Raw genomic sequence first — 113,965 nt, 5'->3', positions numbered from 1 at the left:
GCAGCCAGAGTGAATTTATATATATGTTAGGCTTATATCGAAGTCACACCCCCCCCCCCCCAGGGTAGAATTACTGACTTTTCCCCAGGATTCAACCCCAAAACAAGCTGATTAACTCCTGGGTACCTACTTACTGCTGGGTGAAGAGGTGCATTAGGTGATAGCAAATACGCCTAACCATTTCTGTCCCGTCAGGGATTCGAACCCGAAATCCTTGATTGTGAGTCGAGAACAAACCCTACTGTACTACTGGGACCCTCTTAAATAAATACGAGTCAACATAATATTGGGGACAATATTATACTGTATCTTGAAACTTGCGTCAATTACATTTTAAATATACTGTATCCTCAGTAGGAGTCGGGCACGAGGCCCTGAGAGTGCTAGGCTAGTACAGTGACCACTTTCATAACCAGTGTTGGTGTTAGAATCGTTCAGTGGTAGTCAGAAGATGCCTGCCAGTACTAGGTAAGTGCTGTAACGTACGTTTATGTTACGTTGTTGGGTTGATTAGATACACAGTGTTTAGTGTTTCATATTTATTTAGTAGTCCTGGATACAGCAGTGTCGTAGACGTTGAGACGAAGCCTGGAGCAGAGCAGAGAGCTGAGTGTGGCCGGAGTCGCAGAGCTCTATGTGGGAGAGTGTTGTAGCTGGATGAGGTCGTAGTCTGCTGCCTGCTCTGTGTCGAAGCTGTAGCGTCTTGGGTCGATTAGAACTGCCTACACCGAGTACTACATTCTCTACTGGAGATTGTACTGTTCGATATTGAGTTTCCGATTGGACTCTTCATTGACCTAAGAAAAGCCTTTGATACTGTTAATCACAACTACCTCTTACTTAAACTCCAGCATTATGGAATCCGAGGCCTTGCCCTTGACTACATCCGATCCTATCTTAGTGACAGACACCAATATGTAACCATCAATGATACAACTTCTTCCACTCTACCAATTACCGTTGGAGTGCCACAGGGCAGCATCTTAGGACCTCTTCTATTTCTTATATATATAAACGATCTGCCTAATGCCTCTAATATTCTCAAACCTATACTGTTTGCTGACGATACTACTCTTATCTATTCAAACCTCAACCCACATACACTAAATAATGTTGTGAATAATGAATTAAAAAAAGTCCACTTATGGATGTCAACGAACAAACTAACATTAAACATCGAAAAGACTTACTACATCTTATTTGGAAGCAAATCATCAAATGCAATTCAGCTACAGATAGACAACATCAACATCAGTAATAAAAATGATGGCAAATTTCTTGGCCTATTCCTAGACAAGAGACTCAACTTCAGCACCCACATTCAACACATAACTAAGAAAGTCTCTAAGACAGTTGGTATACTCTCCAAAATCAGATATTATGTTCCTAACTCTGCTCTCCTCTCACTATATTATGCACTAATCTACCCCTATCTTAATTATGGTATCTGTGCATGGGGGTCTACCACTGCAAACCACCTTAAGCCCATCATCACACAGCAAAAATCTGCTATCAGAATAATAACTAACTCTGCTTTCAGACAACACTCAGCTCCATTGTTTAAATCCTTAAACTTGCTAAATATTAACTCCCTCCACACATTCTCTTGTGTCAACTACATTTACAAAACCCTGTTCTCAAATGCAAACCATGCTCTGAAACTCTCCCTGGACAGATGTAATAGGACCCATTATCACCACACCAGAAATAAATATCTCTTTGATATCCCCAGGGTCAAACTTAATCTGTGTAAACACTCTATGCAAATTAAGGGACCTAGTCTATGGAACTCACTCCCTAGTGAATTGAAAAACTGTAAAACTTTTGCCTTATTTAAAAGCAAAACCAAAAAGTACCTAACTTCATCTTCTTAGTTTCCTACACTGAGCTTTAAATTTGCTCTGTACCTAGTGTTACCCAATCTCCTAATTTTTATGTAATATCAAACAACCTTATCATTGTGTTCATTGCTGTCTTCTTCTATGTGCTAGCCATATGCTGTATTGTGACTACCAATTTTTGTCAACTACCATTCAAGCTGTCATTGCAACCAATCTTATATTGTTTCTGCTGTATTGTGCCTACCAATTTTTTGTCAACTACCATTCAAGCTGTCATTGCAATCAATCTCAGCTACCTATGTGCTTTAATATACTGTACCTACAATTTTCTCTCATCTTTTTTTTCATTTCATGTAATCTGTTATCATTTTTTTGTCTATAATTTTTGCAAGTATTTACCTCCTTAAAATTTTCTTAGATTAAGGACCTGCCCGAAACGCTGCGCGTGCTAGTGGCTTTACAAGACTGTAATTACCATATTTGTATCCTCACATTCCTTATGTACATTCTTGTATATGCATAAATAAATAAATAAATAAATAAATAAATATTCATCTAATCGCTTGCATATATGGTGATTACACCTCAGCTCCCTCCAACAAGGTGAGAAGAGTATTACCTGTAATTGGGGAAAGGATTGTAGCTTCTGTAATTAGTGCTAATTAGTTATGCTATTAAGATAATCCATCAAAAATAATGATGGATAATCCATCCATCAACCATCAAAACCTTCTTCTTAAATTACATCATTATGGAGTCAGAGGACACTCCCTGCAATACCTCAAATCTTATCTTACTGACAGGCTCCAGTATGTTTCTGTGAATAATACAATTTCTCCCACCCTACCCATCAACATTGGTGTTCCTCAGGGCAGCATACTTGGCCCTCTCCTCTTTCTCATCTACATTAATGACCTTCCAAATGCCTCCCAACACCTCAAACCAATTCTATTTGCTGACGACACAACCTTCATTTACTCCAGTCCTGACCCCCTTGCTCTAAATGCCACAGTAAATACTGAGCTAGAGAAAGTCCATCTTTGGCTAACTGCCAACAAACTCACCCTTAACATTGACAAAACGTTTTATATTCTGTTTGGCAATAAATCCTCTAATCAGATAAATCTCAAAATAAACAATACCCAAATTTGTAACAAATTAGATGGCAAATTCCTTGGCGTTCTCATCGACCACAAGCTGAATTTCCAGGGTCACATTCTAAATATATCAAAAAAAGTTTCAAGAACTGTTGGCATTCTTTCTAAGATCAGATATTATGTACCCTGCCCTGCCCTGGTTACTCTCTACTACTCCCTCATCTATCCATACCTCAACTATGGTATTTGTGCTTGGGGTTCTACTACCCAAAATCATTTACGTCCTCTTATTACCCAACACAAAGCTGCTATTAGGACAATATCCAACTCTGACCCGAGACATCACTCGGTACCCTTACTCAAATCTCTGAATATGTTAGATATTAAGTCACTGCACATTCTCTCTTGTGTATTATACATATATAAAACGCTGAACTGTAATGCCAATCCTGATCTCAAAAGCTTCATAGAAGGTTGTAACAGAACCCATGAGCACCACACCAGAAATAAATACAGTTTTGATATTCCTAGAGTACGACTTAATCAAACTAGAAATGCTCTACAAATCAAGGGACCCAGAATGTGGAATGACCTTCCCAACCATGTTAAAGATTGTACCTCTCTCAACCAGTTTAAGATAAAAACTAAACACTACCTAATAAATTCCCTGTAACCTACCTCACTCCTCTATTGTCAACCCATGTCTGTTATTTTTTTTTTTTTTTTTTTTTTTTTTAATCAACACTGTTTGTCAACCTATTGTATTTGTGCTGCTTTTTCAGTCATGTTCCCCCTTTTTTTATCTTTATTTGTATTTGTTCTCAACACTTTTTATTCTTTATGCTCAATTAGTATTAAGTTCTAGATATTAATGTTTTTCTTGCCCGAAACGCATTGCGTAATAGTGGCTTTAGGCATTGTATGTACTAGCTCTATCTATATATCAATCCATTAATGTAACATCACTTGTATGTATGTACCTTTCCTGAATAAACATATTTATTTATTTATTTATAATGAGATAATGGAGTGAGTATAAGGATTACTCGCTACAGTGCTGTCAGAACAACTTCAGAGTTAATTAAGAATATATATTAGTTCTTCTATATTATAAGTCAAGTGATGTAAATTTTACTTTAGTGGCTCTGTCTTTTCCGGAATTGAAGACAGATGAATCGTCCGTCCGTGTCGGACCTTGGTGGCGCCGAGGTCCGGCGTCCTGGACGTGTGACGGACCTCGGCGCCATCTATGTTCCAGGTGCCGAGTTAAGCAGTTGATCCTCCCATAAATATCAGTTTCCCATCTTCTAGTGTTGTTCTGGGAGGTGACCAAGTGCTAATGAATGGTGACTGACGCCAGTGACACAGAGTAAAGAATTACTTTGGTCGACCTTGCGACGTGCTAACCTGAGGGTTAGTAGAGCGCTGGAAGACTTCACTGTCCTAAGTACGCCCTAAGAAGATGCTTCCGTGCGATTCAGGTAGGTATTCTTTCGAAGATATTTGGGTTTTGGGTCTGGTTCACCTGCATGCCGACAGAGGTCACTGTGTTTCATTTGGCCAATCAGAGAGCAGGCAACATTCCTCATCTTGAAGATTTACCCAATCACAATGCTGGCTTATAGGAGCTCTACTGCCTCCTATTTACGTCGAATTATCCTATAAAATTAGTATATTTCGAAGTAAAACTGTGTTTTATCACCTTCTACAGCCAGCACCGACATTGTAGTAAACAAATGTTACAATTGTTGTTTACCTCCGTAATTCTAAGAGATACTGTGTGTAGCTGTCCTTGTTGCTCGGAAGATGCGCTGACACTTATTGTATATATTTACCTGAATTTACTCAAGGGCCACTAACTATCTAGTGGCCTCGACGAGGACAGAAAGCCGGCGGCTTGTTAAAGGGCCCGCCAATTGTCTTAATGATATTTTTAGCGGGATTTTGGCATTTACGATTTCAGCGCGTAGGGGGTTCCATGGGTTTATAACCCTCGTGGTGAAAAAAACATCTGTTTTCAGTCCTACTTGAGAGAACATACTCTCCAACACTATATCTGTGATTGCCCTGTTATCAGTGACTTCATACCAAATGGTATGATGTACTTTGAGCTCTGTTAATACTTCATACACTCAGGAATATTGGAAGATATTCTTGTGCTGCAGCCAGATTTTGCCAGTGGAGGCTAATAGATCAGCCTTAAGTATTTTGTTCTCTTCTGATTCCATGTATGACTGACCATCCTGTGAGGTGAGGATGTTGGATGAGCTTGTAGCTGGTTTTGATCTATACTTAAGCATGTTAAAAAAATACATTGTTTGAGAAGAGTCTTGTAAAAACTGGTAAGAGTAGTTATAATATAATGTTTCCATGATTCAGTGCATTCCTCATGTGAAAATCGTGAACTGAAATAGAATTGAAATTGAAATAAGTTTATTGAGGTAAAATACACACAAAGGGATGAGGTAGCTCAAGCTATTCTCACCCCGTTCAGTACATCGTGTTAATACATACATAGACACACATCACAAACAATAAACATATTACCGAACAGTCTGAGAGATAAACATATACATTCCTCATTTACACATGTAAAAATCGTGAAGTTGTTGTTTAGTCAGAGTTGATTTGTTTTTTGTATTAAGGCTGGTATTTTCTCCTTTGTTTCCATGTATGCCTAACCATCCTGTGAGATGGGAGTAATAGATAAACTTATAGCTAGTTTTTTATCTACACTGTGTAATCTTCCATATAGAATAGGGTAGCAGCACATTGCTGTGTATACCTAAGCTTCTTAATGAAAAAAAATCAGTAATAAAGATTTTAAATTTGTATTATTACAAGTATTATCCTTATTAAATTATGTTAACCATGGATCATTAATATCTCATGTTGATATGTAATAGTCATATTTCTTTTGAATCATTCATTAAATTGTTCATTATGTCTCAATTTTTCACTTCTTTGGATATACTGTACAGTACAAAAAGATAGGATAAAAATAAACAGTAATATTTCTTTCGTTATATTTTTTATTTAAATAACTGCATCAATATTGTTTACAGCTGACAGGATTTGTTTTACGTACAGGTGCACTATTTGTTATAAAAAAAATTGCTTTATTTTTACACGCAATGGTGCTATATAGTTTTCCCAGCTTGGTGCCTTCTTTTGATAATTACTTATTGATTGTTACACACAGCCACATTGTGTAACAGGAAGAGGTCTTACACACAAATTTGTTCCATGCTAAATGTAGAGGAATCAGCTGAGCATTCCTCAAATAAAATAAGCTGCCTCAGCTTATAAGGTAAATAAAATAAGCTGCCTCAGCTTATAAGGTAAATAAAATAAGCTGCCTCAGCTTATAAGGTAAATAAAATAAAATGAGCTGCCTCAGCTTATAAGGTAAATAAAATAAGCTGCCTCAGCTTATAAAGTAAGTAAAATAAGCTGCCTCAGTTTATAAGGTAAATAAAATAAAATAAGCTGCCTCAGCTTATAAGGTAAATAAAATAAGCTGCCTCAGCTTATAAAGTAAAATAAGCTGCCTCAGCTTATAAGGTAAATAAAATAAAATAAGCTGCCTCAGCTTATAAGGTAAATAAAATAAGCTGCCTCAGTTTATAAGGTAAATAAAACAAAATAAGCATTCATCAAATAGGTAGCTGCCTCACCTCACTGCCTTACTGCTATATAGCCTTACCAGCTTGTTGCCTTCTTTTGATAATTACTTGTTACACACACCCAAATTGTGCAACAGGACGAGGTCTTGGACCCTACTTCCCCCCTCTCTTTTTTAATAGTCCATATAGTCATAATTATAGGTTTAAGTATTCAAAAGGTTTTCAAGTTTTTACCCTAACCTAACATCATTCATGCAGAATATTTTTATTTTATGTCTCACCCAGATTTAATTTCAAAATAAAACCGAACTGTTACGGACCCGAGTCCATCGTCGGAGCACGGAGCAGTGACAACAACGCCATCTGTGAGTTCGCTCCCGAAACCCCCTCCAAACGGACGACGCCATCTATTGATGACGAGAGACGCCGGCAATACGTGCTGGATTCCCGTCTTAATTGGCTCGTGGAATAGCCGCTGATGACCTCTGGTGAGGTGGCGCTTAGACAGCAACGCCATCTATGGAGTGAAGAGATGGACGTTTGTGTCTAAGCCTGTAAGTGAGGTTCCCTAGAGCGTACCAGTATTAATGATGTGTCTGATTACAGAGTCGACCTGGGACTGCTGTGTTGGACGATGGATCAGTTTACCCAAGGCAGCCAAGGTCTCTTCACGAGTCTGCTTTGAAGAAGCTGTGAGCCACCCCCGGACAAACTCTGTTGAGAGTAACAGCCTGCCTAAGGCATGGCAGTGTCGGGAATCGCCGTATCCGGGGCTGGCTGGTGGAAGAGACTAGCCACTGTGGTGCTTAGTGAGGAGAGTGATCAGCGGGTCACACGAGGCTCCTGCCTAGGGCTCGCAACCCTAGTATCGGTCGTGGAGTGGCCTACACAGCGGAGCTGATCAGTACCTGCCAGCTACAGGCTGGATTGTGGTTGAAGGCCTCCACGACGAAGCACCCAGTGGGACTGTGATTTGGCTGGCCTGTGGCCAGGGTAGATTCGTCATAGTCATAGTGGATTCATCGTGGGCCACGGAAGAAGGAACCAGGGCTACCCAGAGTGAGCACCGTTGAGCATCCAGTGTCTTCGGAGGAAAACGAACCTGTACATAATTGTGTAGTTATAATCCCCGTGTGCGACTGTTATTTATTTATACATGATGGTGGAAATATATATCAGAAAAACTGGAACATTTGTATCCCTCCCCCTTTAATTTAACTTGCGTTATGGAACACACCCCTTGAAAGCCTCTACTAACTTGAGGCCGGATTCCCAAACTCTACTACCATCAGAGAAGAACCCGGTTGCGTCCCAGTATGGCCATAACACAAACAAAATAAAATAAAATAAAATAAGGTATGTATAGCTAAGGTACACCCCTATCTATACTAATTGCTAGGTGAACAGGAGCATTTGGTGGTAGTAAATGCTCCCATCAGCCCAGGTTCATCACCTTCTCTCATATTTCATGTTCCCCAGTATTTATTTACTTAATAACTACTGGTATAATATCTTGCTATAATAAAACTAATTCTAATATCATAAAAGACATATTTACTACAAGTTTCAAGCAGAGAATGCATATATAGTTAACACGAAGGACTCCTCCTCAATGAAACTCTTCAGGTAGTGTTTGTTTATAATAAAATCGATCCTCTGTGTTGTGCACTAGAGAAAATTTGAGTTATATCCAGTTTACGTAAAGCTACGAGTGATCGACAGCAACCTTAGCACGAAGGAGCATACTTACGAAGATTTTCCTTCTTAGTATGCCTACTTGAATACTGACGTAGCCGCTACGAAAGCGCTAAGAAGAAAAACATTCGTTTTTTGCAGAGAAAAACGCACTTCTCTGCCTACTTTGCAAGGCCCGATTTGCCTAATAGGCTGAGTGATTTTCTTTTTTTCAATAAATTGTTTCCAATTAGTTTATTCGAATTATTATTATTATATTATATTATGAACATAAATTATTGACTTATTTATATTAGTTTAGGCGAGTTTAAGATAGGTTAGGTTAGGTTATCTTCTTGAGATGATTTCGGGGCATTTTTAGTGTCCCCGGGGCCTGGTCCTTGACCAGGCCTCCACCCCCAGGAAGCAGCCCGTGACAGCTGACTAACACCCAGGTACCTATTTTACTGCTAGGTAACAGGGGCATAGGGTGAAAGAAACTCTGCCCATTGTTTCTCGCCGGCGCCTGGGATCGAACCCAGGATCACAAGTCCAGCGTGCTGTCCGCTCGGCCGACCTGCTCCCCAGGTTAGGTTAGGTTCGGTCATATATCTACGTCAGTTTTAACTCAAAACAAATTAAATGAACTCATATACAATGAAATAGATTGGTCTATCATTTCATAAAAAAAATAGAAAAATATGTAAAGTCAGGAAAACTTTGCTTATTAGGCAAATTGGGCCTTGCATAGTAGGCCGAGTACGACGTTCTGCTACTAGGTACAACATTATATATATATATATATATATATATATATATATATATATATATATATATATATATATATATATATATATATATATATATATATATATATATATATATATGTCGTACCTAGTAGCCAGAACGCACTTGTCAGCCTACTATGCAAGGCCCGATTTGCCTAATAAGCCAAGTTTTCCTGAATTAATATATTTTCTCTAATTTTTTTCTTATGAAATGAAAAAGCTACCCATTTGATTATGTATGAGGTCAATTTTTTTTATTGAAGTTAAAATTAACGTAGATATATGACCGAACCTAACCAACCCTACCTAACCTAACCTAGGTTAGGTTAGGTAGCCGAAAAAGTTAGGTTAGGTTAGGTTAGGTAGGTTAGGTAGTCGAAAAACAATTAATTCATGAAAACTTGGCTTATTAGGCAAATCGGGCCTTGCATAGTAGGCTGAGAAGTGCGTTCTGGCTACTAGGTTCGACATATGTCTATATATATATATATATATATATATATATATATATATATATATATATATATATATATATATATATATATATGCAATTGACGATCACAAAACACTGATCATTTTATGCGGAAAATCATATTGTAAAAAAAACGCAAAAAATCATTTCATATTTCTCTGTGGATTTTCCGCATATATATATATATATATATATATATATATATATATATATATATATATATATATATATATATATATATATATATATATATATATATATATATATATATATATATATATATATGTCGTACCTAGTAGCCAGAACGCACTTTTCAGTCTACTATGCAAGGCCCGATTTGCCTAATTAGTCGTGTTTTCATGAATTGTTTTTCGACTACCTAACCTACCTAACCTAACCTAACCTAACTTTTTCGGCTACCTAATCTACCTAACCTATAAAGATAGGTTAGGTTAGGTTAGGTAGGGTTGGTTAGGTTCGATCATATATCTACGTTAATTTTAACTCCAATAAATAAAAATTGACCTCATACATAATGAAATGGGTAGCTTTATCATTTCGTAAGAAAAAAAATTGAGAAAATATATTAATTCATGAAAACTTGGCTTATTAGGCAAATCATGCCATTCAAAGTATGCTGAGAAGTGCGTTCTGGCTATTAGGTACGACATATATATATATATATATATATATATATATATATGTCGTACCTAGTAGCCAGAACTCACTTCTCAGCCTACTATTCAAGGCCCGATTTGCCTAATAAGCCAAGTTTTCCTGAATTAATATATTTACTATAATTTTTTTCTTATGAAATGATAAAGCAACCCTTTTCTCTATGTATGAGGTCAATTTTTTTTTATTGGAGTTAAAATTAACGTATATATATGACCGAACCTAACCAACCCTACCTAACCTAACCTAACCTATATTTATAGGTAAGGTTAGGTTAGGTAGCCAAAAAAAGCTAGGTTAGGTTAGGTTAGGTAGGTTAGGTAAACGAAAAAACATTAATTCATGAAAACTTGGCTTATTAGGCAAATCGGGCCTTGAATAGTAGGCTGAGAAGTGCGTTCTGGCTATTAGGTACGACATATATATATATATATATATATATATATATATATATATATATATATATATATATATATATATATATATATATATATATAATATGTCGTACCTAGTAGCCAGAACGCACTTCTCAGCCTACTATTCAAGGCCCGATTTGCCTAATAAGCCAAGTTTTCATGAATTAACTGTTTTTCGACTACCTAACCTACCTAACCTAACCTAACTTTTTCTGCTACCTAACCTAACCTAACCTATAAAGATAGGTTAGGTTAGGTTAGGTAGGGTTGATAAGGTTCGGTCATATATCTACGTTAATTTTAACACCAATAAAAATAATTGACCTCATATATAATGAAATGGGTAGCTTTATCATTTCATGAGAAAAAAATTAGAGAAAATATATTAATTCATGAAAACTTGGCTTATTAGGCAAATCGGGCCTTGCATAGTAGGCTGAGAAGTGCGTTCTGGCTACTAGGTACGACATATATATATATATATATATATATATATATATATATATATATATATATATATGTCGTACCTAGTAGCCAGAACACACTTCTCAGCCTACTATGCAAGGCCCGATTTGCCTAATAAGCCAAGTTTTCATGAATTAATGTTTTTTCGTCTACCTAACCTACCTAACCTAACCTAACCTAGCTTTTTTTGGCTACCTAACCTAACCTTACCTATAAATATAGGTTAGGTTAGGTTAGGTAGGGTTGGTTAGGTTCGGTCATATATCTACGTTAATTTTAACTCCAATAAAAAAAAATTAACCTCATACATAGAGAAAAGGGTTACTTTATCATTTCATAAGAAAAAAATTATAGTAAATATATTAATTCAGGAAAACTTGGCTTATTAGGCAAATCGGGCCTTGAATAGTAGGCTGAGAAGTGAGTTCTGGCTACTAGGTACGACATATATATATATATATATATATATATATATATATATATATATATGTCGTACCTAGTAGCCAGAACTCACTTTTTGGCCTACTATTCAAGGCCCGATTTGCCTAATAAGCCAAGTTTTCCTGAATTAATATATTTTTTCTAATTTTTTTCTTATGAAATGATAAAGCTACCCATTTCATTATGTATGAGGTCAATTTTTTTTTATTGAAGTTAAAATTAACGTAGATATATGACCGAACCTAACCATCCCTACCTAACCTAACCTAACCTATCTTTATAGGTTAGGTTTGGTTAGGTAGCCGAAAAAGTTAGGTTAGGTTAGGTTAGGTAGGTTAGGTAGTCGAAAAACAATTAATTCATGAAAACTTGGCTTATTAGGCAAATCGGGCCTTGCATAGTAGGCTGAGAAGTGCGTTCTGGCTACTAGGTACGACATATATATATATATATATATATATATATGTATATATATATATATATATATATATATATATATATATATGTCGTACCTAATAGCCAGAACGCACTTCTCAGCCTACTATTCAAGGCCCGATTTGCCTAATAAGCCAAGTTTTCATGAATTAATGTTTTTTCGTCTACCTAACCTACCTAACCTAACCTAACCTAGCTTTTTTTGGCTACCTAACCTAACCTTACCTATAAATATAGGTTAGGTTAGGTTAGGTAGGGTTGGTTAGGTTCGGTCATATATCTACGTTAATTTTAACTCCAATAAAAAAAAATTGACCTCATACATAGAGAAATGGGTAGCTTTATCATTTCATAAGAAAAAAATTAGAAAAAATATATTAATTCAGGAAAACTTGGCTTATTAGGCAAATCGGGCATTGAATAGTAGGCTGAGAAGTGAGTTCTGGCTACTAGGTACGACATATATATATATATATATATATATATATATATATATATATATATATATATGTCGTACCTAATAGCCAGAACGCACTTATCAGCCTACTAATCAAGGCCCAATTTGCCTAATAAGCCAAGTTTTCATAAATTAATGTTTTTTCGTCTACCTAACCTACCTAACCTAACCTAACCTAGCTTTTTTTGGCTACCTAACCTAACCTTACCTATAAATATAGGTTAGGTTAGGTTAGGTAGGGTTGGTTAGGTTCGGTCATATATCTACGTTAATTTCAACTCCAATAAAAAAAAATTGACCTCATACATAGAGAAAAGGGTTGCTTTATCATTTCATAAGAAAAAAATTATAGTAAATATATTAATTCAGGAAAACTTGGCTTATTAGGCAAATCGGGCCTTGAATAGTAGGCTGAGAAGTGAGTTCTGGCTACTAGGTACGACATATATATATATATATATATATATATATATATATATATATATATATATATATATATATATATATATATATATATATATATATGTCGTACCTAGTAGCCAGAACGCACTTCTCAGCCTACTATGCAAGGCCCGATTTGCCTAATAAGCCAAGTTTTCCTGAATTAATATATTTTCTTTAATTTTTTTCTTATGAAATGATAAAGCTACCCATTTCATTATGTATGAGGTAAACTTTTTTTTATTGGAGTTAAAATTAACGTAGATTTATGACTGAACCTAACCAACCCTACCTAACCTAACCTAACCTATCTTTATAGGTTAGGTTAGGTTAGGTATCTGAAAAAGTTAGGTTAGGTTAGGTTAGGTAGGTTAGGTAGTCGAAAAACAATTAATTCATGAAAACTTGGCTTATTAGGCAAATCTGGCCTTGCATAGTAGGCTGAGAAGTGCGTTCTGGCTACTAGGTACGACATATATATATATATATATATATATATATATATATATATATATATATATATATATATATATATATATATATATATATATATATATATATATATATATATATATATATATATATATATATATTATTAAATATGACCGAAAAAGTAAGATTAATAATTCTAACACGAATTTTCTCAATCTCAATTTCTCAATTGTTTGCAAACTTCTACATGGGTACCATCGAGCAAAAAGTCTTAGTGGACATGAACATGAAACCGGCCATATACTGCAGATATGTTGACGACATTTTTACACAGGTACCTGATGTCAGACATCTGCAGGAGTTGAAGGAGGCATTTGAGCGGAGTTCCGTGCTGCGTTTCACTTACGAGATGGAAAAGGATGGGAAGCTGCCCTTTCTAGATGTAACAGTCATGGAAAAGAGCGGAGGTTTCCACACTGCAGTCTACACTAAGGAAACGAACATAGGAATGTGCCTAAATGCCAAAAGCGACTGCCCAGATAGGTACAAGAGGAGTGTTGTTAACGCATATGTCGACCATGCTCTCAGCCACAGCTCAGAATGGAAGCAAGTCGACGAAGAACTCTGTAGGGTAAGGCAGGTCCTAGTCAACAACGGCTTCTCCAATGGTTTCGTCGAAGACATCATAAGAAGGAAAGTGAAACGCCATGCAACCTCTGAAGAGACAACCAACACAACACCTATACCCCCTATTAGACTATTTTACAGGAACTTCTTTTCCACAGCTCATAAAACGGAGGAAAGGGTCCTGAAAGATATTGTTAATAGAAACGTTATCCCTACAGACAAAAATCAGAGGATACAACTGACGATTTACTATAAAACCAGAAAAACGGCCAGCCTACTCTAGAGAAACTCTCCAGACACAAAACAGAACGCTTTAAAAGAGACTAACGTCGTCTATGCCTTCAAATGCCCTCTTGGGGACTGTAAGCTCCAAAAAACCCAGCATATAGGCGAGACAACAACATCTCTTTCTAGGCGTTTAACGATGCATAAGCAACAGGGCTCCATTAAGGAACATAATCTCTTCCCACAGCCAAACCATCACCAGAGAAATCCTAGTAAACAACACAGAAATCATCGATAGATACAGCGATAGCAGGCGGCTTGACGTCTGCGAGGCACTACACATCAAGAAGTCAACACCAGCAATCAACAGCCAATTAATGCACAACTATATTCTACCCACCTCAAGACTCCGCTCCAATATAGAAGCATCAAGAAATATGGACCAATAGGCTTTCTACAATCACTTCCATTCAATACCCATTGTTTCGTGTTCTGTCTTGTGTTTAGGAATTTAATACCCTATTAATACCACCTCACCCCATCCACCTCACTCAAATGTAGATATAAACAAATCGAAGATGTGTAAGTTCTATTCAGTTGTGTATGTGTAAACTAAAGTCTTTGAAAATGTAATAAGTTTTACGAAACGTGCTCAAGTGTCGCGTCAGACTAGAAATAAAAATGAATTTTGGAGAATTGATTTTTGAATTACCACCAACAGTGAAAAGAAACGTACGAAAGATCGAGAAAATTCGTGTTAGAATTATTAATCTTACTTTTTCGGTCATATTTAATATATATATATATATATATATATATATATATATATATATATATATATATATATATATATATATATATATATATATATATATTAGTATATTTTGGTAGCAGTCTTTCCTGTAGACATATATTATTAAATATGACCGAAGAAGTAAGATTAATAATTCTAACACGAATTTTCTCAATCTTTCGTACATTACGCTTCACTGTTGGAGGTAAATCAAAAATCAATTCTCCAAAATTCATTTTTATTTCTAGTCTGACGCGACACGGGCGCGTTTCGTAAAACTTATTACATTTTCAAAGACTTTAGTTCACAAATACACAACTGTATAGAACTTACGTATCTCCGATTTTATATCTACATTTGAGTGAGGTGGAAGGGGTGATGTGGCATTAACACAAGACAGAACAAAATGTGGTATTAATAGGGTATTAATTTCATCAACACAAGAGAGAACAAGGGTATTAATAGGGTATTAATTTCATCAACACAAGACAGAACACGAAACAATGGATATTGAATAGAAGTGTTTGTAGAAAGCCTATTGGTCCATATTTCTTGATGCTTCTATATTGGAGCGGAGTCTTGAGGTGGGTAGAATATAGTTGTGCAATAATTGGCTGTTGATTGCTGGTGTTGACTTCTTGATGTGTAGTGCCTCGCAAACGTCAAGCCGCCTGCTATCACTGTATCTATCGATGATTTCTGTGTTGTTTACTAGGATTTCTCTGGCGATGGTTTGGTTGTGGGAAGAGATTATATGTTCCTTAATGGAGCCCTGTTGCTTATGCATCGTTAAACGCCTAGAAAGAGATGTTGTTGTCTTGCCTATATACTGGGTTTTTTGGAGCTTACAGTCCCCAAGTGGGCATTTGAAGGCATAGACGACGTTAGTCTCTTTTAAAGCGTTCTGTTTTGTGTCTGGAGAGTTTCTCATGAGTAGGCTGGCCGTTTTTCTGGTTTTATAGTAAATCGTCAGTTGTATCCTCTGATTTTGTCTGTAGGGATAACGTTTCTATTAACAATATCTTTCAGGACCCTTTCCTCCGTTTTATGAGCTGTGGAAAAGAAGTTCCTGTAAAATAGTCTAATAAGGGGTATAGGTGTTGTGTTATTTGTCTCTTCAGAGGTTGCATGGCTTTTCACTGTCCTTCTTATGATGTCTTCGACGAAACCATTGGAGAAGCCGTTATTGACTAGGACCTGCCTTACCCTACAGAGTTCTTCGTCGACTTGCTTCCATTCTGAGCTGTGGCTGAGAGCACGGTCGACATATGCATTAACAACACTCCTCTTGTACCTGTCTGGGCAGTCGCTGTTGGCATTTAGGCACATTCCTATGTTTGTTTCCTTAGTGTAGACTGCAGTGTGGAAACCTCCGCCCTTTTCCATGACTGTTACATCTAGAAAGGGCAGCTTCCCATCCTTTTCCATCTCGTAAGTGAAACGCAGCACGGAACTCTGCTCAAAATCCGGACTCCACCTGCCAAAGATCATTGGGGAATATAAACCTGGATATGCGTATGGAAATGTCAAGACGCACAAGCCTGGAAACCCACTTCGGCCAATCATTAGCCAGATACCCACACCCACGTACAGACTGGCGAAGCGACTCAACGGCCTGCTGACTCCTTATGTTCCTTGCGCCTTCAGCCTGAAGTCTCCAAAGGAATTTGTTGACTTACTGCGGGGCACACGGGCCACAGGGATAAGAGCCTCGTTGGACGTAGAATCGCTGTTTTCCAACGTACCTGTGGACGAGACAATCGGAATGATAGCCGACAGAGTGTATCGTGATCCAGCCTGTACTCCTCTTGACATACCAGAAAATATTCTGAGGAAACTACTCCAAGCTTGTACTAAAGAGGCACCCTTCTTGAGCCCGGATGGGCACATGTATAAGCAAGTAGATGGGGTCGCCATGGGTTCTCCCCTAGGTGTCCTGTTTGCAAACTTCTACATGGGTACCATCGAGCAAAAAGTCTTAGTCGACATGAACTTGAAACCGGCCATATACTGCAGGTATGTTGACGACATTTTTACACAGGTACCTGATGTCAGACATCTGCAGGAGCTGAAGGAGGCATTTGAGCAGAGTTCCGTGCTGCGTTTCACTTACGAGATGGAAAAGGATGGGAAGCTGCCCTTTCTAGATGTAACAGTCATGGAAAAGGGCGGAGGTTTCCACACTGCAGTCTACACCAAGGAAACAAACATAGGAATGTGCCTAAATGCCAACAGCGACTGCCCAGACAGGTACAAGAGGAGTGTTGTTAACGCATATGTCGACCGTGTTCTCAGCCACAGCTCAGAATGGAAGCAAGTCGACGAAGAACTCTGTAGGGTAAGGCAGGTCCTAGTCAATAACGGCTTCTCCAATGGTTTCGTCGAAGACATCATAAGAAGGAAAGTGAAAAGCCATGCAACCTCTGAAGAGGCAACTAACACAACACCTATACCCCCTATTAGACTATTTTACAGGAACTTCTTTTCCACAGCTCATAAAACGGAGGAAAGGGTCCTGAAAGATATTGTTAATAGAAACGTTATCCCTACAGACAAAAATCAGAGGATACAACTGACGATTTACTATAAAACCAGAAAAACGGCCAGCCTACTCATGAGAAACTCTCCAGACACAAAACAGAACGCTTTAAAAGAGACTAACGTCGTCTATGCCTTCAAATGCCCACTTGGGGACTGTAAGCTCCAAAAAACCCAGTATATAGGCAAGACAACAACATCTCTTTCTAGGCGTTTAACGATGCATAAGCAACAGGGCTCCATTAAGGAACATATAATCTCTTCCCACAACCAAACCATCGCCAGAGAAATCCTAGTAAACAACACAGAAATCATCGATAGATACAGCGATAGCAGGCGGCTTGACGTTTGCGAGGCACTACACATCAAGAAGTCAACACCAGCAATCAACAGCCAATTATTGCACAACTATATTCTACCCACCTCAAGACTCCGCTCCAATATAGAAGCATCAAGAAATATGGACCAATAGGCTTTCTACAAACACTTCTATTCAATATCCATTGTTTCGTGTTCTGTCTTGTGTTGATGAAATTAATACCCTATTAATACCCTTGTTCTGTCTTGTGTTGATGAAATTAATACCCTATTAATACCACATTTTGTTCTGTCTTGTGTTAATGCCACATCACCCCTTCCACCTCACTCAAATGTAGATATAAAATCGGAGATACGTAAGTTCTATTCAGTTGTGTATTTGTGAACTAAAGTCTTTGAAAATGTAATAAGTTTTACGAAACGCGCCCGTGTCGCGTCAGACTAGAAATAAAAATGAATTTTGGAGAATTGATTTTTGATTTACCTCCAACAGTGAAGCGTAATGTACGAAAGATTGAGAAAATTCGTGTTAGAATTATTAATCTTACTTTTTCGGTCATATTTAATAATATATATATATATATATATATATATATATATATATATATATATATATATATATATATATATATATATATATATATATATATATATATATATATATATATATATATATTAGTATATTTTGGTAGCAGTCTTTCCTGTAGACATATATTATTAAATATGACCGAAAAAGTAAGATTAATAATTCTAACACGAATTTTCTCAATCTTTCGTACATTACGCTTCACTGTTGGAGGTAAATCAAAAATCACTTCTCCAAAATAAAAATGAATTTTGGAGAAGTGATTTTTGATTTACCTCCAACAGTGAAGCGTAATGTACGAAAGATTGAGAAAATTCGTGTTAGAATTATTAATCTTACTTTTTCGGTCATATTTAATAATAATATATATATATATATATATATATATATATATATATATATATATATATATATATATATATATATATGCGAACAAGCCTGAATGGTCCCCAGGACAATATGCAACTGTAAATCAAAGACAAAGATTATATATATATATATATATATATATATATATATATGCCAACAATCCTGAATGGTTCCCAGGACTATATGCAACTGAAAACTCACACCCCAGAGGGGACTCAAACCCATACTGCCAGGAGCACACTGCTGTAGTACAGGATCCCTTAACCGCTTGACGAACACAGCCGGACAAAAGAGGAAGGTAGCTGAGGCTATTTCCATCCCCCCGCTGGCACTCGGTTGGTAATCTTGGGCATGGTATTTTATAAAATCACCTCATTCTTTGGGGAACATGTGAGGAACACAAATGCAATCAAGCCTGAATGGTCCCCAGGACTATAATCAACTGAAAACTCACACCCCAGAAGTGATTCGAACCCATACTGCCAGGAGCACAAAGCTGGCGTATAGGATCCCTTAACCACTTGACCAACACGACCGGACAAAAGAGGGAGTTTTCAGTTGCATACAGTCCTGGGGACCATTCGGTCTTGTTCGCATTTGTGTTCCTCACGTGTGCCCCAAAGAACAATACACAATTACACCTTCACCAACATATTATCTATAGAAGTATAATTACAAAATATGTACACTGTGTCGCTTTCACACAGGACACTCAATAGATCTGCAGTGTTCTTCAAATCCCAGCGAGTCCAGTATCTTCAAATACACGTCGTCCACGCTCAATGGTAATCACCGGCGAGTTCACCTTCCTCAACATGGGCCAGACCACACACCATATTGTCACGATGTCCCAATACCCCACATCCACTCTCCAGAAACACACTGACAGAGGGCTTCAACAAAACCAACAGGGTTCTCAAATAATCATATACAGGGATAGCTAGCACCCTGGCAGAGATCTCTAGCAACACACTAGCAGCACTTCTCTGCAGACGAACACTACGGTCGACTTGTAACTCTTCTTAGCCAAATCCTGGGTACGTCAGTCCATTTAACTCTACATAAATCCAGCAACTAACACACTGCTACTACCGACGGTGGCCATTTTGTCCTCTCACAGGACTACATCATGAGTTCTAGACTGCCTAAGGTGAACTGATTTTCACAGCATAATCACCTCAGATGCTAAGGCGATTATGCTGCCTCAGTCAGATGCTGACCTCTGGTGCCACCCACTAGAGGTCAGCATCATCGACCTCGCCTCCTAACTGAAGCATGACACAGGAGCCCTTTAACGACGCCACACCTCCGCCAACAGATGGCATTGCCTGCATCTCACCTATTGCCTTGGAGTTGGAGTGCAGGTCCATAGATGGCGCTGAAATCGCCAGTCCACACTCCAACCACGGTGTTGATACCGTAACAATGCCCCCATGTGTTTAACGACTTCTTAAACTCTGTTGAATCTTAGTTGAAATCTTATTGGTTTTGAAAATATGCATTGTGTTAGATCAGGTTCCAGTAGTCTGTCAGGGATTTCTCCACAGTGCTGACATTTCCTCTCGTCTTCTGGAACCTGTAAGCCTATTTCCCATGCATATGGGTTTCCAAGCCTGATGTGATGTAAGTGCACTTCTGTTGTTCAACTGCTCCCTTTAATTAAAATAATTGGTTCGTAGTTGGTTGAATTCTTGTACCAACCTGCAGATCTTGATGATGAAACTGCTGTGTTGTGTCACTGTACCTCTTCTGTATTGCTCTATTTCAAATTACTTTCTAAATCTTTGATAGACTCTGTGGTATGTAAGTGTCTACATTTCTTCTCTTAGTTGCAAGTTTGGCAGCTTCGTCTGCAAAGTCATTTCCTATTATTCCCACATGACTTGGCACCCAGTTGAGAAGTACTCGACGGCCTTGATGTTTGAGGGTTTGCATTAATGATATGACATCTGTGATCAGATGGATGTTGTGACATGTGTTCTTGTTGAAAAGTTTCAATGGCAGTTCTCGAATGTGTATGTATGATAACATGTTGTCGGCGTTCAGCAAGCACAGAAAGATGGACAGACATACAGACAGACACTGACGGACAGACAGACGGGGAGACAGACAAACAGACCAACAGACCGACCAACAAACAGACAGACGAACAGACAGACGGAGAGACAGACAGACACAGACGGACAGACAGACGGAGACAGACAAACAGACAGAGAGAGACAGACTTTATCTTCTATATATTCTAGTGAGGGTACATGTCTGTGCCCTGGTCTCTCCATATTCTCCTATCCCTCGCCTCACCCTTGTCCTTTGCTCCCCATCTCCTCCCTCCCTCTATCTTTTTACTCCCCCATCCCTCTACATCCTTTCCCTCTCACCTTACTACCTTTCTCCCCATTCTCTCCTTCCCACTCATAAAGCATTATCCCCTCCTTCTTTTCTCTTCTCAAACATACCGTCATATCCATCTCCATCTCTCCAAGCATCCCCTCTCTCACCCAACTCCTCCCTCTCCCCCATTCCTTACCCATCTCGTCCCCCCCCCCCTCCACCTCGTACCCCACAACCCTCAATCTCTTACCCAACACCCCCCTCCCCTCCATTTCTCTACACGCTGCGTGTCCGTGAGTAAGATATATGTGGCAGTTGTTGTGTGTAGAGGGCCATGGTCAGCCCTACAGTCTCCAGTCAGACCTGAGAGTCAGCGCGGGCGTGTCGGCTGTGTTCCTCCAGGTGATCTTACACCATTAATTACAACCATAAATTTGCTAGCTTCTAAAATTTTCTTCAATAGTCTGAATATTCCATCAGCCTGTGTTTCGCTTATCAACCACGTTGATTTGGTTGTTTTATAATGGATATTTTTGGTTAAATGGACGTAATTGCTTACATTTATTTGGAGAAATGAGGTTTTATCCGAATTCCACGTTTTTTTTCTTTCATAGCAAGATGCCTGGTTACTCGCAGAGTAGAACCACCTGAAACGATTCTTAACTTACTTGTAAACAACACCACAGACCGACTGAGAGAGCAAATATCTCTCATAGGTGAGAGTAATACTTAGTCGTAAGATAACTTGAACATATCTTTCTACAATTCGTGAGCATAGAAAGTATCAACGTAAATTGGAAAATATCAATATGGATAGGCTTACCCATCTAGTGGGATACCCATCTAGTGGGTGCAGGAACGCTGAGCGGCTAGCTGGTGACGTCATTGACCATTAGCAATGCCTGTGCATGGGTCACCGGGGTAACGAAAAACACACGACTCAACTCGCTGCAGTCGGAAAAAGCAAAACTGCAGCGAGTTGTGCCTTATCGGGCCGTTATCAGGATCAAGAAGGGAAGTGGAGGGACGCGGAGAAGGAAGGTGGAGGGAGGTACTTCGAAGTGGGAAAGGAAGGTGGAGGGAGGCACTTCGAAGTGGGAAAGGAAGGTGGAGGGAGGCACTTCGAAGTGGGACAGGCACAACTCGCTGCAGTTTTGCTTTTTCCGACTGCAGCGAGTTGAGTCGTGTGTTTTTCGTTACCCTGGTGACCCATGCACAGGCATCGCTAATGGTCAATGACGTCACCAGCTAGCCGCTCAGCGTTCCTGCACAGGCACGATCAAGGGTATTAAAAAGCCGGTCTATGAGTCGTGTGTTTTTCGTTTCAACAAAAGTGACCCTGAAACCTAATGTAAAATACCATCATCCCTAGACTATTTTAAATTTCATATTTACTTCCAGTACACCATCGGCCATTGCTTGTATCAAAAGGGGGAGCAACTCAGAGCGAGAACTATCATGTATCTCAGCATTCTCCCCTTGTTACCTAACCAGTATTTACCAGGACTTTTTCGTAAATCTTAAACTTATGCAATTTATACCCATTGTTTCATGTTCTGTCTCATGTTGATACGTTTAATAGCCTTATCCTAACCCATAACCAGAGGGTTTAGACCCCCCTTTACCTCGAAATTAGAGTATAGGGTTAAATTAGGGAATGTTAGGTTTATATGTAAAAATATATTCCTACTTTAAATAAATAGTATAATTTCGAGGTAAAGGAACCCTCTGGTTATGGGTTAGGATAAGGAAAATAAGGTAAATGGTAATTAAATAATTTTGGTGAGTTATATCCCTTTCTAACTAAGGTTAGGTTAAGGATGGTTAAGTTGAACTGATGTAAAGAAAATTCCCATTATTATCATATTTTCCATTAACCTCCCTCCCCCAGGTAATAGAGGTTAGGTTGAGGATGGTTGAATTATGTGAAAAAAAATATGCTACAAGTATGATGCAATATTGAACCAAGATTCGTGTATCAGAGGTTAGGTTCCAGGGAGGTTAGTTAGGAGCAAGGGAGGAATCCCGATCATATGTGGCATTCTTCCAAGAAAGGGAGTGGGAAATGAATGGATATCGAGGGCGCTTGGTGTCAATTGCCGGCTGGAAAGATATTGCAAATCAAATGCAATATCTTTCATAGACAACTGGGAACACTTCTATGGAAGAAATGAAATGTATGCTCGTGATGGGGTGCATCTATCGAGAGCTGGGGTTGTTGCTGTTGCGAACTCGCTAGAAGAAGTGGTTAGAGGTGTTTGTTTGGGTTTAAACTGTTAGTAGATAGAGGTATGGGAATTGATTTGGAGGAAGGAGGTAATAAAAGTATGTGTTTGTGGGAGAAAGGAATTGGCAAAACGATCAGGGAAAGAGAAGGTCCGCAAAATAACAATTCACTTAGTGTATATTACACTAACAGTAGAAGTCTAAGAAATAAAATTAACGAATTAAATGCTCTTGTCTGCACAGAAAAAATAGATATTATTGCACTTACCGAAACGTGGATGAATGTAGAAAATAGAGAACTATTAGCTGAATATCAAATATATGGATTTAAACTATTTCACACAGATAGATATATTAGACGAGGAGGTGGAGTAGCCATATATGTTAGGGACAATTTGAAATGTAGTCTCAAAGAGGGAATCAAAACAGAGCCACACACAGAAACTATTTGGATTGAATTAAACGAAAAAGCTAATAATATTATAATAGGAGTAATATATAGGCCACCAAATTTAGACAGAATGGAAGCAAAGCATCTATGGGATGAAATATCTAGAGCATCTAGATCTAACAGTATTTATGTCATGGGTGACTTTAATTTTAGCGGAATAAACTGGTTGAACAAAACAGGGAATAGTGAAGCAGAAGATTTTCTAGAATTAATTGACGATTGCTTTCTTACGCAACACATTAAGGAACCAACGCGGGAAAATAATATTTTAGATTTAGTGTTAACTAACAGGGAAACGCAAATTAATGACATCGAAATAGGGAGTGAGCTAGGGAGCAGTGATCACAAAGAAATCAGATTTAGCATAGAATGGAATAGACCAGTAGGAGAAAATTCTGTTAAAGTGCCAGATTTTCGAAAAGCTGATTTTAATAGCCTAAGAAATTTTTTGGGTCAAATTGATTGGAAAGGCTTGGGTATGGGGTGTGGGCCGGTCTTGGAGCGAGACATGAACCCAGCGATAGGTGACTTAAATGGGGATTTCGATGTGGATTCAATATATAACTTATTTAAGAATATTCTAAACAAAGCACAGGAACGTAGTATACCATACAAATTGAATCGATCGTATACTAATGACCCAAAGTGGATAACAAAGAATTTGAAGAACCTTATAGGTAAAAAGAGAGCTTGGTACAAAAGGATTAAAAATGGGGAGGTCACTTTAGAACAGGAATTCGTACAACTGGTTAGAAATGTTAAAAAAGAGATAAGGAAAGCAAAAAGAAACTATGAAGTTCGCATAGCAGGGCAAGCAAAGACAAATCCTAAAGGGTTTTTTCAGTTATATCGTACTAAGACTAGGGAAAGGATAGGTCCATTAAAAACTGAGACAGGTCAAATAACAGATAGTGATGAAGAGATGAGTAGTATTTTTAATAAATATTTTGTATCTGTATTTACTAAAGAGGAACTTAACAATATGCCTTCAGCCGAACAAGTCTATGTGGGTGGGGACGAGGACAGGTTGACGAGTTTAGCAGTTACCAGGGAGGATGTTCTTAAACAAATAGTAAAACTCAAACCAAACAAATCCCCAGGGCCGGATGAAGTGTTTGCTAGGGTGCTTAAAGAATGCAAAGAGGAGCTTTGTGACCCACTGTCAACCATATTTAATAAATCAATAGAGTCAGGCAGAGTGCCAGAGTTTTGGAAAGTTGCTAATGTGATACCAGTTTTTAAGAAAGGAGATAGATCACTTGCGTCTAACTATCGACCAATTAGCCTAACGTCTATTGTGGGAAAGTTACTCGAATCTATAATAGCAAATAAAATTCGTCTTCATCTTGAAAAACATAAATTAATAATTGAGTCGCAACATGGTTTTATAAATGGCCGTTCATGTTTAACAAATTTGTTATCTTTTTATTCTAGCATTGTTGAGGCAGTTGATAGTGGTAAGGATTGCGATGTTGTATACCTTGACTTTAGCAAAGCTTTTGATACAGTGCCACATGAAAGACTGATTAAAAAAATAGAGTCTCATGGTATTGGGGGTGCTATATTAAGCTGGATTAGGGCATGGCTATACCAAAGGAAACAGAGAGTTAGTATAAATGGAATCAAGTCAGAGTGGGAAAATGTTGTAAGTGGAGTGCCTCAAGGCTCTGTCCTGGGACCTCTGTTGTTTATAATATATATAAATGATTTAGATTCAGGTTTGAGTAGCAACATTTGCAAATTTGCCGATGATACGAAAATCGGTAGGGAAATTAATTCGGAGGAGGACTCACTATCACTTCAAGTTGATCTAGATAGGGTTTGGAAATGGTCAAAGGATTGGCAGATGCAGTTTAATGCTGATAAATGTAAAGTTCTGAGGTTAGGTAATGATGATAGAGTTACAAGATACGAGCTAGATGGTGTTGTGATTGCGAAGTCGGATTGCGAAAGGGATCTGGGAGTTATGATTAGTAAGAATTTAAAACAAAAGGATCAATGCATAAATGTTCGTAATAAGGCAAATCGGACACTTGGATTTATTAATCGCAGCGTTAGTAACAAGACACCTGGTGTGGTTCTCAAGCTATATCTTGCTCTAGTTAGGCCCCATTTAGATTATGCAGTTCAGTTTTGGTCGCCATATTATAGAATGGATATAAATTCACTTGAACGTGTCCAGCGTAGGATGACTAAGTTAATTCCCCAAATTAGAAATCTTTCATATGAAGAAAGATTAACAAAGCTTAAGTTGCATTCACTGGAAAGGCGAAGAGTTAGGGGTGACATGATAGAGGTTTACAAGTGGATGAATGGACATAACCGGGGGGATATTAATAGGGTATTAAAAGTATCAACACAGGACAGAACACGAAACAATGGATATAAATTGGATAAGTTTAGATTTAGGAAAGACTTGGGTAAATACTGGTTCAGTAACAGGGTTGTTGATTTGTGGAACCAATTGCCGCGTAACATTGTGGAGGTGGGGTCCCTCGATTGTTTCAAGCACGGGTTGGACAAGTATATGAGTGGGATTGGGTGGTTATAGAATAGGAGCTGCCTCGTATGGGCCAATAGGCCTTCTGCAGTTACCTTTGTTCTTATGTTCTTATGTTCTTATGAGGTTGGGTTGATGCATAAACAACACCTTCTTCCCATAAATACAATAAATTTGAAGTTAGATAAAGGGAGGTTAAGCCCAGGACGGCTGGGTTGATGCACAAATAACACGGTCCTCCCATATTTATGATAAATTTGAAGTTTGATAAATGGAGGTTAGGTCAAGGACGGTTGGGTTGATGCACAAACAACACGTCCTTCCATATTTACGATAAATTTGAAGTTAGATGAAGGGAGGTTAGGTCCAGGACGGTTGGGTTGATGTGTAAAAACAAAACACATACCCAACACTATATCTACAATATTGAACACAGTTCCAAGTTTTAAAGGAGAGGGGCTGTTAGGTCCATATCCAAAACATCACTTTTCTATGAATATGGTTACAATGTTCAACAAAGAACCTAGCAGGTTAGACACAGTGCGGATAGGTTCATATCCAAAACTTCAGTTTTCGAAGAAAAATAGATAAAATATTCAACAAAGCTCCAAGACTCTTGCAGGTAAGGCATGGGCGTTTAGGTTCATATCCAAAAAACATCACCTCTCTGAGTATATGTCGCATCAGAGGTTGGGTCCAGGTTTAGATGGAATGGGTGAAAATGTGGGTAAAATGGGTTTTGGCTGTGCTATGATACACAACATTTAGGCATATTTGGTGGAAATTGTCTCCAATTTGGTGGCGATAGCTTAAATTTCCCCAACTTTAATCAAATCTGCTAGGTCAGGGATAGGTAAGGCTATGTAGGGTAGGTTGGAATATGTGAAAACTTGGCTAAAATGGTCTTTGGCTGAGCTATGTAACAAAACATTTTTGGTATATTGGGTAGAAATTGTCTTAAATTAGGTTGAATTTAGGTGAGTAAGCATAAATTTCACGAACTTTAATCAAATCTAGCTTGGGATATGCTAGGTCAGGTTAGGTAAGGCTGTGTAAGGTAAGATGGAATAGGTGAAAACTTGGGTGAAATGAACTTTGGCCATGCTAAGATACAAAACATTTTGATATATTCGGTGGAAATTGGCTTAAATTAGGTTAAATTTAGGTGGGGAAGGCATAAATTTTGCCAACTATAATCAAATCTGACTTTGGATATGCCAGGAGAGGCTGGGTAGGGTTGTCTAGGGCAGGTTGGAATAGGTGAAAACTCAGCTAAAATGAGCTTTGGCCGTGCTATGTTCCAAAACATTTTTGGGTATATTTGGTGGAAATTGTCTTAAATTAGGTCAAATTTATATGGGATAACTTAAATTTTGCCGACTTTAACCAAATCTAGGTTTGGATATGCTAGGATAGGTTAGGTAAGGTTGCGTAGGGTAGGATGGAATAGGAGAAAATGTAGGTAAAAAAATGGGCTTGGGCAATGCTATGATACAGAACATTTGGATATATTTGGTGGGAATTGTCTTAAATTAGGTCAAATTTAGGTGGGAATAGCTTAAATTTCATCACCTTTAACCAAATCTGGGTTTGGATATGCTAGGTTATGTTAGGTAAGGTTGAACAGGGTAGGATGGAATAGGAGAAAATGTAGGTAAAAATGGGCTTTGGCAGTGTTGTGATACACAACATTTGGGGATATTTGGTGGGAATTGCCTTAAATTAGAACGAATTTATGTGGGATAACTTAAATTTCGCCGACTTTAACCAAATCTAGGTTTGGATATGCTAGGATAGGTTAGGTGAGGTTGTGTAGGGTAAGATGAAAATAGGAGAAAATGTTGGTAAAAAAAAAATGGGCTTTGACAGTGCTATGTTACACAACATTTGGGTATATTTGGTGGAAATTGTCTTAAATTAGGTCAAATTTAGGTGGGAATAGCATAAATTTCGCCAACTTTAACCAAATCTAGGTTTGGATATGCTAGGTTAGGTTAGGTAAGGTTGCGTAGGGTAGTATGGAATAGGAGAAAATGTTGGTAAAAATGGGCTTCGGTAGTGCTATGCTACACAACATTGGGGTATATTTGGTGGAAATTGCCTTAAATTAGATTGAATTTAGGTGGCATAGTTTAAATTTCACCAACTTGAACTAAATCTAGGTTTGGATATGCTAGGTCAGGTTAGATGAGGTCGTGTAGGGAAGGACATATATAATATCTTAGGGGTAATGAACTAGCATGTTTATGAAATAGTGTAAATTTTCCTATTTGGGAGGTTTGAGCTATATGGCCAACTCATGTAATGTTTGGACAGAGGTGACATAGGCTTGTATGTGAGGATATGGGATGCTCATATTTTGTTAGTTTAGCTTTTGCTAGGTTGAATTTAGTCAAATTTGCGTAGTATAAGTATATTTTTGATAGATTTAGACGAATTTAAGTTTTAACAGGATGCATTTTGATGAGATATAGCAAATTTGCCTAAAATTATCATAGAAAATACTGACTTTACCTAACCCCACTTGCCCTAACATAACTAAGGCCGGAACAAATAAGTCTGTTAGATGGTTTGCATAAATATATATGGGTGGTCTGATTGGAGAGGATGTAACGAGGAAGGTATTAATAAGACATAAAAAACAGTGGACATATGCTAGATGAATAGTTTAGCACTAATAATGTTGAAATTTTAATGGAAAAAGAATGTGTTTTATATTAAGCCCATCGGAAGTCATATGTACCATTTTTATATGTGAAATTCAAAGTTTTGGGGAGTTGGTTAAGCTCAGCATATTATAATTAATTTCCTAAATATACCCAGAAAATATCATGCAAATTGTGTATTGTTTGACCTAGTTGGTTGTGCTTGTATTTGTACATATATAGCACAATTAATATACTTGTGTATTAATTGTGCAGATTATGTATTTTGCATAAGTTGTATGATTATTGCAATTATGTATTGATTATATTTCCATAAATTGTGTATTGTTTTGTGCAAGTTGCATGTATTAATTGTATATGTTTTGTATGTGTATTTGTGGAAATTGCGTATTTGTGTATTTAAATGAATATGTGCTAGTTATGTATTGTTCATATTTTGGTAAGTAGTGTATTTATTTTATTTTTGAGCAAGTTGTGTAAATGTCGCAATTGTATTTATGCTAGTTGTGTATTTTCATATTTGGGGTAGTTATGTATTGTACGTACTTGTGCTAGATATGTATTTGTGCAAGTTGTTTAATAATTATGAAAGATGTGTAATATTTGTGAAAGTTGTTTATTAATTGCGCATGTTGTGTAATTGCATATGGACGAATTGTTTATTTATGCATTTGTGTATTGATTGTCATTGTGCAAGTTGAGAAATTATATAGCAAGTTTTCTTGTATTAATTGTGCAAAGATGTATAATAATCACACAAATTGTGTAATAATTGTCCATATTTTATAATAATTTTTGTACTAATAGTGCATTTATGCAAATTGTGTTTTTAATTTGCTGAAGTGGAACTGGTGCAACCGTATTTTTGTGTGCAAATTGTGTATTTTGTGTAAGCTCTGTAATCTGAAAAAATAGATCTTCATGGTGTAAGTGTATTTGGTTTATGAGACAATGTAAGGGTATTTTTGTGAAAATTATGTTTGTAAACTTGTGTAATTTTAGTGAAAGCGCATTTTTTATTGTCTAAATGCATAAGCATTTTGATATATTTGTACAAATACCGTACTTTGTGTAAATGTCATACTCTGAGTGTACATGCAATATTGTGTAAATGGCATATTATGGGTGCAACTGGCATATTTTGTATGTAAATGTCATATTTTGTCTATAAATGGCATATTTTTGTGTGATGGCATATTTTGAGTGTAAATAATATATTTTGTGCATAAATGGCATATTTGGTGTGTAAATGTTGTATTTTCTGTGTATGGCATAAATTACATCTGATTAATGGGGAAATGGTAGCAAAAAACTAGGCTATTCTCTATGAATGTATAGGTTGTGGAGTATGTGTAGGTATGTATGCTTGTATTTGCGACTGTTGCTTTAGAAACAAGTTAGCTGATTTGTGTAATAAAACTAGGATTTTTTATTTTTGAGGTGTAGAAATGATTAGCCTATGAATATAGTGACTAGCATCCAGCTAAGTTGCTAGATGGATGAATTGAGGCGCGACATTTGGATAGCTATTTGATGGATGTGAGGACAGTTGACTAGCCTATCAACACAGCTACTAATCCGCTGTGCTGCCAGATGTGTGATAGCTACTTGTGGATTACAGTACGATATCTAGCTATAGGGTTTCATAATTGCTGTTGTGTATAAAACTAGAATGAGAGCTATTTATTAAAACTATTATTGTAAACTAACACTTTAAGTGGGATCCCTTGGTTGTTTTAAGCAAAAGGTGGACATGAATATGAATGAGATTGGGTGGAGATATATAGAGGCTGCCTCGTATGGGCCAATAGGACTTCTGCAGTTACCTTTATTCTTATGTTCAGCTCACCTGCTATGCTGCCAGATGTACGATTCTGCAAAAATAGCGGTATGACATTTGGGCTGCTGTTTTAGTTTTTGAACTTATCACTGAATAACGATTACAGTTTTGGATGACTAAAATGTATATTCTTAAACCTCTGATTAGGTTAGGTAGGGGATGGCTAGTCTAGTCATTTTTTAATAATAACATCAAATACAGTACATATACAGGTAGGATGCCAAAGGTCGCATTGGTTATCTGGTGACGTCACACATAGTTGACCAGTCAGGTGCTGTAATACCTTGACACATATATGCTAATGGCCAACAATACCTTATCCCTATACCTGAGGTCGCTTTTCGTGATGCCACTAAACAACAACAACAACTGGTCTGTAGAATGTATTTGTTTGTTATATATAATAAGTTAGGTTAGGATGGTTTGATCGGGTTTATGAAATGAATAATGGAAAATATAAGCAATGAGCTATTGTATCTGAATATTGACTGATGAAGCACAGAGTACAGTTGAGGTATCAAGCCTGATTAAGAGTTCACACTTATGTGTGAACCTCCTGGGATCCACATTTAGCACGTTGGCGCCTCGCGCCGCATTAGGGGATGATGACGTCACAAAAGAAGATAACTGCAGAACGCCTTATTTCAAAACATGAGAGGCTTGCATTTACTGAATGAATATTTTGATTTGTTATATGCTACAGTAAGGTGTGGGAGGCATGTTTTGAGCGAATGTGAGACGTGTATATGGTTAGGGACAATATTGGATTACTACTGAACTTGCATTGAAATTGCCAATGCCCAGGGCCCTGTTTTTCATATATATGACTGATAGCGGTTTTCATTTTTATTTTGCCCTGTGAGAAATAAACGATCCTTCTAGAAAGATTGTCAAAGCTCAAATTACTTTATCTAGAAAGATGAAGAAGAAGAAATAGGGGTGACATGATAGAGGTGTGACTGAATGGACATAGTAAAGGGGGATATTAATAACCTATTAAACGTATCAACATGAAACAGAACAGGAATAAATTGGATAAGTTTTACATTTAGGAAAAAAAGATCTGGGTAAATACTGGTTTAGTTACAGGATTTGAACTCATTTCTTATGTTAATATGAAATCTTAGCTATAAAATGATCTTAGACAATGGGAAACAGTATGGTAATACCTTATTGAGAAAAACGAGCTTATAATGGTTAACGCCATTGCATATTAGGCTTGACAGAAGGCAGCATTTTAATCCCCTTTGCTATAAATATTGAAAATGGGAATAAATACAGAATAACAGAAAACGAACTTATTCAGGGAAGATTAAGACGGCATGATTGGCTAGCTGATGACGTCTTTGACCATTAGCAATGCCTGTGCAGGGTCATTGAGTGGCTACCTGGTGACGTCATTGACCATTAGCGATGTCTGTGCAAGGCTCGCTGGGGAAACGAAAAACACACGACTCAACTCGCTGCAGTTCAATCTTACTGGGGTAACGAAAAACACACGACTCAACTCGCTGCAGTTCAATCTCACTGGGGTAACGAAAAACACACGACTCAACTCGCTGCAGTTCAATCTCACTGGGGTAACGAAAAACACACGACTCAACTCGCTGCAGTTCAATCTCACTGGGGTAACGAAAAACACACGACTCAACTCGCTGCAGTCGGAAAAAGCATAACTGCAGCGAGTTGTGCCTTATCCCACTACTCACTCCTTGTCCCATGACTTGTGTTTTCTTCAGACTGATGGTGTGAGTCCGAAAGCCTGAGTATCAAAAGATAGTAAATACAGAATATATATATATATATATATATATATATATATGACTGAAAACTCACACCCCAGAAGTGACTCGAACACATACTCCTAGGAGCAACGCAACTGGTAACTACAGGGCGCCTTAATCCGCTTGACCATCACGGCCGGACAAGAAGTCGCATATAGTCCTGGGGACCATTCAGGCTTGTTCGCATATATATATATATATATATATTGTGAAACGCTGTGCGTACTAGTGGCTTTACAAGAATGTAAATACTGTACTATCCAATGTATTCTCACAAACCCAATGTACCTTCTTGTATATATATAAATAAATAAATAAATATATATATATATATATATATATATATATATATATATATATATATATATATATATATATATATATATATATATATATATATATATATTATTAAATATGACCGAAAAAGTAAGATTAATAATTCTAACACGAATTTTCTCAATCTTTCGTACATTACGCTTCACTGTTGGAGGTAAATCAAAAATCAATTCTCCAAAATTCATTTTTATTTCTAGTCTGACGCGACACGGGCGCGTTTCGTAAAACTTATTACATTTTCAAAGACTTTAGTTCACAAATACACAACTGAATAGAACTTACGTATCTCCGATTTTATATCTACATTTGAGTGAGGTGGAAGGGGTGATGTGGCATTAACACAAGACAGAACAAAATGTGGTATTAATAGGGTATTAATTTCATCAACACAAGACAGAACAAGGGTATTAATAGGGTATTAATTTCATCAACACAAGACAGAACACGAAACAATGGATATTGAATAAAAGTGTTTGTAGAAAGCCTATTGGTCCATATTTCTTGATGCTTCTATATTGGAGCGGAGTCTTGAGGTGGGTAGAATATAGTTGTGCAATAATTGGCTGTTGATTGCTGGTGTTGACTTCTTGATGTGTAGTGCCTCGCAAACGTCAAGCCGCCTGCTATCGCTGTATCTATCGATGATTTCTGTGTTGTTTACTAGGATTTCTCTGGCGATGGTTTGGTTGTGGGAAGAGACCTTCCCACAACCCACCCTTTCTCTTCCCACAACCAAACCATCGCCAGAGAAATCCTAGTAAACAACACAGAAATCATCGATAGATACAGCGATAGCAGGTGGCTTGACGTTTGCGAGGCACTACACATCAAGAAGTCAACACCAGCAATCAACAGCCAATTATTGCACAACTATATTCTACCCACCTCAAGACTCCGCTCCAATATAGAAGCATCAAGAAATATGGACCAATAGGCTTTCTACAAACACTTCTATTCAATATCCATTGTTTCGTGTTCTGTCTTGTGTTGATGAAATTAATACCCTATTAATACCCTTGTTCTGTCTTGTGTTGATGAAATTAATACCCTATTAATACCACATTTTGTTCTGTCTTGTGTTAATGCCACATCACCCCTTCCACCTCACTCAAATGTAGATATAAAATCGGAGATACGTAAGTTCTATTCAGTTGTGTATTTGTGAACTAAAGTCTTTGAAAATGTAATAAGTTTTACGAAACGCGCCCGTGTCGCGTGAGACTAGAAATAAAAATGAATTTTGGAGAATTGATTTTTGATTTACCTCCAACAGTGAAGCGTAATGTACGAAAGATTGAGAAAATTCGTGTTAGAATTATTAATCTTACTTTTTCGGTCATATTTAATAATATATGTCTACAGGAAAGACTGCTACCAAAGTATACTAATATATATATATATATATATATATATATATATATATATATATATATATATATATATATATATATATATATATATATATATATATATATATATATATATATATATAGAATGTAGTCACAAAATATTGGAGTTTCACTCTCAGATGTTAGTTTATGTTACCAGGAAACTAAAGTGATGTGCGCTTCGCTTTCGTCAGATGAAGTTGGCGCCGCTGTGTGTGTTGGTGGCGGCTGTGGCGGGGGTCGCCACGGGGGAGTTGGCGCCCCCTGAGAGGTCCTACAAGATCCTCATGCTCCTCCCCGTCACTACCAAGAGCCACAGGAACGTCTTCATGTCTCTCGCTGAGGCTCTGGCCGGCCGTGGACACGAGGTAAGACGCTAAGTGATCCTTGACGAGTAACTAAAAAATAAATGATCTCATCCGATTTAGAATAATTATCACTTATTTCTATAATATCATTCTGACAGTGATATCCTAGGTGCAGGCGATGAGTCACAATAACGTGGCTTAAGTAATTTGACCAGACCACACACTAGAAGGTGAAGGGACGACGACGTTTTGGTCCGTCCTGGACCATTCTCAAGTCGTCCCTTCACCTTCTCAAGCAGTCCCTTCACCTTTTAGTGTGTGGTCTGGTCAAATATCCTAGGTGATTCAAGGCGATTTTTTCGCTTTTCTTGGCGATAACTACTCTTAGATAAACTAAGATTTGTTCCAAAAGAATTATGACTGCAATTAAAGGCAGATATAATATGATTAGACTAGTTAAAACGCAGCTGTTTGTGGTCCTTTCTCCACCGCTTTAAATATATACAAGGGTTGAATGATGAGAGAAACGTGGCTAGAAAACAGACAAGACCAAAAAAACTGAAAATAAAATTAATGAATTTGCGACATTCAAAAAGGCAGGGAAAGTCAATTTATATAGCAAGAGAGAGGTAGATAATCGACGAGTAGGTTAAAGAAAAATGCTTAAAAAAAGAAGTAAAAATTATAGGTGTAGAAAAGGGTTGAAATAAGAATAAGGCAAAGTACAGCAATAGGCTTGAAATGTAGGAAAAGGGTTAAGTAAGGGAAAGACGTAAAATGTAGGATGAGAAAAAAATATAGAAATATGGAAGAAGTATGAGAATGATATAAATACAATAATATGATAAAAATTAGGAAAAATTAAAGGCGAAGGAATAAGGTGAAAACTGGAGAAGGCAAAAAAAAAATGCGATGAGAATGAGGTCAAATACAGAGAGAGGGATGGCGACACAGGAGACAGGAAAGAGTGGTGAGGGGCTAAGGTTAAGTCAGAACACCATTGTTAAGAAGGCTTACTTATCTATGTGTGTAGTGAGGAAGGCGCGAGTGGTCAGCAACACAGCTGTCAAGAGTAGCCTCTTTTTTTCTGTTAAAAGGCAGGAAAGATTCTGTTAGAAGACGACCTGTCTATGGAATGATTATTCCCTTTTCATATGATATTTTCAACTACGCCTGGGAAAGACCACGTTTTTCATAATATAACAATGTTTTCAATGATGAGCGAATGTGACCATCGTACCAATATTGGAAGTCCCTGTTTATGGAACAGAATTTACAGACATTTGACGCAGTCAGATCACAGCCGATAGGTTCTGGACTCAATTCCTGCAGCTGGCCAGTAGCGTTTGGGCAACGTTGCCTTCCAACTGATGCCTTTATTTAACAAACAGTAAATAAGTACGCTGGAGTTAGGCAACTGTTGTGAGTTGAATCCAAGGAAAGTTCAGCAGTTAGTGTAGTGGGACGTCGCTAAACATCTTAACAAACTTAATCTTTTCCCCGAAAATCCTTAACGACCTATTAAACAGACACATTAATAAACTTTGTGTAGTTGTTATTGAATGGGATATTCCTTTCCAGGTAGTGATGTTGACCAACCACCCGAAGTCATCCAGACATCCAAATGTCACCGAAGTTACTCACGGTCTTCCGTACTTCAAGGAAGAGAATATGAACATGTTTGACGTCAGGAAAGACCTGGCACATTTAGTGAAAGGGATACCGGCCATCGCCAGGGAATTGTATCATGTTCCAGCCGTGAAGGACCTCTACCGGAGGAGGAAAGAGTTTGACCTCATGTTCATCGATTTCTTGTTGAATGATGTATGTGCATTCCTCATGAAATTTACGTTTCATTGATTCTGTTCATTTATTAAGCAACCCCCATAGTAATCCCGAGGGTGACAGTGGACCCCCAAACCCATCGTGTGAGAGGTAGTGGACCTCATATCCATCCCGTCGGCTGTAGTAGACCCCATACCCATCATGTGGGCTGTAGTGGACCCCATACCCATCATGTGGGCTGTAGTGGACCCCATACCCATCATGTAGGCTGTAGTGGACCCCATACCCATCATGTGGGCTGTAGTGGACCCCATACCCATCATGTAGGCTGTAGTGGACCCCATACCCATCATGTGGGCTGTAGTGGGCCCCATACCCATCATGTGGGCTGTAGTGGACCCCATACCCATCATGTGGGTTGTAGTAGACCCCATACCCATCTTGTGGGCCGTAGTGGACCCCATACTCATCCCGTGCGCTGTAGTAAAGGTTATCCTTATATATATATATATATATATATATATATATATATATATATATATATATATATATATATATATATATATATATATATATATATATATATATATATATATATATATATATATATATATATATATATATATATATATGTCGTACCTAGTAGCCAGAACGCACTTCTCAGCCTACTATGCAAGGCCAAATTTGCCTAATAAGCCAAGTTTTCATGAAATAATTGTTTTTCGACTACCTAACCTAACCTAACCTAACTTTTTCGGCTACCTAACCGAACCTAACCTATAAAGATATGTTAGGTTAGGTTAGGTAGGGTTGGATAGGTTTGGTCATGTATCTACGTTAATTTTAACTCCAATAAAAAAAATTGACCTCATATATAATGAAATGGGTAGCTTTATCATTTCCTAAGAAAAAAATTAGAGAAAATATAATAATTCAGGAAAACTTGGCTTATTAAGCAAATCTGGCCTTGCATAGTAGGCAGAGAAGTGCGTTCTGGCTACTAGGTACGACATATATATATATATATATATATATATATATATATATATATATATATATATATATATATATATATATATATATATATATATATATATAACTGAAAACTCACACCCCAGAAGTGACTCGAACCCATACTCCCAGAAGCAACGCAACTGGTATGTACAAGACGCCTTAATCCACTTGACCATCACGACCGGACATAATGAGGTGATAGCCGAGGCTATTTGAACCACCCCACCGCCGGCACTCGGATAGTTATCTTGGGCATAGCATTTTACCAAATCACCTCATTCTTTGGGGCACACGTGAGGAACACAAATGCGAACAAGCCTGAATGGTCCCCAGGACAATATGCAACTGAAAAGTCACACCCCAGAAGTGACTCGAACCCATACTCCCAGAAGCAACGCAACTGGTATGTACAAGACGCCTTAATCCACTTGACCATCACGACCGGACATAATGAGGTGATAGCCGAGGCTATTTGAACCACCCCACCGCCGGCACTCGGATAGTTATCTTGGGCATAGCATTTTACCAAAACACCTCATTCTTTGGGGCACACGTGAGGAACACAAATGCGAACAAGCCTGAATGGTCCCCAGGACAATATGCAACTGAAAACTCACACCCCAGAAGTGACTCGAACCCATACTCCCAGAAGCAACGCAACTGGTATGTACAAGACGCCTTAATCCACTTGACCATCACGACCGGACATAATGAGGTGATAGCCGAGGCTATTTGAACCACCACACCGCCGGCACTCGGATAGTTATCTTGGGCATAGCATTTTACCAAATCACCTCATTCTTTGGGGCACACGTGAGGAACACAAATGCGAACAAGCCTGAATGGTCCCCAGGACAATATGCAACTGAAAACTCACACCCCAGAAGTGACTCGAACCCATACTCCCAGAAGCAACGCAACTGGTATGTACAAGACGCCTTAATCCACTTGACCATCACGACCGGACATAATGAGGTGATAGCCGAGGCTATTTGAACCACCCCACCGCCGGCACTCGGATAGTTATCTTGGGCATAGCATTTTACCAAATCACCTCATTCTTTGGGGCACACGTGAGGAACACAAATGCGAACAAGCCTGAATGGTCCCCAGGACAATATGCAACTGAAAACTCACACCCCAGAAGTGACTCGAACCCATACTCCCAGAAGCAACGCAACTGGTATGTACAAGACGCCTTAATCCACTTGACCATCACGACCGGACATAATGAGGTGATAGCCGAGGCTATTTGAACCACCCCACCGCCGGCACTCGGATAGTTATCTTGGGCATAGCATTTTACCAAATCACCTCATTCTTTGGGGCACACGTGAGGAACACAAATGCGAGTGCCGGCGGTGGGGTGGTTCAAATAGCCTCGGCTATCACCTCATTATGTCCGGTCGTGATGGTCAAGTGGATTAAGGCGTCTTGTACATACCAGTTGCGTTGCTTCTGGGAGTATGGGTTCGAGTCACTTCTGGGGTGTGAGTTTTCAGTTGCATATTGTCCTGGGGACCATTCAGGCTTGTTCGCATTTGTGTTCCTCACGTGTGCCCCAAAGAATGAGGTGATTTGGTAAAATGCTATGCCCAAGATAACAATCCGAGTGCCGGCGGTGGGGTGGTTCAAATAGCCTCGGCTATCACCTCATTATGTCCGGTCGTGATGGTCAAGTGGATTAAGGCGTCTTGTACATACCAGTTGCGTTGCTTCTGGGTGTATGGGTTCGAGTCACTTCTGGGGTGTGAGTTTTCAGTTGCATATTGTCCTGGGGACCATTCAGGCTTGTTCGCATTTGTGTTCCTCACGTGTGCCCCAAAGAATGAGGTGATTTGGTAAAATGCTATGCCCAAGATAACTATCCGAGTGCCGGCGGTGGGGTGGTTCAAATAGCCTCGGCAATCACCTCATTATGTCCGGTCGTGATGGTCAAGTGGATTAAGGCGTCTTGTACATACCAGTTGCGTTGCTTCTGGGAGTATGGGTTCGAGTCACTTCTGGGGTGTGAGTTTTCAGTTGCATATTGTCCTGGGGACCATTCAGGCTTGTTCGCATTTGTGTTCCTCACGTGTGCCCCAAAGAATGAGGTGATTTGGTAAAATGCTATGCCCAAGATAACTATCCGAGTGCCGGCGGTGGGGTGGTTCAAATAGCCTCGGCTATCACCTCATTATGTCCGGTCGTGATGGTCAAGTGGATTAAGGCGTCTTGTACATACCAGTTGCGTTGCTTCTGGGAGTATGGGTTCGAGTCACTTCTGGGGTGTGAGTTTTCAGTTGCATATTGTCCTGGGGACCATTCAGGCTTGTTCGCATATATATATATATATATATATATATACATATATATATATATATATATATTTTATTAAATATGACCGAAAAAGTAAGATTAATAATTCTAACACGAATTTTCTCAATCTTTCGTACATTATGCTTCACTGTTGGAGGTAAATCAAAAATCACTTCTCCAAAATTCATTTTTATTTCTAGTCTGACGCGACACGGGCGCGTTTCGTAAAACTTATTACATTTTCAAAGACTTCACAAATACACAACTGATTAGAACTTGCGTTTCCCTGATTTTATATCTACATTTGAGTGAGGTGGGAAGGGTGATGTGGCATTACATTTGAGTGAGGTGGGAAGGATGATGTGGCATTAGAGAATATTAATAGGGTATTAAAAGTAAATCGGATACAACTGACGATTTACTATAAAACCAGAAAAACGGCCAGCCTACTCATGAGAAACTCTCCAGACACGAAACAGAACGCTTTAAAAGAGACTAACGTCGTCTATGCCTTCAAATGCCCACTTGGGGACTGTAAGCTCCAAAAAACCCAGTATATAGGCAAGACAACAACATCTCTTTCTAGGCGTTTAACGATGCATAAACAACAGGGCTCCATTAAGGAACATATAATCTCTTCCCATAACCAAACCATCGCCAGAGAAATCCTAGTAAACAACACAGAAATCATCGATAGATACAGCGATAGCAGGCGGCTTGACGTTTGCGAGGCACTACACATCAAGAAGTCAACACCAGCAATCAACAGCCAATTATTGCACAACTATATTCTACCCACCTCAAGACTCCGCTCCAATATAGAAGCATCAAGAAATATGGACCAATAGGCTTTCTACAAACACTTCTATTCAATATCCATTGTTTCGTGTTCTGTCTTGTGTTGATACTTTTAATACCCTATTAATATTCTCTAATGCCACATCATCCTTCCCACCTCACTCAAATGTAATGCCACATCACCCTTCCCACCTCACTCAAATGTAGATATAAAATCAGGGAAACGCAAGTTCTAATCAGTTGTGTATTTGTGAAGTCTTTGAAAATGTAATAAGTTTTACGAAACGCGCCCGTGTCGCGTCAGACTAGAAATAAAAATGAATTTTGGAGAAGTGATTTTTGATTTACCTCCAACAGTGAAGCATAATGTACGAAAGATTGAGAAAATTCGTGTTAGAATTATTAATCTTACTTTTTCGGTCATATTTAATAAAATATGTCTACAGGAAAGACTGCTACCAAAATATACTAATATATATATATATATATATATATATATATATATATATATATATATATATATATATATATATATATATATATATATATATATATATATATATATATATATATATATATATATATATATATATATATATATATATATATATATATATATATATATATTAGTATAGTTTGGTAGCATACTAATATACTGACTTTCTTGTCAGAAAGACTGACAAGAAAGTCTTTATATGTTGTTAAATATGACAGAAAAAGTAAGATTAATAATTCTAACACGAATTTTCTCAATATTTCTTATGTTTCTTTTCACTGTCGATGGTAATTGAAAAATCAATTCTCCAAAATTAATTTTTATTTCTAGTCTGACGCGACGCTTGAACGCGTTTCGTAATAACTTATTACATTTTCAAAGACTTTAGTTTCACACACACAACTGTAACCTAAAAAACTAAACAGGGTTTTACTTGATGCTAACATTCAACAGCTTGTCTTACATACTCGCATTTGGGTGAGGTGATAGGTTGTAACAGTTTTGGATGAGGTGAACAAACTTTTGTCCAACACAAGACAGAACAAGGTGCAATGGGTATAAATTGGATAAATGAGAGGGAAGAATGGAAGTAACTGTAAATGGCCTATTGGCCTTACTTCCTCTTGATGCTTCTATATTGGAACATGAAATTGGCCGCTCTTGGGTCTCTAGTTTTCCCAACGAGTTCCTCGCCCACCTACTTCAGGAACTTAGTGCACATTTACTCAGGCGCCCAGAGTCTCAGAGCCTATTGGCACGAACCTGTAACAACGTTCTAGGTCCCTGTACTTGTTAGTTTTCTGGGTCTCCCTGAAGGTGGCCGCCCCGCCTCCCTCAGCTGTGCTGTAAGGTAGATAGGTATCAGCCAATGTGGATGCACACGTGTAGTCCCACACGACCTGTTTACCTTCCCTCCACGGCTGCAGGGTGACTCCATCTGGGCGTTTTTGGCTGTTGTCAGGTCTGCACAACTGAGGTTCCCTTTGTGCTGGGCATCCAGCTGAAGCCAAACTTCTCTTGATGATGTCATTGACTGCTTCATGTCAGGCAATCTTTCCCTGTATCTTACGACAGTGTCTTACGATATATATATATATATATATATATATATATATATATATATATATATATATATATATATATATATATATATATGAAATTAATACCCTATTAATGCCACCTCACCCCATCCACCTCACTAAAATGTAGATATAAAATCGGAGATGCGTAAGTTCTATTCAGTTGTGTATTTGTAAACTAAAGTCTTTGAAAATGTAATAAGTTTTACGAAACGCGCTCGTGTCGCGTCAGACTAGAAATAAAAATGAATTTTGGAGAATTGCTTTTTGATTTACCTCCAACAGTGAAAAGAAATGTACGAAAGATTGAGAAAATTCGTGTTAGAATTATTAATCTTACTTTTTCGGTCATATTTAATAATATATATATGTATATATATATATATATATATATATATATATATATATATATATATATATATATATATATATATATATATATATATTAGAATATTTTGGTAGCAGTCTTTCCTGTAGGCATATATTATTAAATATGACCGAAAAAGTAAGATTAATAATTCTAACACGAATTTTCTCAATCTTTCGTACATTACGCTTCACTGTTGGAGGTAAATCAAAAATCACTTCTCCAAAATTCATTTTTATTTCTAGTCTGACGCGACACGGGCGCGTTTCGTAAAACTTATTACATTTTCAAAGACTTCACAAATACACAACTGATTAGAACTTACGTATCTCTGATTTTATATCTACATTTGAGTGAGGTGGGAGGGGTGATGTGGCATTAACACAAGACAGAACAAGAGGGGATATTAATAGGGTATTAAAAGTATCAACACAAGACAGAACAGAAACAATGGGTATTGAATAGAAGTGTTTGTAGAAAGCCTATTGGTCCATATTTCTTGATGCTTCTATATTGGAGCGGAGTCTTGAGGTGGGTAGAATATAGTTGTGCAATAATTGGCTGTTGATTGCTGGTGTTGACTTCTTGATGTGTAGTGCCTCGCAAACGTCAAGCCGCCTGCTATCGCTGTATCTATCGATGATTTCTGTGTTGTTTACTAGGATTTCTCTGGCGATGGTTTGGTTATGGGAAGAGATTATATGTTCCATAATGGAGCCCTGTTGCTTATGCATCGTTAAACGCCTAGAAAGAGATGTTGTTGTCTTGCCTATATACTGGGTTTTTTGGAGCTTACAGTCCCCAAGTGGGCATTTGAAGGCATAGACGACGTTAGTCTCTTTTAAAGCGTTCTGTTTTGTGTCTGTAGAGTTTCTCATGAGTAGGCTGGCCGTTTTTCTGGTTTTATAGTAAATCGTCAGTTGTATCCTCTGATTTTTGTCTGTAGGGATAACGTTTCTATTAACAATATCTTTCAGGACCCTTTCCTCCGTTTTATGAGCTGTGGAAAAGAAGTTCCTGTAAAATAGTCTAATAGGGGGTATAGGTGTTGTGTTAGTTGTCTCTTCAGAGGTTGCATGGCTTTTCACTTTCCTTCTTATGATGTCTTCGATGAATCCATTGGAGATTGGATTTTATATCTACACTCAAATGTAGATATAAAATCGGAGATACGTAAGTTCTAATCAGTTGTGTATTTGTGAAGTCTTTGAAAATGTAATAAGTTTTACAAAACGCGCCCGTGTCGCGTCAGACTAGAAATAAAAATGAATTTTGGAGAAGTGATTTTTTATTTACCTCCAACAGTGAAGCGTAATGTACGAAAGATTGAGAAAATTCGTGTTAGAATTATTAATCTTACTTTTTCGGTCATATTTAATAATATATATATATATATATATATATATATATATATATATATATATATATATATATATATATATATATATATATATATATATATACATATATATATATATATATATATATATGTCGTACCTAGTAGCCAGAACGCACTTTTATGCCTACTATGCAAGGCCAAATTTGCCTAATAAGCCAAGTTTTCCTGAATTAATTGTTTTTCGACAACCTAACCTACCTAACCTAACCTAATCTAACTTTTTCGGCTACCTCACCTAACCTAACCTCTAAAGATAGGTTAGGTTAGGTTAGGTAGGGTTGGTTAGGTTTGGTCATATATCTACGTTAATTTTAACTCCAATAAAAAAAAATTGACCTCATACATAATGAAATGGGTAGCTTTATCATTTCATAAGAAAAAAAATAGAGAAAATATATTAATTCAGGAAAACTTGGCTTATTAGGCAAATCTGGCCTTGCATAGTAGGCTGACAAGTGCATTCTGGCTACTAGGTACGACATATATATATATATATATATATATATATATATATATATATATATATATATATATATATATATATATATATATATATATATATATATATATATATATGTCGTACCTAGTAGCCAGAACGCACCTCTCAGCCTACTATTCAAGGCCCGATTTGCCTAATAAGCCAAGTTTTCATGAATTAATGTTTTTTCGTCTACCTAACCTACCTAACCTAACCTAACCTAGCTTTTTTTGGCTACCTAACCTAACCTTACCTATAAATATAGGTTAGGTTAGGTTAGGTAGGGTTGGTTAGGTTCGGTCATATATCTACGTTAATTTTAACTCCAATAAAAATAAATTGACCTCATACATAGAGAAAAGGGTTGCTTTATCATTTCATAAGAAAAAAATTATAGTAAATATATTAATTCAGGAAAACTTGGCTTATTAGGCAAATCGGGCCTTGAATAGTAGGCTGAGAAGTGAGTTCTGGCTACTAGGTACGACATATATATATATATATATATATATATATATATATATATATATATATATATATATATATATATATATATATATATATATGTCGTACCTAGTACCCAGAACGCACTTCTCAGCCTACTATGCAAGGCCCGATTTGCCTAATAAGCCAAGTTTTTCATGAATTAATGTTTTTTCGACTACCTAACCTACCTAACCTAACCTAACCTAACTTTTTCGGCTACCTAACATAACCTAACCTATAAAGATAGGGTAGGTTAGGTAGGGTTGGTTAGGTTCGGTCATATATCTACGATAATTTTAACTCCAATTTAAAAAAAAATTGACCTCATACATAATGAAATGGGTAGCTTTATCATTTCATAGGAAAAAAATTAGAGAAAACATATTAATTCATGAAAACTTGGCTTATTAGTCAAATCGGGCCTTGCATAGTAGGCTGAGAAGTGCGTTCTGGCTACTAGGTACGACATATATATATATATATATATATATATATATATATATATATATATATATATATATATATATATATATATGTACATATATATATACATATATATATATATATATATATATATATATATATATGTACATATATATATATATATATATATATATATATATATATATATATATATATATATATATATGTACATATATATATATATATATATATATATATATATATATGTCGTACCTAATAGCCAGAACGCACTTCTCAGCCTACTATTCAAGGCCCGATTTGCCTAATAAGCCAAGTTTTCATGAATTAATGTTTTTTCGTCTACCTAACCTACCTAACCTAACCTAACCTAGCTTTTTTTGGCTACCTAACCTAACCTTACCTATAAATATATGTTTGGTTAGGTTAGGTAGGGTTGGTTAGGTTCGGTCACATATCTACGTTAATTTTAACTCCAATAAAAAAAATTGACCTCATACATAGAGAAAAGGGTTGCTTTATCATTTCATAAGAAAAAAATTATAGTAAATATATTAATTCAGGAAAACTTGGCTTATTAGGCAAATCGGGCCATGAATAGTAGGCTGAGAAGTGAGTTCTGGCTACTAGGTACGACATATATATATATATATATATATATATATATATATATATATATATATATATATATATATATATATATATATATATATATATATATATATATATATATGTCGTACCTAGTAGCCAGAACTCACTTCTCAGCCTACTATTCAAGGCCCGATTTGCCTAATAAGCCAAGTTTTCATGAATTAATGTTTTTTCGTCTACCTAACCTACCTAACCTAACCTAACCTAGCTTTTTTGGCTACCTAACCTAACCTTACCTATAAAGATAGGTTAGGTTAGGTTAGGTAGGGTTGGTTAGGTTCGGTCATATATCTACTTTAATTTTAACTCCAATAAAAAAAAATTGACCTCATACATAGTGAAAAGGGCAGCTTTATCATTTCATAAGAAAAATATTATAGAAAATATATTAATTCAGGAAAACTTGGCTTATTAGGCAAATCGGGCCTTGCATAGTAGGCTGAGAAGTGAGTTCTGGCTACTAGGTACGACATATATATATATATATGTCGTACCTAGTAGCCAGAACGCACTTCTCGGCCTACTATGCAAGGCCCGATTTGCCTAATAAGCCAAGTTTTCCGGAATTAATATATTTTCTCTAATTTTTTTCTTATGAAATGATACCCGTTTCATTATGTATGAGGTCAATTTTTTTTTATTGGAGTTAAAAGTAACGTAGATATATGACCGAACCTAACCAACCCTACCTAACCTACCCTAACCTATCTTTATACGTTAGGTTAGGTTAGGTAGCAGAAAAAGTTAGGTTAGGTTAGGTTAGGTAGGTTAGGTAGTCGAAAATACAATAATTCATGAAAACTTGGCTTATTAGGCAAATAAGGCCTTGCATAGTAGGCTGATAAGTGCGTTCTGGCTACTAGGTACGACATATATATATATATATATATATATATATATATATATATATATATATATATATATATATATATATATATATATATATATATATATATATATATATATATATATATATATATATATATGTCGTACCTAGTAGCCAGAATGCACTTCTCGGCCTACTATGCAAGGCCCGATTTGCATAATAAGCCAAGTTTTCCTGAATTAATATATTTTTTCTAATTTTTTTCTTATGAAATGATAAAGCTACCCATTTCATTAGGTATGAAGTCAATTTTTTGTTATTGGTGTTAAAATTAACGTAGATATATGACCGAACCTAACCAACCCTACCTAACCTAACCTAACCTATCTTTATAGGTTAGGTTAGGTTAGGTAGCCGAAAAAGTTAGGTTAGATTAGGTTAGGTAGGTTAGGTAGTCGAAAAACAATTAATTCATGAAAACTTGGCTTATTAGGCAAATTGGGCCTTGCATATTAGGCTGAGAAGTGCGTTCTGGCTACTAGGTACGACATATATATATATATATATATATATATATATATATATATATATATATATATATATATATATATATATATATATATATATATATATATATATATATATATATATATATTTATATATATATATATGTATATATATGTATATATATGTATATATATATATGTATACATATATTATTAAATATGACCGAAAAAGTAAGATTAATATTTCTAACACGAATTTTCTCAATCTTTCGTACATTTCTTTTCACTGTTAGAGGTAATTCAAAAATCAATTTTCCAAAATTCATTTTTATTTCTAGTCTGACGTGACACTTGAGCGCGTTTCGTAAAACTTATTACATTTTCAAAGACTTTACACATACACAACTGAATAGAACTTACATATTTCCGATTTGTTTATATCTACATTTTAATGAGGTGGTATTTAATAGGGTATTAATTTCATCAACACAAGACAGAACACGAAACAATGGGTATTGAAATGGAAGTGATTGTAGAAAGCCTATTGGTCCATATTTCTTGATGCTTCTATATTGGAGCGGAGTCTTAAGGTGGGTAGAATATAGTTGTGCATTAATTGACTGTTGATTGCTGGTGTTGACTTCTTAATGTGCAGTGCCTCGCAAACGTCAAGCCGTCTGCTATCGCTGTATCTATCAATGATTTCTGTGTTGTTTACTAGGATTTCTCTGGCGATGGTTTGGTTGTGGGAACAGATTATATGTTCCTTAATAGTTAACTTAGTTTGGTCAGAGAGTATGAGGTTCATTTTCGCCAGATATTCGTCTTTTTTAGGAATGACATATATTGGCGACTTGTCACCTCTCCTGACAACTATCTCCTTGTTCTCACGAAGGCTTTTAGCTGCCGCTTTGAGCTCGGGGGACAGTATGGTGCTAAGTTCCAAAGGGTAACGAAGGACACTACAGGCGAATTGAAAGCCAAGGTCAACAAACTGATCGAAACTGTGAACGCCAAGAAATCCGGACTCCACCTGCCAAAGATCATTGGGGAATATAAACCTGGATATGCATATGGAAATATCAAGACACACAAGCCTGGAAACCCACTTCGCCCAATCATTAGCCAGATACCCACACCCACGTACAGACTGGCGAAGCGACTCAACGGCCTGCTGACTCCTTATATTCCTTGCGCCTTCAGCCTGAAGTCTCCAAAGGAATTTGTTGACTTACTGCGGGGCACACGGGCCACAGGAATAAGAGCCTCGTTGGACGTAGAATCGCTGTTTACCAACGTACCTGTGGACGAGACAATCGGGATGATAGCCGACAGAGTGTATCGTGATCCAGCCTGTACTCCTCTTGACATACCAGAAAATATTCTGAGGAAACTACTCCAAGCTTGTACTAAAGAGGCACCCTTCTTGAGCCCGGATGGGCACATGTATAAGCAAGTAGATGGGGTCGCCATGGGTTCTCCCCCTAGGTGTCCTGTTTGCAAACTTCTACATGGGTACCATCGAGCAAAAAGTCTTAGTCGACATGAACTTGAAACCGGCCATATACTGCAGGTATGTTGACGACATTTTTACACACGTACCTGATGTCAGACATCTGCAGGAGCTGAAGGAGGCATTTGAGCAGAGTTCCGTGCTGCGTTTCACTTACGAGATGGAAAAGGATGGGAAGCTGCCCTTTCTAGATGTAACAGTCATGGAAAAGAGCGGAGGTTTCCACACTGCAGTCTACACTAAGGAAACGAACATAGGAATGTGCCTAAATGCCAACAGCGACTGCCCAGACAGGTACAAGAGGAGTGTTGTTAACGCATATGTCGACCGTGCTCTCAGCCACAGCTCAGAACGGAAGCAAGTCGACGCTGAACTCTGTAGGGTAAGGCAGGTCCTAGTCAACAACGGCTTCTCCAATGGTTTCGTCGAAGACATCATAAGAAGGAAAGTGAAACGCCATGCAACCTCTGAAGAGACAACTAACACAACACCTGCACCCCCTATTAGACTATTTTACAGGAACTTCTTTTCCACTGCTCATAAAACGGAGGAAAGGGTCCTGAAAGATATTGTTAATAGAAACGTTATCCCTACAGACAAAAATCAGAGGATACAACTGACGATTTACTATAAAACCAGAAAAACGGCCAGCCTACTCATGAGAAACTCTCCAGATATAAAACAGAATGCCTTAAAGGAGACCAACGTCGTTTATGCCTTTAAATGCCCACTTGGGGACTGTAAGCTCCAAAAAAAACAGTATATAGGCAAGACAACAACATCTCTTTCTAGGCGTTTAACGATGCATAAGCAACAGGGCTCCATTAAGGAACATATAATCTCTTCCCACAACCAAACCATCACCAGAGAAATCCTAGTAAACAACACAGAAATCATCGATAGATACAGCGATAGCAGACGGCTTGACGTTTGCGAGGCACTGCACATTAAGAAGTCAACACCAGCAATCAACAGTCAATTAATGCACAACTATATTCTACCCACCTCAAGACTCCGCTCCAATATAGAAGCATCAAGAAATATGGACCAATGGGCTTTCTACAATCACTTCCATTTCAATACCCATTGTTTCGTGTTCTGTCTTGTGTTGATGAAATTAATACCCTATTAAATACCACCTCACCCCATCCACCTCACTCAAATGTAGATATAAACAAATCGGAGATATGTAAGTTCTATTCAGTTGTGTATGTGTAAAGTCTTTGAAAATGTAATAAGTTTTACGAAATGCGCTCAAGTGTCGCGTCAGACTAGAAATAAAAATGAATTTTGGAGAATTGATTTTTGAATTACCTACAACAGTGAAGAGAAATGTACGAAAGATTGAGAAAATTCGTGTTAGAATTATTAATCTTACTTTTTCGGTCATATTTAATAATATATATATATATATATATATATATATATATATATATATATATATATATATATATATATATATATATATATATATATATATATATATATATATATATATATATATATATATATATATGACAATGTCAGACCACGGAGGAAAAATGAAACAGGAAATTTCCTTAAGTACTTTCGTATATTAAATACATCTTCAGAAGGTCCTTCTGAAGATGTATTTAATATACGAAAGTACTTAAGGAAATTTCCTGTTTCATTTTTCCTCCGTGGTCTGACATTGTCACATTCTTAATCACGTGTTTATTTTCGTGATATACACACATATATATATATATATATAAATATATAAATGTCGTACCTAGTAGCCAGAACGCACTTCTCAGCCTACTATGCATGGCCCGATTTGCCTAATAAGCCAAGTTTTCTTGAAGTAATATATTTTCTCTAATTTTTTTCTTATGAAATGATAAAGCTACCCATTTCATTCTATATGAGGTCAATTTTTTTTATTGGAGTTAAAATTAACGTAGATATATGACCGAACCTAACCAACCCTACCTAACCTAACCTAACCTATCTTTATAGGTTAGGTTAAGTTAGGTAGCCGAAAAAGTTAGGTTAGGTAAGGTTAGGTAGGTTACGTAGTCGAAAAACAAATAATTCATGAAAACTTGGCTTATTAGGCAAATCGGGCCTTGTATAGTAGGCTGAGAAGTGCGTTCTGGCTACTAGGTACGACATAAATATATATATATACATATATATGTATATATATATATATATATATATATATATATATATATATATATATATATATATATATATATGTCGTACCTAGTAGCCAGAACGCACTTTTCTGCCTACTATGCAAGGCCCGATTTGCCTAATAAGCCAAGTTTTACTGAATTAATATATTTTCTTTAATTTTTTTCTTATGAAATGATAAAGCTACCCATTTCATTACGCATGAGGTCAATTTTTTTTTATTGAAGTTAAAATTAACGTAGATATATGACCGAACCTAACCAACCCTACCTAACCTAACCTAACCTATCTTTAAACGTTAGGTTAGGTTAGGTAGCCGAAAAACTTAGGTTAGGTTAGGTTAGGTAGGTTAGGTTGTCGAAAAGCAATTAATTCATGAAAACTTGGCTTATTAGGCAAATTTGGCCTTGCATAGTAGGCTGAGAAGTGCGTTCTGGCTACTAGGTACGACATATATATATATATATATATATATATATATATATATATATATATATATATATATATATATATATATATATATATATATATATATATATATATATATATATATATACATGCATATATATATGTATATATATATATATATATATATATATATATATATATATATATATATATATACATGCATATATATATATATATATATATATATATATATATATATATATATATATATATATATATGTCGTACCTAGTAGCCAGAACTCACTTCTCAGCCTACTATTCAAGGCCCGATTTGCCTATTAAGCCAAGTTTTCCTGAATTAATATATTTACTATAATTTTTTTCTTGTGAAATGATAAAGCAACCCTTTTCTCTATGTATGAGGTCAATTTTTTTTTATTGGAGTTAAAATTAACGTAGATATATAACCGAACCTAACCAACCCTACCTAACTTAACCTAACCTATATATATAGGTAAGGTTAGGTTAGGTAGCCAAAAAAAGCTAGGTTAGGTTAGGTTAGGTAGGTTAGGTAGACGAAAAAACATTAATTCATGAAAACTTGGCTTATTAGGCAAATCGGGCCTTGAATAGTAGGCTGAGAAGTGCGTTCTGGCTATTAGGTACGACATATATATATATATATATATATATATATATATATATATATATATATATATATATATATATATATATATATATATATATATGTCGTACCTAGTAGCCAGAACTCACTTCTCAGCCTACTATGCAAGGCCCAATTTGCCTAATAAGCCAAGTTTTCATGAATTAATTGTTTTTCGACTACCTAACCTACCTAACCTAACCTAACCTAACCTTTTCCGCTACCTAACCTAACCTAACCTATAAAGATAGGTTAGGTTAGGTTAGGTAGGGTTGGTTAGGTTCGGTCATATATCTACGTTAATTTTAACTCCAATTAAAAAAAATTGACCTCATACGTAATGAAATGGGTAGCTTTATCATTTCATAAGAAAAATATTAGAGTAAATATATTAATTCAGGAAAACTTGGCTTATTAGGCAAATCGGGCCTTGCATAGTAGGCTGAGAAGTGAGTTCTGGCTACTAGGTACGACATATATATATATATATATACATGCATATATATATATATATATATATATATATATATATATATATATATATATATATATATATATATATATATATGTATATTTATATATATATATATATGTATATATATGTATATATATATATATATGTATGTATATATATATATATATATATATATATATATATATATATATATATATATATATATATATATGTATATATATATATATATATATATATATTAGTATATTTTGGTAGCAGTCTTTCCTGTAGACATATATTATTAAATATGACTGAAAAAGTAAGATTAATAATTCTAACACGAATTTTCTCAATATTTCTTATATTTCTTTATACTGATGATGGTAATTGAAAAATCAATTCTCCAAAATTCTTTTTTATTTCTAGACTGACGCGACACTTGAACGCGTTTCGTAATAACTTATTACATTTTCAAAGACTTTAGTTTACACACACACAACTATAACCTGCAAACAGATTTCTTACTATGTTACAATTCAAACGGCTTTTCATTTTATATACCTGCATTTGGGTGAGGTGATATGTTACAACAGTTTTGGATGAGGTGAAAACAAACTTTCAACACAAGACAGAACACGAAATATTGGGTAATATTGGGTAAAGTTAAAAGGGGAAGAATGGAAGTAAATGCAAAGGGCCTATTGGACCATATTTCTTGATGCTTCTATATTGGTGCGGAGTCTTGATGTGGGTAGAATATAGTTGTGCATTAATTGGCTGTTGATTGCTGGTGTTGACTTCTTAATGTGTAGTGCCTCGCAGATATCAAGCCGCCTGCTGTCGCTGTATCTATCGATGATTTCCGTGTATTTTGTTAAGACTTCTCTGGTGATGGTCTGGTTGTGGGAAGAGATTATATGTTCCTTAATGGAGCCCTGTTGCTTATGCATCGTTAATCGCCTGGAAAGAGATGTTGTTGTCTTGCCTATATACTGAGTTCTTTGGGGCTTACAGTCCCCAAGTGGGCATTTAAAGGCATAAACGACGTTGGTCTCCTTTAAGGCATTCTGTTTGGTATCTGGAGAGTTTTTCACGAGTTGATTGGCCGTTTTTTTGGCTTTATAATAAATTGTCAATTGTATTTTCTGACTTTTGTCTGTAGGGATAACGTTCCTATCAACAATATCTTTCAGGATCCTTTCCTCTGTTTTATTAGCCGTCGAAAAGAAGACTCTATTTATCTATCTATCTATCTATCTATCTATCTATCTATCTATCTATCTATCTATCTATCTATCTATCTATCTATCTACCTATCTATCTATCTATCTACTGTCTGTATCTGTCAGTGTCTCTATTCCTGAGAGATACCTGTATTTGTCTCTCCCTCTCTTCCTGTCTCTATCCTTATCTATCTCTCTATCAATCTCTCTCAACAGCCTGCCTGGGAAACTTCAGAAGCCTTCTGATAATATCCTCAGGAGAGGATAAAGTAATTGCAGAGCTCAAGGTACTTAACACCAGGATGATAAGAAACCTTTATAATAAGCTATACGATTTGTTCATCAATGTTTTAGGTGAATACGGAGGTAATAATACAGAAGATTTCATCAATCAGTTGTGCAACACTAACATCGTACAAGGCAAACAGCAGCCAGAAGATCAGCCCGTCTTCACACCGAATCCATTACCATGAGAAACCAAGTCAACACCGGGTAGACTCGGGTACCGAGTCGACCCAAGCACCGGGTAGAATTGGGTACCGGGTCGACCCTAATACCGGGTACCAGGTCGACCCAAGCACCGGGTAGACTTTGGTACCGATGAAGAAAATTCTCCAAATAAACTTTGAATTGACATAATAAATAAAATTAAAGGGCAAAGTTAATAGTGACAAATGAATACCAATAAAAACAAAACAAATCAATTAAAATTCACTGTTAAATGCCACAATCGCCAAATTCTTCTAAATCAATGATACTGATGTATACCTTGATTTATATTCCTAATAGATAGTGATAATATTTGTATCAATTCATTGTAATACTCGAAATATATAACGACAGCATAATTTTTAACAATACATCTATTAAAGTGTATCTTTGTCTAAATCTTCCTTACAGGTGGCATATCCATTCGTGCATGAGGTTCCATTCGTATCCGTACTAGCAACAGCGGTAAACGCACGTCAGGCAGCCATTATGGGCAACGTTTACAACCCAGCTTATGTAACAAACAACTTATTCCCGCATGCCATCCCGCTGACGCCCTGGAAGCAGTTCCTCAACACACTTGTACACATACTTCAACCCATCTATTTTAATTCATGGTTGTACTTACCCATGGTGCAAAAAGAGGTGAGTCAAGCTCGGCTGCACTGATGATTATACGATAAATAAAGAAGGGTAACAGGATTATATTTGATTTCCTCTTGTTACAGGTGTGACGTTTCCTCGAATCATTAAAGTTCTATTTTTTATGTAATAATTTTTGTAAAAGATTATACCCGATAATTGGTACTAAGAGTCTATCTTTCCCATTTTACACTGTAGTGTTTTCAGTCAGTCTACTCCACAGGAGCTATGTACTCGTTAAATAAATTCCTGACCAGCGTGCAGTACAGGTCTGATGTTATTCCTCAGATCTCTGCACAGTTCCCGGAGCTGCCGCCGCTGTTAGACCTGGAGAGGAACATGAGTCTGGCGCTGATCAACACCCACTTTAGCATTGGTATGCCACTCCCTCTCCTGCCGTCACAGGTGGAGGTGGGCGGCATGCACTGTCGACCCGCCAGTCCTCTGCCTCAGGTGAGTTGTCCTGCCCTCACAGGTGGAGGTGGGCGGCATGCACTGTCGACCCACCAACCCTCTGCCTCAGGTGAGTTGTCCTGCCGTCACAGGTGGAGGTGGGCGGCATGCACTGTCGACCCGCCAGTCCTCTGCCTCAGGTGAGTTGTCCTGCCCTCACAGGTGGAGGTGGGCGACATGCACTGTCGACCCACCAACCCTCTGCCTCAGGTGAGTTGTCCTGCCGTCACAGGTGGAGGTGGGCGGCATGCACTGTCGAACCGCCAGTCCTCTGCCCCACCAGGCGAGTTGTCCGGCCTCTCATGCCCTCATAGGTTGCGAAATAACTCTTAATTAGTGCTTGCGTAACATAGATTATTTCACATTCTTATCCATACTTGTTTTCGTGGCCTCAGCTTTATGTGTTCCTCTTCAGCGACACCTCAGTACTTCTGTCACTGTTGTTTTAGTGTTGCAAACCAACACTATGAACAGATTTTACAATATTTAATAAGAAAATCCTTTTGTTTCATTATACAATTTGCGTTTAGAAATTATTCATTCCATATAAAACCCTCCAGAATCTTGGGAACAAGTCCCCTCAACATCACTTTGCAGAATCTGGAGTCATGGATCACAGGGGCGGGGTCCGCTGGCGTCATCTACTTCAGTTTGGGCTCCATAACGCAAGGCACCGACATGCCAGTCCAGTACCGCGACCTCTTCGTCCAGGTCTTCCGCAGGCTGCCGCAGCGCGTCATCTGGAAATACGAAGGTGTGATAGAGAACGTTCCTGACAATGTGATGATCACCAAGTGGCTTCCCCAGCAGGATATTCTTGGTGGGTTTAACTGTTTGTATGTGTACACTTAACAATATGTGGGAAATTTCTTATGATGCAGATACATTGGGAGATTACCAAAAGAATATAATACAAAATCAGAATTTTCCTCAGTAACTCCTATCTACTTTAAAAACAATGACAGGTGTTAAAACCCACTTTACATACAAACAAATCTTTCATTTAACACCATTTCTACCGCAGCCCACGACAACGTCAAGGTGTTCATCACGCACTGTGGTCTCTTGGGTCTGCAGGAGGCCGTCTACCATGCGACTCCCCTCCTCGCCCTCCCTGTGTTCGGAGACCAGCCCAGGAATGCTCTCATAGTGAGGGAGTCTCGTCTGGGGCGCTCTCTGGTGTGGGAGGAGATCACTGTTGACATCATTGTCGACGCTCTCATCGATATCATCAACGACCCCAAGTTGGTATTTTGTCAATTTTATTGGATCAAAAAAGGTGATGATTATATATACATATATATGTCGTACCTAGTAGCCAGAACGCACTTCTCTGCCTACTATGCTAGGCCCGATTTGCCTATTAAGCCAAGTTTTCCTGAATTATTATATATATATATATATATATATATATATATATATATATATATATATATATATATATATATATATATATATATATATATATATATATATATATATATATATATATATTTTGTGACGGTAACGCGTTGGTGTTCGGCTGTTTCAAAAGCTAGGGGTATGGCCTCGTCACATAAAGAAACAAAAAGAGAAAATCTGGAACTTCCGTCTGTGGTAAGGTAATGGGAAGACACACAAAACACAAGTAAATTTAACAATGAAATTTTAATTACGTTAGAAAAGCAAAACATGAATAAAATGGACATAAAAATTGTAACATAAATCAATCAAACAAAATAATAAGAATAATCACTGGCAAAATGAAAAGTTACGTTAATACAAGTGAATAATATACAAGGAGATATATGAGTGCAGGAATATTGGCTTTAAGCTGCCACCTCTCTTAGTACACGTAAGCCAGGGCTTAGTCTACCAATGAGACGTGTTAACTTGTGGAAAGCATGGGATATTCTGGGGGCTGTAGGTCGTGGTGGCCCAGACATCAGGTAGTGTGGCAGGTGGAGGGAGCAGGTGCGATGTGCACCAGCCAATCAGCGAAGTGCAGGCGACGGACAGGTAGTTTGCTGGTTGGAGTGGCGGAGGTGGAGCAGGTGTTCCTGGTGCTGAATACGTTTGCTCTCTGGCAAACCTTGGTGTTGTACTTATTGGATATATCTTTTATATTAGTTCTTATTGTTGTTAGGGACGTACTTAGGAGGGAAGAGCAGGCTCAATCTCTCTTGAAGGAGATTATCGTCACAACTCTCCCGCGAAGCCTGCGGTTCTGGAAGGTACGTCGTTATGTGTTGGAGTAATAGATGGAGTCGCTTCTACTTCATAAACTCTGGAGAGGGCATCGGCTATGATGTTGTCAGAACCTTGGTATAGCGGGTCACCAGGTTGAATTTCTGCAGTTATCAAACCCATAGTAGAAGACGTTGAGATGAGAAGTGGGCGTGCTGCAGGAGGTGTAGGGTGGTGTGGTCCGTATTGATGGTAGACCAAGCACTTTTCAGGTGTGGAGCAAAGTGCTGGAGCTTCAGGATGATGAAGAGTAGCTCCTTGCCAATTGTTCTGTAGTTCCTTGTAGCAGTAGTCGCTGACAGGTGTATTCTCCTCGCCTGGTTGCTGCATCACGACACCACCAACGCCGGTACCACTGGTGTCGACATGGAGGATGAAGGGCTTATCTGACGAGGTGAGAGTGGAATTAGAATATGGCAGAGGAGCACTATTAGGGTCCTGAAAATGGTTGGGAATATCAGTATGGATTTTTGAATTAGAAAGCGTGGACTCCTTGTCGGTGCTTTCGGGAGGAGAAGCAGGGAAGGTCTCACTGTGGATGTATGGTTCTGTAGAAGTAGAATAATTTATCATGACAGTGGGAGGAGTACCATTATATAGCTTCAGGAGGTTGACGTGGCACAGCTGGGTCTTCCGCCGCCTATCTGGAGTCTCTAGAACGTAGTTATGGTTGTTTCTGCACTCCTTGATGCGGTAGGGTCCTGAAAACCTGTTTTGTAAAGGAGAACCTGGGATAGGGAAGTATGCTAGCACGAAGTCTCCCGGCTTAAATTTTCTTACTTTGCTGGTCTGGTCATCATGAGTTTTCATCCTCTCCTGTGCTTTCAATAGATTATCATGGGCAAAACGGTGGACTCTCTCTAGAATGTGTTGAAGGTTTTGAAGAAACTGGGGCACATTCTGATGCTCACTGAAGGTGGCATCTCGTAGAGAGTCTTTGAAAGCCTTGAGGGGAGTACGGCACTTACGTCCGTAGAGCATCTCAAAAGGAGATACTCCTAGGGACTCATTGGGAAGACTTCTATATATGCACATTATCAAATCAATTTGCTTATCCCAATCCTTAGAGGTTTCACTACAAAACTTATTCAGGAGTGCTTTGATAGTCTGATGACTACGCTCAAGAGTAGTACGCTCAATCCTGTGAAGCAGGATGATAGGGGCTGGACAATACCTGTTTGATGTTGAACTCCTCCAGTGTCCTTTTGAAGAGATCACTGGTGAAGTTGGTACCACAGTCGCTCTGAATCTCCCTGGGAAATCCATATTGAGTGAAGATCTTCAATAAATGCTTTACAACCGTAGCAGCCGTGATGTTCTTCACTGGAACTGCTATGGGAAATCTGGTGGTAGGACACAGGATGGTTAAGATATAGGCGTTACCTGAACTGGTCCGAGGTAAAGGACCAACACAGTCTATAATAAGTCTGTGGAAAGGTTCCGCAGGCACCTGTATGGGAATCAGTGGCGCTCTGGGAATAGAGATGTTCGGTTTACCTGCCATCTGACATGTATGACACTGTTTTACGTACTGTTTGACGCTATTTACCATACCTGGCCAGTAGTAGTCTTGACGAATTCCATGGTAAGTCTTGTTGAATCCGTAGTGGGAGAGTGCTCCGTGGGCCAGGTGTAGAATAGTGGGCCGCAGGCTGGCAGGAATCACAAGTTGTTCGATGTTGGCCCAATCGTCCTCTTCCTTCAGTTTACTGGGTCTATATCTGCGGTAGAGCAAGTCGTTCTCTAGGAAGAACCCAGGAATACTGTCGGGTTGAGTCTCAGCCTGGAAAAACAATGGTGTTAAGGTAAGATCTTCCCTCTGCAACTTACGGAACTCCAACTTGGTCAGATTCGGGGGTAGTTTCTGAGGGTCTTGAGGGACAGCGGTAGCAGTAGAGTCAGCTGGCTATGGACGTGCGGCTTGTGCACGGGTGGTCACTAGAACCGGAGGAGAAACTTCATCACTCTCTTGAACCTTTGCTGGAACATACTCGAATATAGGGTTAATTGGCACAGAGGTACACACCTGGGGTTTGTCCATGACGATCAGGTTGGTCGGTTGCAGGTCTTCTGCCAAGTCGTTGCCCAGGAGAAGTTGCACTCCAGGCATGGGAAAAGGCTTTTCCCTGACGGCGACTTGGACTTCTCCGTTCACGAAGGGACAATCCAGGTGGACTCTGGCGAGAGGATAAGGAGTGGTAGCAGTGAGGTCAGTGATGAAGACAGTTTCTCCGGTGTAGGCGATGTTGGGCACAGCCGACTTCAAGATGATCGATTGAAGAGTCGCTGTGTCCCTCAAGATCTTCAATTTGAAACGTCCCTCCGGATTTGAACAGTTGGCAGAGACAGTTCCAGTATACAGGTGGTTACTGAAAAGAGAAAGATCATTAACATTGACACCAACATTCATCACAGGCTTACCGGACTTAGGAGGAGTTGGTTTGGGTTTCTGTGTGTCAGTGGTTCCCTTGTATTGAGACTTACCACACTTGTCTATGGTATGTCCATAGAGTCTACAATACTTGCAGTACAGTTGCGAGCCAGCTTGATCGGTACTCACTTTCTCGTAACTGTACCACGACTTCTTACTGGAGGATGGTTCGGGTGTCAGCCGGTGGATGAGGCTGTAAGTGTCAGCCGACTTAGCACACTTCAAGTAGTCGGTTTCTTCTTTATCTGCTAAATATAGACGGACAGGAGGCGGCACACGCCTCAAGAATTCTTCAACAAGCATCAGGTTGACGAGTTCTGTAAAAGTAGAGACATGTGCTGCTTCCAGCCATTTCATAAAATATCTCCGTTTTGTGTTAGCAAACTCGAGGAAGGTAGTGGTACTTGCCTTCAGGTGGTCACGGAATTTCCTTCGATAACTTTCTGTGGAGAGGAGGTAGGCATCCAACACTGCTTGTTTCAGAGTCTGGTAGTCATTCTCAGACGCCAAAGTACTGAGTGTGACTGCAGCTCTACCTGTAAGATGGACTCTCAGAAGTGTGGCCCATTGGTCGACAGGCCAACTGAGTTGATTAGCAAGGGTTTCAAAGGTGGTAAAAAACACGTCAACTTCTGCTTCTACAAAGGATGGCATTGACTTACTTGCATGTGATATATTAAAACTGATGGGAAGATTGGCAGTAGCTTGCTGGCGTTGAGCGAGGTGTGAGGTTTCCAACGCGAATTCTCGTTGACGACACTATGGCCAGAGTTGCTTGTTGCTTGTCATGTTCGTGTTGCATCTCCAACTCGCGTCGTTTTGTTTCAAGCTGTACTCGTTCCCGCTCACGGAGTAAGATAATCTCACGTTCTTGTTCTTCCTTCCTCAAGGCAGCCTCACGTTCTTGTTCTTCCCTTCGTATGGCAGCTGCTTCTCTTTGCTGCTCACGTTCAATCTTGGCCAGCTCTAGTTTGAGTTTCATCGTTGCCAAATCAGTTTTATCTGCAATATAGTAAGTTTCATGAGTTTCGGAGTCTATCTTACCTTGCTCTAAAAAGTGATCCAGCAACAGGTTGTGTATGTCATTTTTGTTGGCTTGGTAGGGAACTTCTAGTTGATACTCATGTGCAAGAGTTTGTAATTCAGTCCTCTTGGCACGACTTAAAGTCCCTATTTCACCTGCTGGATCTGCACGGAAAGCTTGGAGACGAAACATGGTGAAATTTAGCAAATAAATGTACAACGAATATACCGTTGTGATATAGTGAATGTCAGAAACAGGACAACGTGGCAACTGGTACCTATCCTGTGGAATCTTTAACATTTAAAGTTAAGTACAAGATGTTAAATGATTAATTTTAAATCAAGGTCGCAGGAAATCTTGTACCCGGTACTCATGTAAGAGGATAAGGGCAAGAAAATCCTACTAAACAAGTGAAACAGAGTTTCGAAAACAAATGAAACAGTTAATTGCCTCAAAAGTAAAATTGGTAGTCCAAGGATGTAGGCATACCTTGCCGAGTCTCTATAGGACATAAGCAAGTCTTTCCCACTGAAATTAATATGATACTTACAGAATTAGCGAACTTTTGTGCTCTGAAAAAGAAAGCTAATTCCCTACCATTGTATGTATCATCATCTCTGACTGACGTGTAGGGGTGCGAGGTGTCAACTGGTGACGAGAACTGCTGCTGAGGTCCCAATTCAGCAACTAAAGTTCGAGCTAGAGGAACTATGGCCCTCTTTATCCTCCTATAGTCAGATTGCAGAAGATTAGGTGCACTTGACCCGGGGGCAGACCACAGTACCAGGGTACCAATATGATGATCTGTCGAAAATATGAGAAATATCCTAGGGACAAAAGATGGTAAACACGAGTAATAACACGGAAAGAGAGATGACCAATTAAGAGTATGACTGAGGCCTACAGTCACCACGTAATCCAAAGTTGTCTCACCTTCACCATATGATACTCTCGTAATGCACAATACACACCGCACCATATAAAATGAAATTGAATATGAAAAATAGTAAAAGCTACGTTACCAAAGTAAAACACGCTTACCATTAATTACTACTTGGCACCAGTACCTGAGTGAAGCTCCTAGGACAGGCCCCCACTTAATATGTGACGGTAACGCGTTGGTGTTCGGCTGTTTCAAAAGCTAGGGGTATGGCCTCGTCACATAAAGAAACAAAAAGAGAAAATCTGGAACTTCCGTCTGTGGTAAGGTAATGGGAAGACACACAAAACACAAGTAAATTTAACAATGAAATTTTAATTACGTTAGAAAAGCAAAACATGAATAAAATGGACATAAAAATTGTAACATAAATCAAACAAAATAATAAGAATAATCACTGGCAAAATGAAAAGTTACGTTAATACAAGTGAATAATATACAAGGAGATATATGAGTGCAGGAACATTGGCTTTAAGCTGCCACCTCTCTTAGTACACGTAAGCCAGGGCTTAGTCTACCAATGAGACGTGTTAACTTGTGGAAAGCACGGGATATTCTGGGGGCTGTAGGTCGTGGTGGCCCAGACGTCAGGTAGTGTGGCGGGTGGAGGGAGCAGGTGCGATGTGCACCAGCCAATCAGCGACGTGCAGGCGTCGGACAGGTAGTTTGCTGGTTGGAGTGGCGGAGGTGGAGCAGGTGTTCCTGGTGCTGAATACGTTTGCTCTCTGGCAAACCTTGGTGTTGTACTTGTTGGATATATCTTCTATATTAGTTGTTATTGTTGTTAGGGACGTACTTAGGAGGGAAGAGCAGGCTCAATCTCTCTTGAAGGAGATTATCGTCACTATATATATATATATATATATATATATATATATATATATATATATATATATATATGCACAGACTACCCTATTCCAGTAGCTGAAGTTTATAACTTTTTAGACACTCAACCCACCAGGAGACTCAAACACTGGCCAACAAGGTGGCAGTTGCATGCTGTATCCACTACGCTATACTTCAAAGCCATTAGAGAGGTAGGAATTCTGGGGTATTTAACCAACCAGAATTCCAATCCTCTCCCAGGCGATGAGATAGTGTGGGACCTCGGATGCTCTTTCATCGGTTCCTGTTATATGGGAAAACTCAGTGCCAAATGCTTAATGCACAGACTACCCTATTCCAGTAGCTGAAGTTTATAACTTTTTAGACACTCAACCCACCAGGAGACTCGAACACTGGCCAACAAGGTGGCAGTTGCATGCTGTATCCACTACGCTATACTTCAAAGCCATTAGAGAGGTAGGAATTCTGGGGTATTTAACCAACCAGAATTCCAATCCTCTCCCAGGCGATGAGATAGTGTGGGACCTCGGATGCTCTTTCATCGGTTCCTGTTATATGGGAAAACTCAGTGCCAAATGCTTAATGCACAGACTACCCTATTCCAGTAGCTGAAGTTTATAACTTTTTAGACACTCAACCCACATTAGACTCGAACACTGGCCAACAAGGTGGCAGTTGCATGCTGTATCCACTACGCTATACTTCAAAGCCATTAGAGAGGTAGGAATTCTGGGGTATTTAACCAACCAGAATTCCAATCCTCTCCCAGGCGATGAGATAGTGTGGGACCTCGGATGCTCTTTCATCGGTTCCTGTTATATGGGAAAACTCAGTGCCAAATGCTTAATGCACAGACTACCCTATTCCAGTAGCTGAAGTTTATAACTTTTTAGACACTCAACCCACCAGGAGACTCGAACACTGGCCAACAAGGTGGCAGTTGCATGCTGTATCCACTACGCTATACTTCAAAGCCATTAGAGAGGTAGGAATTCTGGGGTATTTAACCAACCAGAATTCCAATCCTCTCCCAGGCGATGAGATAGTGTGGGACCTCGGATGCTCTTTCATCGGTTCCTGTTATATGGGAAAACTCAGTGCCAAATGCTTAATGCACAGACTACCCTATTCCAGTAGCTGAAGTTTATAACTTTTTAGACACTCAACCCACCAGGAGACTCGAACACTGGCCAACAAGGTGGCAGTTGCATGCTGTATCCACTACGCTATACTTCAAAGCCATTAGAGAGGTAGGAATTCTGGGGTATTTAACCAACCAGAATTCCAATCCTCTCCCAGGCGATGAGATAGTGTGGGACCTCGGATGCTCTTTCATCGGTTCCTGTTATATGGGAAAACTCAGTGCCAAATGCTTAATGCACAGACTACCCTATTCCAGTAGCTGAAGTTTATAACTTTTTAGACACTCAACCCACCAGGAGACTCGAACACTGGCCAACAAGGTGGCAGTTGCATGCTGTATCCACTACGCTATACTTCAAAGCCATTAGAGAGGTAGGAATTCTGGGGTATTTAACCAACCAGAATTCCAATCCGCTCCCAGGCGATGAGATAGTGTGGGACCTCGGATGCTCTTTCATCGGTTCCTGTTATATGGGAAAACTCAGTGCCAAATGCTTAATGCACAGGAACCGATGAAAGAGCATCCGAGGTCCCACACTATCTCATCGCCTGGGAGAGGATTGGAATTCTGGTTGGTTAAATACCCCAGAATTCCTACCTCTCTAATGGCTTTGAAGTATAGCGTAGTGGATACAGCATGCAACTGCCACCTTGTTGGCCAGTGTTCGAGTCTCCTGGTGGGTTGAGTGTCTAAAAAGTTATAAACTTCAGCTACTGGAATAGGGTAGTCTGTGCATTAAGCATTTGGCACTGAGTTTTCCCATATAACAGGAACCGATGAAAGAGCATCCGAGGTCCCACACTATCTCATCGCCTGGGAGAGGATTGGAATTCTGGTTGGTTAAATACCCCAGAATTCCTACCTCTCTAATGGCTTTGAAGTATAGCGTAGTGGATACAGCATGCAACTGCCACCTTGTTGGCCAGTGTTCGAGTCTCCTGGTGGGTTGAGTGTCTAAAAAGTTATAAACTTCAGCTACTGGAATAGGGTAGTCTGTGCATTAAGCATTTGGCACTGAGTTTTCCCATATAACAGGAACCGATGAAAGAGCATCCGAGGTCCCACACTATCTCATCGCCTGGGAGAGGATTGGAATTCTGGTTGGTTAAATACCCCAGAATTCCTACCTCTCTAATGGCTTTGAAGTATAGCGTAGTGGATACAGCATGCAACTGCCACCTTGTTGGCCAGTGTTCGAGTCTCCTGGTGGGTTGAGTGTCTAAAAAGTTATATATATATATATATATATATATATATATATATATATATATATATATATATATATATATATATATATATATATATATAATATATATATATATTAGTATATTTTGGTAGCAGTCTTTCCTGTAGACATATTATTAAATATGACCGAAAAAGTAAGATTAATAATTCTAACACGAATTTTCTCGATCTTTCGTACGTTTCTTTTCACTGTTGGTGGTAATTCAAAAATCAATTCTCCAAAATTCATTTTTATTTCTAGTCTGACGCGACACTTGAGCGCGTTTCGTAAAACTTATTACATTTTCAAAGACTTTAGTTTACACATACACAACTGAATAGAACATACACATCTTCGATTTGTTTATATCTACATTTGAGTGAGGTGGATGGGGTGAGGTGGTATTAATAGGGTATTAAATTCCTAAACACAAGACAGAATACGAAACAATGGGTATTGAATGGAAGTGATTGTAGAAAGCCTATTGGTCCATATTTCTTGATGCTTCTATATTGGAGCGGAGTCTTGAGGTGGGTAGAATATAGTTGTGCATTAATTGGCTATTGATTGCTGGTGTTGACTTCTTCAAGAAGTCAACATATATAGAAGTCAACAATGTATATATATATATATATATATGTATATATATATATATATATATATATATATATATATATATATATATATATATATATATATATATATATATATATATATATATATGTATATATATATATGTATATATATATATATATATATATATATATATATATATATATATATATATATATATATATATATATATATATATATATATATATGTCGTACCTAGTAGCCAGAACGCACTTCTCAGCCTACTATGCAAGGCCCGATTTGCCTAATAAGCCAAGTTTTCCTGAATTAATATATTTTCTCTAATTTTTTTCTTATGAAATGATAAAGCTACCCATTTCATTATGTATGAGGTCAATTTTTTTTATTGGAGTTAAAATTATTATAGATATATGACCGAACCTAACCAACCCTACCTAACCTAACCTAACCTATCTTTATAGGTTAGGTTAGGTTAGGTAGCCGAAAATGTTAGGTTAGGTTAGGTTAGGTAGGTTAGGTAGTCGAAAAAACATTAATTCATGAAAACTTGGCTTATTAGGCAAATCGGGCCTTGCATAGTAGGCTGAGAAGTGCGTTCTGGCTACTAGGTACGACATATATATATATATATATATATATATATATATATATATATATATATATATATATATATATATATATATATATATATATATATATATATATATACAACTTTATATATATATATATATATATATATATATATATGTCGTACCTATTAGCCAGAACGCACTTCTCAGCCTACTATGCAAGGCCTGTTCTGCCTACTAAGCCAGGTTTTCATGAATTAATTGTTTTTCGACTACCTAACCTACCTAACCTAACCTAACTTTTTCGGCTACCTGACCTAACCTAACCAATAAAGATAGGTTAGGTTAGGTTAGGTAGGGTTGGTTAGGTTCGGTCATATATCAACGTTAATTTTAACTCCAATAAAAAAAATTTGCCTCATACATAATGAAATGGGTAGTTTTATCATTTCATAAGAAAAAAATTAGAGAAAATATATTAATTCATGAAAACTTGGCTTATTAGGCAAAACGGGCCTTGCATACTAGGCCGAGAAGTACATTCTGGCTACTAGGTACGACATATATATATATATATATATGTCGTACCTAATAGCCAGAACGCACTTCTCAGCCTACTATTCAAGGCCCGATTTGCCTAATAAGCCAAGTTTTCATGAATTAATGTTTTTTCGTCTACCTAACCTACCTAACCTAACCTAACCTAGCTTTTTTTGGCTACCTAACCTAACCTTACCTATAAATATAGGTTAGGTTAGGTTAGGTAGGGTTGGTTAGATTCGTTCATATATCTACGTTAATTTTAACTCCAATAAAAAAAAATTTACCACATACATAGAGAAAAGGGTTGCTTTATCATTTCATAAGAAAAAAATTATAGTAAATATATTAATTCAGGAAAACTTGGCTTATTAGGCAAATCGGGCCTTGAATAGTAGGCTGAAAAGTGAGTTCTGGCTACTAGGTACGACATATATATATATATATATATATATATATATATATATATATATATATATATATATATATATATATATATATATATATATATATATATATATAGGTAGGGTTGGTTAGGTTCGGTCATATATCTACGTTAATTTTAACTCCAATAAAAAAAATTGACCTCATACATAATGAAATGGGTAGCTTTATCATTTCATAAGAAAAAAAAATTGAGAAAATATATTAATTCAGGAAAACTTGGCTTATTAGGCAAATCGGGCCTTGCATAGTAGGCTGAGAAGTGCGTTCTGGCTACTAGGTACGACATATATATATATATATATATATATATATATATATATATATATATATATATATATATATATATATATATATATATATATATATATATATATATATATATATATATATATATATATACAACTTTATATATATATATATATATATATATATGTCGTACCTAGTAGCCAGAACGCACTTCTCAGCCTACTATGCAAGGCCCGATTTGCCTAATAAGCCAAGTTTTCATGAATTAATGTTTTCTCGACTACCTAACCTACCTAACCTAACCTAACATAACTTTTTCGGCTACCTGACATAACCTAACCTATAAAGATAGGTTAGGTTAGGCTAGGTAGGGTTGGTTAGGTTCGGTCATGTATCTTCGTTAATTTTAGCTCCAATAAAAAAAATTGACCTCATACATAATGAAATGGGTAGCTTTATCATTTCATAAGAAAAAATTAGAGAAAATATATTAATTCAGGAAAACTTGGCTTATTAGGCAAATCTGGCCTTACATAGTAGGCTGAGAAGTGCGTTCTGGCTACTAGGTACGACATATATATATATATATATATATATATATATATATATATATATATATATATGTCGTACCTAGTAGCCAGAACTCACTTCTCAGCCTACTATGCAAGGCCCAATTTGCCTAATAAGCCAAGTTTTCATGAATTAATTGTTTTTCGACTACCTAACCTAACTAACCTAACCTAACCTAACTTTTTCCGCTACCTAACCTAACCTAACCTATAAAGTTAGGTTAGGTTAGGTTAGGTAGGGTTGGTTAGGTTTGGTCATATATCTACGTTAATTTAAACTCCAATAAAAAAAAATTGACCTCATACATAATGAAATGATTAGATTTATCATTTCATAAGAAAAAAATTAGAGAAAATATATTAATTCAGGAAAACTTGGCTTATTAGGCAAATCGGGCCTTGCATAGTAGGCCGATAAGTGCGTTCTGGCTATTAGGTACGACATATATATATATATATATATATATATATATATATATATATATATATATATATATATATATATATATATATATATATATATATATATATGTCGTACCTAGTAGCCAGAACGCACTTCTCTGCCTACTATGCAAGGCCAGATTTGCTTAATAAGCCAAGTTTTCCTGAATTATTATATTTTCTCTAATTTTTTTCTTATGAAATGATAAAGCTACCCATTTCATTATATATGAGGTCAATTTTTTTTATTGGAGTTAAAATTAACGTAGATATATGACCAAACCTAACCCCCCCTACCTAACCTAACCTAACCTATCTTTATAGGTTAGGTTCGGTTAGGTAGCCGAAAAAGTTAGGTTAGGTTAGGTTAGGTAGGTTAGGTAGTCGAACAAATATTAATTCATGAAAACTTAGCTTATTAGGCAAATTTGGCCGTGCGTAGTAGGCTGAGAAGTGCATTCTGGCTACTAGGTACGACATATATATATATATACATATATATATATATATACATGTGTGTATATCACGAAAATAAACACGTGATTAAGAATGTGACAATGTCATACCACGGAGGAAAATGAAACAGGAATTTCCTTAAGTACTTTCGTATATTAAATACATCTTCAGAAGGAATCATTCCTTCTGAAGATGTATTTAATATATATATATATATTTCCTAAGGTGACCTATTTCCTAAGGTGTGCTCCCTCCTTCGACAGCCCAAAATTAACAGAATATGACACACTCCTAAGGTCAATAACCGTGAAAGTGTTAAACCTCTCCCTGCAAGATGACCAATGGGACCAAGCAACGCTCCCAGTTAGACTCGGGGGGATAGGTATTCGCAAGGCGACCCAGTTAGCATTGCCGGCATTCTTATCCTCGACCAGTGCAACAGGTGAATTAGTTAAGGAAATACTACCGGAACACCTAAGAGACTTCATTGGGATTCATGATCCCAAATTCGCGGAAGGAGCCGGTCAGTGGGACACTCTTGTCAACTCTCATCCTCGACCGACTTTTCCAAATGACTGCAAACAGTCCAAATGGGATAGCCCCATAGTGGAGAACATCGCCACATCATTGCTGGAGGCAGCTTCCAGGAAGGACAAAGCGCGTCTTCTAGCTGTGCAAGCTCCCCATGCCGGGGACTTCCTGTTGGCAGTCCCTAATTCCGCCTTGGGGACCCGCCTGGACCATCGGACCCTAAGTATTGGTGTTGCTCTGCGCCTTGCCGCCCCTATCTCCACCGAGCACCGGTGTATTTGCGGCCATGCACGGGCAGACCAATACGGCAGCCATGGTCTCATCTGTCGTAAGACACAGGGAAAGATTGCCAGACATGAAGCAGTCAATGACATCATCAAGAGAAGTTTGGCTTCAGCTGGGTGCCCAGCACAAAGGGAACCTCAGTTGTGCAGGCCTGACAACAGCCAAAAACGCCCAGATGGAGTCACCCTGCAGCCGTGGAGAGAAGGTAAACAGGTCGTGTGGGACTACACGTGTGCATCCACATTGGCTGATACCTATCTACCTTACAGCGCAGCTGAGGGAGGCGGGGCGGCCACCTTCAGGGAGACCCAGAAAACTAACAAGTACAGGGACCTAGAACGTTGTTACTGGTTCGTGCCAATAGGCTCTGAGACTCTGGGCGCCTGGGGTAAATGTTCACTTAAGTTCCTGAAGGAGCTGGCCGAGGAACTCATTGGGAAGACTAGAGACCCAAGAGCGGCCAGTTTTATGTTCCAGCGCCTCAGTGTCGCTGTTCAGAGGGGAAATGCGTGCTGTATCTTGGGTACGCACCCGACCCCCGAGGAACTGGACGAGGTCTTCGAACACTGATTGGTATATTGTTATATTGTTATATAAGTGTGTGTTTTCTGTAAACTGTAACATTGCAATAAAATCAAATAAAAAAAAAAATAATAGGGGTGGTAGGAGAGGAAAAGATTAAAGTATTCAGTGAGAATCCACAAGGTCTTCTCTGAACACTATTTATTTTCTTCTTCGAGGATGTGGGTCCCTTTAATTAAACCAGTGGTGGTACCCCTATATATATATATATATATATATATATATATATATATATATATATATATATATATATATATATATGTCGTACCTAGTAGCCAGAACGCACTTGTCAGCCTACTATGCAAGGCCAAATTTGCCTAATAAGCCAAGTTTTCCTGAATTAATATATTTTCTCTAATAGTTTTCTTATGAAAAGATAAAGCTACCCATTTCATTATGTATGAGGTCAATTATTTTTTATTGTAGTTAAAATTAACGTAGATATATGACCGAACCTAACCAACCCTACCTAACCTAACCTAACCTATCTTTATAGGTTAGGTTAGGTTAGGTAGCCGAAAAAGTTAGGTTAGGTTAGGTTAGGTAGGTTAGGTCGTCGAAAAACAATTAATTCATGAAAACTTGGCTTATTGGGCAAATCGGGCCTTGCATAGTAGGCTGAGAAGTGCGTTCTGGCTACTAGGTACGACATATATATATATATATATATATATATATATATATATATATATATGTCGTACCTAGTAGCCAGAACGCACTTTTATGCCTACTATGCAAGGCCCGATTTGCCTAATAAGCCAAGTTTTCCTGAATTAATTGTTTTTCGACAACCTAACCTACCTAACCTAACCTAACCTAACTTTTTCGGCTACCTCACCTAACCTAACCTCTAAAGATAGGTTAGGTTAGGTTAGGTAGGGTTGGTTAGGTTTGGTCATATATCTACATTAATTTTAACTCCAATAAAAAAAATTGACATCATACATAATGAAATGGGTAGCTTTATCATTTCATAAGAAAAAAATAGAGAAAATATATTAATTCAGGAAAACTTGGCTTGTTAGGCAAATCGGGCCTTGCATAGTAGGCATAAAAGTGCGTTCTGGCTACTAGGTACGACATATATATATATATATATATATATATATATATATATATATATATATATATATATATATATATATATATATATATATATAGGCACAACTCTCCTAAACACGAGAGTCAAGTATACAACTTTAGAACACTTTCCCACCAGGAGACTCGAACCCTAGCCAGCACAGAAGCCTTCCAGCAACTGGCATAACAGGTACGCCTTAACCCTCTCCACCACCTGCTCAGAGTGCCCTCTCCCCTCACTTGCTCTAGTGCTCTTGGGAGGTGGTGATCTTTGGTCTATTTAAATACTCCGAAATTACCATCTCTTTTAAGGGTCTGAGCAGGTGGTGGAGCGGGTTAAGGCGTACCTGTTATGCCAGTTGCTGGAAGGCTTCTGTGCTGGCTAGGGTTCGAGTCTCCTGGTGGGAAAGTGTTCTAATGTTGTATACTTGACTCTCGTGTTTAGGAGAGTTGTGCCTTAAGCATAGACACTGTGTCTTCCCATATTAACAGGGACTTGATGAAATAAACGTATAAATGACCCCTCACTTGCTCTAGTGCTCTTGGGAGGTGGTGATCTTTGGTCTATTTAAATACTCCGAAATTACCATCTCTTTTAAGGGTCTGAGCAGGTGGTGGAGAGGGTTAAGGCGTACCTGTTATGCCAGTTGCTGGAAGGCTTCTGTGCTGGCTAGGGTTCGAGTCTCCTGGTGGGAAAGTGTTCTAAAGTTGTATATATATATACAACTTTATATATACAAATGTCGTACCTAGTAGCCAGAACTCACTTCTCAGCCTACTATGCAAGGCCCGATTTGCCTAATAAGCCTAGTTTTCATGAATTAATGTTTTTTCGACTACCTAACCTACCTAACCTAACCTAACGTTTTCGGCTACCTAACCTAACCTAACCTATAAAGATAGGTTAGGTTAGGTTAGGTAGGGTTGGTTAGGTTCGGTCATATATCTACGTTAATTTTAACTCCAATAAAAATAAATTGACCTCATACATAATGAAATGGGTAGCTTTATCATTTCATAAGAAAAAAATTAGAGAAAATATATTATTTCAGTAAAACTTGGTTTATTAGGCAAATCGGGCCTTGCATAGTAGGCTGAGAAGTGAGTTCTGGCTACTAGGTACGACATATATATATATATATATATATTAGTATATTTTGGTAGCAGTCTTTCCTGTAGACATATATTATTAAATATGACCGAAAAAGTAAGATTAATAATTCTAACACGAATTTTCTCAATCTTTCGTACATTACGCTTCACTGTTGGAGGTAAATCAAAAATCACTTCTCCAAAATTCATTTTTATTTCTAGTCTGACGCGACACGGGCGCGTTTCGTAAAACTTATTACATTTTCAAAGACTTCACAAATACACAACTGATTAGAACTTGCGTTTCCCTGATTTTATATCTACATTTGAGTGAGGTGGGAAGGGTGATGTGGCATTACATTTGAGTGAGGTGGGAAGGGTGATGTGGCATTACATTTGAGTGAGGTGGGAAGGGTGATGTGGCATTAACACAAGACAGAACACTAGGGGATATTAATAGGGTATTAAAAGTATCAACACAAGACAGAACAGAAACAATGGGTATTGAATAGAAGTGTTTGTAGAAAGCCTATTGGTCCATATTTCTTGATGCTTCTATATTGAAGCGGAGTCTTGAGGTGGGTAGAATATAGTTGTGCAATAATTGGCTGTTGATTGCTGGTGTTGACTTCTTGATGTGTAGTGCCTCGCAAACGTCAAGCCGCCTGCTATCGCTGTATCTATCGATGATTTCTGTGTTGTTTACTAGGATTTCTCTGGCGATGGTTTGGTTATGGGAAGAGATTATATGTTCCTTAATGGAGCCCTGTTGTTTATGCATCGTTAAACGCCTAGAAAGAGATGTTGTTGTCTTGCCTATATACTGGGTTTTTTGGAGCTTACAGTCCCCAAGTGGGCATTTGAAGGCATAGACGACGTTAGTCTCTTTTAAAGCGTTATGTTTTGTGTCTGGAGAGTTTCTCATGAGTAGGCTGGCCGTTTTTCTGGTTTTATAGTAAATCGTCAGTTGTATCCTCTGATTTTTGTCTGTAGGGATAACGTTTCTATTAACAATATCTTTCAGGACCCTTTCCTCTGTTTTATGAGCTGTGGAAAAGAAGTTCCTGTAAAATAGTCTAATAGGGGGTATAGGTGTTGTGTTAGTTGTCTCTTCGGAGGTTGCATGGCTTTTCACTTTCCTTCTTATGATGTCTTCGATGAAACCATTGGAGAAGCCGTTATTGACTAGGACCTGCCTTACCCTACAGAGTTCTTCGTCGACTTGCTTCCATTCTGAGCTGTGGCTGAGAGCACGGTCGACGTATGCGTTAACAACACTCCTCTTGTACCTGTCAGGGCAGTCGCTGTTGGCATTTAGGCACATTCCTATGTTTGTTTCCTTTGTGTAGACTGCAGTGTGGAAACCTCCGCCCTTTTCCATGACTGTTACATCTAGAAAAGGCAGCTTCCCATCCTTTTCCGTCTCGTAAGTGAAACGCAGCACGGAACTCTGCTCAAATGCCTCCTTCAGCTCCTGCAGATGTCTGACATCAGGTACCTGTGTAAAAATGTCGTCAACATACCTGCAGTATATGGCCGGTTTCAAGTTCATGTCGACTAAGACTTTTTGCTCGATGGTACCCATGTAGAAGTTTGCAATCAGGACACCTAGGGGAGAACCCATGGCGACCCCATCTACTTGCTTATACATGTGCCCATCCGGGCTCAAGAAGGGTGCCTCTTTAGTACAAGCTTGGAGTAGTTTCCTCAGAATACTTTCTGGCATGTCAAGAGGAGTACAGGCTGGATCACGATACACTCTGTCGGCTATCATTCCGATTGTCTCGTCCACAGGTACGTTGGTAAACAGCGATTCTACGTCCAACGAGGCTCTTATCCCTGTGGCCCGTGCGCCCCGCAGTAAGTCCACAAATTCCTTTGGAGACTTCAGGCTGAAGGCGCAAGGAACATAAGGAGTCAGCAGGCCGTTGAGTTGCTTCGCCAGTCTGTACGTGGGTGTGGGTATCTGGCTAATGATTGGCCGAAGTGGGTTTCCAGGCTTGTGCGTCTTGACATTTCCATACGCATATCCAGGTTTATATTCCCCAATGATCTTTGGCAGGTGGAGTCCGGATTTCTTGGCGTTCACAGTTTCGATCAGTTTGTTGACCTTTGCTTTTAATTCGGCTGTAGTGTCCTTCGTTACCCTTTGGAACTTAGTTTGGTCAGAGAGTATGATGTTCATTTTCGCCAGATATTCGTCTTTTTTAAGAATGACATATATTGGTGACTTGTCACCTCTCCTGACAACTATCTCCCTGTTCTCACGAAGGCTTTTAGCTGCCGCTTTAAGCTCGGGGGACAGTATGGTGCTTCTGTAGTTGCCTCGATTCTTTCCTCCTTCTGCAATAAGTTCTGCTTGTAAGGTATCTTTGGTAGTGACCTTCTTTTGTGTCTCGAGGTCGAATATGTCGTCCAACAGAATTTCCAACTCTACTTTCCGGGCCATTTCACTCGGTCTGGACATAACATGACAGTTTATGCCCAGATTTAGGAGAGTGACTTGGTCCTCAGTGAGGTTAATTCCTGCAAGGTTCAGGAAGCCATCTCTTGGTCGTGGAATTGCCATAGGTCCTCCATATAATGTTGTTAGTTTCTTGATAATCCTTGTTTCAGTGCTGAGGTGATGTTGGTCTGTGAGGATGTCGAGGTGTTGTTCAATGCGGGTACGGATACTATGGTCGATGTTGCTATTTCTCCACTCGTTTGTAGCATGAAGTAGTTGCGTTTTGTTGTCTTTGATTTCATTCTCTGCCTTGTATATCTGATCACGAATCAGATCCTGGCGATATTTTATCGTGAAGGCTTGATTCCTTGCTGCTGGGTCGTGCACTTTAACATTAGTATATTTTGGTAGCAGTCTTTCCTGTAGACATATATTATTAAATATGATGGAAAAAGTAAGATTAATAATTCTAACACGAATTTTCTCAATCTTTCGTACATTACGCTTCACTGTTGGAGGTAAATCAAAAATCACTTCTCCAAAATTCATTTTTATTTCTAGTCTGACGTGACACGGGCGCGTTTCGTAAAACTTATTACATTTTCAAAGACTTCACAAATACACAACTGATTAGAACTTGCGTTTCCCTGATTTTATATCTACATTTGAGTGAGGTGGGAAGGGTGATGTGGCATTACATTTGAGTGAGGTGGGAAGGGTGATGTGGCATTAACACAAGACAGAACACTAGGGGATATTAATAGGGTATTAAAAGTATCAACACAAGACAGAACAGAAACAATGGGTATTGAATAGAAGTGTTTGTAAAAAGCCTATTGGTCCATATTTCTTGATGCTTCTATATTGGAGCGGAGTCTTGAGGTGGGTAGAATATAGTTGTGCAATAATTGGCTGTTGATTGCTGGTGTTGACGTCTTGATGTGTAGTGCCTCGCAAACGTCAAGCCGCCTGCTATCGCTGTATCTATCGATGATTTCTGTGTTGTTTACTAGGATTTCTCTGGCGATGGTTTGGTTATGGGAAGAGATTATATGTTCCTTAATGGAGCCCTGTTGTTTCTGCATCGTTAAACGCCTAGAAAGAGATGTTGTTGTCTTGCCTATATACTGGGTTTTTTGGAGCTTACAGTCCCCAAGTGGGCATTTGAAGGCATAGACGACGTTAGTCTCTTTTAAAGCGTTATGTTTTGTGTCTGGAGAGTTTCTCATGAGTAGGCTGGCCGTTTTTCTGGTTTTATAGTAAATCGTCAGTTGTATCCTCTGATTTTTGTCTGTAGGGATAACGTTTCTATTAACAATATCTTTCAGGACCCTTTCCTCTGTTTTATGAGCTGTGGAAAAGAAGTTCCTGTAAAATAGTCTAATAGGGGGTATAGGTGTTGTGTTAGTTGTCTCTTCGGAGGTTGCATGCTTTTCACTTTCCTTCTTATGATGTCTTCGATGAAACCATTGGAGAAGCCGTTATTGACTAGGACCTGCCTTACCCTACAGAGTTCTTCGTCGACTTGCTTCCATTCTGAGCTGTGGCTGAGAGCACGGTCGACGTATGCGTTAACAACACTCCTCTTGTACCTGTCAGGGCAGTCGCTGTTGGCATTTAGGCACATTCCTATGTTTGTTTCCTTTGTGTAGACTGCAGTGTGGAAACCTCCGCCCTTTTCCATGACTGTTACATCTAGAAAAGGCAGCTTCCCATCCTTTTCCGTCTCGTAAGTGAAACGCAGCACGGAGATTATATGTTCCATTAAGGAACATATAATCTCTTCCCATAACCAAACCATCGCCAGAGAAATCCTAGTAAACAACACAGAAATCATCGATAGATACAGCGATAGCAGGCGGCTTGACGTTTGCGAGGCACTACACATCAAGAAGTCAACACCAGCAATCAACAGCCAATTATTGCACAACTATATTCTACCCACCTCAAGACTCCGCTCCAATATAGAAGCATCAAGAAATATGGACCAATAGGCTTTCTACAAACACTTCTATTCAATACCCATTGTTTCTGTTCTGTCTTGTGTTGATACTTTTAATACCCTATTAATATCCCCTAGTGTTCTGTCTTGTGTTAATGCCACATCACCCTTCCCACCTCACTCAAATGTAATGCCACATCACCCTTCCCACCTCACTCAAATGTAGATATAAAATCAGGGAAACGCAAGTTCTAATCAGTTGTGTATTTGTGAAGTCTTTGAAAATGTAATAAGTTTTACGAAACGCGCCCGTGTCGCGTCAGACTAGAAATAAAAATGAATTTTGGAGAAGTGATTTTTGATTTACCTCCAACAGTGAAGCGTAATGTACGAAAGATTGAGAAAATTCGTGTTAGAATTATTAATCTTACTTTTTCGGTCATATTTAATAATATATGTCTACAGGAAAGACTGCTACCAAAATATACTAATGTTAAAGTGCACGACCCAGCAGCAAGGAATCAAGCCTTCACGATAAAATATCGCCAGGATCTGATTCGTGATCAGATATACAAGGCAGAGAATGAAATCAAAGACAACAAAACGCAACTACTTCATGCTACAAACGAGTGGAGAAATAGCAACATCGACCATAGTATCCGTACCCGCATTGAACAACACCTCGACATCCTCACAGACCAACATCACCTCAGCACTGAAACAAGGATTATCAAGAAACTAACAACATTATATGGAGGACCTATGGCAATTCCACGACCAAGAGATGGCTTCCTGAACCTTGCAGGAATTAACCTCACTGAGGACCAAGTCACTCTCCTAAATCTGGGCATAAACTGTCATGTTATGTCCAGACCGAGTGAAATGGCCCGGAAAGTAGAGTTGGAAATTCTGTTGGACGACATATTCGACCTCGAGACACAAAAGAAGGTCACTACCAAAGATACCTTACAAGCAGAACTTATTGCAGAAGGAGGAAAGAATCGAGGCAACTACAGAAGCACCATACTGTCCCCCGAGCTTAAAGCGGCAGCTAAAAGCCTTCGTGAGAACAAGGAGATAGTTGTCAGGAGAGGTGACAAGTCGCCAATATATGTCATTCTTAAAAAAGACGAATATCTGGCGAAAATGAACATCATACTCTCTGACCAAACTAAGTTCCAAAGGGTAACGAAGGACACTACAGCCGAATTAAAAGCAAAGGTCAACAAACTGATCGAAACTGTGAACGCCAAGAAATCCGGACTCCACCTGCCAAAGATCATTGGGGAATATAAACCTGGATATGCGTATGGAAATGTCAAGACGCACAAGCCTGGAAACCCACTTCGGCCAATCATTAGCCAGATACCCACACCCACGTACAGACTGGCGAAGCGACTCAACGGCCTGCTGACTCCTTATGTTCCTTGCGCCTTCAGCCTGAAGTCTCCAAAGGAATTTGTGGACTTACTGCGGGGCGCACGGGCCACAGGGATAAGAGCCTCGTTGGACGTAGAATCGCTGTTTACCAACGTACCTGTGGACGAGACAATCGGAATGATAGCCGACAGAGTGTATCGTGATCCAGCCTGTACTCCTCTTGACATGCCAGAAAGTATTCTGAGGAAACTACTCCAAGCTTGTACTAAAGAGGCACCCTTCTTGAGCCCGGATGGGCACATGTATAAGCAAGTAGATGGGGTCGCCATGGGTTCTCCCCTAGGTGTCCTGTTTGCAAACTTCTACATTGGTACCATCGAGCAAAAAGTCTTAGTCGACATGAACTTGAAACCGGCCATATACTGCAGGTATGTTGACGACATTTTTACACAGGTACCTGATGTCAGACATCTGCAGGAGCTGAAGGAGGCATTTGAGCAGAGTTCCGTGCTGCGTTTCACTTACGAGACGGAAAAGGATGGGAAGCTGCCTTTTCTAGATGTAACAGTCATGGAAAAGGGCGGAGGTTTCCACACTGCAGTCTACACAAAGGAAACAAACATAGGAATGTGCCTAAATGCCAACAGCGACTGCCCTGACAGGTACAAGAGGAGTGTTGTTAACGCATACGTCGACCGTGCTCTCAGCCACAGCTCAGAATGGAAGCAAGTCGACGAAGAACTCTGTAGGGTAAGGCAGGTCCTAGTCAATAACGGCTTCTCCAATGGTTTCATCGAAGACATCATAAGAAGGAAAGTGAAAAGCCATGCAACCTCCGAAGAGACAACTAACACAACACCTATACCCCCTATTAGACTATTTTACAGGAACTTCTTTTCCACAGCTCATAAAACAGAGGAAAGGGTCCTGAAAGATATTGTTAATAGAAACGTTATCCCTACAGACAAAAATCAGAGGATACAACTGACGATTTACTATAAAACCAGAAAAACGGCCAGCCTACTCATGAGAAACTCTCCAGACACAAAACATAACGCTTTAAAAGAGACTAACGTCGTCTATGCCTTCAAATGCCCACTTGGGGACTGTAAGCTCCAAAAAACCCAGTATATAGGCAAGACAACAACATCTCTTTCTAGGCGTTTAACGATGCATAAACAACAGGGCTCCATTAAGGAACATATAATCTCTTCCCATAACCAAACCATCGCCAGAGAAATCCTAGTAAACAACACAGAAATCATCGATAGATACAGCGATAGCAGGCGGCTTGACGTTTGCGAGGCACTACACATCAAGAAGTCAACACCAGCAATCAACAGCCAATTATTGCACAACTATATTCTACCCACCTCAAGACTCCGCTCCAATATAGAAGCATCAAGAAATATGGACCAATAGGCTTTCTACAAACACTTCTATTCAATACCCATTGTTTCTGTTCTGTCTTGTGTTGATACTTTTAATACCCTATTAATATCCCCTAGTGTTCTGTCTTGTGTTAATGCCACATCACCCTTCCCACCTCACTCAAATGTAATGCCACATCACCCTTCCCACCTCACTCAAATGTAGATATAAAATCAGGGAAACGCAAGTTCTAATCAGTTGTGTATTTGTGAAGTCTTTGAAAATGTAATAAGTTTTACGAAACGCGCCCGTGTCGCGTCAGACTAGAAATAAAAATGAATTTTGGAGAAGTGATTTTTGATTTACCTCCAACAGTGAAGCGTAATGTACGAAAGATTGAGAAAATTCGTGTTAGAATTATTAATCTTACTTTTTCGGTCATATTTAATAATATATATATATATATATATATATATATATATATATATATATATATATATATATATATATATATATATATATATATATATATATATATATATATATATATATATATAGTTGTCGTACCTAGTAGCCTAACCTAACCTATAGAGATAGGTTAGGTTAGGTTAGGTAGGGTTGGTTAGGTTCGGTCATATATCTACGTTAATTTTAACTCCAATTAAAAAAAATTTACCTCATATATAATGAAATGGGTAGCTTTATCATTTCATAAGAAAAAAAATAGAGAAAATATATTAATTCAGGAAAACTTGGCTTATTAGGCAAATCGGGCCTTGCATAGTAGGCTGAGAAGTGCGTTCTGGCTACTAGGTACGACGTATATATATATATATATATATGCGAACAAGCCTGAATGATCCCCAGGACTATATGCAACTGAAAACTCACACACAAGAAGTGAATCGAAACCATACTGCCAGGAGCAACGCAACTGGTATGTACAGGACGCTTTAATCCACTTGACCATCACGACCGGACAAAAGGAGGTGATAGCCGAAGCTTTTTGAACTACCCCCCCCCCCCCCGCCGGCACTCGGATGGTAATCTTGGGCATAACATTTTATAAAATCACCTCATTCTTTGGGGCACACGTGAGGAACACAAATGGAAACAAGCCTGAATGGTCCCCAGGACTATATGCAAGATAAAAATCAGAAAATACAATTGACAATTTACTACAAAAACAAAAAAACGGCCAACCTACTCATGAAAAACTCCCCAGACACCAAACAGAACGCCTTGAAGGAAACCAACATCGTCTATGCCTTCACATGCCCACTTGGGGGACTGCAAGCCCCAAAGAACTCAGTATATAGGCAAGACAACAACGTCACTTTCTAGGTGATTAACAATGCACAAACAGCTGGGCTTCGTCAAGGAACATATAATCTCTTCTCACAACCAGACCATCACCAGAGAAATCTTAACAAGCAACATAGAAATCATAGATAGATAGAGCGATAGCAGAAGACTCGACATCTGCGAGGCACTACACATAAAAAAGTCAACACCAGCAATCAACAGCCAATTAACGCATTACTATATTCTACCCACTTCAAGACCCCGACAGTCTTGATTTGTACATACATGTATATGCATGTAGATAGCTACATACATATACATACATACATACATACATACATACATACATACATACATACATACATACATGCATACATACATACATACATACATACATACATACATACATACATACATACATACATACATACATACATAATACATACATACATAATACATACATACATACATACATACATACATACATACATACATACATACATACATACATACATACATACATACATACATACATACATACATATATTATAAATTCCAAGCACTATGATTGAAACTTGAACTTGCACTCACGGTAAGCAGAGTGCTGTACCACTAGAACACCACATAATGTAATGATCATAATTGTTCACCTGACTCAGCCTCTTACCCGGGTGTATTTGGGTTTCATGGTCATCTGTTTCATGTTCAGGTTTATGCACGGAATAATCTAACAAATGATAAGCCTGAATGGTCCCCCAGGCTGTATTTTATGTATACTTGAAAATTCATAGCCCAAGGCTGAGACTTGCAGTTCCACTTGCTTCGTTATAATTATGGCTTCTCTGTATATCTTTGCTATTTACCATGTTTTCATGCGACAATGATCATTAATTTTCCTTTTCACATCCCTGGTGGTCAGGTATAAAGAAAACGTGATGAGGATGTCAGAAGGGATGAGGGACCGGCCGACGTCGCCCAGGGAGCTGGCAGTGTTCTGGACGGAGTACGTCATCCGCCACCGTGGGGCGCCCCAGCTGAGGTCCCCGGCGGCACAGCTCTCCTGGGTGGAGTTCCTCATGCTCGACGTCCTGTTCCTCCTCCTCCTGGCTCTCTTCCTCCTCCTCTTCATCCTACGTCGCTTCTTCAGGGGCATCGCTGCTAAACTGTTTTGTAGTGACGGTAACAAGAAGAAAAATAGTTACCTACGATGACTACAATGTTTTCTGTTGGGACCTCAGCCAGCATTACTTGTTCTTACTGGCAGAATTGGTAAAGATTTGAAAAATGTCTTTATTTCATATAAAACAGAGAGTTTCAAATATCTTTACATATTAAATAGACAAACACGCATACTCATCTACAAGCAGAGTACACACACATAATTTGTGTAATGGGATGATAGAAGTTGAGAGTAAATCAAAGAAAATACAAGTGAAAGGAAGGAAAATCAAGAGTAAAGATAAAAACCACATGACCTGGAGAATGTGCACTGATAAAAAACTACTACACAGCTACGGTGGGAAATCGAAGAGAGCACCAAGAAACTGGAATGCAGGCAATAATAATATCAATAAGACATAAAAAATAAAATGATAGTGATAAGTGGAGGAGAGAAGGAAATGCAAATGCCAAAGTGAGACAAGTGGAGAGAGAGGGGAAACAACCAGACAATAAAGGCACGGGAAATGTAGAATACTGAAAAGCAAGACACAATCCAATACCTTTGTAGTCGCAGTGAAATGTCTAGAGCGAGAAAAGCAATTAAAGCCGCCGTGTTAGAAGCTTCAAAGACCAAACATGTAGTGATATAAAATGTAAAGGAAATCAGAGATTTATTATTATTCATAACCTACTGGAGCTTGTGAGTGGGCTCTGACTTGAGGGACAAGAAACTAGCTGGACTCAACGGTGGTCCAGAAGGATGGGCACCATTCCCTCCCTCTATCCTTACCCTCTAATCCCGTCCAAGTGCCACATAGTTGTACTGGCTTTGTGGTTTCTCCTGTCAATTACCCTCAGGACAAATGAAAAAATATATCTACAGACAGGCTGAGGTATCACTAACAATCCCGGAGGTTTAGAGCTACTCAACGAGAGAAGCAATATATGACAGTGAAGGGAAGATGACACATAACGTGTCATCAAGACACATTACGTGTCAACAAAACACATCACGTGTCATCAAGACACATAATGTGAGTAGTGAAGTTGAGGACTACGACCGTGCGCACCATCTGGACAGGTGTCTCTATTAGAGCCAGCTGTCCTGATGGGGCAAAGGTATGTAGCCACATAGTGATGTAGGGTGATTTTCCCGGATGTTGGCGCGTGTCGGATGCGTGTGAGCGTCCGGTGTTTGGTTACGTGGTCTGGGATCATGGAGGGTCATGTTGTGTGGGGTAGGAGAGTATGTGGGCAATGTGGGGGGTAAGTGGGAGAGTAATGAATATGAGGAGAAGAATATGTGGATGAGAGTAAATGAATATGTATGGGTGTTTGCCGTAGAGTTAATCCTGTGTGTAGATAATAGTTGATTAATAGATGAGTCTAAGTAAATGCTATGTAGAGGGTGTGTGGAGGTGTGAGGGTCCCAACATAGCCGGATATGTTGGTGGGGTGGGGGAGGGGTGAGAGGAGCTTCCCCTCGGCGTGAGAGGGTTGGAGAGTCATTGTGGTTTGCGGTTTTTTGACAGACATTATTTTCTTCGAGGTATGCAGCTGTGTTTAGTGATGATCCATGAGGGTAATAGTTGGGCCATACACGGGCAGGAAGTGACAGGAGGGTAGAAGAGAGAGAGAGCAGAGTCTCTTAAGATGTAGCAGTTGTCCGAGAAGGTCTGTTTTATGTAACAATGCACGTGTGTATAGGTGAGAGATCAGGACGGATGTGGGCCATTAGCCTTAATCGCTTTTTAAAGTCTGCAGAGTGGTGTGTGTGTGTACTGTCCACCGTTCAGTGGCTAACTGAAGAGTACTTTCGAGTAGCTGGTGGGGTCATATCTTCCCCTCCCACCCCACTTCCCCTCAGCTCCCCTCATCAGGGACAAGTAGCATCTATCATGGGTCTGGAGGACTGCTTTGAGAGAGTTTTGACATAGCCCTCACTAGCCAGAATGTTTGCGTTTTCTCGCAAGTGAAAGAGAGAATATATGCGCCTTTTATAACATTCTTTGCTGAATATTTTAACTTTTTCTCACACAAGCAACCATATTGACGGTGCGCAATGACTGCCATTATTTCCTCCTACACGGGCGGAACCGCCGGGGGTTCCATTACCCACTGTGGTTTCGTTAAGGAAAGGGAGATGTAACTAGTGTCAGCAGGCCGCACCTGTTCCACATACCATCCCTCCTCACACTGGGGGGATACGGTAATGGGTGTACCAACACTCTCTCTCTCTCCTGACACACGGGACATAGCAAAGAGTGTGTCATTGTTCATTCTCAAAGATGAGCCATGACCTCAACATACAATTCCCAAATGTAGGCCTGGGGGTGAGAGCGGCTTCCCTTCTTGCCTTCCCTTCATCACCTAACTGAGGTTAAATGAGACATTACTGACTCCCCATATCCCCGCTCCAACCCAACCCCCCCTCCCACACCCCCTTCCACCCATAACTCTCTCCTGACACACCAGGACATAGCATTGAGTGTGACAATGTTCTTTCTCAAAGGTGAGCCATGAGCGCAACATACAAATTCCAAAATGCAGTCCTGGGAGTTTGACACACATTGATTAACAAGCTATCTGGTTATTTATACAGATTCTCTCTCTCTCTCTCTACATTATATGCGGGGTTACATAGTGTATCAAGAACTGCCTACGTGATGCTAAACAGCCCAATCACACAGGGTGATTAGTCATATGGGTAGTAAAGGCTTGAGAGAGAGAGAGAAGGCAAACATAGCTTGGTTATTGCATCTTGTTTTAAAAAGGGGTAAGAATAAGAAGAGTCATGTTCCATAAAAATACTTTACAGCAACCATTATTTATGTGCAGTAAGAGGGAAACGGGATCCGCACATACAATTTCCAAGCATTACAACGCTATCGAGGTAAACATAACATAAAGACAATAATATAGTAGTATGGTATTAATCAGCTAGTCAAAACTTAACATAACAGATATTATTTCACAGTTTTAACCTTTGCAAGTTTTCCAATGTTTTCTCTTCACTTGTGCTAAGTGAGTCACACAAAATGTGGCATTTCATTATTAGCCAGGCAATACGCTATTAGCTAGATAGTCAAAACATATAACACGCATTATTTCACAGGATTTATTTTTCTAGCAAATATGGTTCCTTTAAGCAGTTCAACACATCAAACACCAGCAGTCCGCGAAATTCCCTTTAGTCAATAATCATCCTTTACAGTATTTCTTGACTAAAATAGCACTCCAATCATAAGTGGACATTTTTATTCTCACTGTCGCACTTATATTCAATAATTTGTTTCGCAGAGTGACAAGTTATGCTTAGTGACGAGATTACACGGTGAACATAGTTTAAGAGAGTTCACACTGTATTAATTACAGTCATGGATATCTTATGTTATGTTTATGAAGATCATTACTTCTTATTTTTACCCATTTCCCCACGCCCTGCTTTTCAGTCTTCTCATATTCTTTTCAAATAAAGTTTGCTTACTGTTTTCCAGTAGATTGGCTTCACATTACATATGTTAATCAACTTTCAAATTCAGTTCAGTTTCTTTTCAATATCACAGCTTTGTTGTTCCCCTGTCAGTATCTAGTTCAAGACCTCGTATTATCAATGTCAGTAATACTACTATCAACCATGTATTGGATGTCTCAGACATTCAGTTAACAACTTAGTAAGTGTTTAATGAACGTGGGAATCACTTCATGTGTGCTCATTTTAGTTTACTTTAAAGTTTTCCATCTTGAATTAATACTACTATCACCAACTATGTATTGGATAGCTCAGACATTCAGTTAACAACTCAGTAAGTGAAAATCACTTCATGTGAGCTCATTTTTAGTTTAGGATAAGGTTTTTCCATCGTAAAATACTATTATCATCAACCATGTATTGGGTGGCTCAACCATCCAGTTTGCAACTCAGTAACTGTTTACTGAACATAAATATCCCTCCTTGTGACCTCATTTTTTAGTTTAAAGTTTCTCCATCGTAAAAAAATAAAATATCACTATCACAAACCTTGTATTGGCCGGCTCCGGCATTCAGTTTACAACTCGGTAAGTGTTTACTGAACGTCAAAATCTTTTCCTGTGTGCCCATTTTTAGTTGAACCCGTCTCCACTCCAAACCGGACCTGCGGTCCGAGTCGGGACCCTAAGTCCTGACAGGTTATTGGCTTGGCTTGGCTTGTTATTACTCGGCTTGGCTCCCTCGCCTTTACTTAACGCCTCTACGTATGGTGACAACTGAGTGCCCGGCGTCTCCGTGCGCATCTGTCTGTCTAAGGCTGTGGCGGCCTGTTGGACTAGTTCCTTATAACTCACCAACGCTCCCTCTGCAACTTAAAATGGCCCCATAGCAGAAGGTAACGTTTTGCAGAACAATTGCTCGGCGAAGCGCTCTGCCTGACTCGAATTTAACTCCAGTTCCGTAGTGAGATCGTCAACTCTACTCTTTAATAACGTCCCGAAATCTTTGATAGTGCTGCGGTCATCCTTCTTAAGTGACTGCAGGTAATTATGAGCCTCATCTTCTGACACCTTTTCTTTAAATCTGTCCCTAATTGCTTGGACAAACTGAGGCCAAGCCAAGGTGCTGAAACTCTGTCACTCTCGCCAGTGGACCGGCTATGTCCACGCAAGCCCCCATAGCAAAAGTAATTTTCAAACTATCCTCTGGGACAGCCTCCAGCATCGTACTAATCTGACAAAGCCAATCTTCCACCTGGCGGTTGCGTTCCACTTATTAAGCGGCAACTCCGTACCTCTGAGTGTCGGCAGAGTCAACTTGGGAATCAGACTCATAATTCCCGGTTTGTGTGATGCTGGGCTACTGGAAGTGGTTGGGCCCTGGGGCTGGGGTATGGATTGAGGTTGGGGATGAGGTATGGTGTGGGTGGCCTAGGGTTGGGGTATGGATTGAGGTTGGGGTTGGGGTTGAGGAATGGTGCGGGTGGCCTGGGGTTGGGAAAAAGGTAGCGGTATGGCTTGGGTGGTCTCGGGTTGGGGTATGGATTGAGGTTGGGATTGGGGCTGGGGTTGAGGAGGAGGTACGACAGCTGAAACAACATCAGGAAGAAACAAAGGAGGAGACGAGTCAGTCAGGTGCACTCACAAAGAGAGGTTGTGTTAGCTGGAGCTCCGATTGCAGTAACATTATTATAGCAATAAAGGAAGGATTAGTGAAGGAATTGATGAATCTAGTTGGAACTCTGAGAGCAGAGATGAATTCCCTATGAGAGGAGGTACGACAGCTGAAACATCGAGAAGAAACGAAGGAGACCAATATTAACAAGACCTCGTCGTCGAAAGTCGTTAAGGACAGGGGTTATAAGCAGACCTTGACAAGGCCGCCTACAGACGCCCTAAGGACATTATATTCATTTGTCGTGTTGGAAGACGAGTGCTGTGGTGAGGCTGCAGTTCACTCGAAAGGGAAATCAACGAAGCGCAGGCCCCTCAAAGTGCTCAGAAAATTAAGGAAGTACCTATACGAATTTTGGTTATGGGAGATTCCCAGGTGAGGTATTTAGACAGGACGTTTTGTGCCTGAGACAGGGAGAACAGGTTAAGGGTCTGCTATCCGGGAACTGGAATTGGAGATATTGTTGACAACACGAAAGATGTTATGACGGGAAATGGGAACAAACCCATTATTTGAATTAGTGCAGGGGTAATGATGTTGGACGAGTTAGGAGTGAGGAATTGATAAAGAAATTTAACAAAGCCATAGAATTAGTTAGGAGCAAGGGATGAATCCCAATCATATGTGGCATTCTTATAAGAAAGAGCGTTGGGAATGAATGGTTGTCGAGGGAACTAGGTGTCAATTGCCGGCTGGAAAGATATTGCAAGTCAAATGCAATATCTTTCATAGACAACTGGGAACACTTCTATGGAAGAAATTAAATGTGTGCTCGTGATGGGGTGCATCTATCGAGGTCTGAGGTTGTTACTGTTGCGAACTCGTTGGAACCAGTGGTTAGAGACATTTGTTTGGGTTTAAACTGTTAGTAGATAGTGGTATGGGAATTGATTTGGAGGAAGGAGGTAATAAAAGTATGTGTTTGTGGGAGAAAAGAATTGGCAAAATGATCAGGGAAAGAGAAGGGCCTCAAAATAACAATTCAAGTCACTTAGGGTATATTACACTAACAGTAGAAGTCTAAGAAACAAAATAAATTAGTTAAATGCTCTTATTTGTACAGACGAAATAGATATTATTGCACTTACCGAAACGTGGATGAATGTAGAAAATAGAGAGCTATTAGTTGAATATCAAATAAATGGATTTAAACTATTTCATACAGATAGATATATTAGACGAGGAGGGGGAGTAGCCATATATGTTAGGGACAATTTGAAATGCAGTCTCAAAGAGGGAATCAAAACTGAGCCACACACAGAAACTATTTGGATAGAATTAAATGAAAAAGCAAATATTATAATAGAGTTATATATAGGCCACCAAATTTAGACAGAATGGAAGCAAAGCATCTAAGGGATGAAATATCTAGAGCATCTAGATCTAACAGTATTTATGTCATGGGTGACTTTAATTTTAGTGGAATAAACTGGGTGAACAAAACGGGAAATAATGAAGCAGAAGACTTTCTAGAATTAATTGACGATTGCTTTCTTACGCAACATATTTAGGAACCAACGCGGGGAAATAATATTTTAGATTTAGTGTTAACTAACAGGGAAACACAAATTATGGATATGGAAATAGGGAGTGACCTAGGGAACAGTGATCATAAAGAAATCAGATCTAGCATAGAATGGAATAGATCTGTAGGAGAAAATTCCGTTAAAGTGCCAGATTTTCGAAAAGCTGATTTCCATAACCAAAGAAATTTTTTTGGTAAAATAGATTGGAATGTCTTGGGGTTGGGGTGTAGGGTGTGGGCTAGACGTGAACCCAGCAACAGGTGACGTAAAAGGGGATTTCGATGTGGATTCAAAATATAACCTATTTAAAAATATTCTAAGCAAAGCCCAGGAACGTAGTATCATATAAATTGAATAGATCGAATATTAATGATCCAAAGTGCATAAGAAATGATCTGAAGAACCTTATAGGTGAAAAGAGAGCGTGGTACAAAAGGATTAAGAATGGGGAAGTTAGTTTAGAACAGGAATTCGTACAACTTGTTAGAAATATTAAAAAAGAGATAAGGAAAGCAAAAAGAAACTACGAAGTTTGCATAGCAGGGCAAGCGAAGACAAATCCTAAAGTTTTTTTTCAGTTATATCGAACTAAGACTAGGGAAAGGATAGGTCCATTAAAAACTGAGACAGGTCAAATAACGGATAATGACAAGGAGAAGAGTAGTATTTTTGATATTTTATATCTGTATTTACTAAAGAGGAACTTAACAATATGCCTTCAGCCGAACTAGTATATGTAGGTTGGGACGAGGACAGGTTGAATAGTTTAGCACTTACCAGGGAGGATGTAATTAAACAAATAGTAAAACTCAAACCAAACAAATCCCCAGGGCCGGATGAAGTGTTTGCCAGGGTGCTTAAAGAATGCAATGAGGAGCTTTCCAAGCCACAGTCTACCATATTTAATAAATCAATAAAGTTAGGCAGAGTGCCAGAGTCATGGAAGGTAGCTAATGTGGTACCAATTTTTAAGAAAAGAGATAGATCACTTGCGTCAAACTATCGGCCAATTAGCCTAACGTCTATTGTGGGAAAGTTACTTGAATCGATAATTGCAAATACAATTGGTCTTCATCTTGAAAAACATAAATTAATAAATGAGTCGCAACATGGTTTTACAAATGGCCGTTCATGTTTAACAAATTTGCTATCTTCTTATTCCAGCATAGTTGAGGCCGTTGACAGTGGTAAGGATTGTGATGTTGTGTACCTTGACTTTAGCAAAGCTTTTGATACAGTGCCACATGAAAGACTGATTAAAAAAATAGAGGCTCATGGTATTGGAGGTGCTATATTAAGTTGGATTAGAGCATGGCTATTCCAAAGGAAACAGAGAGTTAGTATAAATGGGGTTAAGTCAGAGTGGGATAATGTTGTTAGTGGAGTACCTCAGGACTCTGTCCTGGGACCTCTGTTGTTTATAATATATATAAATGATTTAGATTCAGATTTGAGTAGCAACATCTGCAAATTTGCAGATGATACAAAAATCGGTAGGGAAATTAACACGGAAGAAGACTCACTATCACTTCAAGTTGATCTAAATAGGGTTTTGAAATGGTCAAAAGTTTGGCAGATGCAGTTTAATGCTGATAAATCTAAAGTTCTGAGGCTAGGTAATGAGTTACAAGATACGAGCTTGATGGTGTTGAGATTGCGAAGTTTCAAGAAATAGTAAGTACATGGACGGATAATCTGGTCAAGATTCTAGAAAAAGTGGACTTAAAACGGAGCATTAGAAACAAAGGAGAAGATGGACCATATCAACAATTTCGGCAGCCTCCTCCATGAGAAAAATCGAGTCAAAAGATAATCATTGAAGGATTACCAGTTAAAAAATCCGCATATGACTCGCAGTGGCTGACAGCAGTCATAGAATAACAAATGGAAAGTATCTCAAGACCGACAACGACTCACATCTTCACAGATAGTAGCACTGTGCACCAACAACCATGAAGCTTTTTGAATCATGAACAGTAGGTACTCAACATTGCAAACAGAGCTATATACCCTTCAAGAAGTCATAAATTATGCAACTGAGAACAATTTACAAGTCATCATTCATCCCGATTCGAAATCTTCGCTTTAAGCATTGTTATCCAGCCAGCACAGGAATACCCTAGGAATGCGCCTGAGGTCGGACATTCCATCCTCAGTCCGACTTTTAGGGTACTACGTGCGGGTGTACTATGCCCAGCAACCCCGTATCTGTTTTCAGTGTGGCCTGTTGGGGCATCAGGCTGCCGGGTGCACTGCAGCTTCGGTTGCTCCCGTCAACTTGTTCTGGGAAGAGGATTTCCCGCAGCTCACTCTGGAGGAAGACTCCAGGGATGAGGCGGTGAGTGTCCCGTTAGCTGCTGCGGCTCCCACTGCGTCGCCCGATATTCCTCCGGTTGTTGCAGACCCTCCTCCGGGTATTGCAGTGCCGTGAGATGGTCTACCTGCTCCTGTCACTGTCCCCGCTGCTCCCGTGGGCCTTCCTGGTGCTCACTGTGAGGCGTCGCCGTCTTCTCCCTCGTCTTTAGCTGCTGCGCCTGGCCCTGTGTCCTCGCCTCGGGTCCCGGCTGTGCTGGGTGCTGGGGTGGCTGCAGAGCCTCCTGCTGTGTGTGGCCCGGTTCCCCATGTGGTAGACGCTGCTGCTGTACTGCGGGTGTCGGTTCGTCCGGCTAGTGGTGCCTGTGTTTCTAGGTCCGCTTCCGGCTCCGACGATATCCGGCCGGAGCCCAAACGTTCCAGGCGTTTGTCTTCTGCCTGGGCCGATGTTGGGGACTTCAGTGACTGTGGGCCTTCGGGTGTTGACGTGGATCCGGATGTATCGATGTCTACGGAGTTCGTGGTGGCGGAGGTACATGTGCCTGCTGGTGCTGGAGCCCATGTCTCGGACATGCCTTCTGTTCCTTCTCCACCAGAAGGAACAGAGCAGCAGAGGGTGGTGGCTTCTGCTGCCAGGGATGGTATGGATGATGGTGCTGGGCGTGGCCTGGTGGTGACCTTACGGAAGGATGCGTGCTGTTCGGGTCCCCTGCCGTTGTCTGGTGGTGTGCCCGTGGGTGCCCCTGTGGTGGTGCCCTCTGTCAAGTTCACTCCTGTGAGGATGCACGTTGGGGGCCCTGGGGGTCGTGTTGCTGGCGTCTATGATGCCGCTGGGTCACTGGACAGCGATTGCCGAGTTAATGCTGTTTGACGAACCGGAGAACTTTCATGGTGAGCAGGTTCCCTGTGTGTGGAGACGCATGGCGGTTACTCGCCTTGTCAGAAATACCACCTGGGTACCCTGTTTGTGGGTGTTTGTTGCTAGGGTTCCGGATGTTATGGCTTCCCCGGTGGATGGCCAAGACCCTTGGCGGTGGTTGCTCTGGGAAGTGTTCCATGTGTGGTTCCTGCGGGTCATGTACCCGGGCAAGTATGTCCGCTGATTTCCTGTTTATTGGCTTTATGTAGTGTTGTGTGCCCCTCTGGCTGTTTGTTTCCCCTATTGTGTTATGTGCTCGTGCCTCTCCCTTTATCTGTTGCGAGGCCGGTGGTTTGGTGTGCATGTTTTTGTTTTGTGTTGTTACTATGCCCTGTGTGTTATATTTCTGCCTTTCATGTTGTATTGTTAGGATTTTCTTGTGTTATATTTCATGTTGTACTTCATGATGTGCTTTGTTGTCGGTCCTTCCGGCCAGTGCTTCTGTTTGATTTGTTTCATGTGTTACTATGTTTTGTTTGCTTTTCATTATTTGCTTGAAATGATTGCTTGTTTACAGTGTTTTCTATTTTGTGTTATGATCTTGTCTTGATGTATACTGTGTTATGTTGTTTTATTGTATTTATTGTATTTAACTTGCATGCTTACATGTAAAAATAAAAAACAAAAAAATTACTGGAATCTGAAATAACAGAAGCTTTGCGCATCAAACTCAACATTCAACCAACAAGAGCAGCTGCATTATATGCAAATTCCACAGCTAATACAATGGTTAAAAAACCACTGGACGAATGGGATACACAAGGTAACACTGTGCATCTGTTAATAAAATAAAAGACTAAAACCAGTACGAAGAGAAGGAAACGAAGGAAGGAAGGAAATCAATCTTCTGCAATGTAATGTTTTTAATGTGGAAGTCGTGGCATGGGTTTTTATGGCCATAACAACCCACAGCTAGTATGGCGACGAGTCGCACTGCATGGGATGAATACAGGACATAGTGAACATAATTGTAATTATTAAGAACGCAATTGAAGCGCAAGAATGTAGTATACCATACGAATTGAAAAGATCGAATACTAATGACCCGAAATTTCCTTTCTGTTTCCTTTGGTATAGCCATAACCTAATCCAGCTTAATATAGCACCCCCAATACCATAAGCCTCTATTTTTTTAATCAGTCTTTCATGTGGCACTGTATCACAAGCTTTGCTAAAGTCAAGGTACACAACATCACAATCCTTACCACTATCAACTGCCCCAACTATGCTGGAATAAAAAGATAGCAAATTTGTTAAACATGAATGGCCATTTGTAAAACTATGTTGTGACTCGTTTATTAATTTATGTTTTTCAAGATGAAGACGAATTGTATATGCAATTATCGACTCAAGTAACTTTCCCACAATAGACGTTAGGCTAATTGGCCGATAGTTTGCCGCAAGTGATCTATCTCCTTTCTTAAAAATTGGTACCACATTAGCTACCTTCTATGACTCTGGCACTCTGCCTGACTATTGATTTATTAAATATTGTAGACAGTGGCTCGGAAAGCTCCTCTTTGCATTTTTTAAGCACCCTGGCAAATACTTCATCCGCCCTGGGGATTTGTTTGGTTTTAGTTTTACTATTTGTTTAATTACATCCTCCCTGGTAACTGCTAAACTAGTCAACCTGTCCTCGTCCCCACCAATATAGACTTGGTTGTATGAAGGAACGATGTTAAGTTCTTCTTTAGTAAACACAGATAAAATATTTATTTAACTACTATTTATTTTTTAAATACTTCTAACCAGTTGAACAAAATCTTGTTCCAGATTTACTTCCCAATACTTAATCCTTTTGTATCAAGCTTTCTATTCACTTATAAAGCTCTTCAGATCCATTGTTATCCATTTTGGATCACTATTATTCTATCAAATCAATTTGTATCGTATACTACGTTCTATACTACTGTGCTTAGCTTAGAATATTCTTAAATAATCTATATTTTGCATTCACATCGCAATCACTTGTTATGCCACGCATCAATAGGTTCACGTCTTGCTCCAAGACTGGCACACCAACCATGCCCAGGACTTTCCAATCTATTACACCAATACAAATTCTTTAGTCCATTAAAATCAGCTTTTTCGGAATCTGACACTAATAATTGTTAGTCTCCTAAAACCTCTCTTTTTCTTAACTTATATTCAATAAATCCAACTTAAACACATTTGGGTTACCAGATAATAAAAATATATGATTACATATTTCCAGATAATAAAATATTATATTACCTGATAATAAAAATATATGATTACATATTATTAAAGGAAAATATCTGATTACATATTACCATATAATAAAAATATATTACATATAACCAGACAATAAAAATATGTGATTACATATAACCAGCTAATAAAAATATATGATTACATATTACAGTTTCGGGAGGGGGTTGGGGATTTAAACCTCAAAAGAGATCTCTGGTCGTTGCACCAGACTGTTACTTGCGTACAGGCAGAATCTATCTAACAACTGAATAAACAAGCTTACCACTCTATGACGTAGGGCACTCACTCCCTGGCCCTCAACATGGCGCTCACACAGGCCGCCCACAAAAAATCGATATACAACTGCTTCACAAGGCTTTTTCTTGTCCTGACTTGAGTACAAATGTCGCAAAATAGGCTCAACAACAGAAATGCCTACTCACTTCCTTTCTCTTGGAGGATCACACAATTAGAGTTCCACAAAGGTGTCTCAAGTAAGGTCACGATGTCTGGCTAGCGTCACGTCACCAAAGTATCGACATCTCATTTCATGGCACTTATTACCAGACGATCTGCTCGTATTTTTAAATTACTGACGATTATTCAGTTATTTAATACATACATCTTTCCTCTGACCTCTCACATCAGGCCAGGAAAGAAGAATAACTCTCTCTGGGGTAGACTCCTTCCAGATAATAAATAACACCAGATAATAAAATATTACATTTTTCCAGATAATTAAATATTATATATTTAAAGATAATAAAATATTACATATTACCAGATAATTCAATATTACATATTACTAGATAATTCAATATTACATATTACTAGATAATTCAATATTACATATTATTAGTTAATAAAAATATGATTGCATATTACCAGGTAATAAAATTATATGTTTACATATTACCAGATAATAATATATTACATATTAACATACTACTAATACCAGTTAATATTACATACCATTAATAAAATAAATAATACTAGATAAAAAATAATACATATTACTAGATAAAAAATAATACATATTACTAGATAAAATATAATACATATTACTAGATAAAAAATAATAATTATTACCATATAATAAAAATATCTTATTTCATATTAACTTATAATAAAAATATATCATATCTTATTAAATATATGTATATGATATATAATAAAAATATATATATAATATAATATATATATATAATATAAACATATATATAATAAAAATATATGATTTTTCTAATAGGATTTTCTGATATAATAATATCAGAAAATATAATAATATCAGAAAATATGATATGGCAGGTTTTTATTTAGAAAAGGAAAACTAAAATAATGGCCACATGCTTTTATTAAAACTTTACATTATTATATCATGCACTTTCCCATGTCTCTATCTGACTGTTCTAGAGAAATTGAGTTGAAAATTATTATTTCCAAAAACTACAAGAGATACTAATCAATTCCACATGATTAAATACAGCTGGCCTCATCTTTGCACATGTTCGGATAAAAAAAAATTTGGTGTTTTTTTTTTATATTTATTTATTACAGTTACAGTAGTTCCATGTAGGGTAGAGCGAGGCCAGGGGTAGTAAGATTGGAGTATAGTGTGATGTGACACTTGTAATATCACGCTAGAGCCATTAAATAATGTCACACTCATCTATCAATGAGATGATATTGCTAGTGTCACAATCATCTATCACTGTTCTCAACAATCCCAATAAATTTAGAGGACAACAGACCAAGTAGTGAAAATTAACCACCTATGGACTGATAATGCAAATATTTTCTATTCCCATGATTTCTTTGTTATAACTGTTCTAGGTTTATGTTGGGCTTCATGGTGGTTAGCCAGCTCTGGCGGGCAGGTCGACACTGGTGATGAAAGAATTAGCTGTTTCAATTCATAGAACAAGTGGGAGTCATCTTTGGTTAAGAAAGAGATGGCCTTTCCATGCTTTCCGGCACGACCAGTACGACCAATTCTGTGGGTGTATTCCTCAATGTTCTTTGCCATATCATAATTGATGACAAGAGATACATCCTTAATATCAATACCACGACCAGCAACATCTGTAGCCACGAGGATATCCTTTTCTCCAGACTTGAAACTAGCGAGAGCATGTTCACGCTGTTCTTGACTTTTACCACCGTGGAGAGTTGTGGCATTGTGGCCTAGATTTTCCAGACCACGGGCTAACAAATCTGCACCCTTCTTCTGATTGACAAAAATGAGTACCGGAGGAGTAATGCCCCGCTTCAAAATATCTAGTAACTTCTTACGCTTCTCTTGTTCACTAACCAGGAACACAGCCTGTTCAACACGTTCCACAGGTTTGCCTATAGAACCAATGTACACATAGGCAGGTCGTCGAAGATACTGCCTTGCCATTCTTTCTACAGCAGTTGGCATAGTAGCTGTAAACATGACTGTTTGCCTATACTTATGTGTAGAGAGAAAATTTTGCAGCAACTTGTCCTCATCTTCAGCATCCTCATTGTCTGGCTTTTCATTTGTCACTGGCATAAACTTAAGAATTTTTTGAACATCTGGCTCAAAACCCATATCAATCATTTTATCAGCCTCATCAAAGACAACATAGGTACACTGATTCAATACAAGGTATCGGTTTTCAAGCACATCTACTAGACGGCCAGGAGTGGCAATAACAATTTCACAGCCCATTCGTAACTTCATACCTTGTTCTTCACGTGACAAGCCGCCAATAACTGCCACTGTGCGGATGCCAAGAGGACCTCCGAACTTTGCCGCTTCTTCTTCGATCTGTTGTGCCAGTTCACGTGTTGGAGCCATGACTAATGCGTATGGCCCCTGGTCTGCATCCTCTAACCTAACAATTTTTGGAAGAGACTGAATCCATTCCAGAAGAGGAATAAGATATGCTAAAGTCTTACCAGAACCAGTCTCTGCAACACCAATAATGTCTCGATTTTGTAAGCCAATTGGGATGGCCTGTCTCTGAATTGGTGTCGGGTCCGGAAATCCAACACTAGCAATAATGTCCAAAATATCTTTCGTTATTTTAGATTCTGCCCATTTACGAATGGGATTGGGGATGCGACCTCCTTTGATTGCAATATTGTAATCTTCTCTGAAAATCCGCCAATCACGTTCTGTCATCTCCACTACATTCTTTTCACTCCAGTGTCGATCATCCCACTTTTTCTTATCCTCTTTCTTCTGTTCTTTCTTTATGCGAACCAACTCTTGATCTTTGCCAACCTGAGTACGACGAGGTTCTATATAGTTTCCATAAAACTTTGATTGAACTTTCTTTTGCTCATTTAAGTCTATCCCACCAAAATGCCCACGACCAAAAAAATGAACAGGATGCTTTTTGATGTATAGCTCATTGTAGTCCACTGATGAGTCCTCACTGGCTTCCCAGTCAAACAAGAACTTGCGGTCATTCAACCTGCGAATCTTTTTCTTATCTTTCACAATACCAAGGTATCTTTCATTAACAACATCTCGCTCAAGCTGCTTTTTCCTTTCCAACTCAGCATCCTCCTTATTCTCTCTTGGCTCTCTGTCCCTGCGGTGTCTGTTACGCTCCCGAGGATCGTCCTGCCTCAAGGCCAGCTCCAGTTCCCGCCGACCATCCTGGTACATGACTTCCCGAGCCTTCCTCTCCTCATCTTGCTTCCTGTGCATGTCATCGATCTCTGCTTGTCTGCGCCTGAGTGCCTCTGCTTGCCTCTCTGCCTTGGTGAAGAATTTGGGATGGCTAAGAGCTTCCTCCTCTGCCCTTTTTCTTGCTACAATTTCTTCTAAAGACAAAGGCTCTTTCTTCAACTTCTTTTCCATCTCTTGTTTTTCTGTCGCCTCTCCCTTTAAAAGGTCTTCCTTAGGTGATCGCATTCTTTTGTTCAACGGTTCTCTTTCCTGGTCGCGCTCTGCCACGGGCCTTCTTCCCCTCTCTACTGCGTTCTCTGTCATAGTCTGACTCTTGTTGTCTCTCTCGTTTTCCCGCTCTTTGTAGTGATCACGCTCCTTTTCTCGTTCTCTCTCCCACTTATCACGTTCCCCCTCTCTCCTTTTTCGTTTGTTTTCTTTCTGTTCTCGCCGGTGCGACCTTAATCCCGTATCTTCGTCCATTGTGAATTAATGCCTACTGCGCTATCCTCAGACCATGAAATGTATATTGGTCCAAGTACATACAATCCTCCTCTGGCCAACCTGTGTACTGTTGGGGTAAATTAAGGCGATCGCAGACGTCAAACTATCCAATAGTGAAAGATTCACTGATAAAATTTTGTTAGCACTTAATGTTTCGTAGCACAAGTTTAATCACTACTGACAATTTACGATTGATTGATAAAGATTAAGCCACCCAAGAGGAGGCAAGGGCATGAATAGCCCGTATGACAATTTACGCATGAAACTGTGATTTATATACCCTGTTAGAGAAGAGGTGCAATTCAGTTTCCTTTCCCCCCACCAGGGTAACCTCTGGGAGAAATTGATTGATTGATTATTGTTGTTGTTGTTTTAGATTTAGATACTCAGAACGAGGTGTCCATGTAGCACGGGCTATGGTGAGCCCGTAATTGAGTTCGGTTATTCGCGATAACCTTGTTACTGTGATATTTGGGTCTAAGTTTAAAATGGAGGTGAGGGATTCCTCCGTTTTCCCGGTTTATTTTTCGCTTCTGTTTTAGTACACTGGTTTTAGTTTTGTTTTAATAACATTATCTTGGTGGCGGATGTAGATGCAGAATGTTCACTAATGAGACCCATTCCTCAACGGCTTTTCTAATCATTGTAGTGGCGGTGGAATGTGCATCTAATGCAGCTGCTGTCGTTGGATTATTGTTGAGTTTGATGCGCAGGGGTTCAGTAGCTTCACATTCCAGTAAGTAGTGCAATAGTGGTGCCTCTGCTTCTGTTTCACAGATATGACACTCTTTAACTATTGGGTTCATTACTCTCCAGCAGCACTTGTAACCAAGTCTGTGTCTGTGTATGGCTACTGCAATGTCTCTGGATATCTTTTTGCCAGGCAAGAAAGAGGAGTAACCAGTGGCTTGTTCGTACCATATCGCAGTGGGTCTTCCTTCCGCTACTTTGGCTCTGTGGCAACTTTTGATAGTTGGGAGTATTTTCTTCTTGATTTGCTCCTTAATATCTGAAAAACTTGGAGGTATTTGAACCTGTACAACAGGTAGAGCAGTGGCAGTTTTTGCTAGTGCGTCAGCCTTTTCATTACCATCTATGCCAATGTGACTTGGTATCCAATTTAGGGTGATTGACAGTCCTAGATTATTTTTTTTTCCTATATGTTGAATTTCTGTGAGGAGTTGTGTATTATCTCTGTGCAGACTGTATAACAATGCCCGGAGCGAAGATTTAGAGTCGGTATGAATGATGACATCATGTAAATTATTCTCAATTGTATAGTTTATTGCCTCCTTCAGGGCATATAATTATGTTTGCAATGTTGAGCACCTACTACTCATGCTCCAGTAAACTTCGTGGTTGTTAGTGTAAACTGTTGCTCCAGCAAAACCTTTTTCTTAATCAATTGATCCATCTGTGAAAATATGAGTCGTTGTAGGTCTTGAGATACTTTCCATTTGTTGTTCTATTACTTCTTTGAGCCTCTGCGGGTCACATACTTATTTTTTAACTGGTAATTCTTCAATGATTATCTTTAGACTCGATTCTTCCCATGGAAGAGGCTGCGGAAAGTGTTGATATGGTCTATCTTCCCCTTTATTTTTAATGGTCCATGACTGATTGATTACATAAGAACATAAGAATAAAGGTAACTGCAGAAGGTCTATTGACCCATACGAGGCAGCTTCTATTTATAACCACCCAATTCCACTCATATACATGTCCAACCCAAGCTTGAAACAGTCAAGGGACTACACGTTCACCACGTTATGTGGTAATTGGTTATAAAAATCAACAACCCTGTTACAACCAGAATTTACCCAAGTCTTCCCTAAATCTAAACTTATCCAATTTATACCCATTGTTTCGTTTTCTGTCTTGTGTTGATACTTTTAATACCCTATTAATATCCCCTTTGTTATGTACATTCATCCACTTGTAAACCTCTATCATGTCACCCCTAACTCTTCGCCTTTCAAGTGAATGCAAGTTAAGCTTTGTTAATCTTTCTTCATATGAAAGATTTCTAATTTGGGGAATTAACTTAGTTATCCTACGCTGGACAAGTTCAAGTGAATATATATCCATTCCATAGTATGGCGACCAAAACTGAACTGCATAATCTAAATGAGGCCTAACCAGAGCAAGATATATCTGAAGAACAACACCAGGTGTCTTGTTACTAACGCTTTGATTAATAAATCCCAGTGTCCTATTTGCCTTATTACGAACATTCGTGCATTGATCCTTTCGTTTTAAATTCTTACTAATCATAACTCCCAGATCCCTTTCGCAAACCGACTTCGCAATCTCAACACCATCAAGCTCGTATCTTGTAACTCTATCATCATTACCTAGCCTCAGAACTTTACATTTATCAGCATTAAACTGCATCTGTCAATCCACTGACCATTTCAAAACCCTATCTAGATCAATTTGTCTTCGCTTGCCCTGTTATACGAACTTCGTAGTTTCTTTTTGCTTTCCTTATCTCTTTTTTAACATTTCTAACCAGTTCTGCGAATTCCAGTTCTAAACTGACTTCCCCTTTCTTAATCCTTTTGTACCAGGCTCTCTTTTTACTTATAAGGTTCTTCAGATCCTTTGTTATCCACTTTGGATCATTGATCTATTCAATTTAAGAACATAAGAACAAAGGTAACTGCAGAAGGCCTATTGGCCCATACGAGGCAGCTCCTATCTCTAACCACCCTATCCCACTAATATACTTGTCCAACCCGCGCTTGAAACAATCGAGGGACCCCACCTCCATCACGCCACGTGGCAACTGGTTCCACAAATCAACAACCCTGTTACTGAACCAGTATTTACCCAAGTCTTTCCTAAATCTAAACTTATCCAATTTATACCCATTGTTTCGTGTTCTGTCTTGTGTTGATACTTTTAATACCCTATTAATATCCCCTTTGTTATGTCCATTCACCCACTTGTAAACCTCTATCATGTCACCCCTAACTCTTCGCCTTTCCAGTGAATGCAACTTAAGCTTTGTTAATCTTTCTTCATATGAAAGATTTCTAATTTGGGGAATTAATTTTGGAGGTGCTGTCACAGTGAGAGGTTGTGTTAGCTGGAGCTCTGGAGTAACATTATTATTGCAATAATGGAAGGATTAGTGAATGATTTGGTGAGTTTGGTTGGAGCTCTGAGAACAGAGATGGATTCCCTGCGGGAGGAGGTACGACGGCTGAGAATTCGAGAGGAAACCAAGGAGGAGACCAGTGTTGACGAGACCTCATCGTGGAGAGTAGTGAAAGACAGGGGTCTTAAGAAGACCTTGATAAGGCCGCCTACAGACGCCCTAAGGACGGCAAATTCATTTGCCGTGTTGGAGGACGAATGCTGTAGTGCGCCTGCAGCGAGGAACGGCGGAGCTCAGGCCCCTCAGGCTGCTCAGAAAGTTAGGGCGGTACCGAACCTAATTTTGATTGTGGTAGATTCCCAGGTGAGGTATTTAGACAGAACGTTTTGTGCCAGAGATAGGGGGAACAGATTAAGGGTTTGCTATCCGGGAGCTGGAATTGGTGATATTGTTGGAAACATGAATGATATTATGACGGGAAATGGAAACAAACCCATTATTTGTATTAGTGCAGGGGGTAATGATGTTGGGCGAGTTAGGAGTGAGGAACTAATACAGAGATTTAGGACAGCCATTGAATTAGTTAGGAGCAAGGGAGGAATCCTGATCATATGTGGCATTCCAAGAAAGGGAGTGGGAAATGAATGGATGTCGAGGGCACTTGGTGTCAATTGCCGGCTGGAAAGATATTGCAAATCAAATGCAATATCTTTCATAGACAACTGGGAACGCTTCTATGGAAGAAATGAAATGTATGCTCGTGATGGGGTGCATCTATCGAGGGCTGGGGTTGTTACTGTTGCGAACTCGTTGGAACCAGTGGTTAGAGGTGTTTTTTTAGCTTTAACCTGTTAGTAGATAGAGGTATGGGAATTGATTTGGAGGAAGGAGGTAATAAAAGTAGGTGTTCGTGGGAGAAAAGAATTGGCAAAATGATCAGGGAAAGAAAAGGGCCTCAAAATAACAATTCACTTAGGATATATTACACTAACAGTAGAAGTCTAAGAAATAAAATTAATGAATTAAATGCTCTTGTCTGCACAGAAAAAATAGATATTATTGCACACCGAAACGTGGATGAATGTAGAAAATAGAGAACTATTAGCTGAATATCAGATAAATGGATTTAAACTATTTCATACAGATAGATATATTAGACGAGGAGGGGGAGTAGCCATATATGTTAGGGACAATTTGAAATGTAGTCTCAAAGAGGGAATCAAAACTGAGCCACACACAGAAACTATTTGGATAGAATTAAATGAAAAAGCAAATAATATATAATAGGAATTTTATATAGGCCACCAAATTTAGACAGAATGGAAGCAAAGCATCTATGGAATGAAATATCTAGAGCATCTAGATCTAACAGTATTTATGTCATGGGTGACTTTAATTTTAGTGGAATAAACTGGTTGAACAAAACAGGGAATAGTGAAGCAGAAGATTTTCTAGAATTAATTGACGATTGCTTTCTTATGCAACACATTAAGGAACCAACGCGGGAAAATAATATTTTAGATTTAGTGTTAACTAACAGGGAAACACAAATTAATGACATTAAGTAGTAGATAGAGGTATGGGAATTGATTTGGAGGAAGGAGGTAATAAAAGTATGTGTTTGTGGGAGAAAGGAATTGGCAAAACGATCAGGGAAAGAGAAGGTCCGCAAAATAACAATTCACTTAGGGTATATTACACTAACAGTAGAAGTCTAAGAAATAAAATTAACGAATTAAATGCTCTTGTCTGCACAGAAAAAATAGATATTATTGCACTTACCGAAACGTGGATGAATGTAGAAAATAGAGAACTATTAGCTGAATATCAAATATATGGATTTAAACTATTTCACACAGATAGATATATTAGACGAGGAGGTGGAGTAGCCATATATGTTAGGGACAATTTGAAATGTAGTCTCAAAGAGGGAATCAAAACAGAGCCACACTCAGAAACTATTTGGATTGAATTAAACGAAAAAGCTAATAATATTATAATAGGAGTAATATATAGGCCACCAAATTTAGACAGAATGGAAGCAAAGCATCTATGAGATGAAATATCTAGAGCATCTAGATCTAACAGTATTTATGTCATGGGTGACTTTAATTTTAGCGGAATAAACTGGTTGAACAAATCAGGGAATAGTGAAGCAGAAGATTTTCTAGAATTAATTGACGATTGCTTTCTTACACAACACATTAAGGAACCAACACGGGAAAATAATATTTTAGATTTAGTGTTAACTAACAGGGAAACGCAAATTAATGACATCGAAATAGGGAGTGAGCTAGGGAGCAGTGATCACAAAGAAATCAGATTTAGCATAGAATGGAATAGACCAGTAGGAGAAAATTCTGTTAAAGTGCCAGATTTTCGAAAAGCTGATTTTAATAGCCTAAGAAATTTTTTGGGTCAAATTGATTGGAAAGGCTTGGGTATGGGGTGTGGGCCGGTCTTGGAGCGAGACATGAACCCAGCGATAGGTGACTTAAATGGGGATTTCGATGTGGATTCAATATATAACTTATTTAAGAATATTCTAAACAAAGCACAGGAACGTAGTATACCATACAAATTGAATAGATCGTATACTAATGACCCAAAGTGGATTACAAAGAATTTGAAGAACCTTATAGGTAAAAAGAGAGCTTGGTACAAAAGGATTAAAAATGGGGAGGTCACTTTAGAACAGGAATTCGTACAACTGGTTAGAAATGTTAAAAAAGAGATAAGGAAAGCAAAAAGAAACTATGAAGTTCGCATAGCAGGGCAAGCAAAGACAAATCCTAAAGGGGTTTTTCAGTTATATCGTACTAAGACTAGGGAAAGGATAGGTCCATTAAAAACTGAGACAGGTCAAATAACAGATAGTGATGAAGAGATGAGTAGTATTTTTAATAAATATTTTGTATCTGTATTTACTAAAGAAGAACTTAACAATATGCCTTCAGCCGAACAAGTCTATGTGGGTGGGGACGAGGACAGGTTGACGAGTTTAGCAGTTACCAGGGAGGATGTTCTTAAACAAATAGTAAAACTCAAACCAAACAAATCCCCAGGGCCGGATGAAGTGTTTGCTAGGGTGCTTAAAGAATGCAAAGAGGAGCTTTGTGACCCACTGTCAACCATATTTAATAAATCAATAGAGTCAGGCAGAGTGCCAGAGTTTTGGAAAGTTGCTAATGTGATACCAGTTTTTAAGAAAGGAGATAGATCACTTGCGTCTAACTATCGACCAATTAGCCTAACGTCTATTGTGGGAAAATTACTCGAATCTATAATAGCAAATAAAATTCGTCTTCATCTTGAAAAACATAAATTAATAATTGAGTCGCAACATGGTTTTATAAATGGCCGTTCATGTTTAACAAATTTGTTATCTTTTTATTCTAGCATTGTTGAGGCAGTTGATAGTGGTAAGGATTGCGATGTTGTATACCTTGACTTTAGCAAAGCTTTTGATACAGTGCCACATGAAAGACTGATTAAAAAAATAGAGTCTCATGGTATTGGGGGTGCTATATTAAGCTGGATTAGGGCATGGCTATACCAAAGGAAACAGAGAGTTAGTATAAATGGAATCAAGTCAGAGTGGGAAAATGTTGTAAGTGGAGTGCCTCAAGGCTCTGTCCTGGGACCTCTGTTGTTTATAATATATATAAATGATTTAGATTCAGGTTTGAGTAGCAACATTTGCAAATTTGCCGATGATACGAAAATCGGTAGGGAAATTAATTCGGAGGAGGACTCACTATCACTTCAAGTTGATCTAGATAGGGTTTTGAAATGGTCAAAGGATTGGCAGATGCAGTTTAATGCTGATAAATGTAAAGTTCTGAGGTTAGGTAATGATGATAGAGTTACAAGATACGAGCTAGATGGTGTTGTGATTGCGAAGTCGGATTGCGAAAGGGATCTGGGAGTTATGATTAGTAAGAATTTAAAACAAAAGGATCAATGCATAAATGTTCGTAATAAGGCAAATCGGACACTTGGATTTATTAATCGCAGCGTTAGTAACAAGACACCTGGTGTGGTTCTCAAGCTATATCTTGCTCTAGTTAGGCCCCATTTAGATTATGCAGTTCAGTTTTGGTCGACATATTATAGAATGGATATAAATTCACTTGAACGTGTCCAGCGTAGGATGACTAAGTTAATTCCCCAAATTAGAAATCTTTCATATGAAGAAAGATTAACAAAGCTTAAGTTGCATTCACTGGAAAGGCGAAGAGTTAGGGGTGACATGATAGAGGTTTACAAGTGGATGAATGGACATAACCGGGGGGATATTAATAGGGTGTTGAAAGTGTCAACACAGGACAGAACACGAAACAATGGATATAAATTGGATAAGTTTAGATTTAGGAAAGACTTGGGTAAATACTGGTTCAGTAACAGGGTTGTTGATTTGTGGAACCAATTGCCGCGTAACATTGTGGAGGTGGGGTCCCTCGATTGTTTCAAGCACGGGTTGGACAAGTATATGAGTGGGATTGGGTGGTTATAGAATAGGAGCTGCCTCGTATGGGCCAATAGGCCTTCTGCAGTTACCTTTGTTCTTATGTTCTTATGACATCGAAATAGGGAGTGAGCTAGGGAACAGTGATCACAAAGTAATCAGATTTAGCATAGAATGGAATAGACCTGTAGGAGAAAATTCTGTTAAAGTGCCAGATTTTCGAAAAGCTGATTTTAAAAGCCTAAGAAATTTTTTGGGTCAAATAGATTGGAAAGTCTTGGGTATGGGGTGTGGGCCGGTCTTAGAGCAAGACATGAACCCAGCGACAGGTGACGTAAAAGGGGATTTCGATGTGAACATAAGAACATAAGAACAAAGGTAACTGCAGAAGGCCTATTGGCCCATTCGAGGCAGCTCCTATTCTATAACCACCCAATCCCACTCATATACTTGTCCAATCCGCGCTTGAAACAATCGAGGGACCCCGCCTCCACCACGTTACGCGGCAATTGGTTCCACAAATCAACAACCCTGTTACTGAACCAGTATTTACCCAAGTCTTTCCTAAATCTAAACTTATCCAATTTATACCCATTGTTTCGTGTTCTGTCCTGTGTTGATACTTTTAATACCCTATTAATATCCCCCTTGTTATGTCCATTCACCCACTTGTAAACCTCTATCATGTCGCCCCTAACTCTTCGCCTTTCCAGTGAATGCAACTTAAGCTTTGTTAATCTTTCTTCATATGAAAGATTTCTAATTTGGGGAATTAACTTAGTCATCCTACGCTGGACACGTTCAAGTGAATTTATATCCATTCTATAATATGTCGACCAAAACTGAACTGCATAATCTAAATGGGGCCTAACTAGAGCAAGATATAGCTTGAGAACCACACCAGGTGTCTTGTTACTAACGCTGCGATTAATAAATCCAAGTGTCCGATTTGCCTTATTACGAACATTTATGCATTGATCCTTTTGTTTTAAATTCTTACTAATCATAACTCCCAGATCCCTTTCGCAATCCGACTTCGCAATCACAACACCATCTAGCTCGTATCTTGTAACTCTATCATCATTACCTAACCTCAGAACTTTACATTTATCAGCATTAAACTGCATCTGCCAATCCTTTGACCATTTCAAAACCCTATCTAGATCAACTTGAAGTGATAGTGAGTCCTCCTCCGAATTAATTTCCCTACCGATTTTCGTATCATCGGCAAATTTGCAAATGTTGCTACTCAAACCTGAATCTAAATCATTTATATATATTATAAACAACAGAGGTCCCAGGACAGAGCCTTGAGGCACTCCACTTACAACATTTTCCCACTCTGACTTGATTCCATTTATACTAACTCTCTGTTTCCTTTGGTATAGCCATGCCCTAATCCAGCTTAATATAGCACCCCCAATACCATGAGACTCTATCTTTTTAATCAGTCTTTCATGTGGCACTGTATAAATTAATAAATTAATAATTGAGTCGCAACATGGTTTTATAAATGGCCGTTCATATTTAACAAATTTGTTATCTTTTTATTCTAGCATTGTTGAGGCAGTTGATAGTGGTAAGGATTGCGATGTTGTATACCTTGACTTTAGCAAAGCTTTTGATACAGTGCCACATGAAAGACTGATTAAAAAGATAGAGTCTCATGGTATTGGGGGTGCTATATTAAGCTGGATTAGGGCATGGCTATACCAAAGGAAACAGAGAGTTAGTATAAATGGAATCAAGTCAGAGTGGGAAAATGTTGTAAGTGGGGTGCCTCAGGGCTCTGTCCTGGGACCTCTGTTGTTTATAATATATATAAATGATTTAGATTCAGGTTTGAGTAGCAACATTTGCAAATTTGCCGATGATACGAAAATCGGTAGGGAAATTAATTCGGAGGAGGACTCACTATCACTTCAAGTTGATCTAGATAGGGTTTTGAAATGGTCAAAGGATTGGCAGATGCAGTTTAATGCTGATAAATGTAAAGTTCTGAGGTTAGGTAAGGATGATAGAGTTACAAGATACGAGCTAGATGGTGTTGTGATTGCGAAGTCGGATTGCGAAAGGGATCTGGGAGTTATGATTAGTAAGAATTTAAAACAAAAGGATCAATGCATAAATGTTCGTAATAAGGCAAATCGGACACTTGGATTTATTAATCGCAGCGTTAGTAACAAGACACCTGGTGTGGTTCTCAAGCTATATCTTGCTCTAGTTAGGCCCCATTTAGATTATGCAGTTCAGTTTTGGTCGCCATATTATAGAATGGATATAAATTCACTTGAACGTGTCCAGCGTAGGATGACTAAGTTAATTCCCCAAATTAGAAATCTTTCATATGAAGAAAGATTAACAAAGCTTAAGTTGCATTCACTGGAAAGGCGAAGAGTTAGGGGCGACATGATAGAGGTTTACAAGTGGGTGAATGGACATAACAAGGGGGATATTAATAGGGTATTAAAAGTATCAACACAGGACAGAACACGAAACAATGGGTATAAATTGGATAAGTTTAGATTTAGGAAAGACTTGGGTAAATACTGGTTCAGTAACAGGGTTGTAGATTTGTGGAACCAATTGCCGCGTAACGTGGTGGAGGTGGGGTCCCTCGATTGTTTCAAGCGCGGGTTGGACAAGTATATGAGTGGGATTGGGTGGTTATAGAATAGGAGCTGCCTCGTATGGGCCAATAGGCCTTCTGCAGTTACCTTTGTTCTTATGTTCTTATGTTCTTATCAAAAGCTTTGCTAAAGTCAAGGTATACAACATCGCAATCCTTACCACTATCAACTGCCTCAACAATGCTAGAATAAAAAGATAACAAATTTGTTAAACATGAACGGCCATTTATAAAACCATGTTGAGACTCAATTATTAATTTATGTTTTTCAAGATGAAGACGAATTTTATTTGCTATTATAGATTCGAGTAACTTTCCCACAATAGACGTTAGGCTAATTGGTCGATAGTTAGACGCAAGTGATCTATCTCCTTTCTTAAAAACTGGTATCACATTAGCAACTTTCCAAAACTCTGGCACTCTGCCTGACTCTATTGATTTATTAAATATGGTTGACAGTGGGTCACAAAGCTCCTCTTTGCATTCTTTAAGCACCCTGGCAAACACTTCATCCGGCCCTGGGGATTTGTTTGGTTTGAGTTTTACTATTTGTTTAAGAACATCCTCCCTGGTAACTGCTAAACTCGTCAACCTGTCCTCGTCCCCACCCACATAGACTTGTTCAGCTGAAGGCATATTGTTAAGTTCCTCTTTAGTAAATACAGATACAAAATATTTATTAAAAATACTACTCATCTCTTCATCACTATCTGTTATTTGACCTGTCTCAGTTTTTAATGGACCTATCCTTTCCCTAGTCTTAGTACGATATAACTGAAAAAACCCTTTAGGATTTGTCTTTGCTTGCCCTGCTATGCGAACTTCATAGTTTCTTTTTGCTTTCCTTATCTCTTTTTTAACATTTCTAACCAGTTGTACGAATTCCTGTTCTAAAGTGACCTCCCCATTTTTAATCCTTTTGTACCAAGCTCTCTTTTTACCTATAAGGTTCTTCAAATTCTTTGTTATCCACTTTGGGTCATTAGTATTCGATCTATTCAATTTGTATGGTATACTACGTTCCTGTGCTTTGTTTAGAATATTCTTAAATAAGTTATATATTGAATCCACATCGAAATCCCCATTTAAGTCACCTATCGCTGGGTTCATGTCTCGCTCCAAGACCGGCCCACACCCCATACCCAAGACTTTCCAATCAATTTGACCCAAAAAATTTCTTAGGCTATTAAAATCAGCTTTTCGAAAATCTGGCACTTTAACAGAATTTTCTCCTACTGGTCTATTCCATTCTATACTGAATCTGATTTCTTTGTGATCACTGCTCCCTAGCTCACTCCCTATTTCGATGTCATTAATTTGCGTTTCCCTGTTAGTTAACACTAAATCTAAAATATTATTTTCCCGTGTTGGTTCCTTAATGTGTTGCGTAAGAAATTTAATGTGGATTTAATTTAACTTATTTAAGAATATTCTAAACAAAGCACAGGAACGTAGTATACCATACAAATGGAATAGATCGAATACTAATGACCCAAAGTGGATAACCAATAATTTAAAGAACCTTATAGGTAAAAAGAGAGCTTGGTACAAAAGGATTAAGAATGGGGAAGTCAGGTTAGAACAGGAATTCATACAACTGGTTAGAAATGTTAAAAAAGAGATTAGGAAAGCAAAAAGAAACTATGAAGTTCGCATAGCAGAGCAAGCAAAGTCAAACCCTAAAGGGTTTTTTAAGTTATATCGAACTAAGACTAGGGAAAGGATAGGTCCATTAAAATCTGAGACAGGTCAAATAACGGATAATGACAAGGAGATGAGCAGTATTTTTAACAAATATTTTATATCTGTATTTACTAAAGAAGAACTTAACAATATGCCTTCAGCCGAACAAGTCTATGTGGGTGGGGATGAGGACAGGTTGACTAGTTTAGCAGTTACCAGGGAGGATGTAATTAAACAATTAGAAAAACTAAAACCAAACAAATCCCCAGGGCCGGATGAAGTGTTTGCCAGGGTGCTTAAAGAATGCAAAGAGGAGCTTTCCGAGCCACTGTCTACCATATTTAATAAATCAATAGAGTCAGGCAGAGTGCCAGAGTCATGGAAGGTAGCTAATGTGGTACCAATTTTTAAGAAAGGAGATAGATCACTTGCGTCAAACTATCCGCCAATTAGCCTAACGTCTATTGTGGGAAAGTTACTCGAATCAATAATTGCAAATACAATTCGTCTAACATAAATTAATAAATGAGCCGCAACATGGTTTTACAAATGGCCGTTCATGTTTAACAAATTTGCTAACTTTTTATTCCAGCATAGTTAAGGCAGTTGATAGTGGTAAGGATTGTGATGTTGTGTACCTTGACTTTAGCAAAGCTTTTGATACAGTGCCACATGAAAGACTAATTACAAAAATAGAAGCTCATGGTATTGGGGGTGCTATATTAACTTGGATTAGGGCATGGCTATTCCAAAGGAAACAGAGAGTTAGTATAAATGGGGTTAAGTCAGAGTGGGATAATGTTGTTAGTGGGGTGCCACAGGGCTCTGTCCTGGGACCTCTGTTGTTTATAATATATATAAATGATTTAGATTCAGGTTTGAGTAGCAACATTTGCAAATTTGCCGATGATACGAAAATCGGTAGGGAAATTAATTCGGAGGACTCACTATCACTTCAAGTTGATCTAGATAGGGTTTTGAAATGGTCCAAGGATTGGCAGATGCAGTTTAATGCTGATAAATGTAAAGTTCTGAGGTTAGGTAATGATGATAGGGTTACAAGATACGAGCTAGATGGTGTTGAGATTGCGAAGTCGATTTGCGAAAGGGATCTGGGAGTTATGATTAGCGTTTCTGCCCGAAACGCTGCGCGTGCTAGTGGCTTTACAAGACTGTAATTACCATATTTGTATCCTCACATTCCTTATGTACATTCTTGTATATGCATAAATAAATAAATAAATAAGAATTTAAAACAAAAGGATCAATGCATAAATGTTCGTAATAAGGCAAATCGGACACTTGGATTTATTAATCGCAGCGTTAGTAACAAGACACCTGTGTTGTTCTCAAGCTATATCTTGCTCTAGTTAGGCCTCATTTAGATTATGCAGTTCAGTTTTGGTCGCCATATTATAGAATGGATATAAATTCACTTGAACGTGTCCAGCGTAGGATGACTAAGTTAATTCCCCAAATTAGAAATCTTTCATATGAAGAAAGATTAACAAAGCTTAAGTTGCATTCACTGGAAAGGCGAAGAGTTAGGGGTGACATGATAGAGGTTTACAAGTGGGTGAATGGACATAACAAACGGGATATTAATAGGGTATTAAAAGTATCAACACAAGACAGAACACGAAACAATGGGTATAAATTGGATAAGTTTAGATTTAGGAAAGACTTGGGTAAATACTGGTTCAGTAACAGGGTTGTTGATTTGTGGAACCAATTGCCGCGTAACATTGTAGAGGTGGGGTCCGTCGATTGTTTCAAGCATGGGTTGGACATGTATATGAGTGGGATTGGGTGGTTATAAATAGGAGCTGCCTCGTATGGGCCAACAGGCCTTCTGCAGTTGCCTTTGTTCTTATGTTCTTATATTTATTAAAAATACTACTCATCTCTTCATCACTATCTGTTATTTGACCTGTCTCAGTTTTTAATGGACCTATCCTTTCCCTAGTCTTAGTAAGATATAACTGAAAAAACCCTTTAGGATTTGTCTTTGCTTGCCCTGCTATGCGAACTTCATAGTTTCTTTTTGCTTTCCTTATCTCTTTTTTAACATTTCTAACCAGTTGTACGAATTCCTGTTCTAAAGTGACCTCCCCATTTTTAATCCTTTTGTACCAAGCTCTCTTTTTACCTATAAGGTTCTTCAAATTCTTTGTTATCCACTTTGGGTCATTAGTATTCGACCTATTCAATTTGTATGGTATACTACGTTCCTGTGAACCAATTACCGCGTAACGTGATGGAGGTGGGGTCCCTCGATTGTTTCAAACGCGGGTTGGACAAGTATATGAGTGGGATTGGGTGGTTATAAATAGGAGCTGCCTCAGGTGCAGTCACAGTGAGAGGTTGTGTTAGCTGGAGCTCCGATTCAAATAACATTATTATTGCAATAATGGAAGGATTAGTAAAAGATTTGGTGAGTCTGGTTGGAGCTCTGAGAGCAGAGATGGATTCCCTGCGGGAGGAGGTACGACGGCTACGACTTCGGGAGGAAACGAAGGAGGAGGCCAGTGTTGACGGGACCTCATTAAGAAGACCTCGTCTTGGCAAGTTGTGAAAGACAGGGGTCTTAAGAAGACCTTGGCAAAACCGACAACTAATAGCCTACACCTAAGGACTTTTAACGCATTTGACGTATTAGAGGACGAGTGCTGTGTGGAACCTGTTGTTCAACGAGGAGGCAAAGACAAAGTAACGAGGGGCATTGAAGCGCAGGTCCCTCAAACTGCTCGAAAGGAAAAGGGAGAATCGAAGCGAATTTTGGTTGTGGGAGATTCCCAGGTGAGGTATTTAGACAGAACGTTTTGTGCCAGAGATAGGGGGAACAGATTAAGGGTTTGCTATCCGGGAGCTGGAATTGGTGATATTGTTGGAAACATGAATGATATTATGACAGGAAATGGAAACAAACCCATTATTTGTATTAGTGCAGGGGGTAATGATGTTGGACGAGTTAGGAGTGAGGAACTAATACAGAGATTCAGGACAGCCATTGAATTAGTTAGGAGCAAGGGAGGAATCCCGATCATATGTGGCATTCTTCCAAGAAAGGGAGTAGGAAATGAATGGATATCGAGGGCACTTGGTGTCAATTGCCGGCTGGAAAGATATTGCAAATCAAATGCAATATCTTTCATAGACAACTGGGAACACTTCTATGGAAGAAATGAAATGTATGCTCGTGATGGAGTGCATCTATCGAGAGCTGGGGTTGTTGCTGTTGCGAACTCGTTGGAAGAAGTGGTTAGAGGTGTTTGTTTGGGTTTAAACTGTTAGTAGATAGAGGTATGGGAATTGATTTGGAAGAAGGAGGTAATAAAAGTATGTGTTTGTGGGAGAAAGGAATTGGCAAAATGATCAGGAAAAGAGAAGGGCCTCAAAATAACAATTCACTTAGGGTATATTACACTAACAGTAGAAGTCTAAGAAATAAAATTAACGAATTAAATGCTCTTGTCTGCACAGAAAAAATAGATATTATTGCACTTACCGAAACGTGGATGAATGTAGAAAATAGAGAACTATTAGCTGAATATCAAATAAATGGATTTAAACTATTTCACACAGATAGATATATTAGACGAGGAGGGGGAGTAGCCATATATGTTAGGGACAATTTGAAATGTAGTCTCAAAGAGGGAATCAAAACTGAGCCACACACAGAAACAATTTGGATAGAATTATACGAAAAAGCAAATAATATTATAATAGGAGTTATATATAGGCCACCAAATTTAGACAGAA

The 113,965-nt window shown here is 38.6% G+C and overlaps 1 protein-coding gene and 1 pseudogene across 2 annotated transcripts; one reads left to right on the top strand and one right to left on the bottom strand.

Moving 5' to 3' along the window:
- Nucleotides 1-21,396: 21,396 nt before the first annotated feature.
- On the top strand, nucleotides 21,397-82,717 carry LOC123762357 (UDP-glycosyltransferase UGT5-like). Of its 2 annotated transcripts, none has more exons than XM_069323728.1 (8): nucleotides 21,397-21,449; nucleotides 34,433-34,606; nucleotides 36,128-36,370; nucleotides 54,493-54,726; nucleotides 55,012-55,176; nucleotides 55,774-55,996; nucleotides 56,201-56,420; nucleotides 81,808-82,717. In XM_069323728.1, the coding sequence occupies exons 2-8, from the start codon at nucleotides 34,433-34,435 to the stop codon at nucleotides 82,097-82,099; spliced, it is 1,551 nt and encodes a 516-aa protein (XP_069179829.1). In that variant the 5' UTR covers nucleotides 21,397-21,449; the 3' UTR covers nucleotides 82,100-82,717. The 2 variants fall into 2 exon arrangements, with proteins under 2 accessions (XP_069179829.1, XP_069179838.1); XM_069323737.1 differs by lacking the exon at nucleotides 21,397-21,449 and adding an exon at nucleotides 21,637-21,763.
- A 13,251-nt stretch (nucleotides 82,718-95,968) lies between these two features.
- On the bottom strand, nucleotides 95,969-98,299 carry LOC123762445 (probable ATP-dependent RNA helicase DDX23 pseudogene; annotated as a pseudogene).
- Nucleotides 98,300-113,965: the final 15,666 nt, after the last annotated feature.

This window comes from Procambarus clarkii, chromosome 2 (assembly GCF_040958095.1).
Source record: "Procambarus clarkii isolate CNS0578487 chromosome 2, FALCON_Pclarkii_2.0, whole genome shotgun sequence".
NCBI classification, from domain to species: Eukaryota; Metazoa; Arthropoda; class Malacostraca; order Decapoda; family Cambaridae; genus Procambarus; species Procambarus clarkii.
This window is presented reverse-complemented; position numbering and strand designations above follow the sequence as displayed.

Excerpts from the sequence above, each read along its gene's own strand:
- LOC123762357 (XM_069323728.1), top strand. The coding sequence starts at position 34,433 with ATGAAGTTGGCGCCGCTGTGTGTGTTGGTGGCGGCTGTGGCGGGGGTC. Across the intron at positions 54,727-55,011 it reads TACCCATGGTGCAAAAAGAG|ATCTCTGCACAGTTCCCGGA; the intron begins GTGAGTCAAGCT and ends GTTATTCCTCAG. Across the intron at positions 55,177-55,773 it reads CCGCCAGTCCTCTGCCTCAG|AATCTGGAGTCATGGATCAC; the intron begins GTGAGTTGTCCT and ends ATCACTTTGCAG.